Here is a 116,784-nt window from a genome sequence, read left to right as displayed (position 1 = left end):
TTAGAGAACTGTTCGACGAGAAATAGTTAATCATGGGTGATTTTAGTCCAATTTAAGCCACTTTGGAAGATAACTGATTGTATGTCATTTTTATGACAGAATAAATGTTTCCTAACATTTTTAAATGTATACACACTTCCATGTATACACTTCATTTAGTCAGTAATTCGTACAGATTAATGCAAGGCCAGTAATGTTTACAAAGGGTCCACATGGAAAATCAGGACCCCCATGGAGAGCTGAGTCACAAGGTTTATTCACTTCTCCTGAAGTATGAGTATGATTTTTAAAACACAATAAGCCATGTGGTTACAATGGAAGTTTCCTGTCAAGTTCTGTTCTGTGAATTAATGATTCAAATTGTTATCTTCCAACACAATGAAAATTACCTAAAGTGCCAGCCTAAACTACTAATGTTCAAAAAAAAAACCAACTAAGCTGTTGCATTGTGTACAGCGGAAGAGCTGAGCAATGCCCAGTGTTTTGATACCTCCTGTACAGGTGTTAACGTGTTCTTAGGTAAAACACTTTATCAGTTTGAGTATCTTTAACTGGAATGCAATGGAGGGCAATCGTCTTGGCAGCCATCACCATTGGCGTGTGACTGTGTGTAAAGAGAGCACTATATATATTATGAGAAGCTCATTTTTCTTGTTGATAACGCTTGATGTGTTCACTTTGGAAATTAATCTACTTTTTAGATGAAGTAAAATGATAATTTATTCCTCTTAAATATCAGTTTTTAATCGACATTGAATAGCAATGTAATGTTATTCATTTATAAATACAATAGAGGATTTTGTTTCTTCTCTATAATATGACATTACTAACAGTGCTGACACAACAACTTGATGATGAATAAAATATGAAAATAAAGCGATTATTTATGTATGCCGATTCTGCGTTGTAAAAATATAATTTACATATACTGTGTAAAAGGAGTCGCTTGAAAAATGACGATATTATGTTGCCCTTTACAGCAGGGGCAATGCATTACCCATTGAATGTATTTGTTTCTCTTCACTGTAATACACTAAGATCAAATGCCATCAATTTGCGTAATGTGTAGATCTGCATGCATGAGAGTGGCAGACTTAAACGCCCGCTGCTGTAGAAATAGCTTACTTGCATTTCATGACTTAGTGTCAGCATCGCCCATTCATCAAGCCCTCCTAAAGATGGGAGATCCTACCATGGAGATGATCCTCAATAAATCAAAAACAGCAGTGAGCTGTTCACTTATGAAATATCCAATAATATAGGCCCTTTTTTTATCAGCAAAGATGGCTTGGTAGAATTAAACACTACTGACAAAAAGTTACGGTGAAATTGCAGGACAAACCTAAAATGCACTATAACTTTTACAGTTGGTTTTTAGTGTGACCTCTAAACCTTTGAATGTTCAACTGTTCAATATAGAGACTGAAGGGTCACAGAAAGACGACCTGCAACAATACCTGACCACACCACCAGGCACAGGCATCATTGTCTTGCAAACTTTTTGGGGGGTATCCATACTTTACTGAAGTATCTGTTCAAAAACAACTCTCATTTTTTTTCATTTTGCAGCCTACGATTGAACAATGATATCTATAGTTTCTCCTCATTACACTCTTTAAGCTGTTTAAATTGATATATTTGGGAGAGATCAAGTTACTTTAAGAATTTGTAATCATGTGCCACAAAACTTTGACACAAGTTGAATCGGAATCTTCCATTTATCACCATTAAGCTCTTGTGTTCCACCTTCCATTTAACTGCTGCACGTTTTACACAAAAACATCTCATGCAGATAAACTGAATTGAATGATTGCAAGTCATGATCTAAATAGAGTCAGTTAAAAACTGATACTTTTAGCTATTTATTAGTTTTTTATAGTATTTTATTTCTACTACTACTAATATAGTATTACTAGTAGTAGAGTATTTTCCAAAGTAGAACCTTTCCTAGCAATTGAGTGCAATATAACATTTGTTCTACTTAAATGAAATACAGATATCTAGTTCTTATTCCATCTCTGTCCTTGACTACATTCTGGTGGGGGGGCTGGAGCATCGCTGGCCAGTTTTGCTGAGGCGTGTGACCGTGTCAGTAAATGAAGTGAGATAGTGAGAACATGTTTTGTCACACTGATTAATAAAGTGCGCTGTAACAGGTGTTGCTTCAGTTTGGCACGAGGACTGCGCGTTTGCTGCCAAGAGTGGCAATTGTTGGCCAGTTTTATAATGGTCTTAAACGATGCCATAAAAATTCATATTTAGGAAGTATCATCACAAGCTATTGTGGTATCAATCAGTCTCATTCTCCACAAGCCAACTCTGCCATGTCCGTGAAATTTAAAGCGCAATCATCCGCTATCCAAAAGATTTCCAGGTCAGGAGGAAGCAATCTGCCCTATTTCACAGCCTGCTGTTCAGTTTTAGCCCACCTCTGCTATGAAATGGCACGCTGAAATGTACATGCGTTGGTTCCCCCGCCTACTATGCAGCGTGGGAGGATCTGTCACTTTCTGACCGAAGCCTGCCTGCAGTCAGCTCCTGCTTTTGCTATGGTGTGAGATCGATTGTTCTGAATCATGAAGCGTTTCAAAGCTTTCTATACAACGATGGGGGAAGCTGTTATCTCCATACAAATCGACTACTTTGAGGAATTCTAAAGCATATGTGACCGTGGATGTAAAACAAAGATAACAAAGCCTTTCGTTCTGAAATTAGATGATGTTCATTCAAAGATCCAAATATGCAGTGCAGAAAACTTTATCACTTAAAGTTATCGAGTGTCGCATATCTAAAATGTCTGGATACGCATGCAATGGTTGGTATTTTTAGAATAAAGATCTGCTTGCAACCTGATTTAACACATTAATACACAATCAGCACTATCTTAGACTATATAGAGGTGCATTCGTTCATCTTCTGTACTGCTAACTTGCAGTTCTTATACCCAAAGGGACTCAATCTTCATAAAGCTATATCAAATTCAAGATCCTGGGGTGCTGGAGCCAATCCCAGCTGACTATGGGTGAAGGCAGAGTACGAACTGGGCAGGTGACAAACCACCATTGAGAGACAGAAAGTAACACCACACTCACAACCACACCTCCAGGCAATTTCGAGTCACAGACCACTTTCAAATGCAAGTTGTTAGACTCTGAGAGACATGCAAACTCTACACCATGGACATTCTCGCCATGAGACGATAGTTATCCACCCTAATGTGGCACAGGGAAATTAAACCCCCACCAAAAAGTCAAAGTTGTCATTATTGGGGAAAATTTAAAAAGCCAACATCATATTTTTCCATTCGGGGTGGTTCTGACATGTTGTCTGTCCTTGTACTTTCCGCCCACCGTACTAAATGTTTTTCCAGTAGACTCCCCATGGTGACTGCTTATTCAAGATGACAAGCAGCTTAAAAAAAATAGATCCTAATTAGATGCAGTGTTGATAAGATATTCACTGAACATGCACTCATTTATGTTTTCTCACCAAATATTCTCTCTCGGCAACATGAACTCACTTGAAACTCATATTTATACATGCTCGGATACACTGTCAGTTTATTGTTTTTGCTGATTTAAATGTGAATTTTATGGTGCAGACAGACAGCTGCATCTGTATGTATGCATAAAGATGTGTACACTTGCTGGCGTACGGCAGCAGATGTGCTGATGACCTCTGCTCAGCAAGGGGAAAAAGACTTAACTTTCTATCTCTGCAGCAACACAAAATACTTCCTCTGCATAGAAATCTGCTCATTGCTGATGATACTGCTGCAGGAAGACTATAATCAATAGACTACAATGGCACTTTAAGTATTTTGTGGTGGCTAGTACTGTAGCCCAAAGGCTCCCATGTCCTCTCCATTTTACATAAGAAGAGGAAATATTAAATGGGATCACAGAGAAATAGGGATTTTTTTTTTGTCTACCTGGAGAGGCTTGGGATCTTTAGTGGATTTATAAACTGGGGTGGCAAATTGGTGAAATAGATATTTCTGTCAGTGATGTTTGTGATTTGGCTTCTTTCTTTCTTTTTTTTTTAAGGGATTGAATTTGTGGTCTCACAGGGAGATATTTTTTTCTGCAGGAAGAGACAGAAATACATTACAGGCAGGGAGAAACATAACAAAAAAACAGTGTGTGAACTGAGGTGCATTTTGAAAGGCGTGAGAAGTAGAGAAACTAAAACCGTAAACAAGGCATGAGGCAGAAACTGATCTGAGTGCTACTGCAGATAAATATATATATATTAAAGATAAAGCACAAATGTAGATGTTGTTCCTGAGCTTGGGAATCAGTTTTTTTTTTTCAATGTAGGCCTCCAGCAAGGCAGGGGCGTTTCTGTCGATTGACTAGAAACCTGCATTCAATCACCCTCTCATATATATTTTTTTATTTATCCATCTTTTATCTATGGGAGAAGAAAATAGGGCATGGGACATCCAACAAAGGGTCAACAATGTGGAGAAGGAGCAGAATGAAAAGTAATGCTATTCACCAAACTGATTGCAGTAAACTGACACACCAGGGTTACCAGAACAACGGTGAGGGGAAAATGCGAAAGAGATTTTCTTTCAAAACTAAAAAGAGACCGCTGCTGCATTCAAGTCATGTATAAAACACACGGTAGCGCAAAAGATTAAATGTGTTTGTGTTTTTCACTCATGTCCACGGGAGCCTGAAATCCTGTCTTTCTTCGATTTCATTGTCTCTCCAAAACAGGCTAACATCCATTAGTGCTGGCAGGCAGGGGATTGAGATGAATGTGTTCCAATTTTAACCACCCCTCCGAGTGCCCTGCAGGGTCTCGCAGTATACAGGAGGACTGTGAAGTGAGAGCTGGAGCTGTCCCAAGGTAGCTTGGACTGTTTTGGAGTGGCCTTGCAATCTCTACCTGTGGATGGAATACTAAACACTCCCATGAATGCGCTTTTATGATTTCATATGAATAGTTACACACCATCAGTCCTTTTTTTTATGTGTGTGTGTGTGTGTGTGTGTGTGTGTGTGTGTGTGTGTGTGTGTGTGTGTGTGTGTGTGTGTGTGTGTGTGTGTGTGTGTGTGTGTGTGTGTGTGTGTGTGTGTGTGTGTGTGTGTGTTTTCCCCCTCTCATTTCACACGCACACACAATACTGTGAAAGGAAAAGACTGAAGCTACAGCGATTTATCTCAAAAATTGTTTGAAATCACTTCAAATGTGGCCAATCTGTCTGCACTACAATGGGCCTGCATGACAAGTCATGGTCAAAAAGGTGGAAATGCATCCATACACAGATTCTCTCAAAGAGGAACTGAATATTTCTGGAGGAAAAATAATAATTAGCTTGTTTATGGGAGCCATGCGTCTACTTTATACTGGGACGTGTCCTCACAAAACCTCTGTCAATGTTCGAGAGGAATAATGAAAAAGGTGGAGTAAAACATTTTCTGTTTCTGTTTCTTTAACATCGACCTTTAGTATTTTCTTTGCTTGATTTGAGAGCTTAAGATTACAAGATGTTTGAAGTTTCTCTTTGTCATAGTCAGACTTCCATTTGACCTCGTAGCCATCTCACCGGTGCAGAGGCCACTGCTTGGTGAACAGAGTTTGACTTTTACCATGATAGATGAGTCGCCATTAGGATAATGATAATAAAATGGCCATCTGATTAAACGGGCATCCAGTGGTGTTAATTGTTCATATGATAAAAGGTCAGACCCAGCATGAGTCTGAGCTCAGCCGCCAACAGCAATGGTATTTAATGAGAGTTTTTTCAATTAAATTATCCACGGGGAAACAAAGACTGAGGGCATTGCTTGTTGCTCTCCACTGACATTTATAGGACATATTGGGTCGGGCAAGAGAAAACAGCAATGAATGAAGATGGATCAGTCATTGTGAGAAATGGACATCATGCAGGATCCAAACTCTGTCCTCCAATGAAAACTACACAGTTGTATACTTCTCCAAAAGCTCAAAGTTGTGGAACTACTTTGGGAACTAATAAAGTAAGTTTTTCATAATGCTGCTCCTGAATGTAAAGGCATATGCCATGAGACAATGGGCCTCATGCCAGAAGCACTAATACAGACAGATTGGTTCTTAAATGAGTCATAGAAGTGATTGAGGAGAAATTGTCACATTCACCAATCATATTTTTAATCTTCTCTCGGGTAGACAAACAAAATTTAGGGTGTCTCGCTCAATCAGTTTGCTGTTTCCATATTTTAGTTTTTAACCAAACAAATGTATTTGTAGTTGCTTTGAAGCAATTTTGAAGCAATTCCGAGCTCTATGATTGAACACATCATTGTTATTTTCCCTCTTTGACTCTGCAAATTGGATTATAAGTGGAATCATTTATTCATGAACCCTGATGTCATTAATTAAAATGCATTACCGGTGCTTTTAGGTAACACTTTAATATGGACATGGCAGGATGAGGAGGTATAAAAGGGGCTGTTCTCCCACAGATTAATTTTTTTGCTCTCTCTTTGCTTGAGCATCATTAATTTCATCAAAAAGTACAGACATCAACACATTTATGTGCCTGGAGACCAGTTAGCATGTTTAGGTGTTGTACCCAGTGCCGTGGATGGCACTGTTCACTGGGTTGGATGTGTGGGCAGGTGGGAGAGGAGGTACATGGTGCTAACACATAATCAGATAGACGTACTGCAGCCTGTCACTTTGATTGGTTCCTTTTGTTGTCAACATGATGATAGACAGTGATTAAAACGGTCCCCATTATGTCATTATGTCCACCAGTTAAAGCACTCTGATTGTTCTGGTTTCCTGTTTAGTTTATACATATTAGAATATTAAATCTGTAGCCTTATACTGAAATTGTTCAAAAGCTTCACTTCAAACACAGCTTGACCAAAAGGCAATCATTTTAATAGTGCTACAAATAGTTTTGTTTTGATTCAGTTGTTGTTTTTTCCCCTCTGTGCTTGGATTTTTCTGCTGCTGACATTGCCGTATCTTCTGATTATTTTTCTTCACTTTTTGATCTTTGTCAGCAGGACTTCTATTTCTGAACTAGTAAGGTTTTTTTTCCTCGTCTTTGATGCCATTTAAAGGAATGAACAACACCTAGTTAGTACAGGGACTTGTGTAGCTTTCTAAGGAATATTTGGGGTGGTAACTATACAAAATCTCACTCAAGCATAGGTGGACTGAATTCAAAGTGGTACACTTAGACAAGCCTCGTGCAAGTAAAAAAAACAATTAAAGAGTTGCCAGCACAACACAAACATGTTAATGGATGAGACCCACGATGGGTTGAGTCCCAAAAAAAGATTTAGGTATAACTTCTAATCAGTTTTTCCTACATACAATTCAAATTAAATTTTCACATACAGTACAGTACAATACAGTACAGTCCGAGTCGTAACAAATTATGAAATTTGACTTAATAAAAATATTCTTGAAAATCTAATGAATTTACCATCACTTGTCAAAGTTACTGAGTAAACTTTGGCGTTGGCTCACATGCTTGCTTCCCAATTGCCAGGTGACTGGCCGGATCCCTGACCCCCTCTGATTCATCTGCTCAAGTGATTTCAAGTGAACGAGACGGGGACCTCAAGTAGCTCCGGAGGAAAAACACTTGCACGGGAGCTATTTTGAGCTGGTATCAGAACGAACCTGTGAATTCTGACAATATGACTGAAAATGTTGAGCTGTTTGACATAGCTGAGGTGAAAATACTAAAGTGCAGTTCTTTTATCGGGTATCTGTTGATTTGTGAATTTTCTAATTCAAGTTCATTGTAATACAATTGATTCATAATGGCTTGAATCTAAAATGTGAATTTTGTAAACTATGGTTCGAGGAAGGAACAAATATCTTCTTAGTACACACCCATCCTGGTGTCCACCTGTAGGATGCATCAAAGTGTACTGTATTTGGAAAAAGAAAATTGGGATGATTTAAAAAAAATAAATTAAAAAAAAGATGTTGAGAAGGAAGAGTCTGACTAGGATCGGATCCTCCAAATCCCGGGAGCAGTGTTTCGATTAGAAGCAAATTAAAAAAGAATTACTCAGATCTTGAATGGTCTCATACAATGCCTTGGATCGTCCCTCTTTCTCAAGCTCAGCGTCAGTGCTACCTCTTTACAGCACCATTGTGGTTACTGTTGAGTTCTTTCTAAAAATATTGACTCTTCACCATGGTAATTGACCAGAATGTTGATTTAAACCAGCGCCCTCTGGGAGATTGATTCCTAAACTGTCATTCCAACACATCGGATGCTTCCAAGTCTCAAGGCTGAGATGTTTACACTATTCGAATTGCAAAACATAAATAACCCCATACATTGAACCCTGACAAGTTCCTGCCTGAAAGCAGATTGAGGATGAGCCCTGGTCCCGTCTGGCATGTTTTTGACACCTCCCTACTCCGGCACACTCCATTGTAGTGGTGGGTTAATTATGCAACTTTCTTCCATTTGACGATGACACTTTTATTAAATCCAGGTCTGTTGGAAACCATTGAAAACATGAAGGACAGTGACTCTCAGGGACCAGGATGATACCTCTCCTCTAAAGATACTATGACAACAACTCTTTAAACGTCTAACGAATACATCTTTTACAGTGGTTCTACTTAAGCTATTGCATCAACAGCACACCACACACAAACGTGCATGAGCTGCATTCCCCCTTTCTATCGAAATACCAGATTTGGCCTTTCCCCTGCTGACGTGCTAAAGTTGCTCCCCCCTTTCTCCTTTGAGGATTAGACACGATCAAAGCTGCATTCATTCCACAGTCACAATTCCTCCCTTCCTATACCAGCAGGTGGGAAACCCCCATCAGCCCACACACACGCACACACACCTCCATATTAGCCAGCAGGCGAAGCTTCAGGCATGTTCAAGAAGACAGAGAGATAGGCAACCAAATAGAACTTGGAAGCTTTTTATTACACCTCATACATTTTCATGTCTCAGTGTATTTGTGGCTAAATCATATGTTTGCTGGGGGACTTCTTTTTCATGGAATCTAACTGATTTGCGATATTTCCTCACTGTTTGATTAATGCAGTATTTCAATGAAACTCAACTTTTCTGCACCGGACCATTACTGTTTTGACAGCCCAGCTTTTGTGAGAGCTGGCTGACATATAGATGTGTGAATGCTGTCATCACCCTATGTCGCTGTGGCAACCTCATGCCTCACAGCAATGGCTCTGAGAATTCGCACAAGGCAAATCGACACAGCAAAGCCATTTATTTGTTTGGCAGCATCTGTCAATGTGTGGACTGTGTGTGTTTATTTGTCCATGTAGCTAAAAATAAATAAATCAGACATGTGTTGAGAGAAATGAGTTGATATTTGAATATAAGTATTTCCTGTCATGGTGGAGCTCTGGGACCAGAGAGCAGTGGGCATTGAGCTGGTAAATTTTCATCCTCTGATCAAAGGCCCGGTTCACAGTAATCCCCTCGACCACCCTCCTTCCATTCTCCTCATTTTCTCTTGGTGAGTTACAACCCTGTGGCACTGTTGCTTATTATCCATGAGCCTTACAGATCTTACTGCTCCCATATGACTTAACCCTGCATTGTGCTGATTTCTACTTTCCTCTTCAAATCAAACTTCCTCCTCTTATGATCAATATTCAAGCTTGATTTGATGGTAGATTTAAATTATAAGTGTATTATTCTGACCCTGGTTGCTGCAATACGTGTCATTCTCCTCTGGCTGCTTTTTGCTCCTCCACTCTGTCACGCTCTTGATAAAAACCCTTTTGCACCGATATCTTTGGGTTTAGTTAAGATATTACATACTCCCTCTGCACCGAAGCTTCGTTTTACAGCTATCCTATACTTATGCCCAGACTCTGAATGTTAAGTGCATTGGCTTTTATCCTTGTTGTCTCCAACTATCTTTTGTTCTCCAGTGCTATGTGCTGTTGCTTCTAATTCACACCTCAATAGATCAAATATGTCACTCACTGGCTGGCACCTGCTCTTCCCAACTTTCTGTAGACATACAGCTCTATTATAACATTCTCAAGGTTATTCTGAGTGTCACCCTACTGTAAATCTGGCCTTTTTCTATCAAACACAAAAATATCTCAGAGCAGTCTGATGAAAAATGCAGAGTGGGGCCAAGCCGAGGCAGGGAGGCAGGGAATGAGTGCCCCACTTTGGCCCATAAAAAAAAAAAAAAAAACACCTGCGACAGTTGGTGGTCCACTAAATAAAGGCAGCCTGCGGGTGTGAGCAGTTGGGCCAAGCTAAAATGATTGCTATAAAACAGGCCAAGCCTGCTGGGAGCACCGGTGCCTCTTTTCATCCTGGCCTAACTCCATCACATGACCTTCTCGCCCCAACTCTCTTATTTGTCCTACACTTTTCCTCCACCCTCTTCCTCATGCTTTGTGATACCCCCATACCTTCAGGTCTTCAATATTTTATTAGATTCCGTCTGTGCAATAAGTCATGTTTACCCAGGCTTGTGAAGAGTAGGGAGTAATGCAAAAAAGTCAATTTCGTTATGGATGCAATTTGAAGCCGACTTTTTGCAAGTCAACCGGTGACCAGGGGGATTAAACAACAGCAACAGAAAAATAATAATCCAGATGAAAAAAACAAAAAAACAAAACAAGTATTTTCTGTTATCCCCATGGCCTTATTTGTCAGGGCAATGCAACTGTAGCATAAAATAATCTAACATTATTACTGGTGTTATACGCTGTGTGCATGATTACTCTCCTCACTCTCAGTTTATGGAGCTTTGTAGTGTATTAAAATGCTGCATTCAGTGTCGCAGTTAAAACAAAAAACTTTTTCTATGAACATAAGCCACTGTTACACACCAACATAAGTCTCTGGGCATAAGAAAATTGCTACAAACATTGTATCTGAACAAAGCAGGAACACTTTTGTCTGGCTCTGCGGCTCCTCTGTGATCGAGGCTGAAGTATGCCGATAAACTATGAATTTGACAAAACTATGAATTTGACAGAGATATTCAAACCACCCATGGGATGAACCTTGAACACTTGAGCGATTGCCCTGACATTTCCTCTAGCACCACCCTGAGGTTCGTAAATCGTGTATGAAATTGTTTGACAGTTGAATAGACGTTACAATGCTCTAGATATGTATTTGCCTCCCACTGAGGATGACTACCATGATGTTGGTGATTCTTTGACTTTTCCCAGTGGAATTACTGCCAGGTGAAGCTTTTCATGGATTGTCACTTGGGAACCTTTGGGGATCACCTGACATATGGTATCACCAAGAACACCCAGCAAAGTTGCGGGCTCATGCAATGAAATTCAGTCAAGACATTTATAATTTTGTTATCCACAAATATTAAAATGCCTCCAGGTCTGAATTTGAGCTTGTTCAATACTAGTTTCTGAACTTATACTTGCAATACTAATAACATTGCCAGCTACCTGTACTCCATTGCTTTCAGCTCGGAGCACCACTGTGTCAAAATACACACTCACACATAGGCCGGTCTTATTCTGACAAGCTGCCCCCTGGGGGCTCGGTTACCTCCGATCAACCACGGTTTTAACTCAATTGATAAAAATTCCATCATTTAGAGTGACACATAAGTTTGTACAAGGCATTCTATACTTTATACCTTTCCTGAAAAAAAACAGTCATCAAATCTGAGTGGTGCCAACTTGATGAATACTTACAGCTAATTGTCTGTTAATTGTGTGTAAGTGAGAGACAATTGGTCATCACTCAGCTGGACTCGGCCTTGTTTCAGGTCGAAACGTCTCTGCTTGTTGTTTTGAGACAGGATGTGGTAATGGACTGATGTGGCCTTGAAGGCAGTTTTCTCCAGAGTATATCCTGACTCCTTCGGTTTTATGTTAAAATACAGTCAGTATCTTGTTATTTCACAGGGTTTTTTCTCATGTATGCTTTGTTAATAAAGAGGTGGAAATGTAAAGCATTACAGTGGATTACAAAATCATTACTGCAGTAATTGTGTTATTTTGAATTGTCATTATGATGGTCTACGTTTCTCCAGTATTACTTAGTCAATCTTAAAGAGTGTTTGCTATCATGAGGCCGAAGCTTTTAATGTTATTTTTCTGATCATCCGTATATTCTTAGTGTGCTACGCAACCCCTCTCTGTCTGTACATCATTTTGTTTAGATTAATTAAGAAAGTAATTGTTGATGCTTCAGGCATTTCTCACTCAAACTGTGATTGGCCCCTGCCTCTGAAATCCCAAATCAATATCTGTTCCTCATTTCATTCTCAGCCTGGGCTCGATAGATTGACAGCTGCGAGCCGGCACACACGCACATGCACACGCACGCACACACGCACGCAATCCAGTATGTCTCCCTCTGATTCAATTGCTGATGCCTATCTAATGTTCCTGCAGCACCGACAGACAAGACGTCAGGTTCGCTAACTAACGTCAAAGGAGCATGGCATTGATTACATAATTAAAGGATTATTCCATTAAAGCACTTGGTAGAGCATAAAAGAGCCTGGGTGTGGTCAAAGCTCTGCATGAGTGCATAGCTATGATTGAGAGTGCACTGTGTAAATGTCTTTCCAATGTTGTTTAGTAAGTAGACGAGTGTTGTGCTTAACATGCGCCACTAAAATCAAATTACCAATGGGACAGCAGGGACGCTTGCGCAAATCACTGACGCATTGTTCCTCCACATGTCTTTTTGTTTTCCTTTTTTTTCTCCCACTCATGCTTTCTGACTTACACAGCCACAAACAGTAACGTCCTTCACATTGGTACGGTGGTTATTAAATATAGGATGAATGTCGACAGATTCACACGAGGGAGCGAAGCTGCCATTGCCAGTCCTTGAGGAGCCTCGGCATTTCATGCCAGATACCTTGACGGCAGTCTGACATGACAAGGACGTGTCATCGTGAAGCTCTCTGGAGCTGTATTTTTGCTCTCTTGCCCTCAATCCACAATCTTGTTAGGTAAACTGATTTATTACCCGGGCTCTCACCGAAACAGGACCAATATTCTTGATGGCAAAGTAACAGGTTATTTACTTTCCATAATACTCTATGGCATGCGTGTAATTCTTCAAACATGAAGTCACATCTTAAAGGGTTAGTTCATATTTTTTTTGAAGCAGAGGTGTGAAGGACTCATCTATCACCAATGCCTTATCTGCAGTGCATGAGGTTTATCCTCTGTTGATAGAAACAGGCCAATGTGTTCACATGAAAGCTAAACATAATACAGACGTGAACAGAGGCGGCAATTATATGGATTACGCAAGAATCACAGAAGACACTGCAAAGTAAATCAATATCATTTGACATATAAATGTATGTCAAGATTTTCCATTTGTAACAATGTCTTTTGGTGCAGATGTCTCATGAGTCTCATGGCAAAAGGCTGTGCAATATCTACAGCCTTCTGAATCGCATGTACTCCCACAGGCTGCGTTGCACCATCTGCCGGGCCAGTTTTGACTCACGGGCCATGTGTTTAAAACCCTTGCTCAATGCTCGTCTGACAGCAATTAGTGGGGAGGAACGAACGCCATTATATCACTTCAGAGTGTCAGGAATTCAAGTAAAAAGCTGTAATTTTGCATTTCTGAACATATTGCTTACTGATCGGCTGCTGCCTTGACTAGCTCATTCTTTTATTTCATAGAGGTGACTTTGGTTTGGGTTTGTGTCTGAACTAATGCGTTGAGGCATCAGAGCCTTCGTCAAAGGAATGTGGTGGCTATGAAGAGTGTAATTAAGGAATATGATAGAGGAGAGAGCGCTGTTGTGCTGAATATGAGCAGGACTGCTGTTAATTCCAGTGGTGCTTGTCCATATAGTACAACAGAAGCACCTTCAATAGGATATTGCTTTTATTCAACAGTTATACTAATGGTATTTACTCATTGGTGGTAATAAAATGAAAAAGCTGTGATTTATTCCTTTAATCGTTTGGTTTTTTTTCCCTCCGCCAACACAAATAAGTGCCGCCACTAAACAGCTGATTGCTGCAAAACAAGACAAAAGTTTTCCTGGATGTTTCGTTGCTACTGTAAATCTACACGGCCAAATGTGAGGCAAATGATCGAGCTGTAAAGGGCTTCAGTGGTAAATAATCGCACTTACTGTATTCTGTCTGAACTGCTTCAGTTCCACTTAATAAGTGCAGCTTGATGTCATTGTAAAGTAGGCAGAATGTTCAACATATATATTTAAGTTTTTTTGGTTGTCGAGACAAGTTTTGTTGGTGACCTTGTTCAGAGTAAAACACTGCTTTGCTTCTGCAGTTGAATTGGTCTCAGAACAGGGATGTGACAATTATCGTCTACTGCAGCTATACAATGACTGTGAATAAATTCCTCATACAGGACCCATTCTCACAGCCTGAACTATGTCTTTAAAGTTTTAAACAGCATTTTGTTCAAATGCATTTTGTCTGCCATTCTTTATCAGCTTCCATCACACTGTCCCCCGATTCTTTTCTTCACTTCTTTATTGCCACACCAGCTTCAGCTACAGTCACTTTCCTCATCCACCTCCTGATACTTTTCTTGCCGCTGGCTTCCTTACTCATTCTCTTTCCCCACTGCTCTGTAAGTATTGTTTTCTCTTTCCACATCCACACACACACACTCACAATCGTGCTCTCTTTGTGTTATACATTCTCTTACCTCTCGCTCCATCTCTGGCTGATTCTGTTTCTCAGTGCCACCATTCTCCCACAGGCAAAGTCATTCTAGGTTGTGATACTCCCCCCTTTTTACAGATCCAATCGTCTACCTCAGAATAATTTTCCAAATTTGGCCACTAATTAGGTTTCTTCTGCGATTAAGTCAATAACAACCTTCATATTAGAGTTTAATGTCCCCTAATGAGTCCATTTGTTGGCCAGCGGCTAATTAGGTCTGAGCTGTTCATAGATAGTCTAAACTAATTGATGGGCATTACTAGAGCACTGGGTCAATCAGTAATGCATTTGAGCACATTTCTACTCTTTTACCTTGTGGCCCTCTGGTACAGACCCCCCAAAAAACAGATTATAGCGCTCTGGTTCATGGATCAGCCTGTATGATTTCTAAGACAGCTCAGCATTAACATTAATGATAACTCCAGGGGAGCAGAATAAAATCCACTTAACATTGACTGACAAATTGTCTTCCTCTTCAACAAGCATTAAGTTTTATTAGTGTTGATTATATTTAGAAATTGTGGTCAAGGAGACTTGTGTCTGCCTTTGTTAAATATGGCAGTCAATAAAATATATTCAATGTCTGCCAGCTATTGAGCGGTAGTTACTTGGTGCACATATCCATCCAGCAGGACAAAATAGTCCCCCACAGGCAGAAAACTGGGGAATGTGAGGACAACAGAAGCTATCAAGTGGGAATCTTTGACAAAGTTTCAACAGATCCGACTGACATGCCAAGACCCTCCCCTTAGAGTTTGAGTCTGTGCAGGGCTTTGGCTTGATAAGCCAGTGTGTGGATGAATATAAAGTGAGCTGGTGGAGTGTGATATTGGGACTCATCCCAATCATATGCCTCCAGGTTAGCATGTTATCAAAAGAGCCGGGCTTGTTTGACGCGAGGTTGTCTGTTTGCATCCAGCTGCAGTTGCATGATAAAGACGGGAGACGTTTGAAAGGTGAAGCCTCCTGTCCCTCCATCCTTCTCCCTGCGACTTTCTAAATGAATCCAACTTTAATTGGCACCAGCATAAATTGTCAGCATGGCTGCTGTTTCATACTTTCTGTCCGTATTCCGCATGTGTTGTGTAGCTGTGCTTAGACAGAGCACTGGCTGTTTAAATATTAAATTCTTCACTGTGGAGGAAGCTGACCAGAAATACAATGAAAATGAAGAAATCCTCCTCTGTGTGCTTTACTAAGCTTTTTGCCAACACCACAAAGTCCTTCATGCTTTCATTTTCTACAAGTATTTCCCTCTTTCAACTTTCATCAAGGCTAACCATCTGTTAAAAGATTGCTCCAGATAGTTTTCCCCTGTGCCATCTGTTCATCCTCCATATCTAGTTTTCACAGTTTCAAATGACTTTCATCCCCCATTGAAAACACATACAGATTTGCAACCTTACCCAAGAAAAATCTTTGGTATCAGTTATATTGGGGCTGATCCAGACTGGCGTGGTTTGCAGGAGAGTTGATACGTTGATGGTATTCTGTGAATGCTCAAAGCTCTTTCATATGTTGGTTATGCAATAGTGTGACCAAACATCCTCCTTTGCATGGACATATATACTTTTCGCATGCTGTTTGGAGCATATTTCTGGATTCATAAAAAGCAGCATTGCTTCAAACCCTAATACTTTTGCATGGCTGCTGTTTAATCATTTACATGATCGGGTAAGAAGAGAAGAGCATTTTGTTAAAGCTGGATTTCGAAAATGAAGAACAACTAAGAATGTTATTTTTTTCTATTTAATTAAGTCTCAAATACTTCCTGTTCTGTGAGAAAATCTAGGTGACTTACAACTAAATAGTATCCCTCTTTTAACCTCTATCTTTGCATTCCAGTGATTTTTTCATCATTTCTGTGCCTTTGATTTTGAAAAAGAGCTTATTTTAGGCGAGGCTTTAAAATATATTGAAAAAAATCCATAAGGCGATATCAAAGACACAATGAAAAGAAACTGACTAAACTGCAATTCATTATTTTTCGATGCACAATGCATTAATGCTCTGAAAATTTTAAATAACAAAGTTTGATGTAGCGTTGGGTTATTTGCAGTACAAAAATGACCAAAAAGACCAAAGACCAAAGCTGATTACTCTCCTTCTAAAATCCTGTTGATGGGAATTGAAGATATACATGAGATGAGGATAAATGAGAAAACAAGCAAACAAACAAGCAAACAAAGAAACAAGAATCCAGGGCCCCAGTTATATCTGGTGTAAATTAGGTTTAAGAGCCAAATACGTCAACTTTGGAGTTTGTATTCAGTGCATAATATTATCACAACAATCAACAATATTATCACATTATGTTTACTAACAGAGCACGTTAACTCTAAACACCTGTCTGAATTTGTGTTTTTGGTTGCAACATTCTATAGCCATATAAATGAAGCATCTTTCAATAAACGCTGAATATTCTATAAGTAAGTCAAGGCTCGGTCACGACCAGAACGCATGGTCCATCTTTTTTATCTATTTTTTTTTTTAATTTTAGGTAGGTTTTGCCCCCCCAAAAAATTAAACCTGAAGAAAGTTTCTACCACAAGACTGGGTGAACCGAGTGGGCGGAGCGAGACAGGTCACCCCTGAGATCTGATTGGACATCTCAGGTGTCACTCCAGGTGATTTGACAGGTGATCGACGTCGTGACGAGAGACGCGTGAAGCCTAAATAAGAAGATACAGTATGAACTTCTATCTGGATCGACGCCACTTGCACGAATACACACATTTGAATTAATAAAGTGGTTTCTGAAAAAAAAGTTTTAACCCGAGTACTACTAGTTTTTTTTTTAAAGTGATTTCGTCTATGATCCAATGTTATAGATGAATTGGATGATGTGAGGTGATACTGTCGTTAATATTTGGTCTAAATTGTAGCAAACTCGTGATGAAGCCTTTCCCACGCTCTGGCCGACCCTTAGAGAAGTCCGTTTCTATTGCTGATCTATCAGCACAGGTATGAATTTACTGCACGGCTGGCGAAATGAAACGTTTTATTTGTTTGTTTGTTTTTCTAACGGGGCAGTTTGCGGTATTTCGCCCGCTCCTTGGGTCCGCTGCTCGGACCGGTCGACCTCTGCTCTCCGGCTCTCCGGCTCTCTGCCTCCGACTCCGCCTCTCTCGGCACAAGCAGCACACCAGAGACCGACTCCACAGCCTGCTTGCCGCCACCAAAAGCCCCTCCAGAGCTCCGGCTGCCCCCCCCCCCTCCCTCCCCATACCGGACGGCATACCGCTGTCCCAGCGCGAACCCGCCGAGCTCGACCAAACAGCGCAACTTTAAAAGTAAAACTGTCCGGAGCTGCTGCATCGGAGTTTGTTTTGTTTTGTTTTGTTTTGGGGTTTGTTTGTTTTTTTCCTTGCTTTCTTTCTCCGTTTTTGCCCCCAGTTTTTGGCCCCGTAGCGGGGCAGGACAGTAGGACTAGGCCGGGGGCAGAAAGGCGACCGTATGATGTGGATCTGGTACCTCCTGCTGGGCTCGGGTTCAGGCTCCACAACTGTTGGTAAGTTTGTTTTTCGGGTGGAACGTCGGGGTTGTTGTCAAGGCGCGGACACGCTCCTCTTCTGCTCGGTGGTTCGGAGGAAGAGGGGGCGATGCAAAAATCTCTCCAGTGCTTCCTTCTCCTCCACTTCGACGAGTTAGCGCAAACTTTCCACTGAAAAGTTGTCGGACTTTGCTTTTCTAAATAATAAAATTGATTTTTCTTTTTCTTTTTTTCAAATCTGGAAATTGGAGGTGTTGGCAGCCGTGTCAGCTGAGTTTTAGAATAGAATAGAATAGAATAGAATAGAATAGAATAGAATAGAATCACTTTATGAGTGGGAATATATTTTTACTGGAAACACCCCTCATTCACTGTGTGTGTGTGTGTGTGTGTGTGTGTGTGTGTGTGTGTGTGTGTGTGTGTGTGTGTGTGTGTGTGTGTGTGTGTGTGTGTGTGTGTGTGTGTGTGTGAGAGAGAGAGAGAGAGAGAGAGAGACTCTCCTCCGTTATGAGTAAGCGCTTGTTGACAGTTGAGCGCTGACAAGTCAATCTGTTCTGCAGCTCTCTCCATGGCAGCTGAAGGACACTTGAATACTGCAGTTTATACATAGGATAGCCTGTTGCCCCTTTAGCCCTCTGAAGCATGCAGATACTACCTGGTATTCAAAATCAGTGCCAGATCCAATTTCCAATGAGCGCAAACTGTGAATTTCTTTGTACAACACCTGTACTGTAGTATGTACTATGTTGTCCTGTGTGTACTTTCTCTGTGGAGTTTAGATGATCTCCCTATGCATCTTTTTTGTATTGTTTTTACCAGGTAGTCAGGTCCACAACATGTGAGTGATTCCTGGTGATCCATAGTAAATTCCCCTAAGGTGTAAATGTAGGTGTTTGTGTGATTGTCTGTTTCTCTATTTGACCCGTGCCTTTGCCCATTGTTAGCTGGGATTGGCTCTAACCCATTGCAACCCTGAATTAGATGATAGATAAGTGATAGAGATGTTGAATGGATGGATTTTCTTTTAACAAGGTTCACGACAGTTGAGACAATGTTATGTCTGCAGGCATCTGGAAGCCCTCAAGGACCTTGTGAGTAGACTGCAGTCAATGTTCTACTTAATGGTGACGGTATGAACAATATTTGAAAATATGAGTTCCTAAAAAGTTTTCCTAGAATACATCACCAAAGTGGTCAAAATTATAACAGGGAGCTTTTCCATAAATGTGCTCACTCATTGAAAACGTTCAAGAAAAACCATTACAAATCAGTTAAGATGAACAGAAACAAACAGTGATGTATGTTTAAGTGTATAACCATAGTAAATAACTAATAACAGTCTGAGGCTCTTAATATTGATCCATCTTAGACTCCAGACTTGGAATATATATATGCTCACCACTGCACAACTGCACCATGCATTGGGCTCCCTCCACTTATATATTACCGTAATAGTAATATTAATATTTACTGTCATTGTGCAGAAGCTGAACAACCATAATCATTCAGGAATTTTGTGACATTTTCCTTATGTTACTTATTAACTCTTGACGTTGCTCTTTAAAAAGGTTGTTGAACCCAGATTTAGGATCCTTATTAGAATTAATCAGAATCCCTTCTTATGACAACAATACAGAGTTTCTGTGTTCACTTATTGAGCTATTTGTCAGCTATATAACACATTCCTCAAAAAGGTGTTTAACATATGCTGTAGTTGTTGCAGATGTTGATGTTTGTAATAATTTGAGGTCATCACATACCAATACGCCACTTGGCATTGTTTATAACTAAACAGAGATGGAGCTAACACAGCTCTAACAATGTTTTCTCACTTGTGGCACAGTGTGTCAACCAACACTGAAACGAGAAGGAAATTTGCATTCTAGTCCACTTCCTGAGAACCCTGGCATTTGTAACCTTTTTCTCGAAGGTGTAAACAGAACATTTTCCGGGGTTACACTATGTCTAGTATTATTGTGTGATTGAACCATCATCCCTTCCTCAACAGTGCTGTGTATAGGGCAGAACACTGTCAGATACATGTGATAGCCTTGTGGTTTCTTTTTCATCAGCTGAAAACCTAGAAATGGCTAAATGATGGTGATGTGATGAGTCTGAGGATGTTCGTGACAATATCCTTGGTTTATGGGCTTGAGTTTGCTCTAGGTTCTCTGGTTTTCTTTCACAGTGCAAAAACGTGCATTTAAAGCCAATTAGTGACCTAAAGTTTCTCATAAATGCAATTATATCATTAAGAGTGTGCTAGAACTAGTAGATATGGTACTTTTTTTTATTGCTGTCTCATTATGGGTTGGCTCTATTTTGAGGTTGTTAGTCAATGCTGTGTTCACAGCATTATAGTTCTCAAACTGTTCGAGCTTCATCTGCATTCAAAAGTAATCAGAGCTTGGTCATAGTCCAGCGGATTGGATGTCCTGTGATATAGTTGTGACATAGTTCTGCAAAAGGTGTCATCCTATTGATTTAGGATCATAAACAGTTACAATCATATTTCCCAATTGAATTGGGACTTTGTTTTTCCTTCAAGCAGCCTCCGGCTTTATAATGTGGACTGTCACATAGTTATTGCCTAAAGAGACACTGAAAAATAATAGGACCATCTTTTATATGATTAGTAACACCTATGATTTCTCACAAGTCAAAGTGTCTTGAGCGAAAAAGAAATATGTTTTTGTAAATGTCAGTGAGAGTGAAGTGCAAATATGATTACATGAGGCGTGGAGCAGAGATTTATCGTGAGCTGCCAAAGCCCACTCTGGTGTTCTCCACTGGAGCAAAGCAGCATGTGCCCATGATTAATGTCAGAATGTTTTTCCCCCCCCCCCCCAGGATTGTTACTGAAAGTTTGTTTTCTCCTCCATTGCTTGTTTGTTGTCAGTTTTGAAAGAACAAATTACACCTGACCAAGGTAAACATGTCAGCTGGTGTATGTTTCTGTATTGAGTCTGGAAAGAGCTGAAGAACTGTGATAAACATGTATTGTGTTAATTATTATTTAATATCAACACTCATTAATGACCAATTATTATCAATAAGGGTATAAATGGGATATTGTGTAAAAAAAAAAAAAAAAAGAAGATATTTCATTTGACATTTAACCCGGACATTATTAAAGGTCTATTGCAAATTCAAAATCAATTAGGTTTCTTTCGTGGCTAGGTACTTACTAAAATGTTAATCACAATATTGGCATTTGGAGCAAAATCATGTATTCATGCAGATGTTATCAGCCTTTGCAGAGTCAGCGTGGGGATAAGAAAGTAGGTTTAATATGTAGGAATAGTAGATTTCTTTTCTTTTAATGTCTGCATTGTAAACATTTTTCATCCCTTTATGTAAGAACACAATAATATTACCTGAATTATCCAAGCAGTCAATAGCAGATTCGGAATTTCCAGCAACTGTCAAGTTCAATGTATGAATAGCTTGACTGTAAATTATGTTGGCAGTCTAATAACACTCAAGTGTGTGACACACAAACGTTGGAGTGATTGTTACAGAAAAGTACCTAGACTTTCTGAATAGCTCTGAATGAATATAGCCAGTAATGATCTGTTATCCACTGGTATAAACTATATCATTGATAGAATCTGAATTATTTGATTTGTTGTTAAGGAACAATTGTTATCTTCATTCAGCTTCCAGGCTTCTTGTTAGTTTTATACAATGATCATTTTGGCTGGAAGATCTGTAATCATTTTTTAAGTGGCCATCGTGAGCCTAGCAAACGCTGAAATGCCTGATATATTTAGAAAGTGTGTGCCGTAACGAAACCCTTGGGTGCTGCATTGAAACATCGGGAGGGTTTAAAACCTTGGCTAATGATGTGCATTCATGTTCCAACTCTGCATGTTCTTTTTGAGGCAAGCACTCTTTAAATTGTGCCGTACAGGTTAATTATTTACACAGTTAAATTCTCTGAAGGCAGACCACTGATTTCACCCAAAAACCGACTAAAGCTGGTGAGTTCACCTGATCACAACACTGACTGATATACTTGAAGGGGTAAAAAGTATAGGAAGTTTTTCAAATAAACCTGAAATGGTTAGGAAATGTTTTATAACTGTAATATATTATGTGTCATTGTTTATTCTATCACCGAGAGCTCGTTCTCAATCAGGACTTGTCTTGAAGTTCTGAATTAGCATATCATCAGCTGTCAGGATGTTACTCTGTTCATCACTCATCCCTCAGTCAACATTTTTACATTTGTGCATTCTGTCCAAAGTGACTGCAGGCAGTGATGCAACAATCTGCAATACGGTAATTCATTTTAGAGTATTCATCAAACGCTCAGTGGCCAGTATGTTTGAGTCAGTTTCCATAAACAGACCAAGTGACATTTTTGATTATAAACATGTGGAAGATCAGTAAAATCAAGCTGTTTATGGTTGTGATATGTGATTGCACACATTTTGTAACTCCTATTTGTACTTAGCAAAAACAATTATCTCTTAGGTAACGATGGGTGAAGGCTTGGTACGCCCAGTCTATTACTGGACACACACACACACACACACACACACACACACACACACACACACACACACACACACACACACACACATACACATACACATACACACACACACACAGATAAGAGATTTCGTGCCATGATTGTTGCATTTATACTCAAATGCATTTTTTTTTTTTTTTTTTTTTTTTTATTGAGGAAATTGAAGTACCTGAAGTAAAACCCTTGTGTTCATATAGAGAACATGGTAAGGCCACACAGAAAGGCACTCAAAGTTACTGTAACCCACACTCAAACAAGGGACATTTTTGCTGTGGGGCCAGGTAATCAACAGATTTGGAAATGAAGTATTATTAAGTTTGAACATGTCCTGTGTTTAAAACTTTCAACACTATTTCTATATATGCATTACAGCTTTTTGCTTCAGTCGGGAACCAATAAATCCTTGGCGACGGCCAAACCTCTTTCTAGCTTCAGTGAGGAATTTTGGATGAAACCTTGATGCTTTACATGTTGCTGTTATGCACACCGAGTGGAACCGTGAAGTGGTTTGTTCATCCAAAACACATTTGTGGTGCAGTCTGGAAAATGACTATCAATTTATAAGCAAACGCGTGGGTTACTTTGTATTTGCAATTTTCTTATATAAAAAAACCCCAAACTAAACCAAACTATTGCATGCTTCATTACCTGCACCGAGATAAAAGGCCGCACACACACACACAGGCCAGGTGGGAGGGTATTTTCATTCATAACCATAGGCAGGCTATCCAGGTCATTTCTCACATTGAATAGGAAAACAGAATCACATTGTCTCCTGCTCATTGTGCTTTGTATTTCTGCACTGTGGCTTCACAGAGATGGCTGGTGGGTCCAATACACCTCCCTGTTCCCATGCTTATCTTTGCGTGTCTTTGAGCCAAGAAAGAAAGAAAGATGTTGTGTTTCTGACCTGGCTGACATGGTTGAGATGCTTTCAGCAATACTTGCATGTGCCAGGAAGGCCTGGGATTAAGAAAGGCCATTGCAGTGTGGCCTTAATTCCCGGAGCTGTTAAACACAACCATGTGACCGGAGTCACATTTCAGACCTTGGTAACAGAGCAGCTTTAACTACTGTAAGCACATATTGTGTGTGTGTCTGTGTTTTCTCTTCATCAGTCAGCAAATGGTACGACACATTATGCACTTTATGTTTTATTGCTTTTATCAGTAAGGCATTTGTGTATAATTGAAACATTGACCAGTAGGTGTAAATCATATTATATTTCTCTTTGGAATCTGGAGGTGCACTGTCCTGAGCGTCTCTGATCTATAAGTCATGATGCTAAATATTTCATGAACCCTGGTGTATGTGGATCGAAGGAGGCCAAGGGAAACAGAGGAGTAAAATGTACTGGAAAAAGTTGGGAGACAGCTCATTAAATATTGATTTCAGATTGATCTTAACTAATTTGCCATGCTGTGATGGAGGCTCTTTTAAATCCCCCGTGGTTGCTTTGCATCGATCCACTTTGTCCTTGGATGGCAACATCAGACCTCCGATCAATCTGCTTATTTATAGAAGTACATTGTTTAGAAAAGCAGTTCACAGTTTCATACCGATGGACATTTGACATGATGAACATGAGTCACACACAGCTGAAAAAGTGCTGCCTGAAAGTATCGAGGAAACACTATCTATAGCTGATTCCCAGTGAGCTTAACCAGGAGTACAGTTTGTGCTCGACATTGATTTGAACAACGCCAGGCCCAAAGGGAAACTTGAAATGTGCTGAGAAGTTTGTTTGCAAGTAATGCCTCAGCGGTGAATATTCCTGAGCATTTCTAAAACTGTGGCTGAGAGATTTATTTTTTTTATTATTGCAGGATCTCTCTCTCTCTCTCTCTCTCTCTCTCTCTGGAACCATATATAAATGGTATGTCTGTCTACACCCCTCGAGGGTGTCTGATGACTGCAAAAATCTTAGATGTTTTTAAAGAATCGCACTCTCTGCTCCTCTTATCGCTTCAAACAACTCCTCTCACCTTAAACGATATCATTGTTTTTCAATTTCCCTCGGGGCAAAGACACCCTGTGCAGATTTAGGTGGGTGGTGCTTCAGCATCTCGTCCATTGTCTTTGCAATGTAGCAAGCAAAACATTCTCAAGCTCAGCCGGAATTTATTCAAAAGAACAATCAACAGGGAAGTTGCATCTGACATTCAACGTTTATTTGATTTGAAGTCATCTAATAGCTGCTGGAATGAAGGTTTATCAATTGGTAATTTGTGTCACGTACATAGACTGCAATAACCATGAAGAGAAACACTAAAGTGCATAATTGCGCTGCTCACAAGAAAAGATTTGTGGCAAATATCCGCAGCCTGACTGCCCGGCCACCTGTCTGATGTGTTTATACCGCCCTCATTTTGAATGTTCTTATGATGTTTTGCTCAGAATCAATTAATTCAGAGAAATCTAATCTGGTGTATAGACTGTATCCTGAATTGTAGCTGGATAAACCAAAATATAGTTCTTTAATATGGTCGATTTTTTTTTAAGTGAAATAAATGATATTCTAATAAGCATATGAAACCTTCTCCTACTAAATTGCTTATACTCATGCTATAATCAAAATATTTATTTGTGCATCAGAGCAGTAAAATTCAGTGATTGTACAATACATGACAAGGCTCAATAAAGATAGGTGTTTTGCTTTTTCAGTACGAGGCAAATCTGTCCAGGATTTGTATGTCGGTCTTGTTCCAATATTCCCACACCAGATATTACTGTATTGATATTGAGTCTGTTAAATTAAATGAGCTGAAATCTTGCTGAAGTGATAATTGGGGAACCACTTGAAGAGGTTCTTCTGTTTTAGCACACACAGTTTACTCCCTCTGGATATGAACTAATTAGATTTTTGGTGGCGAGAAGAAATAAGTCAAGTTCATAGGGAAGTTATGTTCGGGGAAATTTCCTAAAAAGGTTTGAGGAAATCTTTGATGATTGGTGTGGTCAGATGTAAAGGTCACTCTTCCTAATCTTTTCTCTTATATCAGGTATACTTAAACTTCATAATATGCTTTGTTTGGCATCTCTCTTTATGTGATTGCAACTTTGCTGTTTGGGGAGGCAGGCAACAGTCAAGCAATTCTCTTCATTTTTAAGTGCTACTCAATGTTTTGTGTCGTTGTAACTTTTTACCTTGAAGCTCTTCACCGCCAGTGTACAGTTGTATACCGAGGCATCCAAACCCTCAATTGGCAGACAGCTATAGAGTTAGTAGATCATTTTGTTTGGAGCTTATGCGGCAAATTTCTCAATCTTGCCAAGTCACCTTGGTATTACCTACTTTTATCCTTTTGCAAGGTCCCTCCAGTGGGAGAGCGACCCGTTGTATGTGTCCCCTGTGTTGCTGTGGCTGCTGTCAGACAGGGAACGGACCCTGGCACACTGACAGCTGGCTCCCCTGCTGTCCCCCGTGATCAGCAGTCATTTGCTGTACTGTGCTTCACAGCCACCATGGCAGCCAATGTGCACACTGACAGACTATTTTAGGCTGAAATTCCAACAACCCTGTGTCAAACTAAACAAACCCTACCCTAAAGGTCAACAAAAGGAGAGGAAAGGGGATTTTAGGGCAACTGTACTTGTGTGAAACATGTATGTGATGTGGAGTTTGTTGTATTTATAGTTTAATCTTCACATAGCATAACATAACATAACATAACATTACATTACATTACATAGCATAACAGCATAACATAATCAGAAATAAATATGTATTTGTGGGTTTTTAACCTATAGTTGTAAATTACCCAGCCAAATTTTAATTTTAAGATTAGTCCCTGAATTTTGTATTTAATGAGCTTTGATCTTTGGGGTCAGTTTATTAACAACAACTACAAACTGAAAAGTGCAAGTGCAGTTTTCCAAATTCGAACAAGCTAAAAAAGCTTTTTAGTCGACTAAATTAGCAGCTCCAATTCCTGAAAAATACAGCACCCTGAAGGTTTCACTTCAGTCATACTGCCTGTGATGTCAGAGAGTGTTGTGCTATACCACGTTACGATCTCATACCAAGTAAACTCATAGCCGGTGCCAGTGTTACAAATACAATACCGATAATGTACTGATACTTTGTTCAAAAGCATAAGGTGTAAGACTAACCGTAAGCCTATGCGCTGAGAGAAATTCACTGATTTGTTGTTTTTGCAAATGATACTTATTAACAAGCTGCCAAGGCAAACCATAGTCTTTATTCTTACTTATAACAGTTCCAAACGTGACTGTGTTAGTGGTCAACCATCATCTGAACTCATCTCAGCCTCTAACATGACTGTCTTGAGTGCTCGGATGCATTACTACAGCCCTGTTCACATTATTGGTCACATGTTGGAGAAGTAGTTATTTATCTGGCAGAATAAAAGTAATATAGTAACTGCAATGTCAGTACTGCAATTTTAACATGAGAATCCATAGAAAAACCAACAAATCAGAAGTATCCATATTTTTGTTCTGATCCCAACTGGTGTCAAAGATTAGTGAATGGGAGGGGGATGCCTGGAGGGCATCATTTAGCTGCATTTATCTAACAGCAAACGTGCTGTTGTTCCATTTAGCAAGTGTGTTCACTGACTCAGCTTAGATCATGACATTCACTTTATAACTGACTCTCCCTCCAAAACTATATTTATGATAAATTTATTCAAAACTGTTATTTGCCATGTGTAGTCCATTAGACTACTTTATAAATAATTCAGCACTAATTTTGCCATGATGAGTTGTTTAATGTATATACATGCCATAAGAAACAAAGAAAGTATAGTTTTTCACTGGTTTCCCATGCTGCTAAATGTGTGTGCCTGTTTTGGAAGTTTGTTCTCAGTTGCCAAATGCTTGGGGGGATAATTGCAGCACTAAGCAACGTGACTAATGCAGCACTAAACCTTTGTGTGGCTACACCTTTAGCCTCATACATAATTATTTTGTAATTGTGATACAGCTCCCACAGTTTTCATTTCATTGAGTGGCCTAACTCAATCCACCAGCTTGGGACTCTGAAATCTAAAGCAATTTCTGAAACATCTAATCATGGGAAAAATTGTTGTTCCGACAATACAGGGCTTTTTGATTGCAATCACACGAGGCATTTATTTTCCATGTTTATCTCTTTTGTGTACCGAGTGTGGTTGCGTGAGCACAAGCATTGTGTCATAAATATGCAAATTGTCTCAATAACATTGTAGGTGAATCTTGTTTTAGAAGCACAGTGACACTGCTAATTCATTCATCGAGGGGATTAGATTAATCTTTAGGATCATGGAGACCTTTTGTGGAACTCTTTTCTCCATCTGTTACACAACGCAGTAATGTCAGGCTGTACAATAGGTCAGGTTTAAACTCTAATCCAAAGACTAATGCAGAAGAAACGCTGGCTCATGAAACAAGCCATTTGCTGAAGTGAAACTCGCAGTTATAATTGCGGTGCTGTAGAGTGTGAAATTTCGACACTGCACTGCCATTCCTTTTCCCCCATGAACACAGTATATCTGTTTGTGTCTGTGTGATAACAATCTGACAGATTCTTTTTAAAGCCAAAGTGTGAAGATTACATGCCATATTTACATCACCTGCCATTATGAACTTTATTTTTGAACCCTACTTCTGGGAGCAAGAGTGTTAAGCCAAGCATGGCAAGGTGAGAGGAGAGGACGACTGAACCATAGTTACTGATAAGCACCCCTATCCGTGGGGAAAAGCTGTGATCTACAGTTGTTTTTGCCCCAGTTTGACATTTAGTTGACTGTGGCAGGTGAAGACAATTCACCCTCTCACGCAAACATATGTTTGATTTATCCACTCAAAGGTGAAATATCAATTCGAGTTATTATGCCCTTGATTCAACTCCTCTATGTATGTGCATAAACAAATTAATAAGATCAATTACAATTCATCTAACTGGAAATAATTGTCTATTTGTCATAATTAATTTTAGAGCTTTGACTCAAGACACTTTCATATTGATATTGAATTTTCCATTATTATATACTTAAAAACCTGCTCGATAAATTGAGATGCATCTAAAGAATTAGTCTCTGTGTTAAATGAAAGATAAAAGGGTGAAGGCACCCATGCAGGTATAAATGTGCCGTCTGAGAGTTGAAGTGATGCAGAAGCTGGCTGTTAATGTGAGAAAGAGGCATAGCTCCACTTCACAAACTGTGGCTTAACCCCATGAGTTTGCACCATTCTCTCACTCTTTGATTCCCAACGCTTGGTTTTTCTCTCGAGCATTCATTCCCTGTGTGTTTGTGTACATATAAGGTGCAGAGTGTCTGTGCAATACGTATAAAGGGTAATCCTCTTTTGGACAGGGACCAGAGAAGGCAAGGCGTTCATCTTCACAGGAACTAATCACCCGATACCGCCTGCTGTTTACAGAGTCAGTCTCGCCAGCCAAAATCAAATGCAAAGCCCATGTTAATTGCCTTAATGCTGCCTTCCTGTCAACCATGGCTTGGCATCAGCCTCTAGCAATAGGCCGCAAAATGGATTCTTTTCAATTCTTCACTGAATACCAAAGACAAAAGGGAGTTCCTGCTCCTTAGGAATGAGGCGCCAGAATCAATTTTTATCTTTCGTTATTTAAACCTGAGCATAGTGAAACAGAAGTGTGGGAGGACAAATGAAAGTGGAATTTGGTCCATTATGAAAGGGGAAGGACAAGGAGTTCTCAAACTGGCTTTGGTCATCATTACACACAAACTATTAGTCCCCCTCGGGTCTTATGTGTCAAGGTTGGTAATTGAGTCCTTCCCTGTACAGCCTGCTCTAATGAGAAGCTGCAGGCCCAGGATTTCAGTAATTTCTAACATGCCAGGATGATATGTCAGGTCGGTCGTCATACAGCAAATTACTTCACACGCTTAATGAAGGATTGGTGGAATATCCACAGACTTGTATGGCACATATGTTAATGTATGTCATACTTGGGGTATGCAATAGGTCTATTGTTGGAAATAATGTAGTAAGTAACATACGTGCCACCATAACCCCCCTACTATTGACAGCAGTACATAAGCAAATATTGACGAGTAAAAAGCTTTTGTCACAAATAAAAAGAGCTTGGGAGCTGCTGTCTCTCTCTCCTGCTATTGCCATTGGTTAACTTTAACATTATTTGAACCTTTGCGTAAACTCAAACGACCAAAATAACTTGCAAGCACCATCGTATGACTTCCAGCTCACTGATGTAAGGTCAGCACAAGTCCATGAGTGAGTGCAAAAATTATTTATGGTAAACTGTCCAAGAAAACATTGATGTGTTTTTTTTCTTTTTCTCGCAATCCGTGGATTTTAATTCCTTCTATTGTCACATTATCTCGGCAAACCTGTTCTGATGAGTTCTTTTATTCCTGTCTCGTCCAGAAGTTCTGTGTTTCAGTGTCTTGTGAATTATAGAAAGTCTAGGCCAAAACTTTGTTCTTGTTCTTGCCACTTCCACCTGTTTCTCCCGGCTTGCAGAGTATGTATCCAGTTTAAGTCATTAAACCACAGTCATTCATTTTCAAAGTCTTTCAGCTCCAACACACCTGAACTTAATGAATGTGCCATCCTGAAGCTCCGCAGAAAGTCTGATAATGAGCGACTCATTATAGTTTGGTGTGTTGGAGCATGACAAAATGGGGAACTGGAAGAGCAGGAGCAGGAGTTCCCACATCTACATTAGACTGTCCAACGTAGTGCTGACAGCTTAAATAAAGCAATGTGCACATTTCCACATGAGCCACAAGTTACTTTACCTGATAACGAGTGAGTTTGGTTGTACCTCCACTACTGTTGTTTTTAAGAATCTTTTACTTGTGAACGAGTACCTGTGCTCCATTATGAGGGCTCAGTATCTTGCACAGCAGTATATAATACAATTATACATCTTCATAAGACATATTTTCTATGCTGTGTTTACATTTTTGTCAATATTATAAATATTTATACACTTATATTATTACATACAGTATGTGGCATGTTCTAACAAGCAGGGCTTTTCCAGACTTGAACAACTCTTATATTAAGACCAGATACAATGTTATTTACATAGTGAAATACAATTATCTACTGGCTGTCTTGCTCATGTGACAGAACTTCGTCCAGCCAACAGGCATTCCAGCATGGCCACTATTAAGGAACAAGCAGCAGTAGCCCATTTAGTTTTTTTTCCTGTCATGTGAATATGCCTGTAGTTGTTTATAAGCCGAGCACAGCCAAACACTGCATGCTTCTCATCACCCATTCCTTCTCAGTTTTTCCCTGCAACTATGATAAATTAATGATCTTTCTCAACCAAAGTAAATGGCTATAGGGAAATAATTGCCATTTCAAAATGAAACTGGGCAATTCCTATGGGTATTCATTAACTAAAGTTATCCCAGTTATTATTCTAAATAAATAACACTGATAAAAAAAAAAAAAATGCACACATCGTATGCACAATCTGCTGAGTCCTGATGCAAAGACAACAGTTGTTCACCAGTCCATCAGTCCCATTTCAGAGTAATGACATATTCTTTCCAAGTGACGGTTCCAAAATAATAAATCTGCATTCAGTGGAAATAAAGTCCCTCAATACTTTTTCAGGTACTTTGACCTCTTTGCTTCATTTGCGCGGCCACCGATAAAGTTGGAAATGTCTTACATAGAACCTCGTCAAGCTGGTAAACGTTACATTTCACCCTCATGTGATTCTCATCTCCAGCGTGTCCGCCATGGGTCAGGAGCTCATCTGTCCTGAAGGAACAGCACAGCAGCTGATTATGATGGATTATGATAGATTCCTCCTTGACTGACCTCTGCAGTCACGCCGACTTCACTATATTACCACACATACCCACGCATGTACATGAGGATATTGATACTTTGTAAAACACACTTCTGCAGTGACAAGCATTCATAGTCATACATACTCTCAACATACAGTGAGTTTAATTTAATATTCATGTATGCATATGTTATAAGAGGAGATTGAGGTGACTTTGTGGTGCTTGTAATTGCTTCTTTTGCAAGTTAGCTCAGATGAGTTACAGTGGGCGTGCTGAACCCAATTAACTCACTACAGATACACATGAAAGCACATAAACCCAATGTAAAAAAGGGGAGTGGTGGTGGTGATGGTGTTGAAGGGGGGGGTGGGGGGTGTAAGACGGAAAACATCCCTCCCAGCGGGCCATTTGTTTTCATTTGGTTTGGTGTCTTTAGTGGTGCTGTTCACTTTGGGCAGTGTGTCTCTGTCAGACCAGCCTCCATCCTCCACCCACAACCACTACACTGCATTCCATTACCGCAGATGGGACTCGTGTCGCGGCAGTGAAGAGAAATGGGGTGGATGGCGCTAATCGCCGGTGCAGACAGATGCGCGTTCAGTCACCTGGTCAACAAGCCGCTCAAGAAAATAGATGTAGAGCAAAGACCATCAGAAACAATGGCGAAAGTGGAAGAATGTCCGAATAGATGGTGATATTGACCTGAGTGAAAGCTAAAGTCAATCCATGTCGCAGCAGTTCTGGATGTGAGTCTGCATGCGATATCGAGCAGCAGGAGCACTGATGTGTGACATGGTGGAGAGTAAATGGGTGTCTTTCATAGCATGAGCCCAATGAAGCTTTTTTCTCGGCAGTGTGAGAGTACTTTTTCACCATTACCATGACAACATAGAGGTCCAGTGCTCTGCATAACAAAAATAAAAGTCTGACTAATGCAGAGGGTAAGTGCGGCCAGGGGAACCTGCTATACCAGCAAAGTAGAATTAAGTGGCAACCAGGAGACACAATGGATGGCAGTCAAAACGGCAATCATGTTGGAAGAGCTGTAGGTGAATTAATACTTTCCTCAAAGCTTTGTGGGTACACTCAAAGTCCAAAAAGTGAACGTATTGAAAAGCACACTTTCCCTGCACCTCCATTTCATGTCATGCAGATGGCAGAAAGTAAGGAGGGTAAAAGTTTGACATCCCCTGAGGATGCATTTATTGCTCTTACTGGAATTACGAGCTGGAAAAAAAAAAAAGAAAATCTAAAAATTGGTCACCTACTACTGTCATGACCTTTTTCATCACCCTTCATGTCTTTTCATGTCACATTGCTTCTGTGTCGAAGTTGGCCTTTCACTGATAGCACATAGCCATAAAATTCATTTGAGTGACCTTTACTTACAACATCAGCTGCCACTGCAAGAACTCTTCATGCACCCTTTACCTTTTAAACCCAGGCCTCTCCATTTGGCTTATTACCATTTTGCCTGATTTCAGTTTGGTTCTGTATACTGTATATTGTATTATACGGAGCGACAGAGAGTGGACAGTACAGTCAAGAGCCAGTGGCACTCTTTTTCTCTCATCTGCATACTGTCAAAATACACATTTCTATTCATAGCATCCCTTGAACCTCTTCTCCTTAATGTTGTGTCTCTATCTCACCTCTCTTTATTTCTTGCTGCGCTCACCTTGTGCTCCTTCTCTGTTCCTCTGTCACTCACTTTGCCCCGACGGTTGGCAGATATAGTTAATTCCCACTGCTTTTCAACCCCCGCAGTGACTCCATGGCCTGGCTACACAATTAGGAGCTCATTACTTGCTAATACACAGACTAGAAGATAGACAAAGGCAGTCAGGGCTTTTTTTGTCTCATGTGCTCCTCTCCTCCATCATTATCTCTCTCTCTCTCTCTCTCTCTCTCTCTCTCTCTCTCTCTCTCTCTCTCTCTCTCTCTCTCTCTCTCTCTCTCTCTCTCTCCTCTCTCTCTCTCTCTCTCTCTCTCTCTCTCTCTCTCTCTCTCTCTCTCTCTCTCTCTCTCTCTCTCTCTCTCTCTCTCTCTCTCTCTCTCTCTCTCTCTCTCTCTCTCTCTCTCTCTCTCTCTCCAGGCACTATTTAAGCAAAAGGGTGCAATTTCTTCCCCTCCTCTTCTCTCTTCTCATCATACCCGCCACAACAGTACAGCTTTTCCATGGTGCATAATGAGTTTGCATATATTGAGAAGAATTAATAGTTCAATCTCTTTCTATAAAGTGTTATTCCTTTATCAAATTAGATATACTCGCAGCCCATACACCTCCAACATCTGAGTTTCTACTTATTTTTTTCCTCCCTATTTAGCATTAAAAAGCCTAAATGTTTTTTTTTTTTTAAATGTTCATCTGACTGTAGGCAGTGTGTTTTGAATCGTCTTCCTGGGTGTTTTTCGACGCATTTTGAGAGAGCCTCACAGGTGTAAGGCAAGGTCAGTGCTGGCAAATTCCGTCTGTGGCACTGTTTGCATTATTTCTCAGTATCTGGCCGGCACTGCTGAAATGCCAATTTACTCAGCAAGGGGTCTCGCAGCATAGCGGTGGATGAAGGGTGTGAGCTGTTTACCCATGCATTCTGCGACAGCTGACTGAATGATGAAAGAGACGCAGCAGAGAGTTGGCATTCGGTATTTGCCACTTGGCTCATGCAGGAGACTGGAGTTAATGGAACAGATGTTTGTTTGACAGGAGAAGTTTCTTCCTGAGGACTGATGGGCACGTACAAGTCTATAAGTCGATATTTGTTAAGCTTAAAGTATGTGTGCTCATTTTCGGCCTGTTTTTGTGTGTGTATGTCAAACAACACAGCTTTTTGTCAACATTTGAGCTGTGAGCAGCTTTCCAGTTCCAACATCTAAATCTCATTTTAGTCGCATCCCTCCTTCCCTCACTTCTTGCTGTGAAGGTAATCCCAAGGTGATGTTAATAGGCTGGGATTCTGTAGAAATTGCCTCTGTCATTTCTGAGAGGATTAGATGCTCAATTGCTTGTTTAAAACCCAAGTGGTTAAAGAAAAGATTGCAACAAAACAACTTTTCTGAAAATGCCTTTTACCCACGTCTACGAGTAAACACTATACTGGATATTATGTCCTCGCTGTTGAGTTTGCATGGTAATTCTTTTATGTTATGATCTCCATTTTAATATAAAAGCAGATGGACTCATAAACAGTAAAAAAAAAAAAAACTAACAAAAAAAAACAATTCGCTGGTGTTATAGGCTCACTGTGATCTATGATCCCAGATTAATGGGAGACCAGTGTCTGATTAATGGGCCATTATTTAGCCAAGCTGGGCTAATTTGGCTAGTTATTGTTGTTAAGATTCAAAGGCAGAGGAGGACAGTAATTGCAAGGCTTGTCTGATAAAAGAGGCTGCTAAACTATCACATATCATTAACTCATTGGCTAACGAAACACTTAATATTGTGCTGCTGCTGCCTGAGCACTGTGCATGCAAGTTTGCATTTATACTTATGTTCCAATCAGTCTTTAAATATCCACAGGATTACATAAACAGCTTTGAAAGGAATCAGTTGCAGGAACACATTTCTTATAAGAGCAAATCAGCTTCATATAAAGAAAAGACGAATTATTTTTTTTATTTGTTTAGCTTATCAAGTGGATTTTATAATACATATACATTTTCATAAAACATTTTATGTGGCAACAATCAATAGAGCACTAGTTAATGGTTCCTTTTGACAGTATTCAAAACAATCCATATTCATGTAAATTATGATGCATAATAACATTTATTACAGTATAGGGGTTGCAATTCAACTTATGACAAGTTCTGATTTCGGTAAACTCCTGATATGAAAAGGGAAACACGGTGAAGTTGTCAATAACACTGATTTATTGCGACTTAAATGTTCTCTGCTGGAATCCGACGGCCTTTCTGTCGGGAGTTTGCATGTTCTTCTTTAGCTTGTGCAGGTTTTTCATGAGGCACTCTGGTTTTCTCTCACAATCCAAGGACATGTATGTCAATGAGTTATGGCAGAAGTCTTTGTTAGCCATGTGATGAATTAGTGACCTATCCAGGCTGTAGCCTCACAATTATCCCGGGTTTGGATTCGCTCCAGCTTTCGTGGGTGCAGACGGCAGATAATGTGAAAAATTGTGCCAGTCACATACATAAGAGAGATTTTATGATGAGAACAGTGAAATCTGTCTTCTTCACAGACTTTCCTAAACATTCAAGAGAAGCACGATGGAAACAGGCTGCCTGCATCTAAGAATTATGGAGAAGGGGCACGGTGTCGTAATCCATCCTCAACGCTTTCCTCGTGAAAAGAACTAACTGAGATAGGGCGTCAAGCCAAGTCTTGCTCGGAGAAGCACCGCAGTAGTAAGCAACGAAGAAACAATACATGGCTGCCTAATGTAATAGTTATATAATATATGTATTATCCAATTTCCTGTATTCTCATCTCATCCCATCACAAAATTACATATTCAAAACCATTCTTTTGGTCTGATTAGCACATCGCCTCTGTTTTCATCCCTGTCTTTGTTTTTCTGCCCGCTCGACTCTGGTGCTATTTCAGCCCACAGTTGTGCCATCAATAATGCAGCCTCTTTAACAAGGCCCAGGCTTTTAGGAGGGTTTGCCTTCGAGTCACTGGGTGGTCACAACCTAGAGGAAAATAAAATCTTTGATTTTGTACTGAGACCAGAAATAAATCTGCTGCTGACAGACATTTTATAGCTTTATTTATGTCGTTATCAAGGCTGTTTCCTTTGAACCTCACAAATGCTGCAGCAGTAGAAGGCCAAGATGTCACTGTCTGGCCGGAGATATGTGATACTGATTGGTTGCATCGTTGTTGGCTAAAAAAAAAGGAAGCTCCAGAGAAAAACAGACAGAGACTGTGTATCTTTCTGTAAAGTTTATGTTCCTGTCGAACATATTTTTTTTCTACATTTTCACACATGAAATAAAGTGTGGTGAAACATTACAAACACCAAACAGCCTCATGCTGTGCTGTAAGTATATCTTCTGAGGCAAAGCCCATGTGGTGCAGTCTGCTTAATTTTGTGTGGCGCATGTGGACTAAGATTAGTTACAAGTGATTTTATTCATGAAATATGAGCTGTTTGTTTTTTGAATAATGGCCTTGGAAATTATGACTTTCTCACAATGTCTGTGATAAAGCTTCACGCTATAGGAGGCGAGACAATGTACATTTATTCTGAAATACTAGCTGACATAAGACTGGAGATCCATTGTGGATAAAACAGTCTGAGGATAATGTGCATGCTGAGATAATGATAGTTTTCTGTTGGTGCTATATTACCTTTGTTTATAGAAAGCATTATGTCACATTTTAATGACTTTTTGGGGCTTTTCAGATCATGTAATGCTCTCTTCAGTTGACATACTATGAGTCTTTGCAATCTGTTTAATATTAAGGAATAATCACCTATTGCTTTACTACTCAATGTATTTATTTCATTAAGCAGCTAAAACGTCGTCATTGATGGTTTCTAATCCACTTTCCCCCTCATGGAGGACAAGCTTGTGGTCCATTGTTTGTTTCTCTCCAGATGCACACAGAGGGATTTGGCAGATAGGCCACCTATAGAGAGAGCTGACCAGTGCCGTGGCAGATCCAACTGAGAAATAATCAGTGGATGGCACTCAAGACTTTTCTCGGATGTCCTTGGACTCCTTCTCTCAGTTCACTTGCCTTGGTCTGCCACTTTTTTATGTTAGACACACAACTGATGACAGTTACTGCTGTCACTTCTTTTGGGTTTTTTCTTCCCTTTTTTATTTTTGTATATTCAAACAAAAGTATTTTTTTCCTTAAGATTGCTTGCAGGCATTTACTTACAGTCCCAAGTGGATTTTGTAAAATGTAGTTTAATATGTTTCTTCATGATAAACTAATGGAAAGAACTGAAAGTGAATCTCCTGCTTTGTATTTCACCAAAAACCCTAAACTATGTGAATATGCAAATATGAGGATGCCTCTTGGCGCAGTAGCATGTCATGTCACACCCACACTCACTGCAGTGCCACTGGTGTGATTACACTTTGAACAGCACATCCTCTCAAACCACACACTGGATCCAAAAATCAAGTCAAACTGCAGGTTTTTTTTTTTCTGAGCGAGTTTCTAGCATCTGATTCTTTTGGTATTAAATTCGGCAGAATGAGTGGGTTGGAAAATGTGTATTTCAAATCTGTTCATTACCTCAGGATATTGACATATATACAATAAAAAAAACCTCTGATGTAGGGACACCCTAAAATCCAAGGACAAGTGTCCCCTGAAGACAGGTGTCCTCTCTTCGGAGGGACCAGTCATGAGGACACATTGTAGGACCAATTGATATTGAACGAACCAAACACCAAATATGTTATGATTATTTAAAAGCACATAACTAAACCAATACAAAGATGCGTACAATTTATATATATGTATATATATATATATATATATATATATATTTTATTTACTTCAGTATTTAATTTACTTCAGGGACCACACAGTCCAGTTTCACCCCGAGTGGATCAGACTGGTTTGTTTTATTGCTATTATAACCTTAGTTACACTTGAAAGTTTTTCTTTGTTGTGGTCACAGTGTATGTAATGAAATTGTCTATAATTTTGTAAGATCAAACAGTTAGTAGTGAAAACTCAGGAATTCGCAGTTTTAATTCCACATGAAATGAGAAAAGAACTAAAAAAAACTTGCTTGCTGAGAGAGGGCATTTTGTTTTGGAATATGAGTATTAAAGGAGCGAACAGTCCAGTAGATATTATAGTACAGTTTCATGAATTCAAACTGATTGCAAAGGGAGAGTTAGGGTATAGCACATAGAGCTCGGGAATAAGCTTTTGAGAACTGCACTAACTTTATAATTAATGTGAGCGTTGTCACTATAATAATCTTACTTATCTTCATTTAAGGGGTTTCACACAGCCAGTTGTACTTTTTTATGTTCTGAGACTGCTGTATTAGATTATAGCTCGCAGCAGAGAAGTGCATTACACCTCAAGAACATGTTGAATTACAGCCGTGTGGCTGCTTTCACATCCTCCGTAAACAAAGACCAGATTGGAAATCGATATATCTCTATTACTCCTTGAAAATGCAAAGCACTTTAGACTCAATTAAAAATGACAAACAATGCTTTGTTACAGTCTCATTGTCTAACTTTTACGATAATCAAGGCAGAGATTGCATAGCAGTGGGTAAAGTTGTGCGTTCTGAACCATAGCTGCAGAGAGAGAAACGTTTGCTCTCTATTCTGGATTTCTCTGCAGCCTCACTGGTAGTTTTTTTGGAAGTTGCAATAAATGATAGAAACAAATATATTCTAAACAGCTGTTGTTACACATTTTCTGCAAGATAACTTGCACAACAAGGCTCTGTATTTTGCTAAAGCCAATAACATCACGCTGAATTATTGTGGTGATATTTTTACCAGCCGAGAACACATCAATGCCTGTAAAATGTATGAAGGCAGTAAAACAGCTACAGGAACTCTTTTACTCTGCATCAGTTATGATCTCAGGAAAGACTTCCGAAACTTTGCCTGCCAGCTCTTTGGTTTGTGCTGCATTGTGACTGCAATGTGTGGATGGAAGCCTGCTTTTCAAACTTGGTCCACATGTTTGGACGAAGGGACTGCATTAATGTGGGGGGTCATTTTATTTGGACCAAAGTTTTACGAGCAAAGATATCAACTGACCCAGTGGTGTCACCACGAATGTAAAGTTGTTGTACAGCAGCTATTCTGTAAATAATAATAATACATTTTTGTTCTAATACCAAGATTGCCTTCAGGCATGATTGTGTATTGACACACAAACATTTTTTTTTTTAATTTAAATCCATAAAATTACCTATATTTTTAGTATACAAATCTGTTTCATTTGTAATATGTATCTGCAGCACACAAGCTGTATCATGTCTCACTGCAAGGTCCATGAGGAGTGTATCTTTCTCTGGAGGGTGTAAAATGTCACATCTCACTTGTGTTATTTGTGTTCATATCGCGAGTTGTGAAGGAAATGCTTATATAACACTGTTATTCTAGTTTATTTTGAATGTCATGTGAAATGGGAAGGACACAACAGTATTTTTTTTTGTTTTACCTCACTGACTATTAAGGTTGTATCATTTAAAAAAAAAAAAAGGCATCAATTTGCTCTCTTCGTGGCAGCAACTTGCTTCACCATATGTTTTGCTATCGGATTAAATAAAATAAAAAGTGGAAAAACCCAAAAAACTACACCAAGTCTTCCTCACTCCTAAACTCCACATGCACACTTGCCTTTCCTATTTCAATAATTGTAATGCATAACATAAAGTGTGTCAATCCCTCCTTGGTATATCTCCACTTTCGGGTTCAGGTTTCCACATCATATTTGCGTTCGCCGGATTTGATCCAAACTATTTGTGAAGTCACAGAATGCATTCGCATACTTCCTAAAATACGATTCAGTGAGCACGGAAAAACTTTCCGCCCTTCAGGAGATGAATATGAAAACAGCCTTCTACTTTTAAACTCTGCTCATACATCATTTGACACAGTGAGGCTCAAAAACTCAGCCGCAGGAACAAGGGAGGAAAAAAAAAAAACCCCACTGTTTCGAGTGCAGGGGCGCTTTGAACAAGACAGGTCAACAACATTATGTAAAACACTTAATTTTAAAGAGGAAGTTATGGTGAAGGGAAAGGACATTTATGGCCGAACCACCTTGCCGTAAGCTATGTTCGGTGTTGTAAAGGACCTTGCAGTTTTGTTGATTTTGGGTTATTTTTGAGCCAGTACTGACTAGTAATCCTGAGCTGTCAACAAATGTCGCACTTCAGCAGCTTTGTGTGACAAAGTGTAAACATGGTATTATTGGGATCACTGAGACAACACAGACAACTCTGAAACAGGTATGAGCCCAAGTAGAACAATGTTTTTAAACATTGTGGATGAAATACATATAGCAAGTAATCATTCAGTCAGATTCTCAACTCATTCATTATTCTCAAATTTGTAGCGCATGCTCAAAACTATTTACTAGAACCAAAGTACGCACTCGCAGTGCCAGTAATTTCAGAGATGTTCAGTTTTTCTTGTTCCCGTGGAGAAGGAGCGTTTTCAAAAAGTGACACCGAGCACTGTTGTCATGTGAACAAACGCCCAAGAGCCAAACAAAGTTTGTCATTTTCACTTGTAGACGTCATATAGATGAGCCTTTTGTTGAAAACCAAACTTTAGAATATTTTGTAATTTGGAACTATTCACAAGTATTCAAGACTTGTGGGGGTTTTATTTAAAAGTTGAACAAGGCTCGACCTTTAAGCACTCAGCTAAGTTCTGCCATGTGGATTGAAGCAACGCATAACAAAATAACCCAGAGCTAAGAAGACGTTAGCAGCTCTGACCTCTCATATCCATCTTCTTCTGCTTTGGGAATCACAGAAGTTGCTGCAGGAAGAAGACTTGCTCACAGCTTGTTTTCTCTTGCGATAAAGTCTTATTTTTAGAGTGTTGTGCACATTAAAAGGAGCTCAGTGGCTCAATGGCCCACATATTGAGTAAACCAGTCTCCTATCAAGTCAACAATAGTATTTGACGATGAGTATGGGGATCCGGCAGTGGATCCACATCAAATAGGAAGCATATAGGACAGCAGCAACATGCATACATGATCAGTGAAAGCATTTCACTGTTTCTGACTGTGAGTAGCTTGATGCTAGACTCAATTGTATGTTATGAATTGACAGCGTGCAACAGTAGCCATATTCTCACCTCCTTCATGCAGTTTGATGGCAAGTTTATTTACAATTTTCCATATTTTACTCCCAGCTTCTGCTGAGATTAACTTATGTTTGAGTCCTGATATCACAATATCACACTCTACCAACCGAGCCATGCCGCCCCCACAAGGCCAAGAAAACCTATGTACGTGCAGAAAGGACCCCAACACAGAATCAACCATTGCGCTACCATGCTGCACTAATTTTATTCATTCACTTCAACGAAATAATAAGAAATATCAATGTGTGTTCTTTTTGTAAACATTTTATTATGATAATACATTACTGCCTTGTTATATGCATTTTTATACAAAAGCCAATATAACGCAAGACCTTTGAGTTCTTTTGAGTGTATTAATGTTAAGCAAGCATTATCAGTCCTGTGGGGTGTAAGATCTGTTTAATGACTTTTGATTTAGCTGTCTTTACAAGCCTAATTGCATTCTAAATCTGTTTTCGCTCTGTATTTTCTTCATCAGGTATTCACTGAGTTATTGACTGATGTGAGTGAGCACAGCATGCAGCAAGTCTCCCTTCCAGGGCAGGCTGACCCCCATTTAGTAAACACAATATTTTATGTATGTTATTCATCTAATTTATGTATGCCAGTTTAATTTCAGCTGTATAATTTTTCCAACTTGCACTGTGCTCTTCTCACATTAAAATTCAATTATGTTTGAAGTGAACTGTTGAATTTTGCTCAATTACTCTTTTAGCTTTGGTGTGTTGATTGCTTATTTAGCTTTTATCACCAACTAACACTGCAAACAGACTAAAAACATTGCAGGTTGCGAAGCCGATGGCACCTCAGTTCAACTGAAAAGGATTCATAGCAAATGATTCACCCTCAAATTCTGAAAAGACTAAAAGCATCTCACCGAGGCAAACTAACTGGTTTCATATTATTCCGTCTTGCCGTCTGTTTCTATGCATGACTGCTCTTTTCTCTATCTTCCCCCCAGTAAGGCCTTACTTGCTCTGTTGCTCTGTGCTTATGCTACCCTGCCTGCGTGTGTGTGTGTGTGTGTGTGTGTGTGTGTGTGTGTGTGTGTGTGTGTGTGTGTGTGTGTGTGTGTGTGTGTGTGTGTGTGTGTGTGTGTGTGTGTGTGTGTGTGTGTGTGTGTGTGTGTGTGTGTGTGTGTGTGTGTGTGTGTGTGTCTGCAGGGTGTCTTTAATTGATGCAGTCCAGGTTCTTTACACTTGTGCTTATTTATACTGGATGCTTCAGTGAGCCAAAGGAACAGGAGGGAGCATCTTTTCCTCTCTCTGGGAAGTTCTCTCTTCTCTTTTTTTCCCAAGATACACACATACACACACACACACACATGCACAAACACAAAGAAACATAGAGCTAAATCACCTCCACCCCCCACTGTGTATCACAGCCTCCAGCTTGTGCAGCCAGCCCATTAAGAGTCTTGCGTAATTGAAAAATAAGTTTCTATCCTTGAGCCTTGGAAAAGCTAGTTTTTATTCAGAGCTAGGCGGTATTGATTCACTCCTCCCTTATCCCACAACACAAGCAGCCCTTGCTGTCCATGTTTGTATTGACATTATCAGGCAGTAAAGTAACTCGGCCTACTCTTTTCAGCTCCAAACAGAATTTCACATAATTCACTTGAGACTCCCTCCACCTCCCCCAGTGGACAAAAAGCTTACGTTTAGGGAGCGTTGAAAAGGAGTGGCTTTCTTTGGGAAGAAGCTTTTTTTTTTTTTCAGTCTCTTTCTGGAAAGCTCAAAATCTCTCCCTGATAAACATTTTATTGCGACGCTTCCCTCAAAGCCTTGGTATTACCTTGACTCCGAGTCTCGCTCACAAAGTATACAAAGTCAGAGCAATCAATTCTCCTGTGCTGTTTCTATCCCTGGCTCAACCTTTTACCCTGAGCTAATCAATGCAGGTTAGACATCTAAGCCTGCTGAGGAAGATGAGGTTAAAACAGCAACAGCCAAGCCAATAGTCATCTCAGATATAGATTTATATCACTGACCTTTCATGTACAGAGGGAATAGAACTTGCTTAGAGCAGCTATTACTGGGAATCCAAGGGCAGAAAATGATGCTACTGTCCACCTCGCTGTTTCGTTTTTATTACCTCACTGCCTTTTTCTGTCATAAATGTGCCATGAGTCCACTTGTATCTTGATTTTTTTTTTTTCACTGCACATTTGCTCCACCTTAGTCCCTGTGTGATGTCGATGTTTATATGCTACCTCCCACATACAGTTGGTGAACTCCTCGTGGCATTGTTCCATGCACTTCTGCTAAACCGAGCTGACCTGCCTCAGTTGAGTAATAGAGTATCATCCACTGTAGTGCTGCCAATAGCACATCCCAAGGTCGCAACAGACCTACAGTGGTCTTACAGAGGAGGTGAGGCCATTGATATGCTTCAAGGTTGATTAAACTTTCAATAGGTGCTGTCAAGAGTAATATAGATTTTATTACCAAATTAGCTGTGCAATGTTGGGATTGCGTACTGACATTTGGCGTGAAAATATTCATTAGACCTGGAAGACAGTAGCAGATGCAGGTGGATTGACCTGTCTTTGCATATTCAGCGAATTGCTCGGGGTGCTCCAAAGTCTCCAAGCTGCCATTTCCAGAATCATTATGGATGAAGTGTACCTATGGAAAATCCTGGAATGAAACTTGGAGGCTTGCCATTTATGCATTGACCTGATTTTTGCTTGTTCAAATGGGCAACTCAAGTCAAAGATGATAAATAATTGACAAGCCTTTTAAGAAATTGTGGGCACATGCATCCCAGAGCTTTCTCGTTCCATATCTACGACATTTTAATTCCACATGAGTGTTTACATGTTGGTCCAAAGAGATTTTTTTTTCTTCGTGGTTTATGCATTTCTCAAGGTCAAACATAACCCGGAAATGTCTGTTTTAGTTTAAGAGGCTATTTGTACTCTCCTTTTTAATCAGTTACTTATATTCATCACAGATCATATATATATCTTTGGAAACCAAGAAAGACAAAATGCATTGCCTCCCTTCTGCAAGATTTATAAGCCCATGGATGTCGGTTGCATCCAAGTTTCCCATTTTCATTGACAGTGCCTTGCCACTGAACTTACGACATCGACACATAAACAAAGCCTCATAGTCATTGCATAGTAATACTTCCTCTATCAGTGCTTTTGGACTGAGTCCTTTATGAAGGGGTTTCTTCACTTAAATAGTTTGAATACATGTCTGTGTATAAGGGATTATGTCCCATTACTTATGCTTAAGAGTCTGCAATATGTAATGGTCTGCTGAGTAAAGTAGACAGCTAAAGATGAGTGGTGTGATTTTCTTACTAGCCAGCCTCAAAGGAACAAACCAATCAGTCCAATAGATTTGTGAACATTGCTGGACTGTTTTAATAGAGTCTTGACAATGTCAAAACACAGTGACTGGCCTTGGGTCTTAAAAAGCGGTAGCATTTATAGTACTTACAATTTACTCATTGTGCACAAAAGTTGTCCACACTGCATTGGTTCTCTATTGTATTTGCCATTTTCTTTTGACTGATGAATACTCATCACAGAAATCCTGAATAATATTAACAGCATTTACGTGATCACTTCTGTCGTGGCTCAATCCCATAGCAGTTTGTGACAAACGCACATGATGTCACATGCAACTTTACCCGGAAGCCAGACAGCATTGAAGAATGAATTGTTTTGTAGTTTTATCAAGCTCATTAGATTTCTTTTTTGTTTTTCTTTTCAAGATGCAACACTAAAGAAACAGTCCCCAAGTAGGAGCATAGCCTGCTTTATTTGCATGGCTGTGTTGACTCCTGTGCGTTGCCAAGACCATGTTCAGCTTCAACAGAGGGAAGCAAACCGATTTGCCGTTTACATGGACTCTGGATGAACAGGATAACACAACCTGGTTCAGATGGTTAGAAGAGTTTACATTATGTAAATTTAAACAGAATAGCATTTAATCAGAAGACTCCTAGTATGTCTAAATGTAGTTATTGGGTTCATGTTGTAGTGCAGCACAATGTGTTTCTGTTAATAATTGATTAATTCTAAATGTAGTATTCATATCTAATTTAAAGGGAGAAAAGCCATTAAGTAAGCATTGTCATTTTGTTACAAACAGCTAAAAATGTAACTAGTTTAAGCTTTACTTTCATTTTTGCAGGTAAACGGATGAGGCAAGACATATTTACATATTTATAGATCTGGATTTTTATTGGGAAATATAACATTGATGTATTTAAAAAAAAAAAAAGAGTCCAACAAGGTAATTTAATCTTTTCCAATAGAATCTTATCTGGCATCACATTGGTTCTCTAATTGCACATCAGTTAGACTATAAATTAGCAGGAGGCAGTGAAACATTACATCAGGGATTGTTTTGCCTTTAGAATATCCCAGATTGAATTTCAGTATTATTCAAGGCCACTGGGAAATTAGGCCTGTGTTTATGATGAGAGTTCATTTTTATTTCAAATTACAGCCGAGGTAAGAGGTACTCTCTGCAAAGAGTGCGGGCGACGGCAGCTGAGCTAATATTATGGAAAGAGAAGGATTCACCCAGGGTGAACGACTGAAACGTTATGGAAGTGGTGCAGACTGAAAATGTAAATGCTAATTTAAACAGTATCCAGCTGACGTCTCCACACTGCGAGATTTAACAGCCTAAACGGGCATTTAGTGGGAACAGGCATGATGGAGGCTGATGAACAGGAGGCAGACTATGGGTGTGCAGAGGCAAGGATAGTATAGTCAATATTTACTCTGAGTAATTGGTCCACACTTCCCTCAGCAAGACACACAGACATCCCTCGTCAGCCCTGTCTTATCTCCTTCACCGTGTGACCACAGTTGTACACACAATGTTGGACTGCTAGGCCCCGAGCCATTCACAACATAATGGTTAAAAATATATGAGATGACGGAGTGAGGCACTATGCATGGGCACGGTTGTCTCCGTTAGATCTGTCCAGGTCACCTTGGGACTGTAGCAGCGCCCATGAAGAAAGTGTAACGACTTATTATTGTGTTTCTCTCAGACACATTTCTGTAAAGAGCTGTGTTGCTGCACTGACTGTGGTAATGAGGTGTACTTGTTCGTTAGCTCAGTGGTAAACCACTGTAAGTATTTGGGCTTATTACGGCATCGATGGAGTGACAAGGGCGTTGGGATAAGATATGTTGAGCTTGCCAGAAGATGGACTCACTATCTGGATGCAAGAAGTGCTGCCTGCAAAAGGTTTGCTGTTGGCGGTGTCATAGACTCGTGGGAAAAGATGAGCTGTCTGTCAGCCATCTTTCTTTTTTGCTCTTTTGGCCATCTCTCAAACACAGACACACACACACACACACACACACACACACACACACACACACACACACACACACACACACACACACACACACACACACACACACACACACATACACAGAGTCCTTTCTCTATCCTTTCATGCTCTCAAAGCAACTTTCCAATTAACCTGATACTTCAAGCAGTCAGCGCTTTGAAGTCATTTTACATGGTCCCCCTCAGCTCTGCCTTTTGTGTGGCTCTGCATTCATATTTGTCTTGTTTGTTGCCTTTTGGAGTGAATAGCATGTATCTGAGTGCCTGTTTTTTGGTCTGTGACTGCTTCTCAAAACTTCTTAGAGAGATATACACTAAGTCTGATGTGGTAGAAAAATACAAATTAGCTCTATTTTTTAAACGGAGTACTGTGTTGGGATGTGATTGCCTTCACTGCCCTGCATTGCATGAAGTTGAATTTCAGATGAATGGATTGAACGGGAATGCATCCCACTAAAGATTTGCATAGTGCATATCAAGCACTAGAGCCTAGTGTATGTTTCTCTATCGATACAACACAAATGGCACCCTGCGACCTTAATACCATTGTGGACCTTTCAAAACTCTGCGTTGAGGTTGTACGTGCTGCAAAGTCTTGTCGCTGTCCTCTTCTGGACCTCCATGAATCTTCTCTGATGTCTTCCCCACCTCCATTTCATCCTTTGTCCAATGTATCCAAGATCTCACCTCATCACATGTCCACGCCATCTCACTAGTGTTATCACTAAACTATTCAGCCTCAGCTGTCCTTCGGTTCATTTCCGTTTTAATCATGTACAACCTGCGTCATCCAGCTCCATTGCCTCTAAACCAGGGGTTTCAAAGTTGTTTTTATTCAGGGGCCACATGCAGCCCAATTTCATCGTGAGTGGGCTGGATGATAATGACCTTTAAATTTTAACATCAAACTTTTTCATTGTTGTAGCTTTGTGTACAGTTTTGAAAAAAAAAAATGTTTTTGCAAAATGTTAGTACCAAAAATTATTCAGATCTCAAGGGTTAGTCAAACTTTATTGTGTTTTTTGATTTAAAACACAGTGAAATATCCCAAAACCTTCTCCTATAACTGTTGCATATTGCATCCTTTTCTTGGCAATATACCAATATCTCAGCTTTAGTCTCAGCATTGTTTTATGTCCACTACTTGAAGAAAACTGTGTTAAAAAGTGATGGTTTCTTTGCCATTCTTTTTTTTTTTTTTACATTTTTCTTGGTAGATTGATTTTATATTTGACACTATGCCTCATGATAGGTCTCACTACTGATTTATAAACCTTTGTTCCTGCTGTTATAAATCCAATAAGAGATGCTTTTTGATTCACTAAACTGTAACAATGTCTATTGCACAGCTGAGAGAACTAATACATTGTCATGGATTTCTCTTGAAGCTTCCTTTTTACCTCAACTTCCTCGTTGTATATTGCAAAAGAGAAACGAGGAGTTTGCATCATCCCCATAGAGAATTAAAAGGGTCGTTCTGTCTCATTTAAATACAGATCCATACATGGTTTCCAGTGCCAGCTGTGTTAAAAGGCATCGAGAGGAGGATGATGTCAGAGCAGATTATTTCTGTGTCAGATACTTAGTCGTATTCTGAGAGCCCGCTCCATTCACCAAGTGAATATCAACTAACTGGAGAAAATGTGATCTTTGGATATGAATTCACAGAATCAGAAAAGACAGTTGTGTGTGTGCTCTAGAACGCATGTAGTGTCTCTGTAAGGATTCATATGAGAAAACAAACCTAGTTTTCTCTGCAGAAGTGGGAGAATTTATCTTGAAATTTTGAAAGAATTGACAGCGTATCGGCACTTTAAATATCACAACAGTGTGACATGAATCACATAAAGGAAACACTGGGACTTTGGTGATATTGTTTTATGTCCTCACTGCTGTTTTATTACCATTTTTCTCATATTCACATCACTGCACTTTATGAACAAAGAACGGGGGCTCTGCTTTTCCCGGCTGGTTGTTGTTCTTGTAAACCACTCTGTCAGTGAAGTTGTACAGGTCCAAACTCTCTCACAGCAGGTTCACCTCCTGCCCATTGCTTACAAGTATAATGAAGTGGCTCACCAGTTGAACCCTGTTCCAGCACTGCAGTGCAGAAATGCTCCCCAGTCTATCGAGAACCCCTCATTATGCCACATAGTTTTGTTTACGAGCTAACCTGCTCACCACAAAAAGTCAACCCTCAGCCAAAAGGCCATGTTTCACATTCCAGCCCATTATCCTGCAGCTTCACTGCGTCAACTCCAAATGCCCCAAACTAATTCATGGCGCATGCTTCTGTGTGTTTATTTCAGGTCTGTGCTTGTGTATCAGTGCATCAGTGTCTGAGGTGTATACAAGCTTTGTTTGTATACACATGGAGTGATTTTTGGTATTTGTGTCCTTATCTCTCCTGTCATGATATTGCCCAGCTCTAAACGAAGACTTTCACCCACTATACTGTTAACACTGAATAACCTTTCCCGCATTGGTATTCATGAGGTCGTCATCTATTTATTCTCCTGTAGATTGATACGACTTTTCCAATAAAGCCTCGTCTATAATATTTGTCCACCGTTAGAAACATGAGATATTCACAGTTTTCCATTTTTGTCTGTAATGATTACTGTCCATGAAATGCAACGTACCCCAACCTGTTTGATCACTTTCCTTATCCCCGTGTTCCTTCATGTGTTCACCAATCCAGAGAGCCAGCTGCTTCCGGGGAACAACTTCACCACAGAGTGCAACAATCCTGGAAACTTCATGTGTGGAGATGGAAAGTGTGTCCCGGGTGGATGGCAGTGTGATGGATTACCGGACTGCTTTGACAAGAGTGACGAAAAAGGCTGCCGTAAGTTCCACCTCGGACCCTCGTTATCTTTATTTTTACCTCCGGATTGTGCATTTAAGCATTGAAGCTCGATGTTGTGTTCAGAGTCCTGTCATGTTTTGAACACTTCTCATTCCCAGGCTGCAGTTCTGCTCCTTTCTCTGTCCACGGACACGGCCATAAGGCCTATTTAAACCTAATTCTCTGCCAATTTAAATGAACCTCCCTCCTCGATCCTCCAATCGCTCTCCCCCACAGCGTACACCCATCCTCCCCCTCCCTTGTTTCTTGGCCCCAGTTTTGCATGAGGTCAAGACTTAATATCATCAAAGCAAAGGCCAATTTCCTCTGTGTGCACGAATAGTGGCACATACATAATTCTACTGTAAGGCTACAGTAATAGTTCACTTTTGAGCCCCACATTTAGTTGGCTTTGATCTTTCTGGTCTGCTGCTCCGCCTTTTCTCTCTCCCAGTCTCAGCCGGCACTCCACATAAAGATTGGATTGCTGATGAAGATTGACTTTGAGGCTCTGCCACAGTGCATTGAAACCCCCCTATTCCCGACGTATTCGTCTCTCGCATTGCCTCGCCCTCCTGTTTTCACTCCACGCTGTCCCTTCCCAATTTATCTCATCTGATGATTTTGGGCTTTTGGCGCGTAATTTGCTTCGCAAAGGCTTGTTTTCAGTCTTCTGCAGCGTTTTTATTTTTTTCTTCTGACCAAGCTAATTCTCAGCCAAGAAACCAAAAAAAAATCTCACATGTTTTTTTTCCCTTCCCCCTTTCTGTCACCTCTTTTCTTTTCCCTTTTCTTCCCCTTCTCGAGTAGTCACTTCTCTTACTGTTCTCGCTTGTTGGCAGCTCGGGGAACAGGCAGGCAACTTGTCACAAAGTTGTGTCCCAAAGCACACACACACACACACACACCCTGGATTGCTAACGCCTTACAGTTATCAATCATTTTTGCCTGGTTTTTAACCCTGCATATGCAGAGCGAATAATAACAATATATTAGACTATTTTCATGACGCATACCTCTGCCAGACATGCTCCTTGTTTATTTCATTAATGCCACCTACGTGGACAAGTTCTGTGGCCCAGATTCTCATCACTCAGTGACCTTAAACTGTCAACAGCTGTCAGACCTGCGTTTGGATGCACTTGGAATATTTGCATCAGAATTTGATTTATTCAGAGCTCATATTTTACCAATCATGCTGCTGAATTTTAAGTTATTTGTTGGAAATACTTTCACTTGAAAGTTTTTTTTTCTAGGGTTTTCTTTTTTTGCTAATAAGTGTCATTGTTTTGAATTTATTGTGTTTAAGATGTTTTCAAAAAAACAACAACAAAAATATCACAAAGCATCACACTCAGCTTTCCTCTGTTGTCTGAGGACTATTTATGTTTGTTGTAGACATCTACATTATCTGTTCTGGCATAAGTGGGCCATATTATCCTCGAATAGAAGACAAGTTGTCAGTCGATATGTTCGGTGACTCCTCCATAAAAAAATCCCAAGATAAATCTCTGGCTCCATTACTGGCTCTGCAGAGACAGACAGACAAGACAGACAGATGGCGGTATGAGAAACAAGGGAGTAAAAAAGGGAGAAGCGGCCGGAAGGAGGACTCATTACAGTGGCTTCACCAGGAGTTCTGTCTGCATCTACTGTATATTATCTGAGGAAAACACAATGCCTGGAAACTTTGAGACTGCAGCATTGGATTCTCTGCGAGAAGATCATAATTAGCTGCCCCCCCTTCCAATAAAACCCCCAGCGCACTCTCGGTAATGTACATATTTAACAAAGTGTGGTGGTGGATTTGCTGTAATGGAAGACGGTTTGTTGACTTAGCTTACTCTCCTTCTGTCAGAGAACTACTGATTAATGTGTTTCAGTGCAGACTCCTCAGCAAATAGCCCTCATTTTAAATGTGATATTGCCATCAGACCGACTTTCTTTACCTTTCCATGCCCGGATATCACATAGTGTATCTGATTATGTCTGACCGCTGTTCTTTCCAATCACAGTCATTACCATGGAGGCAGAGCAGTGTTGACCACTGCAGGATATTACATTTCCTCCCATCTCTAATATGAGTCGATGGCTTCAGTGAGGAAGCTTCCTGGAACATGTTCTATATTGTGCATTCATGGGAAAATTTACATATTTCACACATGATTTTTAATCATCCTTATGAAGTACCTGGAAATTTACTGAAGTAATTTTCAACATCTTTTAGGTTTTTGCAATTCTCTGCCTCTGACATAGACAGTGCGTTTTGTGTGTGCATGCATGTATACTCATTGGTTTTGTGTGTAATATGCATATAATATACACAACTCTGGTCCATTTTGCTGCAGCCTGTTTTTACCTCCTGCACCAGCACTAAAAGACAGCTGCAGAGTAGATCCTCTGTAAGCTTGTGTTGTTTAGCCAGCAGATCAGGCTGAAGTGGGTGTTTCAGATCCAAGAATCTGGAGCCTGGAATAAAGGTCACTTGTGGTGACATCTCTGTAGAGTCCCATTAATGAGAATTTTGTTTACGGAAAGAAAAAAAAAAATCAAGCAACCAAGGTCAGCTTTGACTCAAAACGTAAAATCTGTAAGGTAAACATGCAAACATACTTTTTTTCTAAATGTCAGAAATCTGCAAAGCACTAAAAGCACTCCCAACCAAGTGTGATGTGGCACAATCAGTCCAATTAGTGGAAAAAATTATGCAAGACAGATCCACCCACATATGAACTTGAGATGACACTTGGTTTTTATTTAGATTTTTGTATCCTTACAAGCAGTAAACTTCTTTCTGCTTTTTCTTTCTTGACCTGACTTTAATTTATTTGAGTACTACCCGTAAGTAAGGAGATTTGGAAGAGAATCATGCAAACCCAGTCTGCATCTACTTGCCTCAATCTATTTATTGTAATTGTGTCCCATCTTGTTCTGCCTGACAGGCCAGGAATATTCTCCCGAATAGCCAAGACTGTTTATTCACTTGGAAACGGCAGGCTTCTATTTTCCTCCAAAATTCTGCTGCTCTCTTCTGGCTTGTTTGTTCTTCCGGTCCCCTCCAGCAAAGGGGTCAACTTGAGTCATATAAATCTTTTTTGCTGGCTTTTAAATAACAGTACAGGCTGAGGGAGAAAGGTAATATCTCCAGACAAAGTCTTATTGCATTAAAGATGCAGCTCATTGTATTACGGTCCTGCTGTGTTTGAGGCAAGCAACCCAGATGGTACAGATTATTTTTTATCAATCCTTTTTTTTTTTTAAGGCATGCAACCTCGAGCTATTGTGAATTCTTTGTTTGTTCATTTTTTGTTTTTTTTAAACTCCTGGCCCGTTCGGCAGCTTCGGCAAACAATATGATGTGATTGAGAGCCTTCCAGTGTCAGAACAGTTCAAACAGGAAGAGACTTTGATCTCCTCATGTTGCTGCTTTTATTAGAAGCTGGGGACAACAGACAATACCCTTGTTAATGCTATATTTACTATTGTTTATCGAGTTTTAAAAGAAGACCAATATTTGCACAGTTCATATGTGGGGGGAGAGTTGAAGATTCCTTTATCTCCTCAATTATTTTAAAACAAATGTTGGTAAGCATAAAGACCAGAATTCTTTGTAAAATTCAGCAGTGTATCCGTCAGATCCTGAGGTTTTGCCATCATGCATGTGCTGGACAGCTTCATGCAGTTCTACTGAGATGGGAACTTCTCGGCCTTGGATCTGTCCGTCTTTTTATTTTGGGAGGTCAGCTGCACTTAAGAAAGCTCTCTATTTCTGATTGGAATGGGTTTCTCCGTGAAGAATATAGTTTTTTGGAGAATTCTCTGAAAGTATTGTTTATTTCTTGAGGGTCAAAAGTGATTTTACCATTTTGAGTTTTAACTGAGGAGATTGTACATTTGTCTTTATTTCGTTTTAACTGCTTGGCTGGGAATTTGCTGGATTTCCTGACATGGTCAAAGTTCTCCAAGCGTAACCTCTGCAGTTCAAATTGTATTTTATGTTCAATTATTTTAATCAAGCCCATTTTGAATTTCCTTAACTCAATCAATGTGGGACTGAATTGGGAGGTGGCATGAGCCGTCTCCATGGCTTTGATATTATCTTTCAATTCTTTTTCCATTCTTTTTTTTTTTCATTTTTGGTCTTGTATGAGGAATAAGAAATGATTTTGCGTCTCATGACAATTTAGCCGTCTCCCGGAGGACAGAGGGAGAGACACCAGGCAGGTCATTTGTTTCTAAGAAGATTGTCCACTGTTTTTCAGAGAATGTGATGAAATCTGGATCCTAGAGCAGTGATGTGTTAAAGCTCCATTGTCTTACAGGAGTGGTTGTTCTATTAGTGACTGTCATGGTGACAGGTGCATGGCTACTATTAGCAATGGGGTGAATCTATGGGTCTAAGGTGTCCCTAATTACTGATTTACTCACCAGAAAGTAATGTAGGTGTGAATAGGATCGGTGCACTGCTGAGTAGAAGGTGTACTCTTTCAGAGTGGGTTTTGAGGTGCGTCAAGCATCGCAAAGACCATAGTCACTCGTGTACTGCTGGAATATATCTGTGTATTCCCAACGTCGGGTATTTGCTGCTTTACTAACTCTGTCTACTTGTGGATTGAGGGCTATATTGAGGTTTCCTCCCACTATAAGTGTTTTATCAGAGTGGGTTGAGAGAGTTGTGAAGAAGTTGTGATAGAAGGAGGAGTTGTCAACATTTGGACGATAGATGTTTGTGATACACATCTTAGGCTCTGAAGAGAAATCTGAATAATTATAAATTTTCCCTCTGAGTCTGTGATTGTGTCTTTACAAGATAATTGTATTTTATTGCTGATTAATAAAGCCTCAGCTCTCTGCTTGGAGATATAGCAAGCTGAGTATGTGTGAGGGAATTGTGGTGAAATCAATTTGCGATGTCCTGTGGTAGGTGTGGGCATCTCTTGTATTAAGACCAATTGTGAATTCAGCTAAGATGAAAACTGGTTAGTTTTTTTATGAGTAGTGATCAAATGCATGTGTTTTGGCATGTTCAAAGGGTTTGAAGAAGATATTCAGGGACAGGCTGCTGAATAATTCCTCATGCAAAGAGGTCAAAAGTAGCCACTTGTGCTCTCGTGTCCATAAAGGCAGCCTGGGAGAGTGGTAGACGAAACGTTTGCTGGCAGAGGAGAGAAGGAGGAGAGCTGACTGGGCTTGCTCGGCCTCAGAGCCAGGATTAGCCTCTTTGCCCCCGTCTTGGGAGGACACGTGCAAGCAGCAGAGGAGGGAAGTATAGTAGGGCCAAAGGGGTTAGTGGACATGATGTATAAAGCAAAAATGGGGACTCAAAAAGGAGGGGAGACAGAATTCTAGTTACAACAAAGAAGCATGTTCTCTACTTGCAATTCTGAATACTATAGCCTTTGTGAATGTACGAAAAATGTCTGTTTCGTACTCACAACTTTAACAATAACTATGCTGAAGTGCTTCCTATCTCTTAATTTTCAGCCAGTTTAATTGACAACTTTGTCTTTTTTTTTTCTTTTTAAAAGCATCTTCATATTGTCGCTTCAGCCATTCTGTAGCCGTCAGTAGTGGCCAATACTGGCTGCCTTCGCAAAAATGTGAAATACGCCTCGTTTATGTACTTTTGCACTTAGACTTTGAGTACATAAGTGTGTTCACATTGTCGAGTAAACCAAAATGCAGTGTGCAGTGTGCACCCAGATGGCGCGCTCAGAAAGTTGAGTGTAAAACACTTAAAACACTTGACACTTCTCACATTCGAGGCTTGCCGTCTTGGCTTCGTAGTGAAAACGGAGGAAGCTGCAGCTGTCATGGCATCACCACTGATCGGTTTAGACTAATGAAAAAAGAAAGAACTACACCGTGCAAATATGTTTATGATGTTAGTACTAGAATCTGCTATGTTGTCATCCACAGTTTCGCGTGATTCCAGCAATCATTTTGAACCATGGGTCAGTTATTCTTAGACATTTATGATGAAAGAGTCATCAAAGAAACTGTTTTTGCATTATTAAACTACGTTAGTGAGTTGCACCTTGTAGACTCTGTTTGATTTGATTAATTGACCCCTCGAGCAGAGTTTTACTAAAAATAGAATGGTTGTGATCATTTTCAACAAAAAGGTTATAAACCTAGAATTTCTCTGAGCTGAATTATAATTTTTGTGTGGCCTCATTAAAATAAAACATTTAGTTTCAGTCTTGCAGTTTTCAGTTTCTTGTCAAGGTCAAGCCAAATGCATTGAACTGTTGTGGTTGGTACTCCAGATCTGCTTTAATCACTTCATTAATGACGGGTCCACTGAAGGGGCAGCAAGCAGGAGAATTGCATACAGGTGTTTTCCAGTCGTATTTAATTTTTGAATTTTCATTCCATAGTACAGTGGTTATTAATCAACATAGCTATATCCAAAATGCAGTGGCTAAATAAATTATTATAATAAATCTCAAAAGTATTGGGATAGCCCAAATAATAGTGCATTATTACTTTCTGCAGCCATAACATGTGTACATATTAATATTTAATTATTTGTTGTTTTATTTTATGACTCATTTGATATTTTAATATGCTATTCTATTAATATTCTATAATTCTGTGTAAAGCAATACCATAGAGAATTTCCCTTTAGGAATAATCAAGTATTTCCTATTCTGTTTTATTCTATATACAAAAGCCTGAGGCATCTTCTATTGTGCTCTTAGGTTTTACTTGTTTACTGACCTCCACAGGATTCTCACGAGACATTGGGTTTAAAATAGCCCCTAAGTACTTTTCCACAATAAAGTTCTCCCACACAGCAACATTGGTTAAGATTTAGATATCCGGACAAACACAAACCAAACTCACCTTGAGTAGAAATGGGATGGTTTCAGTTAGGAATGTGTGTGTTAATATGATCAGAAAAGTGACCCATGCACAGGCTTCTAACTCAATGATTCTCATATTACTGTTAGAGCCTTCTTCTTCCTTCTGTCCTGCTCATTTCTGCTCTGCTTCACTGTGAGTAGGCATTCTTTGCTCTGAGTGTTTGTGGCACTGTGTGGGTGTGTAATTTGGGGGGACTCAGTGGAAAGAAAAAGCAGGTGATATTAGGAGCTCCCGTTTGTGGTACTTAAACTGGAGTGCATCTTGGTTTGTGCACGTTTATGTTTGTCCCACTGGAGAAAAAGCCTGTCGAGAGAGCAAAATTGAAATAGAAGAAATTGGAAGTAGAGGGTGTGTCGAGCAGTAATGTGAGGAAACGTGTGGAAAGCCGAGTAAGGTTTAATGGGACGAAGTCTGAAGATTTCCAAGAGCTTAATGGTTGACTGATCAATAGCCTAGTGTAATTAATACCGAGGAACAGGGATAAAATATTCAGTAGGGTCTTATAGTCTCTCATTCTGACTCTTGCCATGTCTCCTGGTCTTTCTGCTATTTCAGACCAAATCCTGTTCTTGTTCCATTGGTAGTCACAAATTAGGCAAAATGATAGCTTTGAAATCTTCAAAGGCATAAAAAAAAGGCTGCCTAGTCATTTTAGAAGACAATGCCGCGCACTACCAGTTAAAACAAGGGTGTCTATGATGAATATTGCAGCAGCGCTCTTATCTGCCGGATCAGCCGTTGCTTTTTCACAATTGCTCTTGCTTTTCATCCCTTTTTATTGGAAATTGTTAAAAAAAAATTACAGATATTATCTTCATGCTGTTTGATGGAGCCACACCAGCGGCCTCATCTAGCACGAATATATATGGTTTTATTGAACACCGGGGCCTTAAATGTTTGGCTCTGGAGATGAAGGGGCCTCCTTATGCAATGCTCCTTACAGAAGACTGTGGCAGTGTAGGAGTGTGCAGAGCTTAGACAGTGAAATGTACGGAGTGATTATTTTGATCCCCAGGCCGACCAGACTGAAACTACTTGTGCCCTTCTTGCTTACACCCTGACTCCATTACCTATTGATTTCCTCCCCTCAGAAATGCTCGGCAAGGTCAGAGAAACCTTTGAAGTTCTCAGTTGTCTCTGCTCTCGCTCGGCTTCGGTTCTCACTGTGTTTTCTTTCTTGTTAGTCACTTCTTCCAGTCCTTCGTCTCCTCACTCTGTCAATCATGCATGCCCATCATCACTGAGCCTACCTGTGCTGAACAAGTTATTCTGCTCTCTGAGGAATCAGGGAAGGAGAGAAAAGGGGGAGAGTTGTGGAGGGCATGGGGCTGTGTATCAGAAAAGAGCAAAGCATACAGGAGTTGGGCTGTTGGATTCAGCCTGACTTGAATCCAGAAGTCACAAGGGAGCTCAAGAAAACTGGTGATATTCTGTTTCAAACTTGTACTAAATTATCAAATAAATGACTCTCAAATCCAAAATATGCCACGGTGCTACATCTGTCGGCAAAACTTTACACTTGGTTTTACTTTTGCATTAAGAAAATGAAATGGTTAGTTTTTCGTTCTTTTAAATCAATGAAAATAAATTCATTGGATTTGAGGAAGAAGATTTACAACTTCATGATATTTCAACCATTTTAATGAAGAATTTCCTGCTCCGATTTTTACAGATCGGGGCAGTTTTGTCTTTGTTTCTGCGTCCCCCCAACTTGGTGTTTCAATGTGAACCGGTCATGTTTTTCTGCTAGTGATAGTTTTACCTCAAGGAATCGACTCGACTGCTAACCTCATTCGTTTTCATTTGTGCTGCTCAGGTGAACACTGGAACTAAGTTTGGAAGCTTTCCAACACCCTGCCTGCTTTTCGTAAACAACTTCTACAAAGGCTTCAGGGGAGAGGAAGAATATGTAGCACGAAAGTAAAGCAGTGTTAAGCAATGACAAAGGGGCGAAGATACAATGTAATGGATTGTGAAAGGTTGAAGAATAAAACTGTGGAGCTCAAATAAAACAGCATTACCTGATTTAAGAGCAGTGTTTAAGCCCAAGACAGTTCATAAAGCCAAAGCCTGTCACAGAACTATCAAAGGAAACTTAATAAGTTTGTGTTTCCACTGCCACCCTCAGTTTATGCCATCTAATTAATTTTTTGTCTTGTTGCTCTGGAAGCTGCTCAGCAAAGGCCGTTAAGGGCCAAGCTACGCCAAAATACAGCTTAGCATATTAGCCCGATCCTGCCACTGAGCCACGTCCCTCCCATCCACAAATTTTCTTTCAGGAGCTTGTCCTTCATGTGAGTTTTGAGCTAATTTGCAGCACAAACACTGGGGCAGATGAATCCCAGCCAGCAGTAGAAGTGGTAATGAGGATTCGGTGGAGAGACAAAGTGAATGAGGGACGTCAGCACAATATCCTCACTGTCTTTCTTGCACAGCTCAGTCAGTGATAATGATTAGTGACAAGGGTACAATTGACTATTGTCGAGAATTCTGTTATCACTTGGAATCAGATTCTATCACGTTCATTCATTTCTTATCTGGTGTTCTGTTCTGTTCTAGTATGTTTTGTTCTTTATTCTGTTTTAGTTTGTTTTATTCTGATCAGTTCTATCCTGTCCTGGTATCGTCTGTTTTTCTCAGTGTTCCTTCTCTTCCACTATGGTAGAGATTCCATTCTGTTGTTTTCTGTTTTCTTACACCATGGTTGGTTGTGTTCCTTCCTATCCTATTCTGGTTTGGTCTGTTGTGTTTGAATATTCTTTGGCGTACATATATGGCAAGCACAGATTGAGAATAAAGGATGGTGTTTTCCTTGTTGGCTGCCAATTTTATTTCACCCATCTACACCAGCATGTATTTGGATGTCGTGTTTTTTTCTTCTTTAATCTTTTCATACAGCTCGAAGCCATGTCTGTTTATTCTCTTTGGACTGTAATGAATATGACGTACCATACAAAATGAGATTTGGTTGTCTCGAGTCTCTACAGTCTGGGAAGCTTTTGTTTACCTGGACAGCAGACACTTAGATGAGGCTTTATCCAAGCTTCCACCCACATTCAGCAGATTACATTTCATCCCAGAGATGGGCGCTCCAAACGCTTGTGGTTGTTATGCCTTGCTCTCCCCTTGCCTTGCTACATATAATCGCCACAGCTTGAAAGAGCTCATAAATCAGCCTACCACAATATATTGTAGAGGGAAAAATGTGCACCCGTGGCATTTGAGATGGCACAGTGCCAACCTATGGGCAGGCCAAGTCCAGCCATTGTGTTCAGCACTGAGAAGGAAAAAAAATGCACACGCACAATGTTTGGGAGCTGCCTTCGAGACTTTTAGTATGCCCACTCACTTTTCCCCTCTGTGTGTGTTTGGATGTGTGGGTTGTTCCATCCTTTTGTTGTGTCTTAGCGCTCATAATATTTATTATGCTATTCCCTCTCTGGCATCAACCTCTATTGCTATTTAACTTGTATCATAGCGGTGTCTTAGCTGTAAATGGGAGCGTTTCCTTTCTTTGTGTGCAGTGAGTGCTCACAGCCAAATTTGCTACTTCATCCATCTAAGATATCCAATTAATCCCAGCTGAGATTGTCGGGGCTATAGCCCATCCCAGCTCTCATTCAGTGAAGGGCAGAGTACACACTGAACAGTTTGTCTGTCCATCACAGGGCTAACAGAGATATTCAGTCATCCATACATTACATACATTAAAAAAGAACAAATCAGTTACCTGTTAACCTGACAAGCTTGTCCAAGGATTGTGGGGAAGGTTAAGGTAACAAAGAACTTCTGCACTAGAACAGGGAGAGCATGTAAATACAAGTCGTAAGACCATGTTGAACAATGTCAGAATGCTGTAGGATTTCCATATGTTTGTAAATTTCCAGTAACAACTGATTTAATTCGAATTTACAGTTGCCATTTGTGCTACACCTTCACTGGCCCGAGCCATTGCTCTAGACATTGTAGAGGAGACACACGTTAAGCTGCATACACTTTTCTACTGAATGCACAATTGGTGAATACCCATGAGTGCAGAGTAATCTGAAAATGTGACACCATTTCAAAAGAAGAGAAACAGGAACAGATTTGTTGGGATAAATACTTCTATATATGAGCAAGAGATAATACAACAATACAACAAGTTCATTGTCCCACGCTCAAAGCAAGGGCTTTAATTTCATGGAGTATTTAAAGTGTAGTGTAATACATTGTACTAAATGGTTTGAAAAATCAAGGTATTTAACATAGGTCAGACTAAAGAAACAGATTTGATAGATTAAAGATTTAGCATAGGTTAGGCTGACTATTTAAAACTTGAAAATTAGGCAGCAAAGACACAAATGTGCTCAAATCTATTTTAAATGTACTTGTTTGGACCAGCAGAGTTCAGTCTTACTGCACAATGCTCAAACTCTAGTAAGAACTTTATTTCCTGATGTCTTTGCTTGTATCTACCTGTTATCTTGTTTTTCTCCTTCTGCCAGAAAAGATCAATGTGTTTGAAGTAAAACTTGGGGGTTAGCGTTAAACTGAGGACACCAGGCATTGATGTTCTGCAGGCTCGTCACTCAGTCTCAGGCCTGTCCAGGGTGATAAAACCCATGGCATGCTCAGGCTGATCAATCACTGAATCTATACCAACACTCTCTCGCGCAATATACTCATTTTGTCTTTGCCATTAACTTGTTTTCTTCCCCCATCAGTGTTTGGGGCTTAGGATCTTACCCCTTACTCGTCGCAAAACATAGCTAATTGAATATTAATGTAACAAAGCAGTTATGAAACCATGCACAATATTAAGAAGCTGTGTGGTTTAGAGTTTTAATTCTTGAGCATAAGCTTTATGCACTACTGTGCCTACTGGATTACAACCATACGAAATAAATAAAAACTTGCTGGCTTTATTGGTGGTGTTCTCCTTCCTCCTGTGCATCACAGACAAGGCTAACGCTGTCATAAAATATGATGTACTGCTTTGAGAGTTGCTGCATCATCTCCCCATCACCCAGGGACTAATTTACTGTCCTTCTTCCTCATGTCCTCATAGCCAAGGTCAAGTCGAAGTGTGCGCCGACGTTCTTCGCCTGCGCCAATGGCGTCCACTGCATCATCGGACGCTTCCGCTGCAACGGCTTCAGCGACTGTCCTGACGGGAGCGACGAGGAAAACTGCAGTAAGTCTCACACCCACAAACGCAGACCGTAATGGTAATCAGTTCCTCGCCAGCTTCATCAGAAATCACAGTCTTTCCCATTATGCACAGTCCACCAATCATCAGTTATTAGGTTGAGTATTATTCAAAATGTATTTTATGTGCATCAAAATGTATTTCGAGTTGAGGTCCTGGAAAATTCAAGTGAAATATTTAAGTCCAATAATGGACTTCATCAACTTTTATTATAAAGCAGTATTTTACTCTCATTATATACTGTTTCACCATCCAGGGTTATTTTTTTTGTTCTTTTCTTAACTTTCTTCTGATCCAGCTTTTACAAGCCTGAGAGAGAAGAGAAACCTTCATACAGACAATAAAGTAGTAACAGAATTAGGATTGTAGAGTTCAGAAATATGATCTAGTCGAAAATGCAACTGAGTGCATTATTGGAAATGTTGGCTTAGGCGTTTTTGGACTAAAGAATGAAAGCTTTCTGTTGGCTTCCAACAGCTTTTCAGTTTGTCTGTAATGAAAGTGCCATCCTAAGTCGTTAAACTGTTCGACAACCCCTCCCTTTGAACTGAATTGATCTTTCAGCAATGAATCACAAGTCAATTAGTTTGTTGATGGAAATTAATTAAAAAGAACACCGAGTGCCAGTTGATATACATCTTGAACACTGAAGGTAGAAAAAGGGAACAATTCCATCGATAGAATTCACATAGTTGTTTTGCACATCTGCAGTCTGTCCTCTCTTCTTTCAATGTCTTTCCCCCCTAACTTTCTTTATCGTATTCCACTACCAATGAATAAATCAAAACTCACGCCATACATTTAAACTCCTGCTGTTAGAAGCAAGAAAGTAATTTGTTAACAGAAATCAAACCTCTGCGTTATTATGGCTGCTGGAATACTGAATTAGAGGGTTCATATTGATTTCCCAGATGCCACAACACGACGTGTGGTTGTCCAAAGTACCGAGCAGTTGCTGTTCCTGCTCTTTTGGCATTTTCTCATCAGGGGGTGCAACAGTACATCACGGATTTTCAATAAACTCTGTTCTCTGTATTCTCCTTTCTCACATCAATCACTTGCATGTCCTCCTTCAGTGTACCGATGAACGTCCTCACTGGACTTCCTGTTCTCCTCTTGCCTGGCAGCTCCATCCTCAGCATCCCCTTCATGACCGAACCATCTCAGTCCCCACTTCCCCATCAAACTCTTCTCCAAGGCTACTTCAGATTTCAGATTTCAACAAGAATAAAGATTTTTTTTTTGTAAGAATTTGTCCAATGCTCTTGTTTCTTTGCTGATGCCTCAAACTTTACTCATAATTATATCAGTTGTAAAGTATAATTGGTACAAGCAGTGATTTGTGGGGGGGGGCTTTTCTCACCACTTTCAGTCGTTTCGTATGACATGTAAATTGTTATTATATGAAACCTCTTCACAACGATAGATATGTTGTCAGCCCTGTTTTACTGAACTGAGGAAATGCCTGGAGTAGTTTTTGCCATCAGACTTATAGTTTGTTCTTGTCTGACTCCTTCACAGCCTTCCCAGTGGGAAATGTGAATCAAGCCGATCCCTGTCCATTGTCAGAAGCGGTGTTCCTCGCCTGCAGGGCCCCATGCTCACAAATCTAATCTCCCCATTTGAATAGAGCTTTGCTCCATGCTCCCAGCCCATACTGCGTCACAACTGTGTAATTGTCTGGATCTTCTCACAAGATAATTACGTCTCATTTTGTTGAGGCAGAACAAAGACCAAAACCGAAACATGTGCTAAAAAGGAGTGGCAGTGCTTTGCAGGATTCCAAGTGTTTTGAAAAGTTTGAAATGTTGTTTTTTTTTTTTACCCTTTAATGTTTTGATTTTGTCAGATTCCGCTTTTTTTAAGGTTTCATTTTGTGAAAACTCACAACATTTTTCATCAAATCAAAGGATTGCAGATGGGACAGGATCAACAAGTATCGCAAACCGACTTCTAACAAATTGCACAAGGATGTTAATAAAGTCTCTTTTAAAAAAAGGAAATCAGAAGACACTCACAGATGAGCTTCTTGTTCTCACGTGCTGTCACGTTGACTAGTGAAACATTTTTGCAGTAATCCTGGGTGACCTTTGACCTCTGCCCTGTGTCATCCACAGCAGGCAACCCGCTGGTGTGCTCGGAGGCTCGCTTCAAGTGTCGAAATGGTCGCTGTGTAGACCGCAGCTTCTTGTGCAATGGACAGGACAACTGTCAGGACAACAGCGATGAGGAACTCTGCCTGACTACTGCAGGTAAACTATTAAGTGAAAGGTCATCGAGGCAAAAGATCCAGACTTTTTTTTTTTATATAGTGGTTCAAGGTGCTGGGCTACCTATCTCAACTAAACTCAAAACACAGAATTCACAGGGGGAGAAAATTTTATGAAACCCGAATTACATTCATGAGCACATTCAACTACTGCAACAGAGACTTGTCAGAGGACACGTTATATCCATACAACAACAAAAAACAACCTGTTATCTCTGCAATACAGTATAGATGTGAAACTTACAGGCCATTCCAGGACACGACTTTGGCTTAGTCTTATAAAAAGCTATATGACAACATTTAAAGTATAAGTGCTGAGCCCTAATTGAACTACAGTGTGGTGAAAACTTTCATCACTACCTCCAGATGGAAGGACCACGTGTCCACCAAAACAAACTAATAATGGTTAATGTTCATGAACTCTTCAATAAACACAGCATATATTTCATGAAGAACAATGAATAAAATTAGTATCTCACTCATGCGTCAACACCAGGGTTTTCCTCCTGAGAGGTGCTTGACTCCAAGTGAAAAAAGTGAATGTTTTCACATGAGCTAACAATCAATTAACGTGAAGATAACAAATGGCACTCCCTTTTTACATGTACTATAATTACACAGCCCCAAGACCGTCACCTAGATGATCATCTTTTCTAGAGAGATGAGAGAGAGTGATTAGTCCCACACGGTGCCTGCGATTCAGTCGGCTCAAAATACCTGCAGAAACACAAGTAAGTGTTCGATGACTTAAATTAATTCTTCCAGTCTTGTCATAACCAATAGGCTCTGTGTCTGCCTTTGCTTCATTAGCTTGACTCCGTATACACCCGCAACAACAACACAAAGCATTGGAAGGGTTGCAACTATCGTCATGCTGTTTGTTGTACTTTATCTGGCCAAAATTGTCTCGAGTTATTGGCAGTAAACTTTGCAGCAGATTTCCCAACAGGTGGAAGCTGGTGGATACACTATTGAAATGACGATAGTGGGTTTGGGGTATATTCTGTCACTCAATATGTCACATCATCAGATATCTCTGGAGACATTTCTTTAGAAATGCACTCCACAGTCTGCGGTTTATAAAGATGCTGCAGAGCTGCTGACAGATAGAACTTTACACCAAACAAGACATAGACCGCTCCACCATTCCTATTTAATACCGAGGCACACATCCCAGCGTCATTAGCTTAACGTTTGATGATATTGTGCTGACTCGCATTGTAACGCAGATAGCAGTTTTGATCCCTGATAGTGAGTCCGATGCCTTCCAGTATAGAATGTCATATTCACTGGCAGCTACCATATATATCGGAAATGCCATTCTCATTCTGCTGGCATGACTGTCAGCCACTGTCAACACTTCAGCTGTGCCTCCACTAGCAAACTGTCCAACTCTGATGTACATGTAACCTCAGGCAAGCAAATGTAGACAGTTTCTTCCCCGACATTGGGGGAAAAAAAACTAAACTGTCCTCCGGTTGAGGTGCAGCTGTCACGTTGATTTATGCTGGAAGATAAAAGTCTGTGAGAAATGCAAAATAAAACAGAAATGATTCAACTTAATAAAAAAAAAAAAAAAAAAAAAAAAAGAAATGACAGTACCCCGTCAGCATCTATAGGCTGCAAGACAGTAATGTTATTACCAGCAAGGAGAGGAGCAAACTCAGCAGAAACTTCCCTGAAACTCCAGAGACAAAACATGCCTGATAAACAGGGGTGGGAGCGCTGTGGTCGTAACTCAGTAGACTTGAAATGATCAACGCAGTAAATCGAGGTGAAAGTTTTCGGCGCTACTTATTCTTTGTTAAGTTTTCATTGGGCTGTGAAAAACGACCCTCATAACTGACTAAATGCAGAATCGAGTCATAACTGCAGAATTTGTTTTTATGCTTCTTATAATTAGTCTACTAATGGAATACCTCTCCGATCTAAATTTAATAAGCTGTCGTTAGTCAACTTTTTTTTTTTTTTTGTATGAACTTAATTAGTAAAACAGAAGGAGCGAACCCATTATTTCCTCGGTGAGCTTGCTGGAGAGAAATTAAGGTTAGTCCATCCATAATTACAAGCCCATCCTTCTCTACACTCTATCTCAGTGCAGAGGCACAGAATGCTGAGCAGAAATGTGTTGTGATGCACAAATATGGATTGATATCTGTGCCCACTGCACTCCATTTCCTCATTGACAAGTGAACAATACCAACTCCAGTGTGAGGCGGCAGACAGTAGCTCTGTATCGTTGTAGAATCTGGGGCTCAGAAAGCAGCTTTTAAAACGAATACTAGAAACTAAAGCGATCAAAGGCTACTGCAGGCGACTGCCGGCAAAAAAAAAAAAAAAATCTAATAAAATCAAGATAACTATTCTTTCATCTTTAAAAAATGATTCGCTGATAAGTACTTGTCTCTTTTTTATCTTTTTTTCTTAATTTTCTCCCGCAGTATATACAGTGGAAAACTTTATCTGTGTTTTTCTACTCTGGCACATAATACCATAAAACGCTCATGTACTTCTGTACAAGTGCAGTGAAAATACACCGAGTGGTTTATGATACATAGTACTGCGGGTCCTAAGTGCAATTTTTAAACTCTATTTCTTAAAAAGAAAAAAACAACTTTCCTTGAGGCAGTTTTATGAAAAAAAGATCTGCTATGGTTGACTGAGAGGTTTGACAGAGTGTCTACAGGTGATGGAGTACCCACTTTTATCTTTTTCTTATCATAAAAATGCCTGCATTTTCCAGCTGAGCTATTTGCACATTTTCAATTCAACTTGTGTTCTCATCTGAGTCTATTTGGATGTGCCGTTGTCATTAGATTCCTAAAGAGTTCTTGTCAGCACATATTCCATTGTAGTGTTTGTATGTGTGGAGCTCAGATGTTGTGAGTATTAACCTGGATCGCGGCGCTCTTCACCTTCATTTTTGGAGAATCAAATCAAGTTGGACTGCCAAATCTCAACATTTCTTTTAATCATCCTAGTGTTTTTGTAAATACAGTAAGAAAAGTTTTTTTTCACACAACATTAAGTAAAAATGTTGAGAAGTTCTTCGTGTGACAATGAAAAAAAACACAAGAAACAAATAACAGAACAATAGTGAGCCACAATACACTGAGTGTAAGCTGCACTGCAGTTTGACTCTTTGCATTCCTCATGCATGCACACACATTCAGACATACGTGCACGTTTTTACTTGCCTCGCATTCATGTTCTGACTCACTATAATAAGCACAGACCTGCAGGTGACAGATAAGGTATACAATATCTGCTCTGAGCTACCTGAGCAGAGCATCTTCTTCCTTGCTTTCTCTTCATCCTTTCCCTTCAATTCATCTTCCTCTACTCACAATTACATCCGCCTATGTTTCCACATTTGCCTCCTATTTGAACAGTCGAGTAAGAGATCAGCCAGCTGTGTGTCAGTGGACAGATCATTACTGTGTTTATAGGTTTTTTTAATGCTGCCCTAAAGGTGTCAGGCAATAAAAATTGCAGAGGCAACACCAAGCTGTTGTTTTTTTGGTTTTTTTTTCTTCTTTTAATGCCTCCAGTGTTTCTATTTCCCATCAGAGTTGTTTGAAACAATGAAGCACAGTTAGGCGCTGACAGAAAAACGGAGCGCTGCTCTTACTGTTTATTGTTTTATTTTAGGGGTAATTGATTTTTTCAAATAGCAGAGAGGTGGTAAAGTGGCAGACGGTCCTCTGTAACAATGCACAATCTTCAGTAAATGCATTGGTGCAATCATCGCGCCGTGAGATAAAAGGAGTGGGATGGGACAACTGTAATGGATATCTGAGATAAAGGAATGCGAAGTGCACCACATAAACATAATATAGTGAACCAGAAATGGAGTCGCGGGAAGCAATGAATAGCAATGGGCAGGAAGATGAAGGTAAGCAAAGAGACACAGGTGATTTGGCAGAGAAAAGCCGGGATTTGGATGGAAGTGAGTGAGGGGTAGTGATAAGCAGGAGGGGATGAGAGCTGCATCCATCTCAAGTCAAGCCTCGAGGCCGAGGAGGTAACTCTGAAAACAAGAGACGACATGAAAGCTAGTTTTGCAAAGCTGTGCTTCTCTTTGCACCCACCGGTCCTCCAGTCTGCTTATATGAGGGGATGGAGAGTGGAACAAGAGAATTCATGCTTGCCCCTGCAACGAATTGTTGTCGGAAAAACTGCCGCGGGGCAAACAGGACTTAGCCAGATGCTGGCGGAGCTTTCTCCGAGAACAACAGAGCCACTCAGCGTGTGCGTGAGTGCATGAATGCACAAATACGCAATCAGGTCAGGAGTCACAGTATATCAAACAGAAGTTGTCCTGCATGTTTAATTGCACTACAGAACAGCACAGGCTTTGTGAAGGTCACTGACAAAAGTAAAGACCAGAGCCGACAAGTCTTGGAACATGGTTGAGAAACCTCTAAGAAGAGGTCAAGAAAAGTAATTGATTCAAAACACTCACATCAGCGTCTCTCATTACGCATTAATTAACACGAGCCGACAACGGGTATTAGACAGTGCGGAGACTGTGAAAGAGTGTGATTGTGATAAATGCTAAAACCTCCTCTATCTCAAAGAAGCTCCAGCTTGTCGTTTTTTTTCGTTAAGTGAAGCTTAGATGAGAGAAAAAGTATGGGAGTGAAGCGAAGGGTAAAGGATGTGAAGGTGGGAATAGCGGGCCAGGGGATGGTTTGAGAGCTTCAAAAGCTCTCTGCTGTCTTTGTGTGTTTTTGAAGATAAGGCATGCTTTGTATAGTCTGCAGCATCAAAGGATTGTGTTTTGTTGTTGTGTTCTTCGACGTAAAAACTTGGTGAAGTTGCGGTAACGCAGCATTAGGTTCCATGACGTGCTGCTGCTCTACACATAACACGTGGAAGGTTTCTAGTCGATGCAACTTTAACTCCTGCATCCACTAGTCTTACTATTGGTTTTCTTTAATATTAGGGCATTATGTGGTCGATTAAATCCTTAAATTCTTCAAGTCCGTACACATGCTTTGATTCACATTAAAAGCCTCAAAGCTTGAAGGGCATTTCGTCCTTTAAACAGAAGGGAAGAGTCGATGCACAATGGTTCAGAAATTTTGAAATTCAGAACACATCCTAGAATACATTTACATTGTTTGGTGCATAATGCCATCTACATGAGATTTACATTGCATTACATTGTAAACTAAATTATTTATAGTCTTTTGACTCAAGGGTCTCTTGCATCACTTTTAGAACAAAAGAATTGCACCCATGGGTGAGTCTTTGTTTTCATAGTGCCTTGTTGTGTTGTGCAGTTAGCATATTTTGTTATTTTCAGACCCTTATAGAGATGAGCAAATCCTAAACCAACCAAAAATGTATACACATCCCAGGAAGCACAATTGTCACTACATTGTTCTTTAATGTTTCATTGGTGACTTTACAAGTGACCCCATCAAGCTAATGATTGGCCTGCATGTCCTCAGAGAGCCGTCAGTCAGAATGAGACCTTGGGCACCAAGCTGACATGTAACATTAGGTTGGTACATGACTTTACTGTCAAAATGTTGGCAGCTGACTTCACCCCTGACCCTGATTGATTTAATGAAAGTCAACCCACCCATTAAACAAAAAGCAAGATCTGCATTATTGTAGCGCTATGGTTATCTTAATGAAAATGACTGTGTATAATTAAACCTGCTGGTTTCCGTCGTGTTTTCTGATAAGCTTCTTATTTTGCAAAACTTTTCACAGTGCCTGTCAGGGGAAATTGTCATATTGCATAAATACCTGTCCAATTAAAGTGCAAGTGTGTCAGTGAGCTCTAATTTGACCACCATATGCACTCCTCCACAGACTCCCCTATCTGCAACCATAGGCACACGTGCTCAGACTCTTTCTTCTATTCTAACAATGATCTCAGATCCACTAACTCCCTCTGTCCCTGACCATATGCACATCCACAGATTTGTGTTATCCTTAATCTTGTTGAAATTTAGATATTTTACTTCACAGGGATTGCTACACATCTCAAGGCTGCCTATATCCTCCACAATAACCACACATCCAGAGACTCCCTGAATCCCCACCAACAGTCCAATAAGCAGTTGTAACATTCTAGTTTGTGTAGTGAGCGCACACTCTGAGAAGTAAAATCCCTTATTTTAAACTCCAGGGAAACTCCCCTCCCACAGAGGGTAATCTGCAGCTTTATATTTGCTATATCCTCCTAAGGCTTTGTAAGAACTCCTCGATAGATTCACTAGTACTGCATCCGCTGTTTTGCATTAGAGCTATGCATTCAACAACCTGCCTTCTCAGCTCCACCATTTGCAGAGCCAATAAAGAGCCGTAACTCAGCCCGGGCTGCACATACAGTGACTGCGTGCTGACACCCAGCAGTAACTCCTGCCCTCCATTAGCGTTGCCAACAAAATGGACATTAATATGTTGTGTCAGTGTAACATGTAAAGAACAATGAATGTCAGAATGATTAAAAATCCCTCAGCCTGTATTTAATGTTGGTATCTTTTAGCTTGCTAATGGCTTTTCGCACATCCCCACATTGATTTCTGCCAAACTTAGGCCCCAAAGAATATAGACACTGTAGATTAAAATGACAAGTTAATCCATGTGCAATTTTTGCTATTGTGACGAGACCCACACTGAGATGTTGGTCGGCTCATGTCCTTCGTCAGCAGCGCTCAAGAGAGCTGGCAGAAAGAGAAAAGGTGTGGGAGGGAGCGTGAAATGGTGTAGGGGAATAGAATGGCAGTAGACTGAGGTGTAGGAGTGGAATGTAATAGTGCCAGTTTATCAGAGCCAACGCACACTTGACAGGCACAAATAGGGAGGGGGTTGCACATGTCACCACCCATGGATAGGAAACACTGGAAAAGTTTCAGGTTTTTTGCTTTTCGTGGCCTCACGCATGTTCACAAAGCAGTGCTCGGGGCTGGCGGCTGCCGCAGTCCAAGCAGTTGGCGAGAAGCTTCGAGCTGCTGCTGGCAGCGTTGAATTGACGGGGTGAAGCTTCCTGTTTCATTTATTTGTATTGCAGATAAAATTGTTCTTGACTTGTACAGTTGTAGAGGGCATATTCTTATGGAGACAAAGTATACCGTGTACGTGTAGTCACATGACGTCAATTCCATCTTTGTTAGTGTGTGTGGGTGTGTCGGGGGGGGGGGGGGGGGGGCTCAGGACCAGTTAGCCGTTACTCATCAAGCTTCTGTAAGTAAACAACCTTTCTTTTCTTACAAGAATCCTCATTCAGTCTCTATGGTGATGCTGGTCAAGTGACGACCTGCACCCACAGACAAGCGGAGGAATTTCCCTCCAACAATAGACCTACTGTTGCTTTTCAGAAGAGTTGTGCTGTTTTATATGAAAGGCATAAAACATTAGACTTGCTGATAACTTTGTTTTTTATTAGCTTTATATTTTAACCAGCTTTTGATGACTTTGATGTTTTTAATGTCCTTTTATGTTATTCCTTGTGATGCACTTTGGGCTGCATTTTCAGTTTGAAGTTATCAATATGCAGTTTTTTATTTTTATTTTGATGGTTTAGTGTTTCGTGAATGTGTCATCACATTAGTAGTGAGACAAGATGGTATATGACAGAGTAAAAAATGGTTGATATGAAGGCTCCCAAAATAAAACTTTTACTCTTCTCTCATTTAGGATGAATAATCAAATTATTGTGATTAACTTGAGTGCAATTTAAGCTAATACAGCAAGTGCTTTGAATTGAATTATAGAAAAGGCCCAGACTTTTAGGAGGAGCCAAGTCTACTGTGAAACCTCCCTCACTGGTAGTTACAGCTATAAGAACTAATGTACCAGATAATTTGTCTCGATTAACTGCAGATGTGTCCCTCAACAGAAAGAAGGGAAGAAATAGGACACAAGAGACCAAGAAGAGGGTGGGGTAAAATGTATGTTATTTTATACTATAAGTGTTTGATGGGAGTGCAATCAGTGCAGAGTTGTATGGAAGTGCACACAAGATTGTTTTGTGAACAGGTCCCAGTTCCAAAGATTTGGGATGATATGTACATAAAAAAATGATACTATTTGTAATGCCAATTTGACAATGTCCATATATTGTCATTAATGCACAGGTGGTACGAAGTGAACCCACATAGACCCGATAAACGGAATTCCTAATCACTGTTCTCATAGTAGAGGATGAAACATAATGTGTTTTCCAACAGAAAGCTGTACATTTCTCCCATTTTGTTCCTGTCCCGTTTCCTGGCCCAGTGAGAACCATTTACCCTCCCCCTACCTGTGGCCTCCTCTGTGACCTCTGCCCTCTGATATATGCAGCCTGTGCCCAACTACTGCCACCAAGTGTCCAAATCCTGCAACAACTGAAACTATTTGAATACGCTAACTAATCTGCCAATAACAAATGGCTCATACACAATTATTTTCTCTTCTTTTGAGTCTATTCCACACACGAAAGATAAGGGGCAACACTAAAAATTTAATCTTTCATAAAAATATTACTTAAAACTCAGTTTTGTGTCTCCTCCAAACGAATCAAATAGGATTCTGCATTGATTGTTTTGTTTGTATATACACAGTGTTAATAAGAAACAAGGGCACAGACAAAGCACAGCAGCAACAGTGTTAGGTGCATGAAAAAGAGACAGCGAAGCTTAATACAGCATAGCTACTGTATGTCTGGTGTGGAGTGTATTCAACGCTGCTGTGCTCTAGATACAAAGGATGTCGGGAGCCTACTTCATGCCAAGTGGTTATATTACCTTATTTCTTAAATTAATGGCAGCGACACTTCTCATAAAAGTTGGGACCAGAGCCTTTGCTTCTAAACCCATCAATCTTCCACACCACTTCATCCAACTTTCAGTCACAAGACGCTGGAGAGGATCTCGAGGTGGAGGCAGGGTGTACCCTGGACAGGCCAGCAGTCCATCACAGCCCAGATACACAGTGTCCAATGTGTGACCCCACTTCTGTAAACTATAACAAAATTAAGGCAAGTTTAATCCTGCCCTAAGTGCCTCAGATATGTGGGCTTTTCCAGTTCAAGGGGTGTTTTTTTTTTTTAACAGTAGAAAATGTTTGATATCCCACACAGACATTGAAATTGATGGAGGAATGTGTGCAGTTTGTCATATTCTGGAGTCCCCCCCCCCCCCCCCCTCCCCCCATGCTGTCACATTCAATGCTATTGTACAAGTTTTAAAATAATAATGCTTTCTAAAGGGCTGGCTGAGGACTGGTTGGCCTGTAATTTGAATGGTATCACACAGAGTCTGACTGCCTGGGATAGGTCACTTTAATTATGCAGTAGTGTTGGGTTTTTGTGTGGTTGCTAAGTTCTGGTTCCAGGTGGTGTATTTTTCCACTTGAGGTCTTTGTACTGTGAGAGTATTCTTCTAATGTATTCACATTTATTCTAAAGGAGACAAAATAAGTTCTCTGTGACGGGGTCATATTGCAGAAGGGTCAAACAACAGCCACTGAATTGTGAGCTGAATTGCAATCAGTGGGTCTGATTCTGAAATATTCGATATTTAAAGTGATAGTAAAAAAAGAAAACGTGAAAACCCAAAATAAGACAAAAAACAAGGCCATTAACTCACTGATTTATGCTTCTGCGAGCATCGCATTTGCATTCAAGTGTTTTAATCCTGGCCTCGACTGTCGTGTTTCCCTGCTCCATCGACACTTGGCTTGAAAGACGGGCCCCTCGGTGGCCCCTCAGCACACACTCGCAGGTTGGCTGACAGCAGAAAAGGAGCTGAGATCACCGTGTAAAGTATGTGGCACTTGAATGAGACCCTCTCTATCCCTCTCTTGATACTTTTCTCCTCTTAATCTCTGCATTTGAAATCATTTACAGTATCTTTGACAATACACCATTTTCTTCTGAAGCAAAAGCGGGCTTGCCTGGTGCATTGTGTGTGCTTCATGGATGCCTGCAGGGCCATTAAAAATATAATCTCTTCAGATTTTCTTTTCTTCATTTTGAATTAATGTCTAAATTTACCACTTTTTTTGGAGCTTAGTTCTTTTTTGCCCATCAGTAGTGGAAAATGCTGCTTTTGCATTTTTAAACCACATTAATTTGAGTTGAAGACTAGAGAGAAGAGGTACACCGAATAGAATTTCTTTCTCTTTAATAGCTTTTATGAAAGTAGGAGAAATGTAGATATCATACTTTACGTAGATGGTTATGTGCCCAGAGCTCAATTTAATTTCTCTGCACTATTTTTTTTCTCTTTTTTTTTTTTTTTTTTTAAACCTTATTATCTTTTCTCGAGGCATGTCTAATGCACCCATCCGCAAGTAGCAGAGTCACTTAGTAGCGTTATAACTCCTGCCTGCTCTAGTAAATCATAGTGTTAAGTCAGAAACGGACTCCCAGTGTTGCTATGCCGAAGAGGTTTGGGTAACGTGATAAAAAAAAATTGCTGTAACTGAAAGACAAATCGGGAGTAAACACTGGCAGCCGGTGTTTCATTGCAGGTTATCATTAGAAGTGGATGTCTTAATACCCCTCATTTAGGCTCCGAAATCACTATGTCAAACTCTCCTGTTGTTTGCTTTTATTTGGCTCTTGGTTCATGAAAAAGATCTTAAATTGCTGATTGCTGTAAAAATGTTTGTGTGATTCCACGGTGAGCATTTATTTAACGAACAGCCTCATAGTAACTGATCTGGCATTAATTACTCAATGGCATCAACATCCAGTTTGCAGCCATCGTGAGTAAAAGCACATCTTGAGTGATGCATTAGGGGCCAGTCAGCTCTCACTGTAATAGGCTGGGCAATTTCCTGTAAATGTGTTGTCTGCCAGTGCCGTAAGGGGGAATTCTCCTATAATACAGTTGCGCAGGAGGTATTACTCTACAGACATAGAGCCCAGCCAATTACTGAGCCGTGATAGGCTGCAGATGTGTGTCTGGATGATGGTATAGGTGAGTATGACTTGGAGATGTGGGCATTCATGTATACATTTGGCTTCAATGTATCCATCAGGGGAAGGCAAAATAAGGGGGGGGGGGGGGGGTAAAGTGCAACAGAGGAAAAAAGCAGAGTGCCCCAGAGAGAGAAAGAAGGAATTGCATGTCAGAGAGTGTGAGAAAATAGAAATGTGAGAGGAGATGGTAAAAGAAGGCGAGGGGGTAGAAGATGGGAAGAAAAAGGAGCAAAATGTGAGTGTGAAGACGACGAAGCGGAAGAGGGGAGGAAAGCACGGGGGAGAGAGTGACAGAGAGCAAGAGGGAAGCTGATGGAGATGAGGGATTAGGGAGAGTGGCAAAGCCATTGAGGAAAAAATATAAAACCCTCTGGATTCATTGTATGGAGAAACGGGGAATCAAGGGATAGGACAAAGAGGCAGACGGAGTGAGAGAGCTGGAAACTGTAAATGGGGAAGGGGTCATGGGTGCTGGTTGAGAGTGGGAAAAAAACATCAAGGGCCGTTAAGAGAGGAGCTGAGCGGGGGGGAAAAGATGAGAAAGCACGCAGGAAACAAGGTATCTGCAGAAATGGGAATAAACAGGCAGGAACCTGAGAGGCAGGTGCAGGAAGCAAAAGGTAAGAGCAGAACAGAGGGAAGCGCTGGGGAAAGAGAAACAACAGAGTGAATGATCAGGATGAGTGGATTGAAGACAAAGAGTGGTGGTGTGGGATTGAAACAAAGCAGGTGAGACAAAAAGAGAGAAGGTGAGGATGAAAACAACAAATGAAATGGAAAGCAGGATTTGAATCACGACAGGAAAGTCAGGGGACCAGAGAAAAACCAGGCAGTGGGTCATTTTGAAGGGGGTCATTTTGAAACACAGAGATTGAATAGGGGGCCCAGATTAGTCCCTGTATGCAACAGTGGTCTCATTCATAGTAATTACTGAGATTCACCACCGTCTTTCTCCAAAGCTGTCTTTCCTTCTTATTATCCCCCACCCTTCTTTCTGCCTGACTCATTCTGCTCATGTACCATTAGACTCCCATCAACATTTCTCAGTTTTGGCATTCGGCGCCTATCTCCAACCTTTTCTCATCACTTCTTTTTACAATTTCACCACCTCCTGCCCCACTGTCTTGACTCCTCTCATCATACGCTTTCTACTCTCGCCTTTGTTCTCTGCTCCAGCTTCCGCTGGCAGTCTGGGGTCACTTTGTTCACATGCACAAGGCTTAAATTGAATAGTTGAAATGATAATGCTTCTCTGTTTCTGCAGTATTTTTTTCCATCTCCTCTATCAACTATTTCTCTTTTAGTTTCCTCTCGTTGTTCCTTCTCTACCCTTTTCCTATTGTTGATCCCCCATTGTTCGATATTGCCTGGAGCTCATATACGTGCCACAGACATGTTGAAAACCTTGCTGGAGGATGGAGGAGAGAAAAGAAACATGCGGTATAGTGAACAATGGGAGCTTCACTAAAGCAGCTTTAGCAGAAATAAATGTGCTCACAGGACGTGTGCGAGTGTGCAAATCTGCTTATACATGTGTGAGCAGTTTGATAATTACAGGATATCGTTTCGAGAGAGGTGTTGCATTGATGAGCAATGAGTCTGTCACACCCTGCCTGTTTACAAGGTTTGTTACAGGAAGTCTACTCGTCCCAGAGAATTGGCCGGTCTCCACTTGTCAGCTCCAGAAACATTAGTTGGTTTTGTTTTGTCCGCGTATAAGGCCACTTAACTGTCATGCCCACCACTTGTTGGAGCAATTGCACAGAAGAAAAGAAAAATAATCCACTGAAGCTATGCACAACCACATTTAATCACAGCCTTGCGCCAAACGACAGCTGCTTGTAGTGCTAACTTGCCAAGCTCAGGGTAGTTTGACTTTTAGAGTTTTTATTCTGGCCTGAGACCATGATGCCAATCGTTATGACAGAATGACCTTCGTCATTCAAGGTGAAGACTTCAGAAAATTAATAGAATTTGTTAGATTCCAAGGACAACTTTTAAATGCCGAACTATAAATTGTGCGGAATCTCCGATCCAGAAACATCCTGGGTTGTTACAGTAGATGACTTTCTAGTGACATTCAGGATTCAGGACCCACACACTAAACATTTTGCTTGTTTTTATGTCCTATGCTTTTCAACGTGCTAAATTCAAACTGCAAGTCTTGAAGGAAATAGAAATGACAAAACAAGTCCCTTTGGATTTCTGCTCTGCGACTCATACATCATAGTGGGAATATCTGTGGTTCAGATTTGGGCTTGGGGGCCTTTTCCTTTTTGCACTGTTTACATGTTCTCAGTGTGGATTTTTCCCTTGGCACTCCAGATTCCTCCCAGTCAAAAACCATGTGCGAGGTTAATTGGTAACTCTGAACTGCCCATAAGTGCAGACGTGAGGCGTGATTGTCTTTCTCTCTGTGTTCGCTCTGTGATGAGCTGGTGACCAGTCCGGGGTCTTCCAGGACCTTCAACCCCAAGTTAAAGTATTATAGAAGATGGATGAATGGAGCCCCTTTGGAAGTAGTATGCTACATGCATTTTAAATCATCAGTCCTACTACCTTTCAGGAGGGAGGCTTCGACAAAAGCACCAAGGACACACAGGTTTTAATATTTTGTGACCTTTACACTTCATTGAGTACTCATCACCATCTGAGCACCATTTTGCATCAGACAGACGATGACTTTTAGGTGAGCATGACAACTAGTAGTTATGAAATCATTCTCTAGACTTCTAGTAGATTTCAAAATAACTCACCATGGTGATCATGGATTTTGATGACTATAATTTGCAATAGTTGCATAATGCAGACACCATCTTGGTTCTTGCCTGAGATAAATTTTCCTTTTGTGTTAATTTTTTAAAGAGGAAAATAAAGTGACCATGTCTTTTTAGATAATCCTTATCGGGCAATCTCATCAGAGACATTTTCATATCCAAGAAGATGCATGGAGTGCTGCATGTATAGCAAAATTCAATATGTATACTCTTTTGCTTTGTAACTTTTGAAAAGTCAATTCTACAGATTTTCATTTGCAGTTTGATTAAAAAGGTTTTTTATGACATTTAAAATGACTTGATAGATATGTAGATTGATGATTTCATTCAAATTGTTAGTGGATAGCAGCCAGCAATCACATTCCTGTCCTCTTAACTTGAATTCACAGTTTACAGTCATAGTAAATCTTGATGTGGTGTGATAAGAGGTGAATATGCAATAAGGCCTTTGAAAGGTTTGTTGGTTTAATGTCGGAGTAGAAATAAGAAGACAAAACTTTTGTTTGCATTAGTTTTCTTTATTTTATGCATATTTTTTATTTTCCTTAAGTATTTATGCTTTACCTCCACTTCCGTACACTAATCTTAAATCTGTGGAGGCCTGCAAAGATAAGTACTGAACAACAACCACCTACCAGAAGCAGCTAGCATGAGGTTACCGAAACGGAGTGAGATTTCTGCCCTCCCTGAGCAACTCTCACATAACTGTCACCTATGCCTCTGACTCTACCTCGCAAACGTTTTCTTTTTCAACTGAACAACTATTATATGTACAAAATGTTTAACTCCTCAAATGAGACATGTAGCTAAACTTTGGATATAGTACACACAGGTTATCGGCTCCATATCTGTCACACAGGGGATTTCACAGTGAAATAACAGAGGCTTCTTACCTTTCTAATTGTAAAATACTTTTTTACATTTGCTTTGTAGCCACTCACCTGTTTCATCACAGGATATGCAGAGTACATTTAGGTTTATTCCTGTAGTGAGACTTTAAAGGGAGGCTTTTCTTTAACAGTTTCTCACAGCTTTGACAGTCTCCTGCAAAACATTTCATGACTGCGGCTGTACCAAAACAATTCTAACTTAACTGTGAATTTCTTTGCTTATTTTCAATCCACTTGTAATTTCTCTTCAGAATGTCTGTGAATGTACTATTTATAAAAAGCAGGAGTCATTTGCACACAATACCCATGTAGGCAGGTGACCTGGAGGAAGGTGGCATTTATTCTCACCCACATTTCTTTCTGAAGATAGAAATGTACTGATACTGGCTGCTCTTTGGGCATGTGTTGCTTAAGGTGATCATTCAGTGGGAGTTATTCAGTCCGTTCATTATGTGGTTGAGGATCTTGTTTTTTCGAACATATCCATTTGTGCCACAGAGACAAAATGTACTTTACCTTTGGAGGGAGGTCTTGCACTGTGTATTATTTACTGCATGTCTCAAAGCGTTTGAACTGGGTGAACCAAATGGACGTGGTCATTTGTTTTTAAAGATGTATGAAGATGAGGAGGAGGGCTGTCTAAATACCAACTCTAACTATGAAATGTATTGATCGATTCAAGGATCAAACACCTGTTGTGAAATTTGCCGTTAGGCTCCTTGTTAGAAAACAGCAAGTTGTGCAAAAAGTGCTGAAACATTGAACAGTTGGGCATGTGCATTCTAAAGTTCTGAGAAAGTCACATTATGTTCACCTGTATCGTTGTAGTGTATTTTAGGTTCATTCTGACATTTCACTCAAAAGCCAAATATCCCTAATGTTTTGTGAGCATCTCTCAAAAAAAGCTTGTTTATTGCATGGTTTTAACAATCAAGTTGAAGGTATACATTCATGACCTACTCACATTTGTATACGTTCCAATGCAATACAACTGTTCTGCATATTATTCAGTCATTCTTCATTCAGAATTTCTCATCGACCCCTCTCAAGTTGTTCCATGGCCAGGTTTGTGCCATTGCCTGATATGGCCTTTTTCTTTGTTTTCACTTTGTATTGTATTTGTCCTTAAAATCCCCCCTAAGTAACGTGCACGTGCACAAAGGAAATAAATGTAATTCTTGCCGGGAGGAAAACTCAATGACATGAGTGACTCAGCTCAAGGTGAAAAATGTATAAGTCCAAACTAAAGCAAAAAGTGTTTGAAAAACCCAATTGCTTTTTTTTTTTTTTTTATTTGCTATTACTTTCGAGTTTCAGAGTGACTAATGCTGACCACGACATATCTAAATATATTCTCTGTAGCCCAGTAGACACATATTACCTCTGAGAGTAGCTTTAGCATGCAGTGCTGAAGTGGGGCACAGCTTCAGGCTTGCTCCTACTTTTGGTTCTTGTAATTGCGTCGGTGCAAGTTGGGCCTTGGCACACTCACCATCCCCAGCATGCTTCATGATCATCCTCCCGAACACAGTATCATACTACTCCCCCAGGCTATGGATGATGCAAAGCTGGAAGCTGCATTATTAATTAGACGGGCACGAAGTTGACTCAGTTGCACAGTGCACCGCAGCTTGATGTGTGGTCTGTCTCGGCTGCGGTTGTGTGGGCGACTGATTGTGTTTCTGCGTTCCAGAAATAAATGGTTGCATGCCTGAGCTCGGTGCTGATGGATGGGATCATCAGTGAATGCGCCATATTTCAAAAGCATTAATTACAGGGATGAAAGAAATGCATGTATGAGTGCAAGGATGGGCATCAATTACCGGGGAAATAGTGCAGCTGTGCAGGTTAACGTGCACCACGGCTGCCGACGCGGAGGAACGTATTAAAGTCGATGTCGAGCTCGCCTCAGTCCTGCTGAGAGGAAAATCAACTGGCCTCGAGAAATGGGGATTGATATGAGCTGCGAGGCAAACACATCACGGAGAGAGGATCAAAACTCATATTAACTGATCTTTTAGTAATCAAACAGGAAAAGGATGCTGTCAATAAACATGAGAAGAGAAACTCAATGCAGTGAAGAAACAGTTACGGGAGCTAAAGATATTGACTGGAAATCTTTCACATTTCCAAGGTTAAGCTCACACGGAATCCCTTGGCTTCAACTTCGCCAATAAGCCTGAGGCCCTTTGTACATACAGACGCATACTGTTTAATATACAACACGATTATGAGCAGGTACTTTAATTGGCTGTGAAACATTAACTTTTTACCCCTCAGTGAGGTTGGAAGTCTTTGTGTTTTTGTTTGTTTTTTAATGAAAATGAAGCATCTTTAATAGGTATGATCCTGCGAGCTAATTTCCCTGTCAACTAAACAAAAATTATAGCTAGAAATAGCCAACTGGCAAGGTAGATGAAAAGATTTAAGCGGATTTTGTAGTTATGTATTAAAAACATTGTCTCCGAAAATATTGTTATGATTTGATGCTCTAAATCGCAATCTTCTACAATCAGATTGCAAACTGTGCCGAAGTATGAAGCACTCTGTGCTCTGTATTACACCAGAGGTCAGCATTTTGCATCATATTAGGTCATATTGAGGCTCAGCGTGTTTTTCATTAACTTCCGAAAGCCTTTGCCTTCAACATAGTTAAGTTCAAGAATATCTCATGATGACTGGTTATCTTCAAAGAGAAAACATGTTCACATCTCCTGGGTTAATATTGTGAAATTGTCCTGATTGTAGCTCTTTATTGACACTATAAGCAGAAGCCGTCGCTCCGTCCCATTAATATCCACATGCTTAAAGTGATAATTGGAGAGTTCGCATGACTTAAGCAGCCTTGTTACATTAAACAAAATGGTTTAACCAACTAATATTTTCCGACTAATGAAGACAAGGACATATAATCATTTCTCCAACTCATCGAGCCCAGCTCTACACTAACTAGCAGGGTATGGGGCTCCGGTGACAATATTCACTTTACAATTTGTGGACCATTTCTTTCTATCTTATCGAGAAGGTGTCATTCAGCTATTTCCAACTTTGCACTTCACCTGAAGTGCAATAATGGGAGGAGAAGAGGGGAAGCTGTGAAAATGAGAAGAACTGAAATGCTGCATAAAACACACAGACAGGGGTGACATACTTTATGATGAAGCAAATCAGAGTTCAGCACTCCCCCCACACCCCATTATCTCATTTTCAACCACTTAGCCTCTCATTGTTCTTGCAAACTCGTGTGTATGATCAGCCTCCTTCAAGGCTCCACCTTCCTCCATATGTAAAAAGGTCAGTCACTTCTCTCAGCGAATGCTTTTGGGCCAGCCTTATCTATTATCTACCAGCTCTCCCCCCCCCCCCCCCCCCCAACATCCCATGTTTCGTCAACTCCTGGCGCTCGAAGCAAATGTGTATGACCAGCACAAGTGACCATCATGCTTCATTTCTTATCAGTCAGACAGAAGCCATTGATTCCGCTGCAGCTCAATAGAGAGATATGAACTGGAGCCGTGGAAATTCAGCGATGGGCTGCGTCGTTATGTTGTCTGACTTTGATAAAACGGACTGGGGCTCCTTATGTTCCCACAAGCCTGCCCAGACCTATTGTTAGAGGAGATGGGATTAAATGGTGCAATAGGCATCAGGGACCTTTGCTCTGTTTCTCAACCATGAGGGAAAAAAGGACAGGAAGCCAAAAAATATCTGTTAATGTAGGTCGGCACCGATGTTTTATATGTGTGATTGTCTGCAAAGTATGTTTTCGGTGTGAGCATTCTTGTGTGTCTAATTTTCCATTACTGTCTTTGTGTACATACAGTGTAAATATGAAGGCGTCTGTGTCACTGCTGGGTTTTATCCAACCAGGTTGGATGCCAGACCCTAGTTTTGCCTCCTTGCACCTTTCTTCTCCCTCTCTGAGCTCAGACGTATTGGAGCATAGCCTGGCAGGATAAATTGGGTCTGTCGGGTGGGGAGGCGGATAGGGGGGGAGGTGGGGCTTTTCACAGTAGCTTTAACAAGCTTGAGCTGTCTGTCCATGCTGGCCTTTGGCCCTGTACGACCTGTATTCTGAGAAACAAACAGGAAAAAGACTGTGAACACAGTTTGTTAACACAGGAGTTTGTGTTGTGTGTTTGTTTTGTTTTATAGTTGTGCTAACTTAAGCACTTCACATGCAAAATAATGTGCCAGTTAACTTCACGTTGCACTGAACTTTGCTTTACAATGTCTTAAATTGTTGCCACGATGAAATAGAAATCCAGGGTGAAAAAAAATTCATGGGTCTCTTTACATTTAAGTTACTGTAATCCTGTCTGTGTAAGAATGATTTCTGAATGACTATGGGAACGGGAGATAAGAATCTTTACAATTTCAAAGTTACCATGAGGAATACAAAGCCTGTGTGCTCATGCATTTTCTTGTGTGAGTTTGTGACAGTATGTTTTTCTTGAGTGCACGGCTGAACCTGTTTCTGTTTGTTACTGTAAAAGCATTTGTGTTGCCGCTGTTGAAGTCTATTTTTATTATTGAGAGCCGACAGCAGCCGCACATCATGGTTTTTAAATCGCCATACAATCAGCAGCCATTTAACCAGCATTAACGTTGGTTATAAATCTGCCAGCCACCGGAGTACTTTGAGACAGATGCTGCAGGTGAGCACCTGAGTGGCAGCCTGAGCGAGATTGATGCCTTAACCCCCACTTATATGATCAATAAATTGGACATCTACACTGCAAAATAGCTCATTCAACTTTAACCAAGGAGCAGTAGCCATTCAAAGCAGCATGTTCATGGTGGGGCAGCTCCCTTTGGAGTGTCAAAAGATCCCCAGCTCCAGGCTTTTTGACAAGGTTGGTATCCGTGATAACTGCCAGTTTTTACCAAAGGACAACACCAGTGTTTTGCAGGTTATAGACATTTACATTAATAACCACTGCCCATTTTTGCGAGCAAAGCATATTTTAGATTGATTTTCTAACAAAGAATATGTATTATCTATTTGTGCAGGCAGGAATGTTGTGGCATTCTGCTGCTGAAAAAAAACTGATTTTAACAAAAAAGAAATGTGACCTGCCTTTTTCACTGCCTATAACACATATCTCCTGACGAAACATGCTGATGGCCTAAAGGTCAAGATCCTTATTGCATTATTGTTACTGCAAGATTGAGTTCCACCTGAGGACAATTCTGTTAGTTCTTCTGTCCCGTTGGATTGGAATACTGGATAGATAGATAGATAGATAGATAGATAGATAGATAGATAGATAGATAGATAGATAGATAGATAGATAGATAGATAGATAGATAGATAGATAGATAGATAGATAGATAGATAGATAGATAGATAGATAGATAGATAGATAGATAGATAGATAGATAGATAGATAGATAGATAGATAGATAGATAGATAGATAGATAGATAGATAGATAGATAGATAGATAGATAGATAGATAGATAGATAGATAGATAGATAGATAGATAGATAGATAGATAGATAGATAGATAGATAGATAGATAGATAGATAGATAGATAGATAGATAGATAGATAGATAGACAGACAGACAGACAGACAGACAGACAGACAGACAGACAGACAGACAGACAGACAGACAGACAGACAGACAGACAGACAGACATTTTGCAGCCTTCACTTCATATAAAGTCGGTAATCCTTTCATTCATAGCTGTTGATGACAAGTAGACCTCTGGAGGCTTTGAAGAGTTACAAAATAATTTTGACTGACAGCAAAGCTTGCATTAATGGTGAAAAGAACAAAAGACTGGAGATTGAGAGAGACATAAGAATGTGGAAACAGTGGCATGGATAAAAATGAGAAGAATGAGAATAGACACGATGTGAGCGCACTAAGCAGTCCTCACTGCTGTACTACCCGGTTATTAAAAGACTAGTCCTGTTACAGTACAAACACTGCTTCTGCTGCCAAACTCGCATTAATTGGCCCTAGTTTTAAACAGTCGTCCTCCCCTCATTGTGTTTGTCTCCAAAATAGCAGTTTCTCTACAGAAAAGTTTGATAGCATCATTTGCTAATGAACTAACACTCATCCAGCCTTTCAGGGTTATACAGGTGTCGTTCACCCTCTCAGCAGACCTAGAAATCGAGCTGAATGGTAATAGAAATCTGCAGCAAAGCCATTGGTGTTTATTTTAAATGCTGTTTTGATGTTTAAGGATGTTCTTATTAAATATGTATGCAGCTTCCCCCTGTCCTCCAAGCATACACTGCCAATAAACATGAAGTATTTTTGTATGCGTTTAAATTCACAGCAGTTGGTGGTTCGGGCATTATTGATTTTAACAAATAGTTGTATCTGTAGGTTTTATTTTTGTGGCAGGAATATGTTTTATTCATTACATTTTATAGCTAAATGGATCTTATATACATGCTATTTCTCTTTCTCTGAACCTGTCAGCATTCAAACCCCAATAGACTGTTGTCCAGTATCAGCCGTACATGTCTTGTACGGCTGATACTGTAAAAGAATATCTATACATTCTGCAGTTTATGATAATCTGTAAAAAAACAAATGCAGATATGATCACTGCACATGATCGCAGGCTAGGATAGAGCCTTATCACTGGTGTGTGCAAGTATGAAGCATGTGTTAGTTTTGCCTTTCGTCCACTCTCAGACCAGTGACCACTCTCTCCACTCACACCTTTTGGCCCCAAAACACAGTTGCCATGGAGACCGTGCCCATCAGGTTTGATGGGACAGGCTTGTAGTCAAAGCCTCTCAACGATCTTGAGCAACCTCTCACCCTGCTCATTCTTCTTTTGCTTCCAGGAGGAAAAAAATAGCCTCCTCTTCACAATCACGGCCCTCTCCTGAGAGGTCTTCTTTAAAAAGAAAAAAAAAAGAAAGAAAGAAAAAGGGGGAGAGCTCTCATGACTGAACCTCTGTTGAAACTTAGGTTACAGAAAAGGATGCAGCGACAGCGCCTAATGAGCCTGGTTTTCAGCATTTTTTCTGTAAGATACCCTTTTAAACTATTTTTTTTATTCAATCAAGTACCCCATGCCGAGATCAAAGCATTTTCACATCATAAGCCAGTTTAAAGAGTTAGATTGCAACATCGTTTCATCAGTGTAAGATACATAATAATTTTTTTTAATCACTTAGTTTGTGGCAAATCATTTTGTTGTATAAATTAATTAGAAGATGTTTTTATGGTTACACTGAATCCAATCAATTGTACAAGTTTGACTGACAGCTTTGTACCCTCTCAGCAATGTTGTGGTGGTAGGCTGAATGCAACAGTCACACTCACCAACAACTGATAAACAAAACATTCAAATGGCTTCACGAATTTCACCGTAACATCACAGTATATTCATTATAACAGTGGTTCCCAACCTTTTTTGACCAGTGTACCCCTTGAGCTGGTTTCCATGTGAAAAGTACCCCCTCTCTCGTGTGTGATTATTCGCCTTAATGTGTACTTATATTTAACCCTTTGTCTTTCTATCCAACTGCTCATTTAAATAAAACAATTATTGTGAGTGTAAAAACATACCTTTTAATGAGACACTTGCGCTTGCTTGTCTTTCATAAGTCTTTCATAATTCCTTTTTTCACTGGGCTCCCCTGTGCCTGCGTCCGAGGCGACGGTAGCAGTAGCGGTAGCTGGACGTTTACTCCTGCCTAGCCATGCATCCATGTTTACAGTCAGTATGCAGCTAGAGTTAGCTAGCTTTGCGAATCGTGCGCGCCCGCAGCAAGAACGTGAACCTTTTTTTTTTTTTTTTAAAGCGCGCCACTTTATAGTCTTTTCATGTTATGTGCATTGTAGTGTTACAATCACTGTGGACGAACTGCTACTCATGGAAAATAAACGTATGGCCTTACTAAAATTCATGATATAATACAATATAATATAGTATAATTTTTTTTTTTGTGTGTGGATACTGTAGGCTAATTTATAATCTTTCTGCGTACCCCCTGCAATACCCTCGTGTACCCCTAGGGGTCCGTGTACCCCCGGTTGGGAATCACTGCATTATAAGGCACCTCTTAAACATGTGCTTGCTTGTGTTTGTCCATCCTGAAGTCTGTTATCCAAAGTGCATGCACACGTCACACAAATTCAATCTGTTTGTTTTGTTTGCACCAGGATGTCATTGTTCGCGCATTCAAAAATAAACTACACTAATGCACATTGGAGTTTGTTTTAATCAGACCTAACATGCTCGGCATGCCTTTTATAAACACAACTTTTTATATTTACAAAAATCTAAACTTTAAATGTACCATCGTGAATTATTCAAAATGAATAAAAGTTCATGAAAGTTTCTTGCATGTGCTTTGGCTCAACAGTATCTTAAAATGGTGGCTGCCATTCCCACTGTTAACATCTGACAGGAGTTATGGTAATATTCACTTCATTAATCAATTGTAGTACTGTCATCAAGTTACCATTGCCCTCTATTATTAAGCATTCTCCGTACAGAACACCGTACTGCATTAAAATTTATGAGTTGGTGTGTCTTTCACTGGTCCTTTACTCTTCCCATCCTGACCTTCCCATCTGTCCTATTCTCTTCATCCTCATCCATGGATGTTCTCTCAATGCTAAAACCATCCATTATGCCCTTCTATTCCTGTTGCTGCCTACTGTAAGCTGTGACTGAGTGTTATGGGGGGGTCTGATAGTAGCAAGCAATGGAGCGGACAAGTTATTACAGGACAGGCAAATCGTGGCCCGATGGAGCATGAAAACCTTCTTTCCCTAAAGCGCCACTCACACACACACACACACACACACACACACACACACACACACACACACACACACACACACACACACACACACACACACACACACACACACACACACACACACACACACACACACACACACACACACACACACACACACACACACACGCACACACAGGGATACATGTATTGAGGAATATACTGAGTGATAGGGAAACAGAAATAGAGACAGCCAACAGACCAAAAAGCACATACAAAACAAATATACTGCCATTTTCCACTGCTGTCTACCAGGAAACCATAGAGACATGAACATGTGCTAAATAATAAAACCAGGCATGCACACACGCACACACACACACACACTTTGCCATTCATTTCTTCTGTTGTTGAGCAGGCTAACGAGAACAGACACACAGTACATGACGGGGCACAGCAACAGGAACAGGGTGACAACATGGGGCATGAATATTAATAGCAGGATGCCAATGGGATCTGGAACAGTGCTGTTGCAGAGCGCTTCACATGCTTTGCTTTCTAGCGTGGCTTGGCAGAGCAGCTTTCAATCAATCAATTTTTCATGTCTCACCAGGGGGAGAGTTTGTTGGAACTGAAGGTTTATAACAAACAATAATGCATCAAGGAGGCCAAAAAGCAGGATCAGACAGTAAAGCAAAGGGTAAAGTAAAGGGCGCATACCTCTACGATGTCAAGAGAGAAGTGGTTTGAAATGTTGTATTTGTTTTGTTTTTTACATCAGAGAATCTTTACAAACAGCTTCTTAGATTTGGAAATCAAGTCATGTGTATGTTTAGAAAATTTAAATTATATATATACTCCTTTAATATATATATATATATATATATATATATATATATATATATATATATATACACACACATACAAACAAATCAAAGGCACCACCGTCAGGTAAACATTCCTGACTTAATAATGCATTCCAGTTAAGAAATAACACTCAGAAAGCGACATTCAGTTCTCTACACTTGAAATTTACGCAGTGAAGACTGATAAGCAGCATGAAAAACCATCCAACACCGCACTTTGGTTCATTTGAAATGTGCCAGAATTGGAAGCAGTTTTCACACAGTTGCTTTGTGCAGCTGCTTTTGCCTTTAAAAACCCCTCTTGTTTAACACACTCTGCAAACATATCGCTGTTCTTGTCCTCACTGCAGTCATCGTCGTTCTACCACAGGATCCTCTCTCAAAGTTTCCAGTCGTCATACGTCATGGAGAGCATTATTTTATTGAGTGACTCAAATTGGAAATAGTCCCAAATAATTGTTGTACTGTGCTTCTTTGGAAGCAACTCAGCCAGATCCACCAGACGCCCTTACTCCTCACACAGTTCTTGATTGATGGCAGATGATTAGCAACATGAAGCACTCACTCCATTGGTTAAAAGGCTTTGTCACTCAAAGATTAAAGACGTGTTCATACATGCATAGTGGAGCAGCTGGGGAATGGCCGGACGGGGGTGTTAATGTATTTTTCAGATTGCATGTTGTTAGAATGTGGGAGAAGAAAACACACACACATACAAAGACACAGTGAGAGCATGCAATTTCTGCACACAAAGGCCTCCTAAACGTCTTAGGGGCTCACATCTTCCAGGTGAAATGTGTCTCCCTGTTTCACAGTTTCCTAGCATGGATGCCTGTATCGAAGGCCATTCATCAATTCTGCCTCAGTGGACATGTCTCATCTATAAGGTGTAACATAGAAGCAAACACCATACATCTCGACAGCCCTGCTGAAAACATGATTCAGAAGTGAGGCTTTGCCTCATTTATATCTGGAGCTAAAAAGTTTGATCGATATCTGGAGGTGTTATCTCAATAAAGAAGATTACATGTTAATGGAAGGTGCTCACGTACCGTTTTCCTACAAACACTATCGGGACGTGACTGAATTAGGCAGACCACCGCTGGAGTTGATCCGGATTGCAGAATGATTGGATTGCATTAGATAGTGTCACAGGGCAGAAATAAAACTCCTGTAAGCTCGTCTCCACTAATAAACCTTCCTGCCATTTCCAGAGTCAGCAAGGAAACAATTGGATGTTCACAAATAAGGCAAAAACTGTTTTCAGAACCTTGCTGTAGAAGAAGAAGAAAAAAAATCCTTGCAGTATCAGCACTTCACCTGCATGTTTGCCTTTCCACCCACGCATCTCCTCTCCACAGTGTGCATTGGAACTGTAACCAAATAAATCCAGGCAGACAGTGTGGTGACTGTCTCATACTCTTCATGCAGACTCAAGTTTAATTGCAGGTGTAAAGTGGGTCAGAAAGACAGAAAAATGGGGATGTTTCAAGTGATCTAATCTTTCTTAGCTTTGTTTATTGAGACTGTAGCCACCACAAGTCACTTTAAGAGTTTGTTTTCTCAACCTCAAGCTTCTCCGTGGCTCATAGTGGAGTCTAACATGAGTAACTGGTGGGGTGTTTGGTGCGGTCATGCTTTACTGTTTGTAGTTTTTCCTCTCAATTTTTATTTTATTTATTTTTTTAATCAGACTTCTCCTCCATGTGGTATGGGTTTTAGTTAGCTCGCGCTGGACTGGGATGAAAGGATTTCTGGGATTTTGTTTGTACTGCTGTTTTTACTCATATCACGATGTGAAGGCAGGCTGTTTATGAATGTGCGGGTGTGTGTGTGTGTGTGTGAATGTGTTTGAACTTTATTTCTGATTAACTTACAAGAAGCTTTCGCTCGTGAATCGACGTCCTTGACGTGTATGCACGCTGTATGTTAATGCCATGTGTGTGCATCTGTTTGTGGGTATGTTTGAAGCCAGATGGCATGCTCCCCTCCTTGCGCCCTTCAGCCCACTGCTCACCCTCCTCCCACTCTGGATGCCCGCCCAATACTAACTGCAAGTGCCTGTGTGTGTTTGGGCATGTGTGTGTGTGTGCGTGTAGCCAAAGGAAAAATATGAATTGCCTGCCCCCTTGTGGTTCGATTGCCTTGTCCTCTCTGGTTTCCTCCTTTCAGTGAAACTCCACAGTGGGCAGAAGTGTGAGCTTGCTGTCTCGAGTTCTACACGTTATTTCATCATCCCCGCTATAACTGTGGCAACAGAGCTTCCTTCCCTCACCTGGAGTCAGCTTCAAACAAAGTTTCTGTGCCATAGCAACAAAAAAAAAAAGTGCTGCTGTAACCAGTGTCTATCAGCTCAGTGCAGCTGTATTTGACATGTAGTTGCAAATCCTGAAGCCATAGGATGATTAAACCCCTCCACCACCACCACCACCTCCAACACCCACTCTACTCTGGACTCTTTTTTTTAAGCCGGGACTTTGTGAATGTGAAATGAGTCTTCAGTGCATGGGGAAAGTACAGCACATCTGTGCACCCTCGATCTTCTCCCTCTGGAATGAGGCAGAGAGGGGGAGGGAAATATCTTCACTCCTTTAATTTCGAGGCGTTTTTAAGTGTGGCAATTAAGATATGTGGAGCCTTTTATTAGCCCAATTTCTTTTCATTTAATTTCGGTCATTCATCTTCGGATGAGCATATTCTGACAGTGGTTGGCGAGCATATTTAGTGGCAGGTTGCCAATCAGAATAAAGGACAGGGTTTCATTATGAAGAAGAGATGGGAGGGGACATGTATCTCAGCAACCTAACTGCATGTCTGGTGTTGATCTGCAGCATAGTTTGATTAAAGGCAGACAAAAGAGAGCTTGAGAGCTTGTTTTAATCACAGCATGCTCAATAGCCTATTGTGCACTGACACCGGCCCTCACTTTGCTTCAGTAGCTCCATACAGCTTTGTGTGTTTGTGGGCATGAATGTGTGTGCCAGTACTCTGACTCATTTGTTCTGCTCTGTAACATCTTTTGATGGGTTCCTGTTTTCATATTGCTCATGAGCTGTTATGCACTATTATGGATATTTTAGTGTTGTCTTTGTAAAGGATCCAACAGTGTTGTGTCACAGGGGTTTAACACATATCCACACATGAATATAGATTTATAGGTAAAGTCATGTATTTGGCAGAATTTTTGCAGTGGTTCACTTGAATATAGAACACACAACTTCAAGAACAGATTAGGCCACCAGTGTGAATGTGAGTGTTGTTAATGTTAAGTAGGTAAAGAAAACACGTTTAGCAGCTATGAAATGAACAAAAAAAATTCAAGCCTTGACAAGAGTATGACTTATTAGTTTAAATACAAAAATGAATAAAACAAGACTGCTTATAATACATGACTTTGGTTGGTGAAATACAATAATAAGTGTAGAATAAAGATTTTCCCCAGCATTTATGTTCTGTTACTGTGGATAACAATGTTTCTGTGTCACTCTGATGTGAATATCTGGATAACTGTCCTTGAGAAAAACATAAGCAGACTTTTACCTAAAAACCACACCCTGGTTTACACCCTGAACAGGTAACCAGTCCACACAGTAACAAATACAGGCAATTTAGTCATCAGTTGCACGTGTGTGGGCGGTCGGAGGAACCTGCCGTACCTGGATAGAGCTGGTAGACACTCGGGAGAACATGCAAACTTTCGAGAAGCTCAAACTCGAACCAGTTACTGCAATACTTTTTACAAACCACAGTCCTTTTAGGGCGGCATTTCAATTTGTTTTTGTTTTCATGCTTGCCGTCATCTCATGGTACACATGACTATACCACATAGGCATTCATGATAAGCTGCTTTTGGCAAATAAGAACCAGCAATACTATTAAATCTTTTTTTTTTTTTGTGACCCCCACAGAGCCAAGCCTGACTACCTGTCTCCCCTTGTTCCTGTTCCAGTTTCTTCTGCTTCACACAAAAATACAGAAAAGGAAGCTGTCAGATAAAAAAAATGAGAATTGTCAGCCTGGTTTGCAAAAAAAAAAAAAATGGCACAAAGAAACTCTGGCAATGAGAAGTTCATTACTGGTGCCGAAGGCATACAGCAGGGGGTCTGTGTGACTGCCATCTGTAAAATTTAACAGAAGTTTGGAGCAGTGTGTGCAGAGTTCAGTATGAGGAGACGCTCTCTCCTTATGTCAAGGAGGGACATTTCTATCTGTTTACAACTGTGACCTCTGCATGTCTCTGTAATCCTTCACTCTGACGCAGAGGTGATAAGATGGATGCAGGTGGGAAATAATGGGATTCAAAAAAGCCAGCAGTAAACTCCACAGAGAAAAAGGCTGTAAATTAGGGGACAAGGAGTGGTAGCACAAAATCAAGTGATTAAACCTTTTAGAAACAAAATGTTAGCAGTTTGGGTTTTTTTTTCCTTTTGTTGCATGATATTGAGTGCATCTTCCTGACTAAGTGCAATAGTTGTATATCATGAAGCCATGGGACATCCCATTTCCATAACAGTGAATTACTGACATGGAGGAGAGCATGGTGAAATAGCAGGTGAGTAAGAGGAGAGGAGAGAGGAGCACAAAGAGGAAGCAATGAAGGAGCATTAAAGGGGGAAACAGAAGGCACTCAGAGAGGAAGAGAGAAGGAGGAGGAGGAGGAGGAGGAGAGGATATGCGATGGAGAGATGTGGGGAGAAGGCACTCCAGTGTAATGAAAGTGGTCTCATGAATGGCTGCACCTTGCCCTTCTCCCCAAGCCTCTACATGTGTGAGGGTTATGCGTTTATGAATACAGTAAAGATGCAAGGTAAGAGGTGCCAGTAGGGCCACTGGGAGAACTCCAGAGAGAGACTATTAATGTGTGACATTAAGTGTATCGGTTCAACCCCTTTAAGCCCTTTCATTTGTATCGCGACACTTCAAATGAAGGAATCTGTCTATTTGAGCTGCTCATGACTCTTCCAGCAGCTTTTCCTGCCCAACAACTATCCACTGGACTGATACAGGAGAGGGGCAACCATAACGTCTGCATGATGTAAGCATCATCAAGCAAGCTTATCAGCATATCAGCATGCCTTCAGTACAAACTGTATGATGTCCTCATCAATCATCCATTATGTAACGGATTTCACATGCGACTGTTAAAATGTTTTTGCTTCGCCAGAGAAAAAGCCATTGTGATTAACAGAGCATTGCATACATGTCTTAATCTTTCTCATATTTGGGAAGAAATCAATGATAAACAGAGAATAGTTGATGAGTGACAATGAGTTAAAAACTTGGGGGGAGGGGGGTTGCATGTTCTCTCTTTTATTTTCCATTTATTCAGGTTTCCTCCCACAGACCTTATCCAGCAATCCCCCAGATCCTAAACCAGATAAAGTGCTGTAGGAGATAGACAATCAAACCGGTCCAAGAGGGAACTTTGTCAAAAGACATCTCTAAATGCTCACAGTAAAAGCTTATTATTATCTATAAATCCCAGCATCCAAATATATCTTGTTGTACAAAAACCATGAAGTAAAACATTCAGTCAAAAATTAGTGATTAACCTGAGGCAAAGTCTCAGCTTCGAGTCATATGAAGGGGTGTTTCAATATTCTGGAAGCTCTCGTCTATTTTGATTTTTTAAAAACATTTATTTTACTTCTGTATAGTGAGCTGATGGTGGAGTGGCTTTAGATACTATGAATGCTACGTGAATTGTATTTTGGTTTGCTTTACTGCAAGATGGATAGAAATACTTGAGGGGGTAACACCATTTTTATGTTTGACTTGTAACCATCATTTTATCATTCTCTCCTCCAAGCTCATACAAATACAAACACATTTGGACAGTACTTGTCCACTTGTTTTTGGTTATTGGTTATTCAAAGTAAGAACATTTCAGCTTTTTGAATTACTTTAAAAAAAAAACATCCACTTGTGACTGATGTCATGGTACTTTCACTTTATTTTTGTACATTTTTAAATAGTAAATGTAGAAGATATCAGTCAGCTTGCTAGTTATTCCTCAAAGTGCAACTGAATACTCCCCACATTTTTATGTCTTGGAAATATTTGCTTATTTTATCATTTCCATTAGTCTTTGTCACACCTAAAACAAATTATGTGTTTTGATTTAAAAAAAAAAAAAAAAAAAAGGAGTATCAGATTTTCCCTCCAATGATTTTGGTGTATTGTGATTCCTTTGAAGATTATGCTGGGGGAAAAAAATCATCCCTCTGACCCCAACGGCTCTTCTTCAGATTATTATACAGGTGAAAAGAATATGGATGCTGAACTTTGATCATTCCGTCTCCATCCATACCGAGACTGTCAGAGATGATGGTAAGACTGTGTGGACTATTTAACAACTGAAAAATGGAAGAGTATTTTGTGGTGAGTAGTTTGTGCTTGACATTTGGCATTGAAAAAAAAAAAAAAAAATCAAAGCACGCCAGATGTGCGGCTACACTATCTGCAGTTCTTGAGGGGGTTTAGACTATTTTATTGGCTTTTGCCTCGATGTGTAATCCCATACTGACTCTGTGATGTGGAGATCAGGGCTTCGTGGGAGCAATACCATCTGTTGCCAAACAGTTAAGGCAGTTCTTTATTACTGTTGCATTCATTTGGGACCAGTCAGGTGAATCCTTTATAGTATTCTATGATAAATACAAATTTGAACATGTCAAACCTTTGTTTGGCCTGGATGTCAGAAAAAGTCGGTTCTGGTGTTGACAAAACTTCCAATTGTTCTTGTGTGTATGTGTCGAATAGTGGAGTGTGATGGGGGCTCTTGTATTGAATTATAAATACTGTTGTTTATGTGAGACCCCCTCACCTGTCTTTGTATGCGACGATCACACCTTTTTTTGCTGCCATAACTACAACCCGCAGAATAAAAGGAGCTGAAATATAGAATGCAGTGCTCAATCACACACACGGCAGGGGAGGCAGACACATACAGGCCCTCTCTCCTTTGACAGAAAGGGAGTCTGCCCCAGTCTCTCACTCTCTATCTCCCCCCCCCCTGTCTTTTCATCTCCTGTGTGAGTCGAAACAGCCTTTCAGGTCTCTATCGCTAATGTACCGAATAGGGTCCCATTGTTAATGTTACAGCATTATGAGTTTCTTTTGTGTGTGTCTCTTTCTGCTCCCTGAAGACTGCATTGAAACCTGATAGGCAGCATAGGTTAGCAGTGGTGGGATGTCTGTATTTGTGCTTTTTTTTAGTAGGTAATTATGGAAATAATTTGTCTTTGTTTTCGTCTTTCTCTGCGGAGAGTCCAGTTCGTAATTAATTGGTAGTGTGAAAGGCTAGCCAATTTTAAATCACAAGGGAGGGGTCGAGGGGGGCTTGTTTTATTGGCTGGTGCCTCGTTGGGGCAGCAAACGGGTGGAGCATCTGAATTAGATTAGATTTAATTAAGGCATGGGGCCCCTCACTATATATGGGTACAGAAATAGGCTGTATGCCAGGATGGTGGTTGTCGGGATTTCAGCACGATGTAGGTGCGCACACACACACACACACACACACAGCAGAGGCTCCCTCAGGCCTTCAAGGTCAGGTAGACAGAGGAAACATGCCGCAGGGCGTCTAGAAGAAAGAACGCCAACTCATGAAGAGTCGCTTACTTTCCCTGCTTCGTCAACACAGACAGTCATTAAAAAAAAAAGTTCACAATCTGCAAGACTAAGTTTGATAGTTTTTAGTTTTTGATTTTATAAGATGGATATGCTCAATAAAGAGAATCACATTTTCCTCATCTGAATTTCAGAAAAATCCCATCATCACCCCCCTGAATTTTGTCCTGACATTCTGCATGTTACATTATAACAAGCGTCATATACAAGATTCCAGCCTGAGCTCGTTCTCAGGAGTCACTTCAGGTGACCAAGAAGAAGCACGGCGCTCCTGCAGACATTTGTGATGGAAAAACTATTTCACGACTACATTTTATCCTTGTTTCTAGACTTGTGCTAATCTGCCAGCTTTCCTAAATAGCAAATGGACTTTACATATGGTGTTTTCACCACTTTAGCAGTCTCACAGCGCTGACGCATGAGGTGCTTAACCTCCATTAACATTGATTTGGAGTTCGATGGATCCCTCAAGCCACATGGACAGACCAAGACCTTTTGGAAGACAACCTGCCCTACCAACCGAGCCACAGCCCCTGTAAATTCCAATCATACCTTTAAGTGCACCATAAAATCTCTCTCAACACATGGTTATGTTGGGTCTGAACATTTTCTCTTGGCACCTTTGTTCTATCAGACGTAAACTTGACACTCGAACAAAAACATTGGCGCTCTCTTCTGATGAGATCTGTAACTGCGTTCTGTAAATGTCTTCAGAGGGACAATGGTTTCAGTGCATCTGCAAATAAATTGTAGACACTGATGACATCACGTTCTGCACGGTCACAGCTGAGTGGTGGGTCTACGGCAAACCCACTGAACTGTTAGCAATTTACTTGTTGACTATACTAACTCAAATAACTTAACAAAACAAAGATGAGTGAGAAAAAGAAGAAAAAAGGTTTATTTTGTTTTATGTGTATTTTTTATTTTCAGTGTACTTGCACCTCATCCTGAAGCTAATCCTGTTTCCTTCAACAATGAAATTACACAGACCTGTCAGGGGATGATCAATAATCTTGGAACAATGTTACAGCAAAACTGAAGACCATCATTTTGTCCACTCTATTTTGTAAATGTCATATGCCAAAAAACTAAATATGAATGCAAGTTATTAGAAATCTGAAAGTTAAGATATTTTTCTTAAGCATTTGAGTTGGCGACGCTTTGTGGGTCAGACCTGTAAATTGATATGAAAGGTTCACGTCGGTTGACTTTTTGTGGAGCTCTGCGCGTTTGGTTTGGTTGTTTGAGGCTCTGTAGATTTACCTTGTAAAAGTGGGTGGGGAAATCTCTATGCTATGCTTAACACAATATTTCCCAAGAGCCTGTAAGTCTATATAAACCTGTAATACTTCAATAAGCACCCGAAAATGGTCTTGCCTGCTTCGCAGTTTTGGGGGATTTAATCCTTACAGATGGAAGCATTTTCAGACTATTGATTCAACCTCAAGATCTCTTCCATCCATCCATGTTCTGAACACTTTCATCCCACTGAGGTGGGAGGTTTTCTGGAGCCGGTCCCAGCTGTGTGCAGGAGAAGGTAGGATACACCCCTGGACAGGTCGCCAGTCCATCACACAGCAAGCAGAGTGAGACAGACACTTCAGTTGTCCAAATGATGACTTGTGGACAAAGAAGGGAGTTCTTTAGTGAACATACCAATCCATCTCGTATACCACTTGATCAAACTCAGGGTCGCAGGGTGCTGGAGTCCATCCAAGCTGAAGACGTGCACACAAGCCGCTCTGCACTGTAATGAAAAATCTCAGCATTGTCTTGAGAAAATGTCCCTCAATATTTTTGTGACAGGGTCACGCGTAGTTACAGTTGAATAGGAATGTGTAGATATAGTTGTGTAGTTATAAGCACGTTTTGTATGGATGAGTTGGATTAAAACACTCCTAAAATTAAAGTTGTTGGTTTTTTTTCTCCATTTTCTTATTTTTCTAATTTTTAAAAGAAACAGCAATGACGACAAGCGAGGACATTTACACCAGTAGTTGACCGAAGTTACATTTTTGATTTTTTTTTTTTTTTTTTATGTATATGATATATATTTATGGATTAAAGAAAACTAATGTTGGACAGCATTAATAGAAATCCAACTTAACATACACACTCAAAAAGAAACTGATTTTTTATATATATATATATGTATATTTGTAGGAGGGTTTACATTGAAGTCCATGTCTTGTCGCTTGTGAAATACAACTGGATCATTTCCTGTTGGTGAGAAAGCTCATGGTTACTATTTGCTCAACAAACATCTTTTGTTCTGCTTGGTCTGCGCACACACACACACACACACACACACACACACACACACACACACACACACACACACACACCTGCAGGCAATTTAGAGTCACCAATTAACCTGAAACGCGTGTTTTTGGATTGTGAGGAAGCTGGAGAATTACAGGGAGAACATGCAACCTCATAGCAAGTGGGATGCTACCCACTGCACCACTACGAGTCCCCTTGGGGCAGATACCCTGTACCGCCAACCTGGTGACTCCTGGAGTTACTTTTATATGGAGTATTGAGCTTTAATATGTGTGGCTCTTTAAACAACAACACACAGCATAGAAAGCATTTTGAAGTTTTAAGAGGCGCGCAGAGGTTTGTTGTTTACAGCCCCCGAGGCATTTGTGTAATTTGAAGTGAGAGAGCAACTGTAAAATACTTTTATGCAGCTCATTCCTCATTAGCACATCCTTTCTGCCGCTCTGTAATAAATAGGATTCCTTCCACTTTCTCTCTCCAGAACACAACGGCGCAGGCAGCTGCTACATCGAAACTCCATTTACATGAGCCTCGTCCCAAGTGCCTGATTGAAATTCTCATGCTGTAATATCCGTCAGTGGAAATGTTTAAGTGCTATTCCCTCATCTTATGTGGAATAATAAGCTGCAGGACTCTGTGGTCCTACAGTAGTCCCTTGCCTCGCCTCTGGCTGCTCTGTGTTTGGTGCAGCTTTCAGTTCCCCTCACCATTAACATCAAATTCTCTGCTCTCGTCAGTAGTTTGCAGACATCTTCTTTCACCGTGTGACAAACATGGTAATCTGCGGTGGCTCCTGGACCTCTACTCTTCAGCGGGGGCATCCTCTTATTTTCCTACACGAGGATTTATTTAGCTTCTCAAATTTTTCTTTCGTCCACCCATGAAACGAAGGTTCATGTGTAACCTCTACCCCGGTATGTGATAGGCTGTTTGTTCTCATGTCTGGGCACTCTTGTGGAGAGGCTGGTGGCTGTTATGCTGATAATGTAGCACTCTCGTCTCCATGAGAGGCTTCCGCCGTTAAATCACACGGAACACATCTGAAAATGAACGTAAAAACAATTTACTGCTTGATATTCACGACTGTCTCTCTCACTCCGCTCTCCACTCCCCTGGCTCTGTGAATCCACAACTCATCTTCCCGTTTCCTCCCACTTTACTCACCTCCTAATCCTTTCTTCCTTCTTCCAATCCGCCTCTGCAACAATCCTCTGTCTGATCCACTCATCCATCAATCCCCCGTCTCTTACAGAAGCCCCAGGCCAGGACTTTGTGACTCTGGACTACCGCCTGCGTTACTACCCCAGCATCACTTACGCCGTCATCGGCAGCGCCGTCATCTTCGTCCTGGTGGTGGCGCTGCTGGCTTTGGTCCTCCACCACCAGAGGAAACGAAGCGTGCTGCTGCCCAGAGGCGTGAGAGGAGGTTCACATCACCACCATCACCACCAGCCTCTGCTGTTGTCCCGCCTTGTCATCTTGGACCGGGGCCACATTCACCCCGGAGGTCCAGGCCTCTCGCCGGCGTCCCCCACCGCTACAGGCCAGTACAGCTCAACCCCTCAAGCACTGCAGCTCCTGTCTGGGACCCTATGCCCCTCTGGGCTCTCCATGGACTCACCTCCGTCATACTCACAAGCTGTTCTGGATGCCAGGTGAGAGGAATATTCATCAATGTAGCTGTGTGGATGTTTTCTCTTTGTTTTGTCTGTGATCATCAGGATGAAACCGGTAAAAAAAAAATAGTACTAATGTGTCAGTTACCTGCTGTCTGAAAGGGGGGGGGTTTGAAATCCACATTGTCAATACAGCCTGATATTGTAGATGCAGAGAATGAAAATGATGACACCTCATCGGTTTCTCATCCGATCGGTTTACCCATGAATCACCTGTTCCATTGGGCATATTTGTTTGGAATAAATGGAAAAATGAAATCTTTCTCCTCAGTCGGCCTCCCTGGTTCGATCTCCCTCCTCCTCCGTACCTCCCGGAACTCCCTTCGGAAGGCGAGCTTCCTCAGTACGAAGGCCCGCAGGACCCCCGGAGCCATCCCACAGCTCATCCTCAAGCATCCGCCTCATCCCTCACACCCTGCACACCCAGAACTGTGGCCTCGGGGTCCAGAGAGGAGTCGGACCACCTGTAGCTGCTCTCTTGTAGACTGACTTATGATTCAGAGGCAGCAGGACAGGAGGACCAGGCTGCAGGGCAGCGCGAGGACGGGACAGCCCCCCTCAAATCAACAGCTCGGAACAGATTCAACAAGCTATGAGAAACTGAACTCTGTCCTCAACTCGCTGAGGACCTGGACTGGGGACGATGTGTCTCGGGACTCTGAGCTTTGAGTTGTTGGCTCCCCCTGCTGGGATGATGGCTGCACTACAACAGTAATAACACCAACGACTTGTCGGTTGATTAGTTTGGTTGATGAAATACTGTGTGTGATGTCTTCAAGTGGCCACAGCCTGCATACCCAAAGAAGTAGGAGACAATTGGTCATTCATTAACATGTAATGTTCTAACATGAGTGTCAGTGCTGATTTTCTGAAAATGTTCATCAAAGTCGTGCATCATTTCACAATTCCCCGAAAGTCAAAAATCTTGAATGTTACATAAAGTTACATTTTGACTTGCTACTTTATACTTTATTAAAAAAGAAAAAAAAGTAAAATGCTGAAATTATAGGTCACGGTTTCAATATTTTTAACAATTGACCAAAAACATGCAGCGTGTAATAAACAAGCAGCAACATTATTGTGTAAAATATTAGCATGGTTAGACAAAGTTAAAACATTTTTAAAGTAGTGTATTAAATTAGAGAGCCTTCCATCAGAAGATGAACAGGATTTCTTCTTCAATATTTTCCAGATGATCTTTTAACGTGATAATCCTTTGGCTAGATTCTTGCTATTAATGTGAAGAGGACCAGTGGAATTTTAGAGAGTAATATTGAACGAAAGTTACACAAGTATTAACTTTGAATTTCTAAAGTCATTCCTTTGAGAAAAACAAATATATATGACCTCCGTAGGTAAAAGTACATTTATTGCATTTCCGTCTCAGACCAAGAAGTCTTTTATTTAAAGACAAGAAAAGAAAAAGTAATTTGCCGAGGCCTTAATTCATTGTGAGTGCCTTTGTAAAAGAAATGAGGTTAATCAGAAAATCACAGGCAGCCTGTAAGACTTTCAGAGGTTTTAGTGTGGCGTATTAAAATATGACAGCTTTTCATAAAAACCCTTGTCAGTAGTTTCAGGCATTGACTGATGAGCCGAATGACTCGTGTATTTTCGTTCCTTTCATAAGGGTTTGTTTAACACTGTACATTTAAAAGTAGGGAAGGTAAAGAGTATTTAAAGTAGAACTTAGTGAGCGCTGAAAGTGTAAAAAATTTAGTTGTGCTTTTATTTTCCATTCTGTGACGAAATCAATCAAACCAAAGATAATACCGTTTAAACTTTGTCTATAGATGAAACCCCTCCAACCCTTCTATTAAAGAAACAATCATGTATTTCTTCTTTGTTTCATTAAAATGTGAAAATATCTATCAAGTAAAATTGAATGTTTATTTGCTGGAAAACTGGAAAATTTCTCTCAGGACAAGGTTTTACCCATCAGACTGTTCTGTTGTTTATGTTTTGGTCTAAAAATATTTTACGTTTTTTTCTGATTTGTTCTCGTTCATTTAGCTTTTTTACATATCTGTGAAACTGCTCATAAGGATTTTTTTTTTTTGTATCTCTTCATTCTGTGCTTTGAAAGTGATATAAATTCCTAGTAATAGAAATGTGAATGGGTAAAGTACTCATTTATCAAAAGTCTGTTTGAGGAGTTAAATCAAATCCAAATACTAACGTCCTCACAGACTCACTTTGACAAGTCAGTTTGGGTTTAATTACTCTGTGAAATCATCAAGTGCACAATAGCTGCTTCTGATTTCACAGTTTGTGCAAACATTGGCTAAAAGGGGGGTTTGTCAGCTTCCATAAATCTGCTTTTCTGCAGACTCGCCGACAGTCTAAAGCATTTTTACACAGGATTATCAAGGAAATCCTGGAGGTATTTAAATAATCATAATACATTGACAGGAATGACCCCTTGACTGTAATATTAAAAGTCTGGGAATAATTCAGCCCAATTGAAAACACATCACCAGCTATTTTTGAGTGGGGTTTTTTTCTATTTTGACCACATAGTTAATTAGCGTATTATTTGATCATTATTTTCCATCCATCCTGTGTGACAACAGTGTTTGTACCAGACAGTCCCTGAAGAGCCTTCGTCATCAAAAATAAAGAAATGAATTTTTTTTTAAAGTTATTTACTGAAAACAAACGTGTTTTTCATGAATTATATATGACGATTAGTATATTCAGCTCCTTACTTTTAACACATAGTGTGGACTGTGTTCTGTTTTTTTTTTTTATATACACCAGATGCCCATCCTGCTACAGCTGGGACTCAAATACGGGTTCCTTGCACTCGAGGGATTTGTATAAGATGAAACCATTACAATAAGCTATTCTTCATTTATCCATCTTCTCTGCCACTTTAGAAAACTGAAGATCTCACATTAAAATCAATTATGTAAGGCTATCCCAATTTGGGGGGGTTCAACGTTTCGGTCTGAAGCTGATTTTCTGTGCTCGTTCTATTCTGTGCTCATTGTTTTCGTATTGATCCAACACAACTGCAATGCGTCGCTGATAATAAGATTTGCTGATTATATGAACAATGGATTCAGGTGTGTTGCATCACAGAAACATTGTAAACACACAGGATCGAGATGTTATACCACTGCAGATGAAAACGATGCAGAAATCCTGAGAAGGCTGTCTTGCGGTGACTTGTCACAAAACAATAATTACAGTAGGTTGATGCTTATCAAACGTTGTTAGTTGATTTTCATTGTTAAGGTGTGCAACACTAATTTAACTTCTAATGGTAGAGCTGCTGGACAGGCAATATTTCCCTCTGCAATTTGCAATCACAAGAATATTGTAAATGTGATTAAAGTGCAGTAAATTGGTACATGTCCATTTATTTTCACCACAGTCGCTCATACACTTGTGAAGAGGCAGACAGTAAAAAGTAAATCAACTCTGAGAAGTTTTCGTGACTGTAATCGTCCACACTTTCATCAAATTAAGCATAAGGAGCGTCTGGGAAAAGGATTGCAGTTACAAAATTCTACCAGTAGATGTCGCCTTGTCACCATCATGAAAACAACTCAGCAGCCTCGCCTAATTTGCAGAAAGTGCGTTTTGCCACATTGTTATACGCGTGGAATATTGTGTGAGTGCCTTGTATTCTAGTTCTATACTGATTGGAACTGGAGTTGAAATCCTTGTCATGTGGATAGTCATAAAAACATTGGTCATGTATGGTAAAACATTGGTCATGTATGGTTGGGATTCGGTGGAAGTTATGATAAAGCAATCAGTGTTTGATTGCTAAACTGTTGAGTTTAGAATAAATCGATGTAAATAAATCAATGCAATGTCCCCAGAACACACATATGCATGTGTGTTTAATTGCATTCAACCTCACATCATTAGATTTCATGAATTCATGGCAGCTATGTACATATGTTACGCCTCGTTTAGTGAATTCAGAAACAAATGGTATCTGATCCACCACCTTCATTTTCAATGCAATATCCCCCGAAAGCCCTGTATCTCCTCTCACCCCTCCCACCCCAATATCCGCACAACATTATGATACATCAGATAACCTCTGATAGCATCTTTGACGGTGCACGCCCCTCCGGTAGTCCATCCTCCCAACCCCTCTACCCCTCTACCCCTCTGCTCCCTAATTGTCCTTTATCACGATGTGCTCATCCTTCATTGCCTCACCCTCAAACGTCTCATCTGCCCCTCCTCGCTCTTCCAAATCCGCCTCTCTCCCCCATCACCCCACTCTCCTTTACCTCATCTTAAACTCTGATGCTGGAGGCCCCTGTTTGCTTAGCCTGGGCCCTTAACTACACAGACTTTAATTAAAAGCCTGCACACTTCTCCTCCGCTGCCCGTCTCTCTTTTTCTGCGGTGGAGCTGGATGGAATATGTACTGCAAGCGTGTGTGTTGTTGTTGTTGATTGGTGGTGAAGCTGTGGTTGAGTCTGCTGAGGGAAGTGAAGATGTTGCAAATAATGGCAGGGAGGCAAGGAGCAGTGCTCGCTGTTGGGACTAGAGAAGTGGCCAATGACGTTAATGTTCACGCAGATGAGGATAATTGTAAACAGATACTATGGCAATACTCCAAGGAGATGGAGCAGAGACACTTGTTTTCCTCTCTTGGGGGTCATTTATTCGGTATATCCGTAGCCGTTAGGTCTTGGATACAGTGCAAGTGCGACAAAGCTGGCTAACATCCAACTGACAATAAAGACCTTCATTCTTTTCAACTAGTGCTGGAGGAGAGTCCTGCGGTTACTGTGTATTTAATGTGTTCGTGCAGCTTCTGATAACCTTTCTCTGACAAAACAGAGAGAGAGAAAGAGAGATGGAGAAGAGAAAGAAAGTTCAATATAGGGAATGACACAGATTCAGCCACTGCGATTACTCATGAAGCTCTCTCAAGGCTACTCACAGACATACGAACACTCACACTTGGCTGTTGTGCCATTGCTCCAGTGAACTGGAGATAAGACCCAGTGTTTTCACATGTAAATGGTGTGAGCATGGAGGGGAAGGAGGGCGCATTGTTGGCGTGGAGCTGCTCTGAGGAGCTCTGCTGAGGGCTTGGCCAGCGCGGCCCTTATCAGATGAAGAGCAGGCCTCTGAGAGAAGGAGGGGTCGGCGAGGGACAAGGGCTGGGTCGGGTTGAGGGGGCCAACAGGAGAATAGAACAGCTGGCGGAGTCACGCGTGCAACCCCAAAAACACACAGAGCCCAGACACGCTGAGCACGGTGGGAATCTCCGCCACTAAGAGATTCACAAACACACGGCCTCTTGTGTTATTATCAGCCACCAGCCAGCAAGGCTGAGCACATAATCACACACACGGCAGCAGGAAAAGAGGAGCGCTTCACACAATCGCAGACATACATACATACACACACACACACACACGCACACACAAAACAATCACTTTAGACAATCGCAAATACACATTTCCATACAGACGTCTTTCTACATCATTAGGTCAACACATTCAGAAAAAAAGACGGGTCACCCCAAAGCACAGAAACTACCGAATGACAAAATTGACAAAATCAGCAATACGTTTAACTGCTTGGATTCAAAGTGTTTATATTCATCCTGTTCACACATGTTTTGTTTTGTGCACCGTTTAGTTTTGAGTTTCAAGTTGACGTTTAAAGACGCTGACTTTGCACATTTGAACACAAAACATGTTTCAGCACCTAAACAGGGAGATATGATAGCCAGATATCATAATAAGCAAGCAGTGAATGTCCTTGGCCCATTCAGCTGAAGTTATTTGTGTGTGGCTGAAGAATTAATTTCATCTGGGGATTTTGTCATGTTTAAAACTTATGAACATGATTAGTTTCACCCTGTTTTTTCATTTTAAAGCTGTCGGCAACATAATTTGGTTTCCTGCAACAAGTATTTTTGCAGAAGACAACACATTTTTTCGACAGCGTGTCCTTAAAACAATGACATCAACACTTTTACATCACATCTGGATCTGGAGAACAAGTTGTGTAATTGTTGCTCCAGGTCCTAAAAGGTTGAGCAATTTCAAATGTCATGTTTGTGCAACATCAACACATGTTTGTAAAACTATAAAAAAAAGTAATCCAAAACTTAAACTCTATAGCTTAAATTCTATACATATAATGATTATACCACTTTCTTGTCTCAAAACACAAAAGGTTCAAATTTGACACGGATGTTATGTTTACATATAAGTCAATATATTTTTCAACTGTACTTATTTGGTATTGGTCAGAATGGAAAAACTGAAAAAGCACTGATTGAGCGCAAAATAAAAATCGTTCACTCTTGTAAGTTTAAGTCACATTTCTCCCTCACTTAAGCCTTCAAGTCCACCTAACTCTACAGTTTAAAGCACCCAGGTTACATATTATTGTCAGATGAGTTCACTCGGTCAATATCACATTGGTGCATCGGTAAGTAAAAATCAAAGAGATGTTCTTCAAATAAAAGCTCACAGACTTCAGCACATCTGGATTTGAAATATATTCTAAGCCTGTAAATTGTGCTGCATAATCTCAGCCTCATCACACATCCCACTTAAATTAGCTGAGCGGCCATGAAGTCACCCAGCATGCCAATAGAGGCAAACATTCCTCTCATATATATGTATATATGCGTATATATATGCATAAGTCAGAGCAGCATTAGCAGCTGAAACAGTAACACTTCCCTGCTTAAGAATGGACCAGGGTGTTGGCTCTTGTCCTTTCCATTCACACCAGTGTTAAACACACAAACTTGCATGCTAATGGGTAATCCCTGAGGACCAGCCACCTTTGTCCCAGCCCTAAGAGGATGTCTCTCTCTGGGCACTGTGGTGACAGCCACCAGGCTGCCCACTACTGGACAGGCAGTATGCCGCCAGATACAGATCTCCGTCCTCCAGGGAAAAGCCAGCAGGTTGCCAGGCCCTGATCACTAGCTGATGGGCGGAAGATTGGCGTCTGTCCTGGTCTTCTTTTTGTTTCTTTCCTGACTGCAAGGTGCCGGGAGGAGGTCTGACTTTCCTCCAACCAAGAAAAGATAGCAAAGTGTGTCGTAGGGGCGTTTTGTCATGCAGCAGGTGGTCTGTATGTCAACAAAGAGCTCCAGTTAATCTGATAGACTACAGTTGGGATGGTATGTATATAGTTACTACTTTCACTGGCTGTCCCATTCAGTGGCCTCAACAAGAATGTAAAGCATTTTACACAAGCTTTGAAAACAAATAGTTGTCTTAGAAGATAAGGAGCTTCAAACGCCAATTGTGGTCTTAATACAAACAGACTGCCTGAAATCAAATAGAATTGTGTAAATTAGCTTTCACATGTCAAATATCAAGAAATTATTAATTTTAAATGAGTTGGGAGTATGAAGTGAAGCTGGTTTTGAATGTAAACCGCTGAAAGGTGTTCCTGTGGTGGTGAGAGCTTGTCCATCTATGGATTTGGACATTCCATGTTGTAGGGTGGACAGTGGGAGAGGGACACAAATGAAGAAAGAGAGTAGCCTGAGAGGGCATACCAGAGTGCAAGGTGCACTATGGAGGCCAGAGTAGGAGGGGGAATCCTTTGAGATTTTTTTTTACTTTTTATTTTTTTTTCATTCTGGAGATGTTTTAAACTGGAATATGTTTGGTAGATTACACAAGATGAAGGACCAAGGGTAGACTTGAGTGAAGCTTCACAATTGATGGCAACATCATGTGCAGTGCGTGTGGTATTACATGCTGTTGGCTGAAGGATAGTGATACGATGATTATTTTAAACAATTTATCCAGTCCTGGTTCTATACTGTCTATGATGAAATATTGTGGCCTCATCCTAACTATGTACCCTCATCCATCTCTACACCCCCAGAGAACTGAGCTCCACATACAGCAGCACCCAGTACATGTGTACACACACGCTCTTTTGATTTTATATATATATATATATATATATATATATATTCTCCATCAACACACAGTACGTTGAATGCATTTTCATTTTAACGGATGTATTCAGACAAAACTTCTTTTTAAAGTAGTAATGGCTAATAGATGTCACCTTGAAGCAAGATCTGCTTATATGGACATTTCTTGTAAATTCATCAGGGAAGCTGTGACTCCTCACAAAGCTAAGAAGCTGTTATTTTTCCTCAATACATATTGTCTACGCTAACAATTCCACTCCCGCAACAACATCAGTCTTCATAAGTGCATCCTCATACATGCATAGACCCTCACATCCCTTCATCATGCTCCCTCTCACAACACTTGCACCCCTTCCCCCAGTTTCCATTCTCATTCTATCAACATGAAACACGCTGTATAGAAAACCGAACACCCCCGGTCTGAGTCCCCCTACCACCCAAGGACACCCCATGCCTCGCACGTTCCTCTCAGACAGGGAGCACGACACTGGGCCCCTCTATCCTGATATTCCCTGTGCCTGCCCCCATTTACCCCGCAGTTCCATCCATCATATCTGCCCCCCCCCTCAGTTTCCATCATGTCCCCACAAAGGGAGCTAACCGAAAGAAAAGAAAAGGCAAAAAAGAGGGAGAAGAATACAGCCGCTACCATGCAGAACAGTGCTGGCTAGAGGACTGCCTTTTGTCCCGGGCCATGCCTCTCTTTGCCTGGTCTCTCCTGCAAACACACCCTCTGCACCGGGCGAACAACAGCCCGGAGGCTTGGGGGATGGAACCGGGGTGTGGTGCTATCTAAAGCGGTATAGTTAGGGCCCCCTCTATGGCCTCATGGTCACCAGCAAACCCTATGTGTTGAGCTGTCAAAGGAGGCCGCCCTGGCCCTCCCCTTGCGTCCACGGGCACTCCCTCTGGGGGGCAGTAGGGGTCTCGAACTCCTGACTCTGGGGCCCACAAGCTGAAGGCTCACCGTGGTCTGTTGACCTGGCCAGTGATGCCCTGTGAAGTGGAACTGTAGCACGCAGGTAAGGAGGGGACAGAGAGAGAACATCTGCAGGGATCCTTTGAAAGAAAGATAAAGTGGAGGATTTACATAGGTTGACATCAAAGACATTTAAGACCTTTGTGTGCCATGTGCACTCAACTTTAGCACGACTGGAGCACAGATTTATGCGATGGCAAAGAAATTAGAAGTCCCTTTACAACATGGTTTATCGAAAGAGAAAGGAAGTCAAAAATAATGTTTCAAAAAAGTTCAGATTTAGAAGCGAGCTTAGAAGTGAATGGGCAGCGGCTATTTAATACAAACAAAAGCCGGTGCCGTTCTGGCTGATGTTCTGTCCCAGGCTTTCCAGCCTTTGTGGCCAAGAGCAGAGTGGGAAGTTCCAGCTTGGTCACGTTCACACCCTCTGCTGATAGAGCAGTGCACACCGCCGGTCATGGATGTTATGGAGTCCTGCGGCTGAATAGGGAGAAATGGAGGTGAAGGGGCAAAGAAAGACAGTAGGGGAAGAAGAAAGAAGCAGACACAAAAAAAAAGGGAAACACACAAAACTTTTAAATATTCCAATTGAGAAACAAATGGCATAAAACAATTTCAAGAAACACCCCACGGTGGTTGTTTTGGATTAACAAATTATATAGAAAAGGTTGGAAGACTATTTTGGAGATTATTAATGAAAAAGAAGCCTAAAGTTCTTCAAATTCAGTATTCTAGTTTATGAGACCCAAGAGACTTGTGGGGCAGATAGCAGACTGGTGGAATGAGAGGGGCTGGAGGGTTGAAGAAAAGGAGCCGCTATTGTTAATTAGGGTTTAGCAGCAGCATGAAGAAAAGTGGGGGGCATCAAGTCCCGCAAATTCTATAGTATTCTACTATTGGTAATATTAGCACAGAGTGAAAGAATATACAAAATTACTTAATGTTTGGAGACATTACTTTTAAAGGGAAAAAAACTGAGTAATAGGGAAACTGTAAGTGATGAGCACAATGTTGGACACAGTAACACAAACGCACACAATCAGTCAAACACACAACGCCCTAATGGCACCGTGACTGACCACGTTCCAGCTCTATTCACTTATAGGACAATAGTGTGCTGAGGCTGCAAAAAAGCCAGTTAAATGCGTGTGCGTGTGCGTGTGTGTGTGTGTGTGTGTGTGTGTGTACGTTTATACATGAGGCCTATGTCCGGTCCCGGGCGAACACAGATTGTGTCTTTCCCAGGTGAACCACACCATACGGAGCACTGCATCTTCAAGCTCATTAAAGACCATTCTGAGCCATTAGAAAGCATTCAGCAGGGTGTGCATTCCCCCAGACTCCTGCGTCGGGGCAGCGAGCCATGCCCGAAGGCCCCGGGGTGGGGACCTATGCTAAACGGGCCGAGGGAACACACCAGAAGGAGCTGATCCCTTTTCTTCCCTGATCACTGGTTGCTGTGTTGATGGATAGGATGGTTAGATGGGTGGGTGGGTGGGTGGGTGGGTGGGTGGGTGCATGGGGTTATGGGATAAGCAGGGTAACAGCTTGTTGAGTTCCCTCACTTGGGGAATTCATAAATTCATACTAACTGTTGAATATCGAGAACGCTCAGTTACTCACATGTATTTATTCTGGTTTTGTCTCAAAGATTGAATGCCACTGTGGAGAAAAACAATGCACGTTATTAAATATTCAGTGTTTCATTTTCATGTGAATTCAGAAATCCTTAAGAATAGACGATGACATAATGCAGTGGGGACGGACAGTGATGAGTGATCAGCAAACAGTCCCCCTTGTGGACAGCAGCCAGATCCTCAAGCATCAGACATCCATTGATTCCGCTGACTATAGAGTTGGACCACAGAGCTGTGTGATGCCATTGAGTCTCGTCTGAAGCGTTGCTAGGTAGAGTGTAGTGTGTGTGTGTGTGTGTGTGTGTGTGTGTGTGTGTGTGTGTGTGTGTGTGTGTGTGTGTGTGTGTGTGTGTGTGTGTGTGTGTGTGTGTGTGTGTGTGTGTGTGTGTGTGTGTGTGTGTGTGTGTGTGTGTGTGTGTGTGTGTGTGTGTGTGTGTGTGTGTGTGTGTGTGTGTGTGAGAGAGAAAGGGGGGGGGGTTTGCAGATTCCACCCCTGATGGTTATAAATGGGAGTCATGTCAGCATAGCGACCCTGGGCCATCTGTGATACTCACAGATGATCTCACAGCGAGTTGCACTGCACACTTAACTTATAGCAATCTTCTAGCGTGGCAAATTATTTACGCTGATTTGTATTTTTCTGTTTGTAACAGCTTTGAAAATCGTATTTTTTTTCCCCATTTCTGTGTTGAAGATTGTCTGGTGAAACTTTATGATCAAGTTCATTCCCTGTGGACTCAGCTCCCAGTTTCAGTCTTTATTTTTAAGATCATATTAGAAACGGTACTATTTAACCTAAATTGTACTTTGAGCTGGCATAGACCATTTTCAGGTTAAGCTGCTCTAGGTATAGACAGCTTGGACCCGTCTTTAGTGCACTGAGCTTTCTCATTTTCTATACACTCATATGCCACACTCTGAATATAAGTCTCTCTCTCTCTCTCTCTCTCTCTCTCTCTCTCTCTCTCTCCCTCTCCCTCTCTCCCTCCCTCCCTCCCTCCCTGCAGGATTAGGTGGAACTGGATGTTTGTTCTCCTGCACTGGAGAAGTCAGCAGCAATTAAATTAGTTTAGTCTAATGAAAACCTAGTGGAGTTTTGAGGTACTTCTCATCATTGGTGATTAAACGGCATGTGAGTAAATGTAATAACTACTGAGTGTGTTTTGTGCAACAAAATCCTGAAATCACTCTTGATTGAGCCTAAATGTTATGTAACCGTCCATGGTTTTAATCCCACAGCATTATGACAATGGATTCCTAAGGAAGGCACTTAACCTGCAACAGATAGCATTGGGATAAACATTTTGTGTAAAACGTATGCCAAACCTAGAAATCTAATCACATAATCCGCTGTGGATTAAGTGCAAAAGCCATTCATCCATCCATCTTCTATACCGCCTCATCCTGTTCAGGGTCATTCGTGCTGCAGCCGATCCTAGCATTCTTTTTCTTTTTGGTATGCACATTACTTATGTGAATTTAAGCTACTTCATTGAGTTCTTACAATTGTAAATGTGGCTCTTAAAGAATCAGCACCTCACCTGCCATGAGCATCGCTCCAAGTGACAGGAGCCGGATACCAAGCAGCAATAGGCCCAAAAGTTGCAATAGCCTGAACAATAGAGCTGAAAAATCCCCTAATCTTGATGTACAAGGTAACTAGTAATCCAGGAGAGATTGGGTTTCTATCCATATGTGGTTCTTCTCAGAGAAGTGACTGAAAAAGAATGTGGGAAGAAGCAGGGCATGCATTATCGGTGCAAGGTTTCACTTACAACAACCTCATATTTACTGCTGAATAAGATGTTCCGTAGGATATAGAGGATAGGCCCAAACTTTTTCTAGGTCTCCCCAAAAACATGATCTATGTTCTGTTAAAGTCGATTAATCAGACGCTTTGCCACCCTGTTCCCTCTAGTAAGGAGAGCAGGATTAGGCAGAGCCTCTTAAGGTGAGTGCTGGAGGAAGGAGAGTCAAATATTTATAGACCTGCACACCAGCATTCATTTCTCTCTCGTGGCATTCACTAATTCCCGCCTCAGCGTATAGTGCTTTGGCAGCCATCTCCAGGTAGATAAATAGCAGAGTGTCCAATCAGATCCCAATTTATTTTAGCTCCCCCCAAAACTCAAATATAAACATCAACAAGCCCAAATAAGAGGGTAAACCATGAATCATACTCAGAGGCGGGAAATTAAAAGTCAAAGTGACCTTTTGTGAAGTCACTGGAGAATACTGGCCTGAGGAGGAATGCTGCCATTTCCTCCAAACTACAGTGGGGTGGCTGAAAGGGAAAGCAGTTTCCAGGGTAGCTCGTGGTGGTATGTTCTGGTGAAGGCCGACACAAAGCAACACGTGACAGGCCTGCCGTCCCCCTACAGCTGTGACCTGTCTCCCACCCTGGAGAAGGACCGACGAGCAGGAAGAGAGAGGAGATGGGTTGAAAGAAGGCAAGACGTGTGGAGGCATTGAATCATAAGCCTAAGTTAAAAAAGAAACAATGGGGAAGAAGGATCAGGCTACATTAGCTGACAAAACAAAAATAAAGCAATTACAAGTACGATTTAGTAACGCACACTTCTTTGGTGATATATTTCTTCTGTTGCTCAGTCTGTTCTGCCCAATTCTCTTCAGCCCCTCCCAACAATGAGGACACAAAGAGGTTGTAAAGTAGCACACAGTTGTAAAAGACAAAGAAATATGAAGGAACAGCTTCACACACAAAAAGACGCAGTAAAAGTCAGGGGTCGGCATGATGGGGGGACGAACTCCTGACCTCTCCACTGACCGCGAGCTGCTACCCAATTACAACAATAAACTAATAATCCCTCTCCTGTTGTTACCGGTGTCTTTCAGCACATATGCAGTGAAACGCGTCCTTTAAAACAGTCTTCATCATGTCCCTCATCATGCTTCCTTGTGCACTTCTCCTTTCACGCAAAAACCTGCCCTCCATCACAGGCCCTCTCTGGCTCTACTTGAGTGGGTTTCCTCGCTCCAACAAAAGACATCATCTTTCTCTCACCCCCAGACAGAGACGGAGGGATGGATGAGGAGATAGAGGAGTATCAGCTCATCCCTTTAATCCACGGCAGACTCTTCAGTGAAGAGGTGGGAAATCCACTGATCAGGGGCTTAAGATACGAACACTACAAAAGACCTGTGGGTGTTGTCGGGGTCATCGCAGTAGGGCAGGGCACCACTGCGCTTGCTATGGATATTTCTATCAAAGTGATATTGTGTCAATGGGAAATTGTGTCAAATGTGCCCATGCCAACCAGTTGTCCAGCAAGAATTCCTGGTTTTCACTGATAAGATTTTCTATTGTAGCACTTTGATTATAACGCTTTCGTTTCAAACACATTCTTCATACCACATGCTTCGCTGTGAAATGCTGCATATTTTGTAACATTCTAGTTCACTACCTGCTAAAAAAAATTGTAAAGTTAATTAAGTGGAAATAATTAGCTTTGGATTCCAGCAAATACATTTAGCATATTTTGATTAACAGAAATTGGTTCCAAATTGGTTATATTTATTTTTCTCTATTACCAGGAGAGTCTTTTCAACACTGCAGCATAAGGATTAGTTTGTTTACTTTATGAAAAGTTGGAGGTTTCTGAAACTTCTTTTTGCATGTGTACACATGTGTAACAGTAAGAGCATGCGTGTTAGTGCATGCGTGCGTGCGTGTGTGTCATTGTGTTCTCTTGCGAGGCGGTGAGTGTGCGCCTGCATTCAGCTTCTCCCTGCAGCTAATGAGTGGCGGCCCACCTCTCCAGCAGGCCTGGCAGTCCTTGGCTATGGGGCTGGAGTTGGCTGTTTTCTCATGGTAATCACACACTTTGTCCCGGGGTGGATAATCCTGCACTGGCTTTGTCTGGGCCCCAGAGGAGAGCCCCACAAGGTCGACCCCGCTTCACAGAGCGCCACAAAGACCCAAATGCAGTAGCAGCACCCCACTCCAGGCCCGCGCTCCTCAACACGCACCCGTATGCACAGGCACACATACAGAAACCTGCATGCTTGCACACAGCTACGTGCACATCCACGGACACACACTCATTAGTTATTCTCCATTTCAACAAAAAGGCCCGGAGTCATTAAAACGGGCCACTTATGCAAAGGCACTGACGCACTCCTTATACACACATGCACATACTGCACTTATAAGCAAACACGAGCAGCAGTACATTTTGATTCATTTACAAGGGTTTTGTTGGAAAGGTTAATTGGGATATTGCAGGCCAGCTGACATTTGCTTCACTTGTGAACCAGCACACACACCTGCAGGGAAAAAGGACATCATATAATATAATGCTCAGTGGAGTCACAATATTACATAAGCCATACAAGCACACAAACCCTGTAATGACTAACAACAGCAGACGCCACAGTGTAGTAGAACTAAAACCTTGATATTCACCATTAACATAATCCTTTTCACAGCTTCTATCAGTGATAACACCACTCAACCCTGATGTGTCGTACTGCTGGAGTAGCATGTTCAGGACTTGGCGTGGCATCAGAGAGGATCAGCTCTGTAGAATAACTGGAGGGGCAATAAGAGAAGAAGACAGGCTCCCACAGGTCTCGTTTACGACCCATCTCCTCCTGAATCAATAATAAGCCAACCTGGGAAGACGGCAGCAAGCAGAACCAAAACTAACACCTTGTTTATCTCTGGAAAGTACAGCACAGTACTGAAGAGAAGCTGATGCTTACTTGTTCACACTGATGTCCAACTTTAGCATCAACATTAGCCTGCAAGCATTTAAGTTTTCAGTTGAATTCAGCTGTAAACAACTCAGAAGACCTTCAAACAAGTGGTAATTTGTTATTCCAAAGAAAGCCGATCAGGCTTGTACAGAAGCAACCTGTTGCCTTCAGTTGTCAGATGAAATAACAAAAACAACCTCAAAAATCGAAGAAGGATATTTTTGAATCTTCCCCTAATTTCCTGTAAATCATTCACTGATGTTTAAATGCTGAGGAAATTTCAAGGATGAATCCAGATCTGAGGTCTATTTGAAGGAATGAATGTGTCTCACTGGGTCATTAGCAAAGAGGAGTGGAGCACTGTGGACCAGTGTGAAGAGGCAAAGAGAGGGTTTGTAATCCTCTATGGCCAATGGGACACAGCCAAATGTCTGTCTGGGGACACACTAGGACATTTTTGTTCTACAAACAAGTGAGACACACACACACACACACACACACCTAGAGATCTCACTGCTTCTAGTCTCGTAATCCTCATTGGGTATTCCAGCAAGGTTTTGCTGTGGACACCAAGTTGACAGACAGAGTTAGAGAGTAAAAGAGGAACAGAGGGAGGGAGGAAAGAGAGAGGAAAACAGACACACAGAAAAAAAAAAACAAAAAAAAACTTCCCCCGTCTTTGCTCCCCCAGCCGTCATTGGTTGATAGCGCAGGGTCTATTCTTTCCTTTTTGCTAATTGGCCACCCAGGCATTGACTCTGGCCTGAGTTCTACCCCGAAACACGTGCACGCTCCTCCGTCCCATGAAGCACCCCCCGGCTACTCTCCGCTCACCTTGCCATTTAAATGACATGGGGGAAGTTTGTAACCATGGCAAATGGAGGCAGTTCCTGGAGGAGATGATGAAAACATTTTTCCGCAGGTGCAAAGATAAGATAATCAGCTTGCAGAATTTTATTTGGCTCTATACTAAATGTTTAAGGTAATTACAACCATTAGTGACACTAGATGTAGAAAATAAAATCAATGTATACATCTAAATTGATGGAACATAAAAATACCTCTTCATATATCTTTGACCTCGAAAGCATTTTCAAAAGCCTTTTGGGGACAGACAAGAGTTAATTTGATTATGTCATTAACTTATTAAAAGCAGAGGAATTTGGACACATCTTTTATGGGCTCTCTCTGCTTTGTGGTGAAATATCCAAAAGGCCAGGGCTAATTTGTTAAAGAAAATTGAAAAAAGAAAGACGAAAGGGGGAAGGAAGAAGAAGTGCGGAAAAGGTAATTTGATTGTCCGGTGGCTCCATATGGTTCCGTGGCTTTTAGGTTCACCCTGGCTGTTCTGACAGACTGAGGCTTTTCAGGATTTTTTTTTTTTTTTTTTTTTAAACCAATGACAAACTTCCCTATCCTTCCTTCATCCCACTTCTCAATATCCCCCTCCATCCCCCCACCAAACACCCCGAAAACACCCTGAATCTGGTTAGGGGGAATAATAGAAGAGACAAACAATGAGGGAGTATGAGGGGGGTGTTGGAAAAAAAAAAAGGAGGGGGTGTCAAGTGACCCACAGAAAACATTATCAAACAAGACTAGAACTCTGAAGAGTTGACAATGAAGCGGCCTGCTCTTTTCTGTGCAGCGCCACTGGTGAGGCAAGATAAGGGAATTCCTCAATACAGCAAAAAAAGGAAGAAAGGGGAGCAGTGCTTTTGAAAGATTCAGACCTCAAATCCAAACACTCCCCCCATAGATTATAGCTTGTGTGTTTTAAAGGGTGGCAGAAATAAAGCAGCACTTTGTTGGACAAGTTAGCCTTGTTGGTGTTGATCTGCACTGCCATTGTGAGCTGCAGTTTTATGCAGTTCTATGCAGATGACAGGGAGATTAGGAAAAGCCTGGACTACACACACGGCCTTTAAAGTTGTGATACAGAGATCTATCACAATAATTCAAAAGGTGACACAATGGCTTTAACTGCTGCAGCTGTCTGAATTTACTGAGC

At 40.8% G+C, this 116,784-nt stretch overlaps 1 protein-coding gene across 1 annotated transcript; it reads left to right on the top strand.

Annotated features, from left to right (window-relative positions):
- Positions 1–17,879: 17,879 nt before the first annotated feature.
- On the top strand, positions 17,880–102,709 carry ldlrad3 (low density lipoprotein receptor class A domain containing 3). The gene is made up of 6 exons (XM_080505220.1): positions 17,880–18,154; positions 49,268–49,414; positions 61,335–61,460; positions 63,593–63,727; positions 99,109–99,511; positions 99,804–102,709. The coding sequence occupies exons 1-6, from the start codon at positions 18,100–18,102 to the stop codon at positions 100,000–100,002; spliced, it is 1,065 nt and encodes a 354-aa protein (XP_080361346.1). The 5' UTR covers positions 17,880–18,099; the 3' UTR covers positions 100,003–102,709.
- Positions 102,710–116,784: the final 14,075 nt, after the last annotated feature.

This window comes from Blennius ocellaris (genome assembly GCF_963422515.1).
Source record: "Blennius ocellaris genome assembly, chromosome: 11".
Taxonomy (NCBI): domain Eukaryota; kingdom Metazoa; phylum Chordata; class Actinopteri; order Blenniiformes; family Blenniidae; genus Blennius; species Blennius ocellaris.
This window is presented reverse-complemented; position numbering and strand designations above follow the sequence as displayed.

What these genes read in the sequence shown, in the direction of transcription:
- ldlrad3 (XM_080505220.1), top strand. Translation starts at nt 18,100, where the DNA reads ATGATGTGGATCTGGTACCTCCTGCTGGGCTCGGGTTCAGGCTCCACA. An exon ending in GAGTGACGAAAAAGGCTGCC is followed by an intron (nt 49,415 to 61,334) that starts GTAAGTTCCACC and finishes ATGTCCTCATAG; the next exon opens with CCAAGGTCAAGTCGAAGTGT. An exon ending in ACTCTGCCTGACTACTGCAG is followed by an intron (nt 63,728 to 99,108) that starts GTAAACTATTAA and finishes CGTCTCTTACAG; the next exon opens with AAGCCCCAGGCCAGGACTTT.